Source organism: Molothrus aeneus, chromosome 25 (assembly GCF_037042795.1).
Source record: "Molothrus aeneus isolate 106 chromosome 25, BPBGC_Maene_1.0, whole genome shotgun sequence".
Classification (NCBI taxonomy): domain Eukaryota; kingdom Metazoa; phylum Chordata; class Aves; order Passeriformes; family Icteridae; genus Molothrus; species Molothrus aeneus.
In genome coordinates, this window is record NC_089670.1 from 1472791 (window position 1) to 1614655 (window position 141865).

The window sequence follows — 141865 nt, forward strand, 5'->3', positions numbered from 1 at the left end:
GCCAAGGGAGCCTCACGCTGGGCTTGGCCATTCTCCAGTGCTACCACCTGGATAATGAGGCCTTTCATAAAAGGGATTGCTTAGTTCAAGTTTCCAGGTCAAACAGCAGCACTGACACAGCTTTAGGTTTGGGAAAGTAGAAAAAAGTAGGGGGAAAAAAAAAGGCAATAAAAGCTGCTGTTCTTCACATCCCTTCTTACCTGGTCCTGGAACATGGAGCCACCAAAGGCCCAGACAGCAGCAAAGACAAAGTAAAGTTCATAAAGCTCCTTGGGACAGTCAGGAGGTGTGTTGTCCTCTGTCAGGAGGCATTCCAGGAGGTAACACAGCATCTGAACCATGCTCTGCTCAGGAATGGGAATAATCTTCTTAAATCTGAGGGATGGGAATGGAAAACATAATTGGGAAGCATAATTGGGTGAAGCCCCCAGCCCAGGAAAGCAAGGCAGGAATGCTTTGCCAGAATATCAGCATTTTCCTTGTCAGCAGGAAGAAGAGAACACCCATCCTCCATTCCTCTGCCTGGCCCTGCTGGCACTGGCACACACACACATAATAACAGTAATCAGAAGTTTCAGGCATTTAAAAACTTTGATCCTCTTGAAAGAAGTAAAATGGAGGACTTGCTGAAGGCGATGATTTCCTGGGAGTGCCAGGAGTTCAAAAGCAGTCAAATAGAGGAGTAATAAAATAAAACCTTTCATCTTGCCATTTTACATTCGTTTAAGCTACACTTACAGAATTCCAAACTAATATTGTAGCAGCACTGAAGTCCTCCATAAAGTAATTAGAGCTATTTGAAAGGTTGGTTCTACAATTTCTGAATTAAGCAAGCCACCAAAATACTCAGCTCGGGGCTGGTGCAGCTAATCCTGAGGATTTCATGGGCTGACAATTGCTCAGCAGAGAGAGCTGGAGATGCTTGATGGGCTTTGCTGGCAACAGCTTTAAAGTCTGGGCTCCCAGAGAGTAGCTCCCCAGCAAGATTCCCAACTCCCAGTCCCAAAGAGCAAAACTTGCACTCAAGCAGCTCCTCCTGACACCTCCCCGTTGGGGCTGATGGTGCCCAGGTTCAGTTGTTCACTGACTTTTGTTCTTTTTATTTTTTTTTAATGAAAATGCAGGTATGGGGAGCAAGCAGAGGATGGAGAATCACACAGTCATGGACTAGTTTGGGTTAGAAAGGAACTTTTAAAAGTCATCTATTCCACCCCTGCTGTGGCAGGGACACCTTCCCCTGTCCCAGGTGCTCCCAGCCCCAGTGTTCAGCCTGGCCCTGGGCACTGCCAGGGATCCAGGGGCAGCCACAGCTGCTCTGGGCACCTGTGCCAGGGCCTGCCCACCCTCACAGCCAGGAAATTCTTCCTAATACCTAATCTAAAGTTGTCCTTGCTCAGTTCAAAGCCATCACTCCCTGTGCTGTTTCTCACACTCAGTGTCAGTGTCTGGCCATGGAACACACCCAGGCTGGGAGCTCACACAGAGGGAGGGACTCAGCTGTGCTCAAATGCTTCAGGAAAGAATTCCAAGAGAGGCCTGCCTCTGGAGCAATCCCACCCTGTCACACTAACACCAGCTTCCTCCTCATCCCCAAGGGGCAGGAAGAGATGTGGGGAGAGGATCTGCTCTGCATCTTCACTCTTTCTTTCAGCAGTGGTCTGAAATCTGCTCTACTGACCCAATACCTCAGCTTCTCCCTGTTTTGCTGCTTTGGAATGTGATTTGGAGAACTGTTTACCCAGCATGTGAACTGTTTTTAATTACTGACCAATCCCAGTCCAGCTGTGTCGGGACTCTGGTCAGTCATGGGTTTTTTTATTATTCATTCTTGTCTAGCCTTCTGATGTCTCCTTTCTCTTTTTTAGTGTAGTTTTAGTAGATTATTATATTATATTATATTATTAGAATAATTATATAATTATAATCATATCATATATAATTATATATAGTATTGTATTATATTATATATTATATATTATATATTATAGATAATATAATAATTATATTATCTATCACATAATATAATTAATATAGTATAATTAGTATAATATAGTATAAATAATATAATACAGTATAATATAATATGATATAATGATATGATAGGATATAATGATATGATAGGATATAATATAATAAATGTAATATAATAAATGTAATATAATAAATGTAATATAATATAATATAATATAATATAATATAATATAATATAATATAATATAATATAATATAATATCAGCCTTCTGACAACGAGGAGTCAATTCTCATCTCTCACCTCATCCTGGGAACCCTCACAACACCACCACAACAATCAATAACCACAGCCCCGTGCCCTGTTGAGGGGACACAGGCAGCCTGCAGGGGTACCTGGCTCTCAGGGTGTCCAGGCACACGGGCAGGTATTTGTCAAACAGAATGGTCAGGTTGGCCCTCTCCGACTGCACCTCCCGCCGGTCAATCCAGCTGCTCACAGGGGCGTTCCAGCCCAGGTCTGAGGGGTTGATGTACAGGATCCCTTGAGGTGCAGGAGAAGAGTCAAGGGTAAGGACACAGCAGGGGCTGCCCCTTTCTCCACCAGGAACTTTCAGGTACTCGCTGGAACAACTGAAACCCTGTCAAATGCACCTGGTCCCTCATTACCTGCCCCCTCCTCCTGCCCCACTGCAGAGGAGACACATTCACAGTGAAGAGATGCAACTCAGGAAACCAGGACACCTCTCAGGACCCTGCCCCAAATTTGGAACATGGTGTTGCTCTGGGCACCAGACACCAGGGGTCACCTTCATTCCCTGTTCCCATGCACTGCTCCAAAAGCTCTTTGGTATAAAGGCTGCTGTCTCCTCATCAGCCTCACACAGAGCTGTGCAGGAGAGTTCTCTCAGCAGTGCTGCAGCCATGACCCCACAGCAGCAGTGGGAACACTCTGAGTAAACCCCCCCAGATGATGGCAGACCCCGAGTGAGGCTGGGCTCAGGATCCTCAGTGTGTCTGTGAGCTTCAGGAACACTCCCTGCACACCACAGGCAGCTGTGCTCCCAGCCTGGCAGCTTTCACAGAGTCACTGGGCTGGGAGAGACCTTCAAGATCATCGAGTCCAACCCAGCCCCAACACCTGAACTAAACCCTGGCCTCCAGTGCCACATCCAGGCTTTGTTAAACACACCCAGGGATGGGGACTCCACCACCTCCCCGGGCAGCCATTCCAGAACTTCATCACCCTTTCTGTAAAACACTTTTTCCTAATATCCAACCTCTATTTCCCTTAAGACTGGCCAACAAAGGGCTGCAGAGAGCCCCAGGTGCAGCCCAGCAGGACTCACCTGCCCGGGACACGGTGGCCGGGGTGGCCGTGCGCAGGTGGCTGATCTCAAACAGCAGCCTCATCGCGGGGTTCAGAGGGATCCTCTCGTTGCTGGCCAGGGTCAGCACCTGCAGACAGACAGACAGACAGCCTGAAGCTCTGCCAGGAACGGGAATGAAGAGTGTTCAGCACTTGGCACTGCTGGGCTTGGCTGCCCAGCCCAGCTCCTTGAGGCACAGCAGGACAAGGGGGGATTCTGCCCCTCTGCCCCATCCAGGCCAGACCCCACCTGCAGAGCTGCCCCAGCCCTGAGCCCAGCACAGGGAGGAGCTGGAGCTGCTGGAGAGAGCCCAGAGGAGGCACCTGGATGAACAGAGGGATGGAGCAGCTCTGTTAGTTCTCAGGCTGAGAAAACTGGGGGTGGTCAGCCTGAAGAAGGATCTGGGGTGACCTTATTGTGGCCTTTTGGTACCTGAAGGGGCTCCAAGAGAACAGGAGAGAGACCTTGGACAAGGGCCTGGAATGCCAGGACAAGGGGGAATGGCTCCCAGTGCCAGAGGGCAGGGATGGATGGGATTTTGGGAATTAGGAATTGTTCCCTGGGAGGGTGGGCAGGCCCTGGCACAGGGTGCCCAGAGCAGCTGTGGCTGCCCCAGGGTGCCTGGCAGTGCCCAAGGGACAGGAATTAGAGCAGCCTGGAACAGTGGAAGGTGTCCCTGCCATGGCAGGGGCTGGGATGGGGTGAGCCTTAAGATCCCTTCCAGCCCAAACCACTCTGTGATGGCAGGACATGATTTCTGACAGGCACAGAATGCTCCTTCTCTCTTCCACAACCCAGAATCCAAAGCACTTCCTCAGGGTGGGGAAAAGACAGAATTATGTACCTACCCTACCTCTAAAAGGCCTAAAGTTATGATCAGGACATTTGCAATTGCTCACATGCACACCTCTCCAGAAAAGGGAAATTCCAAGGAAAACAAGCCCTAAGTTATTTCCCTCATGCACCATTGCCTTTATGCAATATTGTTTGGTGTGGCTGAAGAAACACAGCTGCATTATTCCAGGAGATGTTCTTACAATCTGCATTTCTCCCAGGCTGAATCACCCCTGACAAGGAATACCCGCTTCTTTACCTGACATCCATTACCTTATTATCATCCATCACAGTGTTCAGAGATTCAATCCACATTGGATCAATATCTCCATCTAGTACCATCCACTTGGGACCATCATGTGAGATGTTGGCCAGCTCTCTCATGATTGATGAAAACAGTCCTGGGAGGGTGACATGAATATGTTGATGAACACTGAAGTTGTCACCTGCTCTAACAGATTTTTCCAGCAACTTCCTAAAAATTATGCCTTCCCCTTACACATTCATAACTCTTTGCATCTGGACATAAATGATACTGCATAATGATATCTGTTTTGAAGAAAAAAATATTATCAGAGTTATTATCACTGAGAATGATTGTGGGCCTACATGAGCTTCATTCCCACTGAAAACCTTAAGACATAGGAAAAATGAAGAGCAGATACTCAGAGAAAACAAACCCTACAAACTACACAATGCAAAAAAACCATCTGAATATGCCTTGGAAATTCTTACATTTGGGGTTTTTTTCCTGTGGCTTGAAGTATATCAGGAAAATCAAGATGCTTTAAACACTGGATCATGGCTTGAGTGAGACTGAGGGGAGAACAAGCCCAGACTGACATTGAGTGACAGAACAAAATGTCAGTAAAATCAAGGAGACAGAGAATATACAGAGTCTCAAGTGGAGTAAATAATGAATGCTAAGAAGAGTGAGAAGCTGGGAACAGAGCAGAAGTACTGCAGGGCAAATGAGAGCTCCACAAAACCATCACTCTCCTCCACACGAGGAAATACCTAGGGAAAGGCTGGTCTGCATGAAGGAACATCAGGCAAGCATTAAAAGCAGCCTCTCTCCTGGTGAATTGTGACAGGCATGCTTTTTGTTTCTCCAGGAGCAGCTACTCCCTCGTGACGCAGGTCGGGAGCCGCCGGTGGCACCGCACGACCGAAGCAAAGCCTGTGCAGAACAGCTCAGCCACACAGCTCAGAGGGGTCACAGATCAATGACACCTCCCTGCCTCTGCCTGGGCTCCATTCCTCACGCTGGACACAGCTTGGAAACCTCTCCAGCCCTGCCAGTGCCAGCAGCAGCTCCTGCCTGGGAGCATCACAATCACAGAGGCACCTGGAGGGAAGTGCCCCTCTCCCAGCCTCGGGCATCCACACCACAGAGGGGTTTTGGGATTTGAAAGGAGAGTTTGGATCTACAAATAACACTTTTAGGATTCCCTTGTGGGGCCTTTTTCCACCTAACATGTGCAAATTTCCCAGCTGCTGGCAGAAATGAGTGACAGGATGAACTTGGGAAGAGGTAAAGGAGGAGCTGATCCATCCTCTCTTGTCAGGCTGTGCTGAAAATGGCCTGGCTGCTCTTTGGCACCAAGAAACAACATTTCTAGGAATGGTTAATGCAGAAAATATCTGCCTTGGGCCATCAGAGAGGAGCCCTGTAAGGTCTCTTGAAACATTAGAGGATTAAGAACACTGGACAGCCACCTGCCAGTGTCTCTCCTGCTGTCCAGGGCCACCCACAGCCCCTGATCCACAACCCCCAAAGTGCAGCTCTCTCTGCAGAGGGCTGGCTACATCCCACACTTCTCTCTGTCACTTTGATTTAGGGTACCCAATCACAATAAAAAAGAAATTAACCCTGGCACTGGAGCGGAGCAGGGGGCAGGAGGGGTGGTGGCAGGGGCAGGGGAAGTGGTGGCAGCTCCTCTCCTGGAGACCTCTGGCCAAGGATGATTTATGGAGCTGTCCTCCCTCACCTCCCAGAACAGCCACACAGGGAATCAAAGCTGCCTTTCTGGATTAGTCACAAGCCAACGTTTGCACTCTGCATCTCTGTAATCTTTCAGCAGGTCTTAAATGCTCATCTCATCCTCCTCAGGAGCAATCAGGATCAACAGCCTGGCAAACACCGTGTGCTGGAGATCAGGCAGGGATATTCAGTGGAAAAACACCTCTCAAATGCTGCTGGGAGTATCCAGCCATAGAAACCTGGAAATGGCACTTTTGGGGGTCCCAGTGCACAGCACAGGGCAGGAGGGAATCCTCTTCCTTCAGCAGCCCAGCCCCAAAAACAACGTGTCTCAATTAGGAACTGGGAAGCGCTGGTGTTAACAAACATGATAATTATCCTTATGGCAAAAAGATAAATTCCCAAAAAGCTGTGACACCCTACATGTCCTTCCAACAGCAAACCCTCACACAGCTGGGAGCAGCACCTGGGCTGTGAGACCTGCACACAGAGACCCAACATCCACTCAGGAGCTTCATTAAAAATATCCCTTTTATCTCCAAATTCAGCCACGAAAGGTCATTTACCATCTCTCCACTCCCTCGTTGCTGGGTTAATGATGCCAAAGAGCTCATCATTGGTGACTGCTTTGGGGTTGAGGTCTGTCCACACAGGCCGGCGCTTCATCCTCTGGTAGGTTTTGTGCAGGGTCCTCAGCACCTGGGACTTGCCTGTGCCTGCAGCCCCCACCACGAACACGGAGTGCCGGACACTGAGCAGCTCCTCCAGCTGCACCACCTGGGGAAACACCCCCAGAGCTGACAGACACGCCAAAGTGAAGCTCAGATGTGCAAAATCTAAAGGAAAGAGTCCCTGTCCATGGCTCAGGGCTGGAATGAGATGTCCTTTAAGGTCCCTTCCAACCTAAATCATTCTGTGAAATTAGCTCTCACTGGGGCTATTGTATTGAAATTTGTGACCTAGACACACAAAGGATTTGACTCCCAGTTTGGTCTGACTAGAATACAATAAAATATATAATATATAATATAAAATATATAATATATAATATATGTATTATATATATGATATATATATATATAATATATTATATTATATATAATATATATAATATATATTTATATATAAATATATATAGATATAATATATAATATTATATATTATATTTATAATATATTATAATATTATAAATATATTTATTATATAAATTATTTATTATATTTATTATATAAATATATTTATTATAATATTATATTATATATAATATTATAATATTATATTTATATATAATATAATATATAATATATAATTAATATAATATAATATAATATAATATAATATATAATTTATATAATATCATAAAATAATAAATCACCCTTCTGAGAACAAGGAGTCAAATTCTCATCTCTCACCTCGTCCTGGGGACCCTCACACCACCCACAACAGAGCAGAAAACCCCTGGGCCTTACTTTGAGCACAAAGTTGTCCTCGGGCTGCAGCCGCAGCTCCAGCACAGCCTCCTTCACCATGGCCTCAAAATCCAGGTCACGCTTCCGAGGCACATCCAGGGCAGGGAACAGGTCCCCAATCAGCCCCATGAACACTGGCACGTCGTCTGTCACGATTTTGGGGATGTTGAAGTCGCGGAGGGAGCGCATCAGGACCTGCTCCTCGGGCCGCTCGGGGTCCGCGCGTTTCAGGGCGCCCGCCACCACCAGCACCGACTTGATGGCCCGCAGACCCCAGTCGTAGTGGTCCTGCATGAGGGGGAGAAAGAAACAAATAAAAACAGGGGTGAGTTTATGCCTAGGCAGGGGTAAAAAACAGAAGTACAGCTGCCAGAGCAGTCAGCAATGTAAATGCAGACAAATTTGTTATTTTTGTCATGGCCAGAGACCTCCACCAGCCTGAGTCACCTGGTCTCCATTTCACAAGGTGAGCTTCCCACCAGGGAGAGTCAAATAATTCATGGTTCATGCCATCACATAGGCTCAGAGCTGGCACTAAGTCAGCAGTAGGACTTGCACTCTGGAGACCTAAGGAATGTTTTCCCCTAAAACCTTGGCCTTTTTGCAGGTTAAGCAAGGCCTGCCAGAGCCCTGGATCTGCAGGAGCTAATGAGGTGGAAGGCTTGTTAGTCCATTCTGAGGCCTCAGACATTCAAATTTCTCCATCACCAGGTTACCAGGGACATTTGGTCCTGGGGACTGCCTACCAAGCAGGAGCAGGGAGGACACTGCTGGAAAGGAATCCTAAAGGAATCCAACAAGTAAATCCTTCTATCTGTGCTCCATTGAGACCCTGCAGAGCACAGCCCAACAGCTTGACTGCTTCGCGTGGGAGGCCAAAGCTCCCACAGGGCCTCCAGCTGCACAGTACAAAGTTTCTGTGAGAAGGCAGAAACCCGCCCCAGCTCATGCTGGCACAGCCAAGATCAGGTTTTCCATCTGGAGTCCTGATTCAACTCACCCCAGCTTTGATCTATGCAGACAATGCCAAGTTAAAATCTGATTAACCAGGGTTTTGCGCTGGAGGTGATTTTACATGGTCAACACTTGACATGACAGAGAAGTATTGAGTTGGACTAAGAGAGGAACAGTGATCATGAACCCCTTGCAGGCAGCAGAATCAATAGGAGCTAAGAGAAAAAGCAAAGGGTCACTGCATACTACCCCAATCATGGTGGCATTGGAGGCTTTTGAAAAATCTCTCAAATTCAAAAATTAGTGAGGTTAATGCAGTTGGGTCAAATGCTTCTGGCCCTGAAGATCCTCCAGGAGAGCAGATCGAAAATGTCATTGCTCTGATGATCACAAACCCTCCCTTGTCCCAGCAGCTGCCACAAAGGCAGACAGCAACTAAAACCTGTGAAGCTTCAGCCATGGAGGTGCATGGCAGTGTCACATCCCTGATTTTGGGGATCCAGAGCAGTGTCACATCCCTGATTTTGGGGATCCAGAGGACAGCAGAGGGCTCACCTGCTTGGACAGGAGCTCCTTGCAGAGTTGGTAGAGCGTGATGAACTTCCTGGCCAAGGCTCGGGCCTGGAGGAAGCCCTCAGCCACCAACATAATCTCACAGATCAGCTCAAAGTCTGGCACAACCATGGCACAGGGCCTAGGGAGACAGGCAGGAAAGGATTGCAGAGCAGGCAGTGACTACAGAGCTTGAGGGCAGTGGATTTGTAGCTTTATCTTCCAGGTCCTCTCCAGTGAGCCACTGGAGACTCTCCCAGCCTGCCCCCGCTGCCTTTTCCATGGCACAGGACAGAGCTACCTTGTCCTCCCTGCATTCCCTGATCCAGGCTTGGTGCACAAGGCTGAAACCATCTGTGAATCCCCAGTGCAAGTAAATTTCCCAACAAAATGAAGCCTGAATGTTCCAAAAGACAATTTCTGCCAGTTTCATCACACAGGTCACAAAACCTGATCTTGACTCACCTGAAGAGAGCTTTTAAATTCTCAGGTAGCTCGGTTCGTCCTGCATAACCAGGGTTCATGGTGATGAAAATCCCAACTGAGGGGACTAAGTTAATGTCTTCTCCAAGAAAATTGAAGGATTTCTTCTTCTCCCGGATGGCATCCTGCACACTCTTCACCTGGGGACCAAGGCAGTGCTGGTGTTCAGGTATGGAAACCCCAGCCAGCACTGTTGACCTCCCTGCACTTGGCCCATGATGAGTGGGGATTATCACTGCTCTGGTCTGGGTTTTACTGACCATATAAATCTTTCTACACTGTTTAGGGTAAATCTGTGTGCCTCCCATCACAATCCAACTCTGACAAACAGAAAAGGGCTGAAGAGACTGGACAGTCAAACTGAAAAGAGTTCCAAGAGTTTGCTTCATAAGAGATTTCGCTGGTCTTTTCTACCTGTCTGATTGCAGCTTTGTTCTTCTCATCCCTCACTTTCCAAAGAGGCCCATTACAGCCAGACCACCTCACTGCCCACCTTCCATTCCCATGGAGTGAGTCACAGAATCCCAGAATCAGCAGGCTGGAAGGGACCTTTCAGATCGAGTCCAACCCAGCTCCAACACCTCAACTAAACCATGGCACCCAGTGCCACATCCAATATTTTGTTAAACACATCCAGGGATGGTGACTCCCCCACATCCCTGGGCAGATAATTCCAGTGCTTCATCACTCTTTCTGTAAAAAACTGTAGCTAGGACACAAAATAAAATGATGTGAACACGCAGCTCCCCAAGGTAAAAAAGAGTGCTTTTAATTTCTGACTCCAACATTTATAGATTTCCAAAACTGACAGTGGATTGGAGGGTGACAGTGCCACCTCTCCAATGACACTGCACAAACCAACAGTCCATCAAATTTCTCCTCCTCCATAAAAGAATGCAAAACAATGAGTTATTTACAAATAGTGCTTGAGAAAGTTCATTACAAGAATGTGAACATCAGAAGGCTTAGAAAATCTTAAAAAATCAGGGCGACAAAAAACGTTTTCCTGAACAGCAAACACAGCCAGGCCACCTCACTGCCCACCTCCCATTCCACTGCAGCCAGGCCTTCCTTCCCTGCTTCCCAAGGGAGCAGATCCTTGCAGCAAGCTCACCTCCTCCATAACACCACTCCATCGGGGAGGAATCCATCTCTGCCCTAAACTCACCCTTTTTCCACCTTAAAGCAAAGCAATTAAGGGAGTTTCTCAGTGTGAGGACCCACACCGACAGGAGCTGCATGACTAAGGCAGCCAATTAACCATCACCATGGTTACCCTCTAACAGCAGCAGAGGCGATGATGGAGTGACATCCCTGCTCGCTCAGACACCATGCTCCAGCCAGGAGCCAGGGAATCATTAGCAGCTGAGTCATATCTGGGCTTCTTTTGTTTAGCTTCCCCTTTTATTTTAAGATCCTCAAAGACGTTTTTCAATGACAACTTTAAGCTAGAACCTGATGGAAGGGAAGTGGAGAGGGAAGGACACACAAACACATGTACCCGCCTGGGATTTCTTTGGGACATCAGAGGAGGTACGATGATGAGACAAAGAGGGATGAAAGTGAGGAGTTCGTGGAGGGGTTCAGAAGAATTCCTTTGACCAAGACATTTACAGAAGTTTAGAAACTTCTGGGCTCTAGACCTTAATTTCTGCAATGCCAAGCCCCAAAGTGGATCTGGAAAGAGTTCAGCACCTCAGTCAAACACTGCGATCCCAAAATCTGCACTCACAGCTGACATTGGGCACCAGAAGAACATTGATGTTTTAGCAACTCAGTTTTCAGCACTGAAGTTCCCCAAGACTCAAGTCCTTCCGTTCTGGCCCTGTGGGAGCGAGGGAAGGAAGGCTGGCTTGCATTTATCCACAAGCTTTTCTCCACTTACCTGTACAGCAACCACAGAAAGGACCTCAACTGAGATTCTGTTAAATTCATCAAAACAGCCCCAGGCTCCTGTCTGGGAAAGGCCTTTGTAAATATTCCCACAAGACTGAAAATAAAAAATAAAATAAAATAAAATAAAATTACAAGAGTGAAATCGCAAACAGAATCCACTCCAGCAAAAAATGGATTTGATTTCCCTGCCCGTTTATTTATAGCAATTTACAGTCTATTGTGGGTATTTAGAAAGTGCAGGGGAGCAGCAGGCACAACTCAATTATAATATTTATAGCTCTGCACAGTTTGCCACTTGATTTGCTAATTGCCCTCTCTCGACAACTCTGCACTCTGGCTCCATCCAAAGGTCACCTGGGCTGAGTTACTGATGGCCCCACGTCCATGAGAGACCTCAGCTGGATAAAATATGGTCCAAGGCCACCAAACCCAGTGCCCTGGAGAGCACAGGGATCAGCACCATGAGCAGCAGAGGATCCTGAGGAACCAGGAGAGCTCTGTCCCCATGCCTGGGACAGGTGTCCTGTGGGTCTGGAGAGAGGGAATGGATCAGCACAGCCTCTGTCTCAACTGAACAAGCCAGAATTTGTAAAGAATTTCATGTGGAACTTAACTCCAGAAGGGAAGGGAGCAGGGCAGAGAGCACAGCTCAGCTCTCCTCCTCCTCAAGAACCTTGTGCAAGTCTCAGAGACAAAAAGAAGGAGGAGGATGAAAAGCTGCTCAGCAGGAAGGGAGGCAGCAGGGATGAGAGAAGACGGGATGGATCAGAGCAAGCCCAGCTGGGTAACTCCCACCCTGCAGGTTCCAGGGGCCCTGAGCAGCCCCAGTTTGGGGGGAGCAGCACAGTGGTGTTGTGAGGTTTTTAGGAGGAGGTGAGAGATGAGAATTTGACTTTATGTTTTCAGAAGGTTGATTATTTTATGATATTACTATATTATACTATATTATAATATTATTATACACTATAATATTATACACTATTATATACTGTACTATACTACAATATACTATACTATGATAATATAATATAATAAATATTATATTATATTACATTACATTATATTATATTCTAAAACTATACTAAAGAAAGAGAAAGGATTTATCAGAAGGCTAGAAAGGAATGAATAATAAAAACCTGTGACTGACTCAGAGAGTCTGACACAGCTGGCTGTGATTGTTTATCTAAACATGTAAATTATTTTTAACTAATAGCCAATCTCCAGACCACATTCCAGAAGAGCAAAACATAGAGAAGCTGAGGTTTCTCATATTCCCAGGACAAAAAAGTCCTGATGAAGGGATTTTTCAGAAAACATTAGGGTAACACAGCACCTTGTAGTCCATCTGCTCGGAGCAGTTGAACACGTACACCATGATGCCCAGGGCTCGGCCCAGGTCCTTGGTAGTCTCTGTCTTGCCAGTGCCAGCAGGGCCTGCAGGAGCCCCACTCATGGTCAGGTGCAGGGACTGGGTCAGGGTGATGTAACACCTGCACAGGATGAGGGAAAAGGGAAAGACACTGAGCTGGGTCAGAGGAATGGCAGATTTGTCTTTACAAACAAGCTTTACAAAAATAAAGCTTATCTCTAACTAAAATCTTAGCTCCTCTAAAATCTCTAAATTCCTTAAAGTTTTGTGTCTCATTGTGGTGGTGTTCACAGGGGTCTCACAATGAGGGAAGAGATGAGAATCTTGACTCCATGTTTCAGAAGGTTGATTTATTATTTTATGATATAGATTATATTAAAAGAAAAATATATATTAAACTATACTAAAAGAATAGAAGAAAGGATTTCATCAGAAGGCTTGAAAAGAATAGAAACGAATGATAATAAAATCTTGTGACTGACCAGAGTCCGAGCCAGCTGGACTGTGATTGGCCATTAATTAGAAACAACCACATGAGCCCAATCCCAGATGCACCTGTTGCATTCCACAGCAGCAGATAACCATTGGTTACATTTTGTTTCTGAGTCCTCTCACCTTCTCAGGAGAAAAAACCCTAATGAAAGGATTTTTCATGGAATATGTCCGTGACATCTCATAACCACCAGCTCAGGTGGCACCAGCAGGGCCTCACCTGTCGGTCAGGGGGGTGATCACCAGCCGGGGGGTGTTGCCCAGGTACTCGTAGCAGTAGAGGAACTGAGCATCACAGATGTTGGCCCAGCAGTGCCGCTCCTCGTCCGACCAGCGGTGCCGCAGCTGCGCCAGCCACACGAAGGCCTGGCCATTGTCCACCTGCAGAGTGGCACCAGGGAGGGCAGGGGGCTGCCTTCAGTCCTGGCTTTCATGGTTTTCAGATTCTGTGCTGCCTAGGTGTGTAGCTCTGAGCTTTGTGTTAAGTGTTAGTAAGTTTTCTTTAAGAGGTAGGTTGACAAAATAATCCTTTTCCAGCTTGGGACTAAGGAAGATCAATACAAGCTTTAGGCCCAAAATGCATAAACAATAGGGAACTGAGAGAGCAAACAAGGAGGATGGGACTTCATGACCTGGAGCTGTAATTGGACAATTAACCTCAATATGGAAATGGACCAAAACTTATAAAAGTGTGAAAACTCCTGACTGGGACCCATCTTGGGTGTAGCCATGGCTGGGCTCTTGCACTACCTGAGGTGTATCCCTTAAAGGCCTTTAAATAAATCCCTGCTTTATTCTTTTAGCTCTGTCTAGTCTCTGTCCCAGGTCAGCCTCTCTAGGCATCAGTTCTGGCACCCCAGATGGGACAGAAGGCATCTGCAAAACCCCTGGAGTAGAGGAACACCCAACTCCTGCACTCCACTCCTGCCAGTACTCCCAGGGGAGCCCAGCTGCAGGCCAGAAGGTATCAGAGCCAACGTGCAGGTTGGACAGGGCTTGGAGCACCCTGAGATGGCAGAAGGTGTCCCTGCCCATGGCAGGGGTTGGAATGAGAAGAGCTTTAAGGTCCCTTCCAACCCAAACCATTCTGCGAGTATGTGAGGACAGGCAGTGTGGGAGTGGTGGACAAATCCCAAGAGATTCCCTGTGGGCCCACACCAGAGCAAGAAAGCTACAGAGAAGAAAATGCCAAATGATTTTTCCTATGGCCCTGCTGAGGCAGGCAGTGCCCCTAGGGCCTGTCCCTCCACGATCTCCCCCTCAATGCCCAGCATGGCTCACACTGAACTGGGAACACCAACCTTCTGCGCTATCATCTTGGCCACCACGTCCCGCGCGTGCACGTCGATGGTGCAGATGGTCATGATCTTCTGCCTGTCGCCCCTGGAGAGCTGCCCCAGCAGCATGGTCACCAGCGTGTTCAGCTGGGCCACTTGCTTCTTGTGGTACTCCTTCATGGCCTTCTCGTAGCCTTCCTTCATCCTGGAGAAGGCCATGCCCACCTCAGCTGTCCACCAGATCTGGGTGCAGCAGAGAGCCACCTGGGGAAACAGAGTGGCTCAAGAGCAGGGCAACACCAGGCTTTGCTTACCTCTGAGAGGGTCTGACCCATGGGGAGGTCAGGGATGAGGCCTCCCTGATGTGAAATGAAGTTTTGTTATACAGTATCCCAGCAGGCAGGAGAGCAGGGATCCATTTTACATCCATTGAAATTCCCATCTTGGGCATCACACCCTTCCTCTTTTCCCTGGACAGAACTACTCCCATCCACAGCCCAGACCCCTCTGGAAGCAGGGCAGGGCAGTACCTGGGCAGGGTGGTCAAAGAGCCACTGCTCCCTGGGCTTGTCCTCGTAGGCCGCCACAGCCGCGCCCATCCCGTCCCTCACCGTGGCCCTCATGGTGTCCAGCAGGCGACCCAGCCACAGCTCCACCTGCAGAAGGGGTTAAATCCCAGAACACTGCTGCTTCTCATCCCTGGGTGATGAGGGATGATCCCAGGAATGCCTGCCATCCTTCAGCAATGAGGGGGACAAGCAGCTCAGCTCTCCAGCCAAACAAACCTAAGGCCTCCTCCAGACTGGAGGGCTCAGCCATTTCTGCACCCATCCCGTCCCTCACTGTGGCTCTCATGGTGTCCAGCAGGCGATCCAGCCACACCTCCACCTGCAGAAGGGGTTAAATCCCAGAACACTCCTGCTTTTCACCCCTGGATCATGAGGGATGATCCCAGGAATGCCTGCCATCCCTCAGCAGTGAGGGGGACAAGCAGCTCCGCTCTCCAACCAAACAAGCCTCAGGCCTCCTCCAGACTAGGGGACTCAGCCATTTCTGCTCCTGCAGGATCAGCATCTCCTCCCAGAGAGGTTTTTTTGTGGAAATCCAGCTGGAGGAGGAACCACAGTGAACTCCACTGAGGAGCAATTGAGCTCAACATGTTCCAGCTCCAGGCCATGGCAGAGTCACCCGTGGGATTGGAGCACAATCTGCCAGCAGCAAGAGACTGCTGGGAACACAATTCCTGCTGAATTTAGTATTTCACAATTCCTGCTGAATTTAGTATTTAGTATTTTAGAGAGGAGAGTTTAAATGCCAAGTGTTATCACTGGGGAGCTCAGAGCTGGTATTACCTACTTTAGCTTCCTTTAACAGTCCATGGAGAAAAGTGCAGCTACAGGGACAGAAAAGCTGAGCAGTAATTTGATTCTTAAATTTTGTACTTCAACTCGTCCTATGAAATAAGATTTGGAAAACAGGGGAAAAACCCTTTTCTTTCCAAAGGTTTCTGTGCAGAAGTACTATGGAATAAATTAATCTGTTTTCAGTCTGCATCCCCTCCCAGCTGGGAGGGTAGGAGTAACCTTCAAAACATCTTTCAGGAATTAAAATTAAAAAGCCCAGTAAAGAATAGGCCACAGCCCTTCCTCACACCATGGGCTGTGAGGACTCATCCAGAGCAGGACTAGAGCTGTGGTGAAAGCAAGGATTAAGTTCCACACCAGCTCCTCCAGCTTTTCCCATAGAGGCAGTGCAGTGGAACTCTGTAAGACCTTGGCTGTTCCTGTTATATTTTCTGAAAAATTCCTTCACCAGGATTTCTTCTCCTTGGAAACTGAGAAGCCTCAGAGAAAAGTGAAAACAATAATTATCTGATTTGCTTCTCCTGTGTTTTACTGCTTTGGGATGTGGTTGGAGATGGTTTATCCAATATGTGAATTGTTTTTACTTAATGACCAATGACAGTCCAGCTGTGTAGGGACTCTAGAAAGTCACAAGTTTTTCATTATTTTCTTGTTAAACCTTCTGTAAGTATCCTTTCTCTATTCTTTAGTATAGTTTTAATATAGTATTCTTTTATATAATATAATATCATAAAATAATAAATTTTATGATATTTTAACCTTCTTAAATTTTGATCTTTTAAAAACAGAGTCAAATTCATCTTTCCTCCTCACAACGAGGGACCCCAAAAATACCACCCTTGGCCAGGGATGCCCACCCAAGGGGGGTGGGAGCAGGTTCCACCAGGCAGCTTGGACACACAAGGTCTCCCCTCTCACCTGCCCACTGCAGTCACAGGGTTCACTGAACTGGACATATTCCTCCTCTCTGCTGTACATTCCCAGGCCAACCTTGGTTGTCTTCTCCTCGGAGTCCACCTGGAATTTCAGCCTGGCCAAGTTGTCAAAAAGTTTGGAAAGGTGACGCTGCACCTGCCAAAGGGATTGTGCCAATGAGGTGAGGGGGACAGGACCCAGAATCACAGAATAACGAGCTTGGAAGAGACCTCAAAGATCATCGAGTCCAACCTGTGCCCTAACACTCACCCAGACTCTAGCACCAAGTGCCACGTCCAGGCTTTTTTTAAACACTTCCAGAGATGGTGATTCTACCACCTCCCTGGGAAGAGCATTTCACTGCTTTGTTATTCCTTCAGTGGAAAATTTCCTCCTAATATCCAACCTATCCCTTCCCTGAGGTAGCTGGAGACTGTGTCCTCTGGTTCTGTCAGAGACCGACCCCACCTGTCTGCAGCCTCCCTTCAGGAAGGTGTAGAGAGCAATGAGGCCACCCCTAAGCTTCCTCTTGTCCAGGCTAAACAGCCCCAGCTCCTTCAAACGTTCCTCACAGGGTTTGTGTTCCCAGCCCCTCTCCAGCCTTGTTGCCTCCTCTGGATGTGCTCAAACATCTCAACGTCCTTCCCAAACTGAGGGGCCAGAGCTGGGCACAGCACTCAGGATCAAGGACCAGTACAGGCAGAGCAGAGAGCAGCAGAGGTGCGACAGCCACAGTCCTGCTCACAAAGAATGACCTGGACACCTTGGCAGCACCACATCTTCTCACTCGTGGCCAGGATGGTGCCAACAGGAGCCTCTTGCTGTCCTTCTCAGGAGCTGGATTTGATGGTCCTGGTGGGTTCCCTCCAGCTCAGGCTATCCTATAATTCATCCTATGGCTTGTTTGCCCAGTTCTCACTCCCTGCCCCACAGAGGATTCCAGCCCCTCCTCAGGAGCTGTCCCACAGGTGGCCAAATCAGTTTCTTACCTGGCTGAATCTCAGGAGGTGCCAAGTGGATTGAGAAGCAAAGGACACTCAGCTTCCCCACCAGGACAGGCACATATCCTTTCTAATCTTACACAAACCATGGAATCCTGTTTTACCCCTGCAAGGGGGCAGGCTCAGCAACCCCCAGTATCCTCTCCCAGCCCCTGGCCACTCTGCAGGGCCTTGGCTGTGCTCCAGCCCTCGACACAGCTCTGCCACCAGAGCCCAGAATGCACCTGAACCTGCACCAGCTCAATACCCAGTTCAAGTGGATAATATCATTGTCTATTTAATCCTCCTTTAGGAATTATCAGGCTTTGAAACTACAGTGGAAAGGCTGAGAGCGTATCCGTGTATGATCCTGCCTGACATTTACTTTGATTTTACTGCAAATAGTTTTGAATAACAGAAAGCACCAGGAATTTCTCCTTACTCCGTGGAGCATTTCAGCACAGAAGCTTTTCTCTGCTTCCTGTGTTCTCTTTCTCTCTCTCCATTTTAAGCATCAATCAGCTGTGTATTTATGACACTCTGTGGGCTGAAATCACCCAGCAGCAGCAAACAGATCCAAGCTGAGTTAAAGGTTAGTGGCAACAAGAGCATTTCCAAGCCTGCCCCATTCACATCCTGATACAAATGCTGAAAAGGAGGAAAAACTTAAGGAGGCTGAGGTTGCTCACTGCTAAAAGGTAGAATAAGGAATTGATTCCTTACCCAACAGGCTCCATTTGCTGTGGACACTTTGATTTGGTTCACACACCAACCTCGGGATTATTGATGCCTCCCAAAGCAGGCTGGGCAGGGCATGGCATTGCCAGGCTAAGGGGCTGAGGCTCCCTGACAGCAGCTCCACATGGAACAGCACCTGCAGGACTGAACCCTCTGAGCTCTGCCCACGGGGCACAGAGGGTTCTGATCCCTGGGAATGGGGGGAAGGGGACTGGGAAGCCATTTCCTACAACAGGAGGGTCACTGCCAGCTCCTCCTTGGGATGATCCAGCAATCCTGCCCAGCCAGGAGGAGCAATGGTGTGCTTGGGAGGAGGAATGGTGTGCTTGGGGGATGTGGGAGGAGGAATGGTGTGTTTGGGGGATTTGGGAGGAGCAATGGTGTGTTTGGGGAGATTCCCCACACCTGGCATTCAGAGCCCATCCCAGAAACCCAGTGCAGGGTCAGACACCACCTGGCCACAGCCACTGCCTGACCTGGCTGCTCAGCTCCTGCAGGCTGTGCTCATCCCTGCCCTGCCATCAGGACACCCAAAGCCTTTGCAGGGGGAAGGAAGAGGCGCTGCCTGGAAATTGCCTCTTCTGCCTAAAAAAATCAGCCCTCTACAAGCCACCAGTGCTCAGCCCTCCCACACTGGAATGCCCAACCTGGGGCTCTTTGTTTGGTGCCATTCCAGGCTGGGATCCAAGGTCAGCAACAAGTTTTGGACGAGATCCTCATGGAAGTCATTTTCCTGCAACCTTGCTGTATCCCAGCAGGAGCAAAGCCCTGTTTTTATGGCATAAAACCCACAGAGGAGCTCTCTGAACCTGCCATGAGCATCCCCAGGGTCAGATCACACAACACCTGGGGCAGGGCTGCCTGTCAGCGATGGCAGGTGGAGATCAGCTGTGAAGGAGTTGTTAATCCATGTAGGATGGGAGAAAATCCCTCCAGAAAGGACACTGGGGAGAGTCCCAGGACAACACCTTCCACTGTGACACTCCTGAAAATGCAAAGGTGGCACAGCACAAGCCTTACCAGATGTGGGTTGGTGCCATTGGAAAGAATATCCAGTAAATCTGCAGAAGAAATGAAGTAAAATCTGGGAAAAGCCAACCTTTTCATGTCCAAATATTCAGCCAAAGCCTTCTCACACAGAGACAACCTGGGGAGACAAAGCAGAGCCCGGTTCAGGTGGGTGAATACCCTGCCATGCTTCATGCTGCCCTCCTCAGGCTGGTTCTCCCCACCACGGGGAAATGCCAGGCATGAGCTGAGCCTGCAGGCTGCTCCTGCCCCCAGCCCTGAACAAAGCACAAGGGAACTCACAGCTCACTCTACTCCAGGGGTCAAACACCCAGGAGTCAGGGCAGCCTGATGAAAAAGCAGCAGCACAAGGGGAAGAAGAGGTTGGAAAGGTTTGCAGTCTGACCCGCTGCTTTAGACAAGCTCATAGCTGCCACAGGTGGTGGCATCCACTGGGATGAACATTTCCAGAGCTGCTTTTATTCTAATGAGCCACATTTTAAAGTCTGATTCCAACCAACTCAGCTTTTTGTGTTTGCAAAGCATGAAAGGAAAGTTGTTTGCTCCGATCTAAAATGAATCTTGCAGTGTTCACATGCTAAACTGCTGCTGAGCTTACAAAGTTCCTAAATAACATTCTCTGTGAGGAACATTGGCCTTGTTCAATTGAAAATAAAATAAAATCCTTATTTGAAATGGAGAGCTGCTACTGGCACAACAGCTTAGCATGGACTTTGAAGTGGTTTTCAGGCAGATTCATATGTTAAGTGAGAAGTGTCTCCATCCCAGGGCACTCAGGTCTGTCTCAGGGAGCTGTGTTATGCCTCAAGGGTACATAGGGATAATTTTGTAAATTAAATGGGCTCAGCTCTGTTTTTTTTGATCACAAAATCACAGAAGGGTTTGGGTTGGAAGGGAGCTCAAAGCCCAACCTGTCCCAGGCAGCTCCAAGCCCTGCCCAGCCTGGTCTTGGGCACTGCCAGGGATCCAGGGGCAGCCCCAGCTGCTCTGAGCACCTGTGCCAGGGCCTGCCCACCCTCACAGGTGATGGGTCACAAACACAGAGACTTGAGACAGATCAGAAAAGCTGGAGATTTGTGACTGCAGAGGAAGCAGAGCCTCAGTAAAAGCCTCAGAGCACAGGCTGAGCTTCTCATGGCTGATTCCAGCCTCTGACAAAACCCTGGGACTGATGCTCTACCTACCTGCTCTGGATGTCCTCCAGCTGCTGGGACAGACCTGGTTTATTGGTGGCTTCAACCACATTTGGGGTTTTCTGAACTTCATTGGCCAGCTCTTTAAAATCCACATCAATGCCTTCAAAACGTTTGGAGTCCTACAAAGGGACACAAAGGACACAGCAACGTTCTCTGGGTGTGCTGAGAGATCCCATCCTTTGAGAGCTGCCTTTGGGGTGAGGGCAAAGCTCCTCCCTTCACCAGTGAAAGGCTTGTTCCTGCTCAGCATGGCTGGGAGCCTGGAATAACACTGGGAGCTGGGCTGGAGGCACCTGAGGAGCTCCCCAGAGCAGGAGCAGGAGAAGAGCTGCTCTCCCCCAGCACCAGAGCGGAAGCAAAGAAAGGGAAAGCTGCCAAAGCTGCCTGGGCCAGCTCTGTTTGATGATTTGCAGTGTCTGAGCAATGATCTCAGTCCTCTCCCCTCTGAAGGAAGAGGGAACATGCCTGCAGCACTGAAGGAAGGCAGCAGCTCTCACTCGGCACCCAGGAGCTCTGTGTTTGCCATGCAGTGCTGCAAGGGAGAAGATCAGCCCCTCAGCATGGCTCAAGCACAGCCTGGGGTACAAATCCATCCTTGGGGAACAATCAGAGCACTGAGAGAGCCTCCAGAGGAGCGAGGCAGCAGGAGAACAGCCCTGCTTTGGGGGATTTGGCACCATAGATAACCCCATTTAATAATGAAGCCTCTTCTTCAACACTTCCCAAGCAGGAATTTGGGATTTGGGGGCTCATACCTGGGGCAGCTGTGCCCTGATGTCCTCTGAGCCTATGAAAATGCTCTCCAGGTGAGACCACGTGCGCTGCACCTTGAACCACAGGGAGATGATGGAGTCAGCAGTGGAGAGCTTCCTCTGCCAGGCAGACACTTCCTCCAGGAAGAAGGCAATGTACTTGGAGGACATTAAATTCTGCAGCTGCACCTGGTTGTCCTCTAGAGTTTCAATGAGCTCCTCATCTGACTTCAGCAAGGGAGTGTGGGTGCGGGGGTGAGGCTCGTACTGAAACTCCCTGGAGCTCCAGGTCACCCTCAGCTCCTTCAGCACCTTCTCCATGCTCATTTCTCTCACTGCTTTGTCCACAATGCCATGGACCTCCCCCTCAAATTCATGCAGGTTGAGCTTGAGGAGGTCAGCCAGGGTGGTGTCCGAGTCCATCACAAACCTCACGCCCGTCACCTGCATCAGCTGGTTCCAGTGCCTCTCCCTGATGGCAGGATTTTGAAGTTCTGCCACAGCCTTGAGGGCTGTCAGCATGTTCTTCACCTTGCTGTCCAGCCCGCTGAAAGCATCCCACGCCCTCATCTCCTTGTCCAAATTCCGAATCTCTCTTGCAAACTTCTTGCACTCCAGATCCATGCTCTCCACGTTAATGTCCACCCATCTGGTGGTCTGCCAGTCTTCGAGGCTGGTGTTCACCAGGGAGATCATGTCCCAGAGCTCTTTGAGCAGACACAGCTCCCTCCTGCACTGCTTCAGCTGTTTGTACTCCGGCACCATGACTTCAAACAGACCAGCTGATTCATAAATCGAGGTCATGGCTGACTCCATCTCTTTAATCTCCATGTGCTTTGCATCCAGCAGTTGATAAGGCTTTTCGGTGTCAAACCTAGAAATAAACGTTTATTCTTCATAAGTGACATTGTAACAACTTCTAAAGGACCCATAAAACAAACAGAGCCTCTGAGAGCCACAGGAGAGATGAAAGTTCTCTACTACACCCTGATGGCTGAGCCACGTGGCACTGCTGACACCACCCAAACCCAGCCTCTTCCAGGGACACAGCACTGCAGGCACAGCAGGGAGGAGAGCTGTGCATCACCAGGACATGCAGGTGATGCCTTCAGATTTCAGCTTTTATATTTTTCAAATCCTCTAGTGCATTAGCGCATGGCTATGAACTCCATATAAAGTGTAGATAGCTGCCTTCACATCTTGGTCAGACAGAACAATCCCTCTGGGCCTGAGATCCAAGGACACACCACAGCCTCACGCCTAGAAAAGCATAAACAAAAGTGAATTGTGGGGAGCAAACTGGGGAATATGACTTCATTAGCTGAAGATGTAAGTGGAGGATTAACCCCTGATATGCAAACAGACCAAACTTATTTCTGTCTGCAAAACTGGTTACCATTATTCATCCTGGGTGCAGCCTCTGTGAGGCTTTGGCTGTCCAAGGGGAAGCTATGGAAGGCCTTTAATAAAGACCCACTTTATTCTCTTAACTCTGTCCAGTCTCTGTTCTAGGTAGCCACTCCAGGGCATCACAGGGAAGAGCTCTTCTGTCTGTAGGCTCAGAATCACACAATAACGAGGTTGGAAGAGACCTCTAAGATCATCGAGTCCAACCTATGCCCTAACACCTCAACCAGACTCTAGCACCAAGTGCCATGTCCAGGCTTTTTTTAAAGACTTCCAGAGATGGTGATTCTGCCACCTCCCTGGGAAGAGCATTCCAATACTTTATTATTCTTTTGTGAAAAATTTCTTCCTAATATCCAACCTATCCCTTCCCTGACATAGCTGGAGACCGTGTCCTCTGGTTCTGTCAGTGCTGCCTGATGGGAGTGACCGACCCCACCTGTCTGCAGCCTCCCTTCAGGAAGGTGTAGAGAGCAATGAGGGCACCTCTGAGCCTCCTCTTCTCCAGGCATGTCGGAACCCAGGACATTCCTCTGGCTGCCCTGGAGGACTCGAGACCCTGGCAGGGGGCTCAGAGACCTTGGCACAGAGTCAAAAACACCTGTGCCTTCCATTTTAACCCATGGAAAAAACAATTACCAACTTTGTGCAAAGAATTACAAGCCACAAGAGTTTGAATAGAATGATAGTTAATTTATCACCAGGTGAAAATGTAGAATTTTAAAGTTTTTAAAATGGGAGTTCAGGAGGCAAGATGGAGGAATCTAGACGCGTCCAGTCTTTCTTCTTCTTGTCCTCCATCTTCTGCTGTGATAAAGTAGCATTAAAGATTCTAAAGCAGCACTTTTAGATTAGTTTGGAGTAAACACAAACTGTCTAACATAAGTGATAAGAATTAAAAAATTATTATAAATAAAGTACACTTAGTTTTTAGTATAAAAAGATAACACCACCCTGAGGGCAGTCAGTGTGCCTCAACCTGACCTGCTGAACAAACCTCTGCAGATCCAAAAAAGCATGTGTTAAATAAGAGAAAATAAGCAACCTTGAAAACCAAAGCCGAAGAATCCCAACTTCTCCTTCGAGCGCGGAGCTGGGGAAAAAAACTTTTAACACCTCAAAAGCCGTACCAACCACAACAAACCCGAGACAGGCTAAACAACCCCAGCTCCTTCAAGCGTTCCTGAGGCTGGTTGGTGCTGGAAGAGCTGTACCTGAAGGGAGCCTCCGTGGCGAAGCGCTCGCGGAGCCGCTGCTGCTGGGCGTCGAAGGCGGCGCAGCTCTGGCGCAGCGCGGTCACCTCGGCGGCCTGCAGAGGAGCCACCTGCTGCTTCACGGCCACCGCCAGCTTCTTCACCTGGCCCCACTTCTCCGGCAGCTCCTGCGGGCACAGCGGCACTGCTGGGTCCCCCTGACACAGGGGGGTTGGCACTGACCCCATGGTGCAGAAGGTGTAATTAGCACTGTGTGATTAGCACTGACCCCATGGTGCAGAAAGCTGAACTGGGGTAGTGTTTGAGGGTCCTCAGGATGAGGGAAGAGATGAGAATCTTGACTCTATGTTTTAGAAGGCTGATGGTTATGTTATGTTATACTGTATTATATCCTACACTATATTATACTATGTTATACTGTTATATTATATTATACTATACTATATTATATGTTATACTATGTTATATTATACTGTTATAATATGTTATATTATATTTTATATTATATTGTATAATATAATATTGTATTGTATAATATAATTAATATAATATAATCTATGTTCTATGTTATGTTATGTGTTGTGTTATGTTATGTTGTTATATCGTATCATACTATGTTATATCATATCATATTATATTATATTATACTATACTACGTTATGCTATACGTTATAAATGCTATACTAAAACTATACTAAAGAAAGAGAAAGGAGACATCAGAAGGTTAGAAAAGAATGCATAATAAAATCTCATGGCAGACTCAGAGAGTCCAACACAGCTGGACTGGGATTGGCCATTAATTAAAAACACTTCACATGCTGGATAAACAATTCTCCAAATCACATTCCAGAGGAGTAAAACAATGAGAAGCTGAAGCTTCCCAGCTTCCTAGGAGAAGAAATCCTGGCAAAAGAATTTTTCATAAAATATATCAGTGACACTGAACCATTGCTTTATTCTTCTGTTATATTCTTACTCTATTTTTAAGAAACCCATAACCCCTTCTAGCCTGCTTGATAGAGCTTTGACCTCATTGGTCAAGAGAGGAAACACCACTGTGGTATTCACATTTTCTGAAAAATCTCTTTGCTCAGGACTTTTCTCCTGGGAAACTGAGAAGCTTCATAAAAAAGGAAAACAATTATTATCTTATATGTTTCTCTTGTGTTGTGCTCGTCTAGAATGTGTTTAGAGATTGTTTACTCACAAATAATTGTTTCATTGGATTCTGCTGTGAGTTGTTTTCACTCACTGACCAATCAGGGCCAAGCTGTGTTGGGACTCTAGAAAGAGTTAAGAATTTTCATTATCTTTTTAGCATTTTCTAAGTGTCCTTTCTTATTCTTTAATATAGTTTAGTATAGTATTCTTTAATATAATATAGCATCATAAAAAAATTAACCCTCTAAAAACATAAAATCAAATGCATCATTCCTCCCTCCCACAAAAATCTCAACAAATACAATACACCACCACCCTTTGGTAAACAAATCTCCATAACACATTCCACATTTGCCTAGCAACAGGTGCAGCAAGTGGAGATAAGATTTGTTTTAATTCTTTTTCTGAGCTTTCTCACAGCTTCTCACAGCTTTCCCCAGGGAAAATGCCTGGGAAGATTTGTGTTTGCTCTGAGGCCAGAGAGCTGCTGCCAAACTGCTGGGAGGCAGGAGGGGCTCTGCAGGGTGGGATCTGCTCATGGAAAACCATGGAATGGGAAAAGCCACAGATCCCGTGGCTAAAACTGCAAGGGAGGGTGGTTGGGATGGCCCAAGTCATGCCTCAGGGGGTTTAGATTGGATATGAAGAAAAAAGTTCATAGGAAGGGTTGTAAAGCATCAGAAGAGGCTGCCCAGGGCAGGGGTGGAGTCACCATCCCTGGAAGTGTTCAAAACCCTGTGGATGTGGCACCTGGGGACGTGCTTTAGTGGTGATCACAGTTGTGGTGCTGGGTGGATGGTGAGATTTTATCATCCCTAAAGTCTTTTCCAACATTAACAATTCCATGACTGCCAAGGGCTCTGCTGTCCCCGGGTCCCCTCCTCTCCATGAGCTGTGCAAGGCCACTGGAAAGATTCTGGGTTTCTCTCCATCCCAGCTCACACTCTTGAGGAGATTAATGGAGACCCAGAATGGAAAGAAGGGAAGGAGCTGCAGGCAGCTCTGAGGCAGCAGAGATGGCCAGGGCAGGGCCAGCCCCTCCTGAGGGGTCTCCTCCTGGCATTTTTCACCACAGCCTCAGCAGAAATCAATGACCACACACAGAGCTGCCTCCTTCTCTTCCTCCCCAGCAGCAGCTCCAGCCCATCCATCTCCAGGGAGGGAGAGGAGCCTGGAGGAACTTCTGCTTTTCCCACTCCATACAGGAGGGACTGAATCATTCACGCAAAAACATTGCTGTCACTCGCCAGAAAGAACAATTCTTTGGCTGTCTCCTGCATCTGGATGGCTGCTCCTGTTCCACACCCTCATTTCTTCTCTCAGCAAAGTAAATCAGGTATTTGAAGGTATTTGCACAAGCAGGAACACCCCAGCAGCTCCCAGGCAGGGGGGTTTAGTGGGGCTGGGCTCCCCACAGGACTGGGTTTTATGGTGGATGAAGACACAGCTGGCAGGGCTTGTCTCTGTCCCCCAACACTCACCATCTCTTACAACCTTCCCATGGTCCCCTTTGCAGAAAAGAAAGGAATTCCCAAAGAACTGACTCATGAGAGCCAGATGTGGAAAGATGCCAAAATATTTTCACAACCTGCTCGCAGGGATGTCCTCTGGGTAAAGCAGATCTGGTGGTCTCGACCCAGAGGAGAACTGAAGTCCTGTGGGAAGGCAGCTCCTCTGCCAACATTATCCTCCCCATCTCCATAGCTGCCAAGAACCAGCTTATTTAAAAATAATTATAATTCCACCTAATTAACAGATGGATCTGAAAATGGATTAATTTTTTTTCAAGAGCAATCACTGGGAGTTAGAGCAGGCAATTCCATGTTTTTCACACATAACAAAAGGCTTAATCTCTGCTTTAAAAGAAAAAAATCTCAACATTTAGAGCTACTAAGGCACATCCTGCAATAGCAAAATGCTGCCCAATGAGGCCCTCTAATGACAGGGAGCCTTGAATATGCCTGGGATGCTCCTCCACTCCTGCCCCCTTTGCCTTCTGCTCCTGGGCTGTGCCCACCACAAACCCTCACCCACCTCCAGCTGCTGGTGGACTTCCTCAGGCAGCTGCTGCTCATAGGTCCTCAGCAGCTCAATGGTCTCCTTCAGGGGCTCAAACATGGCATCAGTGGCACTGTGACGTTCCTTCACAGCCAGCAGGTGACCCATGACCTCCACCAAGCCACCGTAGTCACCTCTCTCCACCTTTCTGCTCAGACCTTTCTCGGCAGTTTGGATGAACTCGTCCAGGTCAGCCAAGCTGCAGAGCACAAAGCAGGGGAGGAAGCACAGGGTGGGGGCAGCTCCTCTGGAATTATTATTCTCCCAGCTCCTCTGGAGTTAACATTCCAGCCTCAGAACTGGAATTCCTGCTTAAAGGTCCCTGAATGTTGTACAGGTTCCTCCAAGGAGCAAAAAGACAAGTTGGGACTTCTCAAGTTGGAACAGAGACAGGGATCTCAGGGGGGCTGTCAGAGCACAGATTTTACTGCCCCAGTTTTTACTGGGAGGGTTGGGGGACACCAGCATGGGGTGCCCAGAGCAGCTGTGGCTGCCCCTGGATCCCTGGAAATGTCCAAGGCCAGGCTGGACAGGGCTGGGAGCACCTGGGACAGTGGAAGGTGTCCCTGCCATGGCTGGGGTGGCACTGGGTGGGCTCTAAGATCCCTTCCAGCCCAAACCACTCTGGGATCCTGTGACGGTTTTCACCCCACCTCTTCCACTACAGGAATCCAAGCTCCCCAGGTGAACCTGACACGTTTCAAAGCTGTAACCAACAGGGATTGTCCTTCATGCACTCCCTCTCTTCACAGGGCAGCTCCCTCCTGCAGGTGATGCAAATTCACAGCAGTTTAGAAAAGCAACTGTACATTTGTGGGAGGAAAAAAAATCCCTCCAGGTCTTTAAAATTAAGATCCCTGTCTCTCAAAGCTCTTGAGCCATAAACCATCACAGACAGGAGAGTTTGGGGCACGTTTCCTCACCTGCTTATCCTGTTCTTAACCTCACCAGCAACTGGGCACTTTCAGCAGAGGAGCACTGGGCTCCTGGCTCTCAAAACACTTCTTAAGTGCCTGCTTAAATGGATGCTGCTGGGACTAAAAGTATCCTTAAATACTTCACCTAATAAAGACTAAACTGCTGACTCAGGGACTCTCAATAACAGCTCCTAAATGCTCATTCTCTGCCACACTAAACCTCTGTGCAAAGAAATTATCAGACAGATTTATGGTGCTGAAAAGCACACCAGAGATCACATCACCATCCCACGCAGCAGCCTCCTCTTCAGATGCCTGGGAGCACTCCCCTGGGAGCACCCACAACCTAGGACAACCTTCAGTTGTGACCAATAAATCACCCAGGGCACGGTGCTGCACAGATCAGAGCAGCTCTTCAGAGCAAGGAACACGTGGTAATGCAAAAGTTGGAGCCCAAACTGCCCCATGACACCTCCCCATGACTGCTCATGCCAGGCCACCTGAATCATGGGCTGTTAGAAACCTCACACCATTAATGCAGATTCACTGATGGCCACCATCAAATCCAGTCAAGCAAGGCCAGAGCCCTGGCAGAGATGGGATTATTTGGCTCAGGAGGAGCAAAACACACACCTTGGGCAAACACACACTGTCCAACACCCTACATCAGGTCCCAGGGATGTCAGGGCACCAAGGATTGCCACTGCTCCCAGCTCACACACAAGCAGAGACCAGGGCATGGAAGACTCAGCACTGGGATGGACCTGCTGTGCAGCACAGGCCTTTCTCTTGCTCCTGTATTAGCTCTGGAGGTCATCACAGCTCTGAGGCTGCCAGAGCTCCAGGAGCATTAGGACAATGCTCCCAGGGATGCCCAGGGTGGGATTGTTTGGGTGCTTGTGCAGGGCCAGGAGCTGCACTGGGTGGTCCTTGTGGATCCCTTCCAACCCAGGGGAAAGGAGAAAGAGAAGAAGAAGGAAAAGGTATTCCATGATTCTCTATCCTTTGGCCATGAGTGGGAAATGACACAGCCCAGCCCAGACAAGAGAAATTCCACGATCAGAGGCAGAACCAACCCTCACCTGTGCGTGACATGGTCCAGGAGGTGCTGCTTGAACACCAAGCTCCACCTTTTAATCTCATTGAGCAAGGCTGCCTTGAAGGGCCGCACATCCAGCCTCAGCCAGCCCTGGAAGGTGCAGAGGGGCTGCATTCGAGCCACCTCCTCATAGAGCTGCTCATAGGAGCCCAGCTGCTCTCTGAACTGCTGCAGCGTGGCTGGTGCCTCGGGGATGCCGTGGGCATCGATGTCTATGGGCATGGGCACGCGGAGGTGGTGGCCCAGCTCCCTGCTGTCCTGGGGCAGGAGGTGGTGGCCCAGCTCCCTGCTGTCCTGGGCCAGGAGGTGGTGGCCCAGCTCCCTGCTGTCCTGGGCCAGGAGGTGGTGGCCCAGCTCCCTGCTGTCCTGGGCCAGGAGGTGACAGAAGCGCCGCTCCAGCCCCGCGCGGTGCTCGCGGCACGCGGTGGCCGCTGCCTGAGCCCGGGCCAGCAGCTCCTGGCGGCATGAGCACAGCGAGGGCATGGCCTCCAGGGAAGCCTGGTGGGCACAGGGAGAAGGGGAGAGGGGGAATGGAGGAGAAGGGAGAGTGGAGAGAGGAGGAAGGGGAAGGAGAGAGGGAAAGGGGAAGGAGAGAGGGAAAGGGGAAGGAGAGAGGGAAAGGGGAAGGAGAGAGGGAAAGGGGAAGGAGAGAGGGAAAGGGGAAGGAGAGAGGGAAAGGGGAAGGAGAGAGGGAAAGGGGAAGGAGAGAGGGAAAGGGGAAGGAGAGAGGGAAAGGGGAAGGAGAGAGGGAAAGGGGAAGGAGAGAGGGAAAGGGGAAGGAGAGAGGGAAAGGGGAAGGAGAGAGGGAAAGGGGAAGGAGAGTGAAGGTGGGAAAGGAGAGAAGAAGAAGAAGGAAAGGGAGAAAAGAAGAAGAAGGAAAGGAGAAAAGAAGAAGAGGGAAAGGAGAAAAGAAGGAGGGAAAGGAGAGAGAAGGAGAAAAGAAGGAGGGAAAGGAGAAAGAGAAGAAGGAAAGGAGAAAGAAGAAAATGGGAGAAGAGAGAGGGGAAAGAGGAGAGAAAGGAGAGATGAGAGAAAGGGAAGAGAGAAGAGGGGAGAAGGCAGAGAAGAGAAAGGAGAGAGTGGAGAGGGACGGGAGAGGAGAGCACAGTGAGGTGGGAGCACGTGGCACCTCCTCACTTCCCCCAGCCCAGGGGAGCCCCGGAGCACAGACCTGGTAGTGGCAGAAGCCACGGTGTGCAGCCAGCCGGGGCACCAGCGAGGAGATGTGGAAGATGCCCTGGAGAAGACTTTCCACCATGTCACAGAAGCCATCCCTGGTGCCAGGGTCCAAGGGAGGGCGAAACACCAAATCTGGGATCACCAAATCCAGCTGCACCTCAAAGAGGGGAGCGAGCCCTGCCTTGGGATCTGGTAGGGAAGAACAGAGATGTCAGGGTCTTTTTCAAGGAATCTCGAGGCACTGAGGTCCTATTACAAGGTGCCACACGGCCTGCAGGGACAGCAGGAGCACACACACATTCACTGGGGCCTGCACAACCCATGGAGGTGTTGGCAAACCAGCTGTGCTGTGCTAACCACAAAAACCAGTGGGGAACAGGTGAGACACAAGTGATGTAAGGAGCAGAAAACACCCTGAGGAGGAAAGGCTCTTCAGGTAATGCAGAGGGAGTGTGAGAGCTGAACAATGCCAGCATGGAAGTGCTTGCAGAGGAGAAAAACAACAGGAACCAAGTGTCTCTTTAATTTAGTGGTGAAAGGCATGCAAAAAAACCCCAAATAGCAACCAGAAACTGAAGCCAGATGCAAATGTGACAACCTAGGCAAGTTTTTAACAAGATGGTGAAGAATTGCCTGCAATTCTCCAGCTCATTGTGCCTCACATCCAGAAGGGAAGCGTTCCTGGAGATGTGCTTCAGCTGCACACAAGCTGCTCTCAGCAGAGCAAGGAGGGCTGGGCTGGGGACTCCTGAGCCCAGCTCACCTCTGCCCAGGACTAATGCTCAGGAACTGAGGGCTTTGTTTGGTGCCTTTCAGGAGCAGAAGTGGCTCTTGAGCCTCCCCACAGAGGAAAGATGGTGCTACCGTGTTGCTTTGGGCATGGGAGGGTGGGAGGTGACTGATGTCCAAGCACAGGTGTGGGAGAAGCCTCAGGTGTCTCTCTCCATTAACCCTTGCAGACAGTGCAGTCACCTCCATCCCTCCCCCTGAGCAGTGACCAGAGCTGGAGTCACCCTCCCTTCCTGGAGGCTCCAGTGCCAGAGGAAAGCCAGGAAAAAGAGAACAGCCACTGAGAATGAGGGGAGCACAGCCAGAGATGTCCCCTTGGAGAGGCCAGGAAAAAGAGAACAAGCACTGAGAATGAGGGGAGCACAGCCAGAGATGTCCCCTTGGAGAGGCTGAGCAGCCCCTGCAGCCAGGGGACAGGAGCCAGGTGTCACCTGTGTTCTCCAGGAGGTATTTCAGGGAGCACTCAATGGCAGTGAAGAGTCCACCCAGGACTATCTCATCCACATAATCCAAATACACCTTCCAGGCATCAGAGGCTGGCTCTGCACGTAGGAGGCTCTGGTTTTCCTGGAAGACAAAGATTCCTTCACACACAGCAGAGCTGAGTGTGCCCAAAACTCCTCCTTGCCTGTAATACAGGGCTCACTAAGCGTGGGTAAGGAGGTGCTGATGCTGAAGTTGATGCTTTGTGAAGGCACCACTGCCCCACAGCCAAGGGCAGCACAGCAGTGTCAGCCTCAGGGAGGTGGATCTTCCTACTGGGGCATGGCCACAATTTGCTCCTGTCGAGGGCTCTGTGGTCTCCAGGAACACTTCAAGGTGAAAATGGAGGGCACAAGAGCCTTAGAAGGTCTTCCACATGTTTTCCTCCCTCTTCTTTGAGGCCATGGGACTTGGGGCTGCTTTGCACCCCTGGGGCAGGGAGAACCGGGGGTCTCAAGGCCCATCCTGATGAACCCATCTGGTTCTCTTCAGAGTCCAAGGCCAGACATGACCCTCAGGAGAGGGCTGGCCCATAACCCATCTCCTCCAGGCCAGGGGCTGTCCCTGACATGCACAACACCTGGCTCCAGGCAGGTGAGGGGCAGAGCTTTGGGCTTTCTCCTGGCCTGCAGAGGACTCTGAGCTGTGGCAAAACTGCTGAGAAAGCACCAAGGTTTGGGACAGAGTTTCTCTCCTGTCACTCAGCTTCTCCCTGGGTGCTCAGCATCACCTCCTGCTGCACAGAGGGACAGAGCCTCAAACCACAGGGTCAGCCCCAGCCTCTGTTCCCAGGTGAGCACCTCAGATGGGACTTTTCCTGGGAGCAGCATCCCAATCCCGATGCACCACTCCCCTCTAGTGGCTCTCCAGCAGCCAGGGCTTCAGCCAGACCCTTCCTGGGCTGGAGCTGCTGCTGGTCCTGCCCGGGGAGCCCCACACCTCATCCAGCTCACCCCACCCCTCCCAGGCAGCACCAATTCACCCCGGGGCAGGTTCTCAGATGGGTTCAGGGAGTTCATTTCAGACAATGCACTCTGGACCTTTTCAGCGCCACAGGGACAACACAGAGCCCCTGAGGAGGCGCCCAGCCCTGCAGGTGCCCCCTCACCTTCAGCAGGGAGTGGATCCTGTGCCCACCCTGGCTGACCAGGCTGCGGCGCCGCTCCAGGCGCTCCTGGCACTCCTCCAGGCTCAGCACCGCCTCCCTCTTGGCGTCCCTCCTCTCCAGCATGGGCGACCCCCACGAGCGCACGATGCTCTGCATCTCCCCAACGTTGTCCTTGGCCTTCTGCACCCTCTGCTCCAGGTCACAGACATCACCCAGCACCCCGGAGATGCGATCCCGGACACCTGGGGAAAACGAGATGGTTGAGCCTCCATTGCCAGAGCTGCTGGGACAAGCTCTGCTGTTCTCTCCTTTAGACCTTTGCCCCGTGGTCTCACGTGTTTCTCACTCGTCCTTAAGGCAAGAGATTCACCACCTGGAGCAGCAGAGCCACCTCTACCTCTCCCCTGTATTTCAGAAAATATCATAACTGTAGTTGTGATATTTTCTGAAAAATCCCTTTGCCAAGATTTTTTTCTCCTGAGAAGCTGAAAAGCCTCAGAAACGAAATGTAAACAATGATTATCTGCTGCTGTAGAATGCAACAGGTGCATCTGTGATTGATCTCATGTGGTTGTTTTTAATTAATAACCAATCACAGTCCAGCTGTCTCAGACTGTCTAGTCAGTCACTAAATTTTATTATCATTCCGATTTCCATTCTTTTTCCATTCCTTGCTAACCTTCTAATGAAATAATTTCTTCTATTCTTGTAATATAGTTTTAATATACTATAATATACTAGGATATAATATAATATACTATAATATAATAAATATAACAAATATAATATAGTATAGTATAATATAGTAAATATAATTAATATAATAAATATAATTAATATTATTTTTATATATATATATATATATATATATATAATAAAATAATAAATCAGCCTTCTGAAACAAAGTCAAAATTCTTGTCTCTTCTCTCGTCCTGAGACCCCTGTAAACACCACCACACCCCACCCCAACAAGGCTCAGCAGGGACCACCAGATCCTCTCCTCCCCACAGCCTGGGCTAAACCTGAGGGAGCAGGATCCTGCCCACAGCCCCAGGGGATGTGGGAAGGAAAAAACACACCAGGAGCTGCTCCTCATCCTCCCAGTGCTGGATACAGCAGAGAGAGCCCTGTCCTGCTGGGAACCAGGGAGCAGGAGGAGCCCCAGTGTCACGCTGTGGGAAATGGGCTTGTGAAGAATTCTCAAAACCTGACAGAAAGCTCCCACAGCCTTGTACATCTGTGTGAAAACACTGAGATAAGGTGTGCTGGCTTAGGAAGGCCATGGAATAGAGATGACATTGTGGAGAGAGAGATTGAACTGGAAAAAAGTTTTCAACAAGTTTCAAAACGTTGCCTTGCAAAAAGACCAGATATTTTGGAGAATTAGAACTGTGAAAATGCACTGCAGCATGATGTGGGGCAAAAATATAGGGGATTGGTGTTAAATATAGGCAAAAATATAGGTCATTTGTGTTAAATATAGGTTAAAATATAGGTGATTAGTGTTAAATATAGGTTAAAATATAGGTAAAAGTATAGGTGATTGGTGTTAAATTCAGGTTAAAATATAGGTGATTGGTGTTAAATACAGGTAAGAATACAGGTAAGAATACAGGTAAGAATACAGGTGATTGGTGTTAAATATAGGTAAAAATATACGTGACTGGTGTTAAATATAGGTTAAAAAATAGGTTAAAAAATATAGGTTAGAATATAGGTGATTGGTGTTAAATATAGGTAAAAATATAGGTTAGAATATAGGTGATTGGTGTTAAATATAGGTAAAAATACAGGTGGTTGGTGTTAGAAGTAACAGCAGCATTGTGGGGCAAAAGCTAATAGGCTGAAAAACATCTTTAAGGTATGGCAACCAGGAAATGGGTTGGCTTCTGATGGAATGAAGTTGAGTTTTACATCCCTTATGTCTCACTATTCATTGAAACTGATAATGAAATAAAATCTTTTAAAACACCTCTCCGTTGCCTCATCTCTGTAAAAGCTGGGAAAACCAGGATCACACAGAGCCAGCTCACCCTCTGTCCTCCAGGTCAGCGTTTCTTCTGCCTCCCTCAGCTTCAAGTCGATGTCCTGCAGCTGGCCCTGCACCAGAGGATGTTCCACCTCCAGCACGGACCTCAGGACCTTGTTGTAGCTGTTCCCCATCAGCTCCAGGCTGGCCACCAGCTGCCAGAGGGATTCCTTGCAGGAATGGAGCTCAGCTGCGGCTGGGGGGATGGCTCCTGCCCCGCTGCCCCTCAGGTAGCTCACCTCCCTGAGCACGGCCACCAGCTGGGGAGGCAAGGACAGAGCCGGGCTCAGCACAGCTCCTGAAACCCCCTCCAACCTGTTCTGACCATCACAAGGGGCTCTGTTGGTCAGCACAGCCCTGCCAGCCCCTTCTGTGCATCACAGGGGTTCCTGATGGTCAGCACAGCCCTGCCAGCCCCTTCTGAGCATCACAGGGGTTCCTGCTGCTCAGCACAGCCCTGCCAGCCCCTTCTGAGCATCACAGGGGTTCCTGCTGGTCAGCACAGCCCTCCCAGCTCCTGGAACTCCCTGCCAGCCCCTTCTGAGCATCACAGGATGTTCCTGATGGTCAGCACAGCCCTGCTAGCTCCTGGAACTCCCTGCAACCCCTTCTGACCATCACAGCAGGTTCCTGCTGGTCAGCACAGCCCTGCCAGCTCCTGGAACTCCCTGCCAGCCCCTTCTGAGCATCACAGGATGTTCCTGATGGTCAGCACAGCCCTGCCAGCTCCTGGAACTCCCTGCAACCCCTTCTGACCATCACAGCAGGTTCCTGCTGGTCAGCACAGCCCTGCCAGCTCCTGGAACTCCCTGCAACCCCTTCTGAGCATCACAGCAGGTTCTGCTGCTCAGCACAGCCCTGCCAGCTCCTGGCATTCTCTCCAGCCCCTCTTGACCATCACAGGATGTCCCTGCTGGTCAGCACAGCCCTGCCAGCTCCTGGCATTCCCTCCAACCCCTTCTGCTGGTCCTGCTGGTTTATTCCCAAAGCAGCAAGCTGGAAAGGGCCTGGACAGCTCCTGGCCTGTTTCCCATTGATCTCTGGCTCTGTTAAGCACCAATCAGCCTCTAAAAGTCACCATCACCTCTGGTGCTCTCAGTCATCCCCATCCCTGTGCTTCCCCTCTCAGATGGAGGCTGAGCCCCATCACAAGTCCCAGCAATGCTGTTCTGCCAGAGCCATTGGCCATTATCAAAGTGAAAGATAAGATGGCTCCAGTTCTCTTGGTTTGCTGAGATGATTGGTATAAAAAAAATTAATTAAAAAATAGCACCATGGCCTCAAACCCACTGACCCAACTCCTTCTGGTGCCACTTTCTATCAAGGATTTCTGGAGCCACAAAACAAACCTTCCCTGGGTTTTTCACACCCTTTGAAGCTCATGTTTCAGGTACACACAACATGAATGTGTGTCTGTAGATGATGTCCCATCACTCCCCACACCAGTATCAACCACTGTGGCGTGGACTTGCTGACAGCAGCCACACCTCTGGCTCTGAGGGACTTCTGCCACTGCCTTTAACCAGAACTTGCTCTGCTCAAACTCAGTGCTGGTATATTTAGGCAGAGCAGATCTATGGTAGAGCCTTGTTACTCCCATGGGAGGGGCTCCACAGAGCACAGAGAACCCCCCCAGGTGTCCCCCACAGCTTGGGGACACGTCCTGGGGGGCAGGAGAGCCCAGGGGCAGCAGCTCTTACCTGGGGATCAAAGTTGACCCTGATCAGTTTGCTCTGCGCCTCTCGCCGGATGAGAGGCTGAGCCAGGTTGTACTGGGATTTCTCTGAGACTGACTGGGACCAGTCCAAATACAGCTTTTCCTGATACCTGCCAGAAGAGAGAAACTTGCACCGCACAGTTATCAGACCAGAGGGTGCAGCTGTAACTGAGTGGAAGCCAAGACCACTCTGAGGACTGAGAAATGTGAAGGAATCTTCAAAACCCATCCATGCCCCTGGTCCCCCCTGCAGGATTCTCACTTGAAGCCATCCCAGCAAACCTGTGGTACCCAGGGCCAGCTCCCTGTTCCTCTCCAGGCAGGGAATTCCCTGGGGCTTGCAAAGGGACATTCCCAAGCCCTGGGCTGCCAAATGTTCTGGAAGGTGGCTCAGGGGAGGGGAAGCTTTCCTCTGCCCCCTGTACCTGTCGAGCAGCTGGATCATTTCTTCATATTTCTGCACCACCATTCTTCCACGGGCAGAGTCCAAGCTCCTGGCAGCACAACAGACAGGGGTTTCTTATCTTATCTTTCACTTTGATAATTCACTTTCATCACCTTTAGTCCTGGGGGCTGCCATCTGCATTTCCCCCTTCCCAAGGTCCCCCACAGTCCGCAGGCACAGTCTGCCTGGATTTCACCCCAAATCCTGGATTTCACCCCAAATCCTCTCCCTGCCCAAGGCTGCCCAGCCCCCTGGGCTCTCTCTCAGGTGTTTCCCTGCTGTAAAATGGGGAGAAGCAGCTGCGATGGAAGAAAGACACAGGGCTGCTGGAAAAATCAGTTACCAAGCATCACTTTTGAACTTTTAACCCTTGAAAGCTTTCTGTGACAGTTTTATGCAGGTCACAGCTGTGAGAATGACTGTTTATATAATGTATAAAATGTATTTCCATATAATGTATAGAAGAAAAATAAAATGTATGCAATAACATACTATATAGTTAATATAGTATATATAAATCTATATACACACATATCTTCATTTTTCCTTTTCAATCCTTTCTCCCTCTCAAGTTGCACATGGGAAACAGCCTCACACCACCCTGCTGAAGGATTTGTCTTTAACTGCTCTACACAGAGGGGTAAAATCAATGCTCAATGCAGGGACCATGAGAATTCCAGCCCTGGTTTGTTCTCTTGATCTTGGGTGATTGTTCCTTTGTTTAATGCTCAGAAAGTTATCTTCTGCCAGCACCCAAGAGCTGGGCTGCTCCCAACCAGGTCCTGGAGGAATTACAGTGGGAAAGGTTGCAATATCTATTTTAATTACAACCTAGGGCTCTGTTAAAAGCTGAGGAGCCTATCTACTGTCCCACTGTGCCTCTCACCACTTAATAACCCATCCAATTAAAAAACTTCTTCAAAAAAACCAAGATGGCAGGGAAGTGAATGGCTCCAGGGCACCTCTTCACTTCTCACCTCCTCACTAAGGACTGCTTCAGCTACAGCCAGTGGTAGGGAGATATAAGTAAATAAAGGTAGTATAGAAAGTAATCTTATAGAATATAAGTAAATAAAGGTAGCACAGCAAGTAATCTTATAGAAAATAAGTAAATAAAGGTAGTATAGAAAGTAATCTTACCCCCTAAAGAGTTGCAGCTGGGTTAATAATTAAAGATTAGGAGCAGGCCTATTAGGAGCAGGAGTTTAAGAGGCCACAGCTGTAGCCAATAAGAAGAGTGTTACAAAAGAGTGGATTGGTTGGTTGAGGGGATCTGGAGTCAGTTGGCTGCGGTGAGGACAAGGAAGAATCAGTGCCTAGAGGAGCTGCCTACAAGAAACATCAGGGAGGTACAAAACTCCAGCAATATGGAACCCTTGCAATGTAATGACAATAGAACTCCTGCACTATAATGACAACAGCCATTGGATAGCATTCAACGCAGAGAGAACCTCCAGAGGGAGGTTTCCAGATGGTCCCAGCCCACCTGGAGCAGACACTCACAGCCCTGGGACGTGCCTGAGGTGCTCCAAGGGCCCCTGGATCCGCGCCCGCAGCTCCCGCGCCCAGCCCAGCGCTCCGGCCACGGGAGGGACGTTCTTGTGCAGGGGGGGGAACCCTGCAGGGCACAGGGGAACAGCATTCCATCAGCCCTGCAAGCCCACAGCACCCACAGCCCCACAGAGCTGCCCTGGGCCAGGCTGCCTCCCTGAAACCCAGCCTCTGTCACTCCATGGAGGTCTGCTGTCACAGGGATCTTTTATGGAAAATCCTTTCCTTAGGATCTTTCCTCCTGAGAAGCTGAGAGGCCTCAGGAACAAAATGCAAACAATGGTTATCTGCTGCTGTGGAATGCAACAGGTGCATCTGGGATTGGGGTCATGTGGTTGTTTCTAATTAATGGCCAATCACAGCCCAGCTGGCTCAGACAGAGTCCGAGACAGAGCCTTTGTTATTCATTCTTTCCTATTCTATTCTTAGCCAGCCTTCTGATGAAACCCTTTCTTCTGTTCTTTTAGTATAGCTTTAATGTAATATATATCATAAAATAATAAATCAAGCCTTGTGAAACATGGAGTCAGATCCTCATCTCTTCCCTCAACCTGAGACCCCAGTGAACACGGTCACAGTCTGCAACCTACAAACCCCCCTGTGGATTTGCCATAAGGGATCAGAGGAGAAGCCTGGCACGTCCTGGAACCAGACTGGGGGCAATTCTCTGCTTCCCACGGACACTGAGGAAGGGATTTCTGGCTGGGAGCTGGCTGTGACCATCCCATCTCAGAGCCACAGAACTCCCCAAAGCCACAGCAAATGCTGGACTCATCCTCCACGAATCTCCCCACTCCCCTTGTTAACCTGCTCTGGTTCCAGCAGTGCTGCCTCTCCCAGAACTTCCAGAACAGCCTTCCTGAGTCTTCCCAACAGGAATTTACCTATTCCCCTCTGTGCAAGCATTCTCAAGAATAATAAATCTGGAAAAAGCTGATCAAACCCCAAATTCCCACCTCCCCTTTGCATTTCCAGCATTGCCCACACATGCACATTCAAAAGATATTGGCATTGCTTTAATGCCACCAACAGAGCATTCCCAGGCACTTCCCACCAGGAAAGCTGAAAACCTTTGCAATTTGGGAAGTTCTGCTGTCCTTAGCAAAAGCAAATTATTTCCCTCCCTAAATTAGCCTAAATCCAGTTTCCTGTAAAATCCATTTTCCTCCTGACATGGCACCCACCGAGCTGCAGCCCTGCCTGGGTGTGCCTGCTGTAGGTGAGCCTGGCCTGGTCCAGGGCAGAGCTGAACATGCTGAGCAGGACAGGGACCTTGTCAGCAGCAACTTCAGCAATCCCAGGGCGCTCCAGAAGGTTCCGGAACATGGCCAGCAGCTGTGCAGGGGAAGGAGCAGGGAAAAGTCAGGGAGAGAGCAGGGAAAAGTCAAACTCCTGCACAAAGTCCCACTGGGATTCTCCTCGCTGATGCAGCTCCTCAGTAACTCAGAGGTCTGCACTGATGGACATTTGTCAAAGGGAAGGTTTTCACCTGCTTTCCCAAGTAGTTCCTGCCTTTCATAGAGACATTTAGGTTTGAAAAGAACTCCAAGATCACCTTTGACTAATCCCACCACTAAACCACATCACAAAGGATGTCTTATTACAGAAATGCTTAGACCTCTGTGGTTGAACCATATTCCAATTGTCATTCTTCAAAATTTGCTATTTAAAAAACCCCAAAACAACTCAGAGGTAAATGCTGTCACTTGCCATTTTCTATAGTAATTTTTATATTTATTCTGATTTTTTCCAGAAAATACCATTTACTTTCTCTGCAGGATAGATTCTCTGGTAAACAAAGCCCCCTCATTTCTAGAAAACCTCAATTTTCAGAGTTGAAATTCATCCATGTATTAACAAATTGATATTAACAATCATCACCTGGTTTTAACACCAGTTTTCACCAGGAAATCAGAGAATCTCAGAATGGTTTGGGTTGGAAAGGACCTTAAAGCCCAGCTCATTCCACCCCCTGCCATGGGCAGGAACACCTCCACTAGACCAGGGTGCTCCAAGCCCTGTCCAACCTGGCCTCAGAACTCAGAGCAGCCTTTCCTCCAGCTCCCAGGGACGCCAGTGCAACTCCTGCCATCCAAAACCCTGATCTGAATCATTTCTCTGGCTGCTCTTCCCCAAACTGAGCAAACTCTGCTGTTTGTGTCAAGAGGTGAGGAGCAGGGACATCCCCAGCTCCAGGGCTCAAGAGGGACCCACAGGGCTGAGCATCCCCACCCAAGTCCATCCCAGTGTCACTGTCCCCAAATCCAACCCAATGTCACTGTCCCCTTGTCCATCCCAATGTCACCGCCCCAAATCCATCCCAATGTCACTGTCCCCTTGTCCATCCCAACGTCACTGTCCCCAAATCCAACCCAATGTCACTGTCCCCTTGTCCATCCCAGTGTCACCGTCCCCAAATCCATCCCAATGTCACTGTCCCCTTGTTCATCCCAGTGTCACTGTCCCCTTGTCCATCCCAGTGTCACTGTCCCCTTGTTCATCCCAGTGTCACTGTCCCCTTGTCCATCCCAGTGTCACTGTCCCCTTGTCCATCCCAACGTCACTATCCCAAATCAATCCCAATGTCACTGCCCCAAATCCATCCCAATGTCACTGTCCTCAATCCATCCCAATGTCACTGTCCTCAATCCATCCCAATCACACCGTCCCCAATCCATCCCAATCTCACCATCCCCAATCCATCCCAATCTCACCGTCCCCTTGTCCATCCCAATGTCACCGCCCCAAATCCATCCCAAGGTCACTGTCCCAAAGTCCAACCCAAAATGTCACTGTCCCCTTGTCCATCCCAATGTCACTGTCCCAATGTCCATCCCTGATGTCACTGTCCCCTTGTCCATCCCACGGGCAGAGCCTGCAGCTGCAGCCCTGTCTGGGCTCTCTGTGGGGCTCACAGGGAGGGAGGGGAGGCACAGACAGACAGACAGACCTTGAAGATGTGCTCCAGGCCCGGGGCATCGCTGAAGGCCTGGCTGAACACGGTGCCCAGCCGACGGTCGATGTCCTGCACCTTCTGCTGGAAGCCCAGGGCATCCTGCTCAAACTCCTGTTTGAGGGCAGTAACAAGTCCTGGGCTGGGAGAGGGCCCTGGGGAGGTGTCTGCCACCTCCCTGCCCAGAGCTGTTTGCTCTTCTTACTCACCAGGAACAGATTCAGTCTGTATGTAGTTTAGAGACAGAAATGCTTCCAGAATCAACTGTGCTGTGCAGCAGCAAGAGACACTTTCATTTGGCTCCTGCCTAACATGTCCAGAGTAATTGAATCTCTTAACAGCTGCTGTCCAAGTGAAGATGAAAAGCAGCATCTGTCAGAGCTTTTAAAATGGGATTGTGTGTTTGTGGGGAGAAACAACTTGAAGTAAAATACGCTCTTATAAAGCAGAGCAGAGAATGAACGTATGTACAATCTGAATGTGTGTACAATCCTATTCACCAGGAATTAAAACACTCCTCCACAGTCAAGGACACTTCTGTCCCATCCCATGGCTGAGCTCAAGGCCCTCTGGGATGGACCCACAGCCCAACAAGTCCCTAACTTCAGCTGGAGGTGAGACAGGAACGATCTCCACACTCTCTGATCCTGAAGACCACACCACCACCCCAAAAACCCACAGAAGCTCAAACTCACTGAACCAGGAAGGCATGCTGGACTTCAGCTGTGCCAGGGGAACTTTAGGTTAGACATCAGGAAAAAAATTCTTCACTAAAAGAGTGGTTGGGCCCTGGAATCATCTGCCCAGGGAGGTGGGGAAGTCACTGACACATTAAAAACAGGCTGGATGTGGCACTCAGTGCCATGGTTTAGTTGATGAGGAGGTGTTGGGGCACAGCTTGGACTTGATGATCTCAAAGGTCTGCCCCAGCCTGGTTCATGGTGTGATCCTGAGATGTGGAGCTGCAGGAACTGCCAAGTGCCTGCAGAACAGACCAGCAGCTCCCTGTCCCCTACAGGAACAGATCAGAGCACCACAAAGGGAGGGAGGAGCTGGGAGGAGGAGCAGGGCTCTGCTGCAGAGGGAGCTGCTCCCTGGAGAGGAGGATGAGCTGCTGGCACCCCCACAGGTGCCCCACCTACCACGTTGGCCAGGTCCAGGCAGTCGTAGGCTCGCTCTGAGAACACCTGGTAGCACTCCTGGAACTCCTCATGCATGGCCAGCACCTGCTGGCCCAGGGCCTTCCCTCTCATGCCCCCAAACTCAATCTTCTCCAGCTGGGCCAGGTCCAGGGCTGTGCTCAGGAGACCCTGCAGAGCCAGAGGAGGCACACACAGCTTCAGCCACGAGCAGATGACAGCAGCTCCCACTGCACAGAGCCATGTTTGCTCCTGGGTCACCCTGAGGGTGCTCAGGATGGGATCACGATGATCTTTCAGGTCCCTTCCAACCCAAACAACTCTGTGACTCTACAACTGAGTGGTTTTAACAGAGATGCCTCCACTGTGCTTTTCAACACAGCTCCTTAAGGAAGGAGAAGAGTTACACAGTGTGGTTAAAGCAGTAAAACCTTCTGTTCCAGTGCAGGGAATGAGAGAAGGAGAAAAGCAACCCAGACCTCGCCTTGCACAGGCACCAGCAGCCTGCACAGTGCCCATCTGACCCCCCAGCTGGGAACAGCCCATCCAAAAACAGAGATTGTTGATAGTACAAGATTTCAAAATCACAGAAAATTCGGGGAGCTAGAAAGAAAGTTAGGCTTAGTAGGCCCTGGGAAAATGTTAAAGGTAGGCCCTGGGAAATGTTAGACCTTGTACTTGCTAGATCAGGTGAAACTGCACCTCTATAGTCAGTATATGATAAATGATATAATTATTAGATGTGATTAGATATAATTATTGTTTAAAGAATCATTAGAAACTATGTTAGAGGTTTGAGGGGATCACGAGAAATCCGTGCTTGGATGAAATCAATGTGTACAGTAGAACAATGTAATTTTAATAATTAATATGTAAGTTATATAACAATAGAATATAAAACATGTTCAGCTCAAAACCATGTCAGGTCAGATTTGGGTCTGTACCCCTGACACCCAGAGCTCTTTAATAAAAGCACCTGTATATAATCATTCTGTGATTATGTGCTCCTGAACACTAACAGAGTGACCAGCAGGTGCAGTGAGCTGGTACCCACAGGAGAGCTCACAGGTGAGCCCAGTGTTTGTGTGACAGCTACACCCTGTGTGACAGGCACCCACAGAGCTGAGGGATGATGGCACTCAGGACACCCCCTGTCCCTGCCCTGCCTCACAACCACAGCAAACAGGAACACCCCACAGCTGGGCACACACTGCGATGGGAAGGGATGCCCTGGTGAGGGATGTGGAAAGTGTCCCTGCTCCCCACCAGGCCCCCTGTCCAAGTCAGGAGATGCCCAGCACCAGGGTGTCTCTGAATGCTCCAGGGTGCTCCTGACTGCCCCAGGATGCTCCTGACTGCCCCAGGATGCCCCTGAATGCCTCAGGGTGTCCCTGACTGCCCCAGGGTGTCCCTGAATGCTCCAGGGTGACCCTGAATGCCCCAGGATGCCCCTGAATGCCCCAGGGTGCCCCTGAATGCCCCAGGGTGCCCCTGAATGCCCCAGGGTGCCCCTGAATGCCCCAGGGTGTCCCTGAATGCCCCAGGGTGCCCCTGAATGCCCCAGGGTGACCCTGAATGCCCCAGGGTGTCTCAGAGCTCATCCTGGTTTATGCCCACCCATGCAAACCACAGCCCCATGACCCCCATCCCCTTGTCCCAACAAGAGCATGAGTCCCAGAGGACCCCTGGGAGCACTGACACAGCCACCAGCCTGAGCAGAAGGACACAGCAGCAAATCTGACACAGGCACTGAGCAGGACCTGGGCAAACAAGTCCTGGCCTTGATGTCAGGGGGACCAGAGAGCACAGAGTGATCCCCTGGCATCAGGGAGGGAAGGTGCCAGGCAGGCAGCTCATGGCTGCAGGACCTCTCACCTTCACCACCTGCAGCCTCTGCAGGAAGCTGTCCAGCCTTGCAAACACCAGCCTGGAGGGGAAGTCCCAGCTCCTCACTTGCTGGCCTGGCTCATAGTACACCTGCAGGTTTGCCCTTCTCTCCTCCAGCGCCCCTTTGAAGGCGCTCAGGATGTCCAAGGCTGTTTGCACCTTGCCCAGGCTCTCCTCCACCTCTCCTTTCAGCAGATCTTCTGGGGACAGGTACACCACAGCCTGGAAGAGCCAAACCACACCTGAGATGTCCCTTTGCTGCCACAGCAAACCGAACAGCTCTGACCCCTCCTCTCAGTCAGAACCCCTTTGGAAGGAAGAACAGGGGAAAGAAAGAGAGAAGAGAATTCCTGTAGGAGCAAGGGGGGTAGGATGGTTGGGATGGATGGAGAGCAGAGATCTCTGCAGCCAGGGCTGGGAACTTGGGGTTTATTGCAAAGGGTCTGAGTGCAGGGCCCTGCTGGGAGCTGCAGCCACAGCTCAGACAAGGAAAGAGAAGAAAAGGGAGAGAGGGCAAGAGAGTGGTAAAGAGGAAGAGAGAGAGGGGAAAAGAGGATGAGAGGGGAAGTAAAAGAGAGCGAAGTTCCCGTTCCAATACCATAAATCTTCTTCTCTGCTGTATATTCTAATTCTCACTGACCAATCTAGTACAAGATACAAATCCTACAGCATTTACATACAGCCTATAAGAATCATTACATTACCATACTTGTTACATTTTAAACCCTAAAAACTCCTCTTTGGGCCCCTTCTGCCAAGCTGTAGGGTCTGCTCTGACCCTTGGGCCAGTCTGCAAGCAGAGGGTGTCATTTCATTGTCACTATGATATTTTCTGAAAAATCTTTTTGCTAAGATTTTTCTCCTGAGAAGCTGAGAAGCCTCAGAGGAAAAGAAAAACAACAATTATCTGCTGCTGTGGAATGCAACAGGTGCATCTTTGATTGCTCTCATGTAGTTGTTTCTAATTAATAGCTAATCACAGTCAGCTGGCTCGGACTCTCAGTGTTATGAGCTTTTATTATCATTCTTTTCTATTCTTTGCTAGCTTTCTGATAAAATTTTTTCTTCTATTCTCTTAGTATAGTTTTAATGTATCATTTTCTTTTAATATAATATATATCATAAAATAATAAATCAGCCTTCTGAAACATGGAGTCAAGGTTCTCATCTCTTCCCTCATCCTGGGACCCCTGCAAACACCACCACATTTCATCAAAAGGGGATCACCTTCAGCCAGCCACACCATTGTTTTCCAGTTGTTCAGTAACTGAGGGATCTCAAAGCTTGCTTTCATTTCAATCTCACTTATAGTCTCCATATTCTCCAAATCTTTTGCCAGGCAATCATATTGATAAGGCTTTCTTGTTAAGATTCCCTAAAGCCCTCCCTGTGCAAACCCAGGTGCCACAGGCACACACCTGCTGGATGAGGAGGTTGCAGATCTCCTGGAGCAGCACCACCAGCCTCAGGGGCACGCTGTAGTGCTGGCAGCTGACCCAGATCCAGCACACCACGTGCAGCAGGGGCACCAGGAGAGGCTTCACCTTGCTGAACTCAACAGCCTCCACGTGCTCCAGGGGCTGCTGCAGGGCTGTCAGGTGCAGGTCGATGTCCTGAGCTTCCCTCAGAGCTGGGGGAGGAAGGGCAGAGGGGGTGAGAAGGGCTGGGGAGGGGGTCACGAGTTATTTACATATATATATATATATATATATATATATATATATATATATATATATATATATATAAATATATATATATATAAATATATATATATATACACATATATATACATATATATACACACATGTACATATATATATATACATATATATACACATATATACATACATATATATACATCTATATACACATATATGCATATATATACCCATATACACCCATATATACATATATATACCCATATATATATATCTATCACATATATATACATATATATACATATATACACCCATATATACACACATACATATGTATGTGTATGTATGTATACATATATATACACACATATATACATATATATACCCACACATACATATATATACCCATACATACATATATATACCCATACATACATATATACACACATATGTATACATACATATATATACCCATACATACATATATACACACATATGTATACATACATATATATACCCATACATACATATATACACACATATGTATACATACATATATATACCCATACATACATATATACACACATATGTATACACACATATGTATACATATATATACACATATATATACTGTCCCAACACTGCACGAGCTGGGAGCACAAAGGGGAGCACACAGTCCTGGTGAGGAGCTGGGAGCTGGCACAAAGAGCTGTGTGGCTGGACCCTGAAGAGCTACCCCAGAATTAATAATTAATTCATTTGCGTTAAATTAATGAATTTTTAATAAAACCAGGACATCATTGTGCAACTAAACCTGTGGACCAACATGAAGAGAATCATCATTGTCATCATCATCATCTAATGGAATGGTTTGGGCTGGAAGGGACCTTAAATCCCATCCTGTTACACCTCCCACTGTCCCAGGCTGCTCCAAGCCCTGCCCAGCCTGGCCTTGGGCACTGCCAGGGATCCAGGGGCAGCCCCAGCTGCTCTGGGCACCTGTGCCAGGGCCTGCCCACCCTGCCAGGGAAGGATTTCTTCCTAATGGCAGGATTTCTTCCTAATTTCTTCCTAATATCTAATCTAACCTCTGACAGCATGAAGCCATTTGCCTTTGCCTTGTCACTGCCAACCCTTGTAAAAAATCCACCTCCAGCTCTCCTGGAGCCCCTTTAAGCACTGGAAGGGCAGAATAAGAACACCCCAGAGACTTCTCTTCTCTGGACTGAACAACCCCAATTGTCTCAGCCTTTTCAGAAGTGCACTTGCAAATAACCCCAAAGCTCAGGATTAAGAAGAAGAAACTCTCCCTATCAGCATCTCCCTCCCACAAAGCCACCTTGTCCCCCCAGGCTATGACAGAGGACAGAAACCAGCACCATGCAGAGCTGCCCCAGGCTCTCACCTGCCTCCACATCCTCGAGCATGCTTTGGAAGGCTGGCACGTAGATGCTCTGCACTCTCTCCAGCACCTCCAGCATGTTGCTGACCCTCCTGGACGTCAGCTGGCTGTGAATGCCCTCCAGGTCAGCACACCTGCAGCACCAGGACACGTCACCAGCCCAGCTGGGGCAGCCCCAGCTGTGCCCCAAAGCCCTGGCTGAGGATTTGCTGCAGTTACACAAGGGCACAGACTCTCTAGAACAGGGAAGGGAGAGGTAGAGCAGGGTTTTGAACTGAGATCCCCAAACAGTGAGAGTCCTGAACTTATTTGTATCAGGGGAAAAATCCCTTTGAAGAATAAGAAATGTTGGGGAGGAGGGGGGTTGTGTTTGTTTTAGGGCTTTTTGGATGACATACAAGAAGTTTTCCAACCAGTTTTCCTGAAGCCCCCACACCTCTGGAAAGCAGAAGATGCACCTGCAGGAGCAAAGAGCTCCAGCACAGGAAAGGACAGAGGATGTAAGAAGAGCAAGGTTGTGGCTGGAGAGAGGGAAGTGGTGAAATCCTGCAGCCACTGGGAGGATTTTCTGTACAAGCTGCAGTGCAAACAGACCCAGGCAGGATCTCACCCAGACTTTAGGAACATTTAGTTTTAGAACTTTAGAACCCGTGTTTTAGTCTGAACTGAGCTGGCAGGAAATGGGGACAGCCCTGGAGGACAGAGCTGGTGCCAGGCTCAGATGAGAGCAGAGCCAGAAGGAGCCAGGCATTGTTCCTGCAGCCACTGCTGACAGCTCTGCACGGGCAGGGCTCTGTCTCCGTCCTCCTGAGCCAACACAGCACAGAGGGCAGCTGAAATTCCACTCCCTGGCTCATCTGACCCCCCTGTGGCACCCCCAGCAGCCAGCATGGAGAGTGCCCAGCAGCTCTGCTCAGGGGCTGGCCCTAGTGCCCAGTGATGGAAACACCATGGTGGCATTCACAGTCTCTGAACAGAAACATAATTTTGTCTCTCAGGGCTTTTTTTTCTTAGAGAAGCACAGAGAGAAGAAGAGAAAAACAATTCTTATCTCTGCTTGCTGCTCCTGTTGTTTTTCACATGTGGAATGTGTTAGGAAGACTGTTTACCTGAAGTGATTTGTCAATTGGATTCTGCTGGAGATTGTTTTGTTTCCTTGGCCAGTTGGCTCAAAACTGTGTCCTGGCTGTCTGCAGACAACCAAACACCATTCCCAGCTAAATTCCCTGGTGGTGTAGCCCTGAACTGTGGCTGGCCCAAGCCAAACTGAGCCAACTGCCCAGCCAGCCCCATCCACTCAGAGATCACCATTATTTTAGCAATATTTTTGGGTTCAGGTCTCAACACGACCTCGAGCAGCTGCTCTTGGCTCAGAGCAGCAGCACCCCCTGCACCCAAAGCAGCAGCAGCTGCAGCATGCCCAGCACCTGCTCCTCCAGAACTGCAGTTCCACCTTCGGGGTGGGGTTGGTGCCTTGCAGGAGGGGCTCTGAGGACTCTTTCCTCAGCACTCTCTGGATCTGCTGGCTCCACTCGATGATGGCTGACTCGGTGGCATGGACAAGGGATTTATTGATCAGCTCCAAGCTGCAGGAAACAGAGCACCAGGGTCACTTTCCACTTGTGCATGTGCATTGCTGAGTTGGGTCTACCTCAATGGGCAGCTGGATTTTGCAGTTACAGCCCAGATTCATCTTTCAAAACCATGAAACAATAAAATTCATAAGGGAGAACATTTACAAGGGCAGTTAGAGACAAGATAAGGAGCGATGGTTTAAAACTGAAAGAGAGGAGGTTTAAATTAGATATGATGAAGGAATTGTTCCCTGTGAGGGTGGGCAGGCCCTGGCACAGGTGCCCAGAGCAGCTGAGGCTGCCCCTGGATCCCTGGCAGTGCCCAAGGCCAGGCTGGGCAAGGGCTGGGAGCAGCCTGACTGCAGAGTTTGGAGTTTTCCCTCAGTGATCCCAGCAGTTCATTGCTTCTCTGCATGCCCTCATCCCCTTCCACCTCCTGAGCTTTTGCTGCTTGTATCATTGCACAGTCCCCAAAGACAGAGCAAAATCCCCCTCCTTGGCAGCTTGATGAGCTGCAGAGGACAGGGAGCAAGAAGAGTCCCCATGTCTGACAGGGAGGATTCCCCAAAAGGTGCAGCACATGCAGCAGCAGAGGAAAACCCAGTGGAGAGCAAGGGCTGGTACTCACAATTTCTCACTTTTAGGATCAATGTTCTCAATTCCCTCTGAGGCAGCTGGAAGAGGCAGCAAGGTCTTGCCCTTCACTTGGCCAACAACCTTGAAGACAGTGTTTTTCAGGCTGTGGACGTGATGGATGATGTCCTGTGACACCACTCGTGGCCAGCCCTGATGGTTCCTCCGGTTCGTCAGGATGGGCACGATCACCTACAGCAGGAGCCATGGAAGAGCAGTGGGGAAGAGCTGAAGGAGGGCAAATTCAGGTTTGATTTTGGAAGAAATTGTTCCCTGTGAGGGTGGCGAGGCCATGGCACAGAGAAGCTGTGGCTGGCAGTGCCCAGGGCCAGGCTGGACAGGACTTGGAGCAGCCTGGGACAGTGGGAGGTGTCCCTGCCATGGCAGGGGTGGCACTGGATGGGCTTTAAGGTCCTTTCCAACACAAATCATGCTGTGATTTGATGATTCTATGACAAAAAGCACTATGGATGGACTGGCCACCAGGGTCTGAGCTCCTGGGCAAGCCTGGATGTAGCCATGATATTTTCTGAAAAATCCTTTCCTTAGGATTTTTCCTCCTGAGAAGATGAGAGGCCTCAGGAACAAAATGTAACCAATGGTTATCTGCTGCTGTGGAATGCAACAGGTGCATCTGGGATTGGGCTCATGTGGTTGTTTCTAATTAATGGCCAATCACACAATTTAGTTGTATCAGGCTCTAGTCAGACACAGGATTTTGTTATCATTCCATTCTTTTTCCTTTGCTTGCAAGCCTTCTGATGAAATCCTTTCTTCGATTCTTTTAGTATAATTTTAATTTTATATATATATATATATATAAAATAAAGTAATAAATCAGCCTTCTGAAACATGGAGTCAGATCCTTGTCTCTTCCCTCTTCCCGAGACCCCTGTGAACACCACCACACCTGGAGACCCTCACTCACCCCTGTCCCAAGCAGCTCCCTGCAGGTGATGATGAACAGGCCAGCAGGGCTGTCCCTGCACAGCCACCCCCATATGCAGAGGGAAGGTCCTCTGGTACCTCCTGGCATCTACAGCAGAGCCACGTTTTAGGTTATTTCCCAAAGCTGCAGCCCCCTAAATATGGTTTGTGTCTTTACCAGTGGAGTTCCAGCAGCTGGGGGCTCTGGGCTTGCCTGAAGCTGAGCTGCTCCTGGCTCTCTTGTGCTGGGATAGCAGCAGTTCCTGTCACCTTCCCTGGGATCAGAGCCAGGTTGCCCCTGGTGATGAGCAGCCTTTGTGTGGCCAGACTTGGGGGAGGATAAAGGTACAAAACCAGCTACAAACAGACAGAGTCAAAAAGGAACAACCAGGGTGCCACTCCAGGGTGCTGTGGTGCTTGTGCTTTGCACCACAAGCAAAGAGGACCAGCAGGAGCAACCACCCTGTCCAGGGAGCCATGGGAAGGGGGAACAACCCCAGGGCACACAGAGCTCACCCCTTCAACAGCTTCAGCTGCGGTAGTAGCAGGCTTTGTCTCTGTTACTCAAATTACACAGACTGCTAATAAGAGTAATGCCATAAGCAGTCACATCAGCTGCTTGTACTCCTTTGGATTGTTAAAACGACAACTGGGACCCTGGTGGAACCTCTTGAAGATCCCTTTGGAAAAACATCAGCCCACCTGAGGTAACAGGGTACTCAAATACAGGAGGCTCTTCTGAACATCAGAGGGTGACTGAGGGCTGGCACAGGAGTCTCCATCTGCAGGGACACTGAAAAGTCACCTGGACATGGTCCTGGGCTCCAGGTGGCCTGGCTGGAGCAGGGCTTGGACCAGATGTGCCTGAGATGTGCCATGCAGCACCAACTATCCTACAACCACAGAATGGGTTGGGAGGGACCTTAAAGCTCATCACCTTCCACCCTCTGCCATGGGCAGGAGCACCTTCTGCTATCCCAGGCTGCTCCAAGCCTCATCCACCCTGGCCTTGGACATTCCAAAGATGGGACAAGCACAGCTTCTCATTCTCAGGAACCCGTCCTATGACTGTGTAACGTGGGTCACCCTCCGTGAGACGCCCAGAGCCTCCACGGCTCATGATTTAGGAGGCTCCGTCGGGCTCTACAGCCCCCAGCACCGCCTTTCCCCCCTTACCTCCTCCACCAGCGCTGCGAAGTGCGGCAGGGGCTCAGCGGGCAGATCCCCGCACAGCAGCAGCTCGGCGGGGCCGGGGCCGGCTGCGGGCGGCCGCAGGAAGAAAAGCGCTTTGGTGGCGCTGGGGGGCGGCGGGGGCGGCCCGGGGCACAGCCCCAGCTCCGCGCCCGGGCCCCGCCAGGCCAGCAGCGCCGGCCCCGCCGCGCCCCGCACGAAACCGCGGAGCGCCGGCCCCGCCGCGCCGCCCGCCCAGCGCCGGCAGCGCTCCGGGGGCAGCGCCAGCGCCCGCGCCGCGCACCGAGCCAGCCGCGCCTCCGCCGGGGAACCCTCCGGGGCATCCTCCGGGGAACCCTCCGGGGAACCCTCCGGGGAACCCTCCGGGGAACCCTCCGGGGAACCCTCCGGGGAACCCTCCGGGGAACCCTGCCGGGAACCCGGCCTCGCGAACCCGGGATCCCCCTCGGCCTCCATCCGCCCGGCTCCGCAGTGTTTGCGAGCAGCCGCCGCCGTTGCCCGGGGGACTCCCGGGAGCCGCTCCCGTGCCCCGCCGGGATGCGGGGGCGGTCCCAGCGCTGCCGCCTCCCTCCTGTGCCGCTCCGGGCGTTCCTCTCGTCCCCGCAGCGCTGTGCAGCTCCAGAAGCGGCTCCCGGCTCGCTCGCTCCGCTGGGATTTTTCCAAATCGGGCTCAGGCAGCTCCCGTCCCTCACCGCCAGTGCTGTTCCCGACACCGGCGTACCTGCATCAACCGCCTGAAGCTGAAACTGGTGTGCTCCTGACACCGCTGCATTTCCACTTCATTAACACCCCCTTCTGTGAGAAGCAGATCCTTTCCAAAGATCCTTCTGTAATTCCCTGGAAAGCAGCACACGGATCCTGTGCGGTCCCAGAGCTGCTCGTGTCACCCCAGCCTGCTCCTACCTCCACCTGTTTAGTGACAGGAACATTTTGGTTTTCCCCAGTCCCCTGCTATTCATAAAAGCCCAGCAGAGCTTTTCTGGAGGACACAGATGTGTCCATTCTCCAGTCTCTGCTTTAGACAAGCATCACACTAAAGCACAGCTCATTAACAAAAGATGCTTTGCTGATAGTTTGCCCCTTAATTTCCCATAAACTCAAAATGACATCTTAAGACTTGTGTGCAAGCATCATCTCCTGAGTGAGGCCTACGTGTCAAAAAGTTGCCTCCAAAAATGAACTCCTTTATTGGAACAGCACAGAACTCCCCTCCTACTTCCAAACACAGCCAGTGACAGCAGCAGCAAGGGAAGAAGCAAGGCTGACCCACAAAAAGCCTCAGAAAAACTCCTCTTAACCACAGACCTGCCTGCTGTGCCACTTTCCTGTCCCCTGCATCCAGAGCCATAATCTGCTCAAGGACACTCACAGCCATGAGGCTCCAGCATGATCCAGATCTGATGGGCAAGATCTTGGTCTTTACCCCAAAGCCAGCCAAGCCAAGGTCATTTGCCAGAGCAATTCAGGCTTTTGTCTCCTCATTAGTGATCCATACACAACGCAGCTTTTTGGAGGATGGCGAGTGGTTTATTCAGATTCTAAATAAAGGGTTTGGAAAACTGATCTTTTGAATAAAAAACCAGCAGAGAAAAACCAAAATAAAATGGGAACACCAATGTACAGATGTATTCTCACTCCTAATTTAACCTAAACCCCTACGATTGGGTCCCATTTTACTGTTAATTTTCCTCTTATCACCTGGGTTCTGATAGTGAAAGGGGGCATACCCAGCTGAGACATGCTCACCTTCTTCTGGCAAACCCACAGCCCCTCCAGGGCCTCTCACACCTGATCTCTTGCAAAGGTCACACCTGCTGCTGTCACATTATCAATACCTCATAGCATAAAACCCAAAATTAAAACAGTTCAGAGAGAATTTTTGGTTAAAAGAAAAATTGCCCCACGGACTGGTGAGCCCCCAAAGGAGCCATGTGGGCAGATCCTGTCTCCACAAGACCAGTGCTGCTGACAGCCCCCTGGAGCTGCAGCCCAGGGAGATCCATGATGAGCAAGCAGACCCAGATGCCCAGGCCAGCCCCTGTCCTGTGGTGCTGGCAGCACCATGCAGTGCCCAGGCCTGTGCAGAGCCAGGCTTCTCTCTCTGGAGCAGAGCACTCCCAGCCTTGCCCCTCTCAGTTGGCTGTTTTAAGCTTCTTGTCTGGCAGTTCCTGATGGTTCTTGGTTTGTTTCCTTTTCTGGCATGCTGCTTCTGTACTGTCCCCCCTGGTGAGCTTGTCCAGGACCAGAGCAGTCTCCTTCAGCAGCCTCATCTCCCTCTTCTCCTTCCTCTCCTCCATCTCCACGATGTCATCTGCAAACAAAGCCTTCAGGGGCGGGATCAGCTTTGGGATGGCTGGGAAGTCACCAAAACGTACCTGAAACACAAGCACACAGCTCCTGTGTGACAACTGCTGTTTGGTTTCCTCACTCCCCCTTGCCTTTGGCCTGTGCAGGCAGAGGGCACTGCCCCTTCCTGTGTGCAGCATCTGCATCCAGCAGCCCTGATCTCAACGAGTTATTGATGTTTGCTTCACAGAAAAGCTGTGAACAGGACAAATTCTGACTGACAGTGAGCTGCCCTCACTGCCACGAGTGCCTTCAGCCACAGCTTTTGTCTGCTACAGAAAGCCATTGGAGCAGCGAATCAGTTGGGATGGGAATGGAAGCAAAATTAGGTTTTTTTGGCTGGGAATAGCAAGCACAGACTTGAGGTGGCACAAGGCAAGTACCCAAGAGTTGGATTCAAGGGCCATGAGCCCCCGCTCTCACAGCAGTGTGGGGAAAGGGTGACAGAGCATCTGCTGCCAGCAGCTAAAGGAGCTGCTTCAGACACTGCTCTTCAGGAGATGGAATATTGATACAAGAGGAGCATTTAATTCATGAGCAGCCATCAAAATAACCTAGACACCATTGCCAGGCCTGGCCCCAAGCTCCCAACTCACCCTCATGTGGTCAAAGGCAATGCCGACCCTGTCGCTGAAGTCCTCGCTGAACAGCGGGATCTTGGCGTACCTCTGGCTGAAGTGATTGAGCATGATGAACTCTGCATTCATCTTCATCCCAGTCTGGATGGCCTGGGAGGTTGTGCTGCAAAAGGAGCATGCCCTGGTCACAGCCAGGCTGGCACCCAGGCTCACAGCACACCAAGTGAGCTCAGGGGCACAGGCCCCTCTCCCTTGGGCAGCCTGCACTGGTGGCAATTCCCTGACTTCCACACCACCCTGAGTGCAGGAATGCAGCTGCAATTGTTGCAGCCTTGCATTTAAGAGCTCCACAACCTGGGGACAGGCACTTATCCCAGGGTGCCAATAGGCTCAGCTGTGACTGGCAGGGAGTGCTGAGCAGCTGCTCCCACGTTTGCCTGGGCAGCACATGGAATCCCTGGCTGCAGGGCTCTCAGAGAGCTGTGGGGGTAAAAACAGCTTCTACCCAGGATGTACCCATGCAAAGGGTCTTTCCCTCGGGCTGGCCTATTTGTAGAGTTACCAATGTCTGCTTGAAAGCTTTCCCCATTTCCTTTGGGGGTGCTGAGAGGAGCTGTGGTGTCTCAGAGCTGCTGCAGTGACCAACACCCCATCTTTAGTGTAGGAGAGCTCTGTGCACACCAGAGCCTTTGACAGGACTTGGGCCCTTCACCACCAGCTCCAAGGACCACACCCAGCTGTGCACCTCTCCCTTCCTAACAGGGACAGACAGCAGAACACACCCCACCTGTGGGTCTTCTCTATAGCTTCTTTTTCCATCCCATCTTCCAGCGTGGCTTCGTGGATCAGCAGGTTGGCATTTTTACCTGTGCAAACAATCACAAATTCCATCTTCAGCTGAAGACTGACCTGCCCAACTGCCCACAGAAGCCTCCTGTCCCTCCTCAGCCCCTCAGTGTGTGGCAGACACAGCACCAAAGGTTTGGGGATGCCCACTGAGGTCTCCATCTGTCAGTATCCATTCTCCAAGAGATTCTGCAAGCAGAGGGTTCTGTTACCTACCCATTTGCACTAAGGCCATGCAGGGCATTGTATCACCAGAATAAACTACTTTCCAGCCAGATTTGTGGATCACTGAACATGCAAAGGCATTTTTACAGTGCTGGACTTCACAGGTCTGAAACTGAACAAGGATACAAGTGTTAGAGTCCAGGTCTCCTCCAGCCATGAAGCCCCCCAGCTCAGGAACTCACCTCAGCCAGGTCATAGCTCTCTAACAGAGAGCTCACAAACTCCTTGGCTTTGGGTCTGATGTTCTCACAGCCTTGCACAAGAGACTGAGCGGGAATCATTCTGTGAGGGAAGGAAGAAGAGGTAATTAAGGGCAGGTACAAAATAAAACATGGTCTTCTCTTCAAGCAGCCAACTTCTCCTCCTCCTCAGCCTCAGTTCAGTGCCTTGGTGACCTGTATAACCTCTCACTTTCATTGGTGCCCCAGTAACTCACCCAATCACTTCTACCCCACTATCAAATACTCTTTCTTCCACTTCCCCAACTCCCTTTTCCTACAGCAAAGGGAAGCTTGCACACAAACCTCTATTTAAGCAGCACAGCTGAGTACAAACCCCATCCTGCCCTCTGCAGATTGCATATCCTTGTTCTACAGGCAGGGAAAGGAGTCAGAGCCACCTCCAACCAAGGGCTGGGGGAATGGATGAGTTTGCCTTGAATAAAGACCAAGGACATTCTCCACACAGAACACTCACTTGATGTCTCCAAGAATCTCCTCACAGTGGTTGTGGTACTCGTGCAGCCAAGGCATGATCTGCTCAGGTGCTACCAGAAACAGAGGGCTGAAATCCTGACCCAGGGCTGCCTGAAAAAGCAAAGGTGGGGAGAAAAATCAGAGAGGAGAAATGCTAGGGATAGGCTGGTGCTTCTCCACTACTCTGAACTTCCCCTCCTCTCACCCAAGCCATGTTAAGAGCAGAGTAACTACTCACAAAAGCTCTGCGCCGCTCCATCAGGATATTCACCAGCCCCTGCAGAGGAACACAGACACAGCAAGGGAGTCAGAGGCAACAGCACCACAGCTCAGCAAGCCCAGAGTCAGAACAAGAAGGGAGAGGGGATTAGAAACACACACAGATTCAGCAGTGCCTGGGGAATGAATGAAGAGAGGAATGCAGAGTGGGGCTGTTGCAATAAGGTAGAAAAATCATAGAGAAAGGATTCATAAAATCAATCCTGCTCTCCTGGCTGGCCTTGTCAAAGCTAGCATTTTGCAGGTTCATGTGAATGCAATCCTGTTGTGAGCCATTCATTACCCATTTTCCTGGGTAAAAAAACAACTTGAACCTGCATCAACTGTTTTTGCACCATTAGATAGAAAAATGAAAACTATATTTCACAAACAACTTCCCTGCACATATACACCAGGGGTTTGAGTGACCATTCCATACAGAATAACAACTTGTTACTAACCAATAAAAGTAATTGGCAAGGAAACTACTGACCAATTGGAGTCACACATGAGGTCTGTAAAACTGTATAAAAAAGGAGTTATATACATAACTCCTTTTAATAATAAATGTATAAATAAATATATAAATAATATATATAAATATTATATATAAAAATAACGAAACTCCTATAAATAATATAAATAAGAATAAAACTCCTCCTTAATAATAAAGAATGGGCTTTTTCCACCATGAAGAAAATGGAGTCCCATGTGATTTATTCCCATACAGGCCAGCCCACATTCCTCAGCTGGAGCAGCCCAGGTAGCTCTGAACCTTGGCTTCAGAGCAGAGCTGCACGAGCCCCTTCCCAGCCCCTGAACTCACAGAGTGGTGATCTGTGTGCATGTGGGACACAAACACAGCCACGAGGTTACACAGCACTTGGTCCACTTGCTCTCCATAGTGGCGGCAGAGCTGCCCAAAAGTTCCTTCTCCACAGTCCAGGAGCAGGGACCTGGTAGCACTGGTGAGAGGTGACAGAGACATTTAGGAGTGACTCTGAGAGCTCTGAGCAGGGCCAGGCAGGGAGGGGGATCCTTGGGGCTGGAAGGCAGAGATCAGAGAGCCCTGGGGTTCACCTGGTATTCAGCAGCGTGGAACTGACATTGCGGATTTTCATTGGGATCGCAGATCCTGTTCCCAAGAACACAATCTCAGGATAAGCACCCACATTTCCTAGAGAAAACAGACAACAAGGATTTGGAGGCAAGTGTTCTCCACACATTGCCCACTCAGACACCACCTAATTCACCAGAGCCAACGTGGCCAGCACAGGCACCTCTGCCCCCCTCAGCAGCAGGTTTATAAGGGAAGGCAGAACAAGCCCCACCACTTCACAGCTTCAACTGGGCTCTGAAGCACTGGGCGGGGGCACCAAGAGCTCAGGTCCTATTTTCCAGCACACTGATCCAAGCTAAGTTGCTGATCTGTACCTGGTACAGCAGACAGGCTCTCCTTGCACTCCTTCACACGGGTCTGGAAGTCAGGGAGATCCAAGGCCTCACTGACAAACTCATCAGGATCACAGACAGTCACAGCATCTCTGCAACAACAGGCCACCCATCAGGATGGGGCAAGGTAGGAGCTGAAACAGCCCTTTTCAGAGCAAAGTGCCAAACTCCTGTGACAAAACACCCTTACAACAAGAGGACAAATGCTCTTTCCATTTTGAGGGGTTGGAGAAGACACATCCACAAGTGTGGTGTGTGCCACAAAGGCCTGGTTGGGCTGAGCCAGGCACAGAAATGATCATTCCACCAAGTGGAGAAGCTCCTGCAATAGCACCTCATCCCATGCAGAGCTGCCAGGCACTAGAGGGCACTGCAAGGCAGCACAGAAGGTCCTGCAGGAGGAGCAGACACCTAAAGGGATCCAGGCACTGATGGAAAGTGTAAGAAACCTGTGAGCTGGGCCTGCTTCAGAGCATGTGCAGCACTACAGGTATTCAGTTACCTCAACAGAGAAGCTTAAACTCTTCTTGGCATCCTCCTGTTGTGCCCAACAAGGACAGAAATCTGAGCCATGGTGGCTGAAATCCCCTTGCCCCCTGGGGTCCCTTTGAGCAGCTTCACCCATTTGCCCACCAGGCCACAGGAGCAAAGCCAGTAACTGTTTAACCACCTGGAGCTGTCAGCCCTAATGTCAGGCCCTCTAGGTCTTCAGAAGGTAAGACTCCCCAGAACCTCTCTCCCTGCCCCCATCTGCTCTGCCACAGCCACAGCCGGGTGCACAGCATGAGTCAAAGCAAAGGACAAAGGACCACAAGGCCACAGGAGCAAGGGACAGAAACAACACTCCAAAGCACTGGCCAGGTGTTGTTTTCAGTGGTTCCCTCCTCCACGTGCTACACCTTGTCTGAGACTTTCAGGGGCAAGGACACAGCCCTCAAAAGCTTCCCCAGCACAGGCACCAAAAAGGATCTGCAGGGGATCCTGACACAGTGCCCTCCCTCACCAAAAAGCTGCCTCAAGCAAACACCCAAAACCTGGGAAGAAGAAGATTCCCACTGACCTCTGCCACTCCTGCTGTGGCCTGAGATGGTATTTCAGGAGGCACTCCCCTCTCACGATGGGCACAGGGCACACAGCCTCTGCTTCCTGCACGAGGAGGGTGACATGAGACACAGCCTTTGCTCAGGGCAGCAGGCACAGGGCAAGGTGGGCCTGGATTACCTTGCTCTGGTAGGTGGTGAGCAGAGGGAAGATCTCTGGGTGGATGAGGTTCAGCTGAGTTTGGATCTTGTAGCTGCGTGGGTTGTGCACAGCAGAGGAGTTTTCATTGAGCACCAAGTGCTGAGTGCCAGGCCCAAACCTGCCAGAGGAAACAATGCTCAACAGCTTCAGCCCCGTGTGAGAACTGGGTGTATCTGCACACCTGAGCTAAAATCTCACCTGAGCCAGCAGAGCCCTCTTTTTAGAGCTCTTTACTTTGGACCCAAGATGTAAAGAGCTCTTGACTTCGGAACCAGAACTGAGACAGGAGGCCAGAGCACAGCACACGTACCTCTGCATCCACTGCTGGTAGCGGCTGTCCCGCAGCACTGCCTCGGGGGTCATGTGAATAACCAAGGCCACCTGGTGCTCAGCAACTCCCTCCTGGTACCTGGGACACATGCAAGCAGAAAGAACATCTGTCACCCTGATTTATTGAGACTTTCTAAGCCTTCTGATATTTACATTCTTGTAGCGAACTTTCTCACACAGTTTCTGTAAATAAAATTGTTTTGACTCATTGTTTTGCATTCCTTTGTGGAGGAGGAGAAAGCTGATGGGCTGTTGGTTTGTCCAGTGTCATTGGAGAGGTGGCACTGCCACCCTCCAATCCACTGTCACTTTTGGAAATCTATAAATGTTGGAGTCAGAAAATGAAATTCCCTTTTCCTTCACCTTGAGAACAGCGGTGTGAGCTTGTGTTCCTTCGTGTCCTACAGTGACACCCAACTGTGCTCCAGTCCATGTCCTTGGCATCCCCTCCCCTCTCCCCCTTTGGTGCTGCCAGAGATGCCCCCTGAGGCAGGCAGAGCAGGGATTTATTTTCAGAGCATGGAGCTCCAGGACTGCCTCACTCAAGCCACAAGGCTCAGGCCATTTGCTGACACCTCCACTGTCCCCCACAGGGCAGTTCCTCTCCTCCACCAGCAACATCTGCAGAGCCTCCAGGAGCCCAAATGCTTCTGCACAAGCCCTACAGTTATGTGCAGCCCAGAGAAGCAGCAGCCTCCACTGCTCCCCAGGCAGACACCAGGGCACATTCCTGCTCTGGAGGTCCCTGGGGAAAACAGGCCCATGGCAGTCACAGAACTCACAGGTCCTGCCTTTCCTAAAAGCCCCAAAATGCACCACCAATTCTTTCTTGCATCTGAAGCTCCTTAACAGTGCCAAAGAGCTCAGACATCAGCCACAAGAAACAGCACACCTGAGCTAGAACAAGAACAAAACCAGAACTCAGCACAGGTCCTTCCCCAGGCACTGCAGGTGGCCCAGCCCTACCTTTGGAAGGTCTCATTTTCACAGACAGCATCCACAAAGCCCTCGTGGGGACACTCCAGCACAAGGAACACTGGGCCAGGGTCAGTGGGGGTGCACAGCTCCTCGGGAAAGAGCTGCAGGCAGATACACAGTGGTCACAGCACAGGCAGCCTGCACACACAGCCCTTCCTGCACCTCTGTGTCTGACTCCTTCAGTCACACAGAGCCCAGCTGCCACTCCCAATGCTCAATGCACCCAGCCAGGGCAGCTCTGGGGCCCTTTCTGCTCTCATTTCACAGCAAAATCCATTGTGTGGAACAGCAAATCCCAACCCTGGCCTCACAGAAACCACAGCCTAACCAAGGAGGAGAATTTCAGCAGTTTTGAGGTTCCCATGAGAGATTCAGATGGTAGCAAAAGCATGTGTAAGGAAAAAAAGGCTTTATAAAATTCTTGTGACACAAAGATGTGCTGATCCTGTCTCCCAGGTCAGCACCTCCACTTGCAGATCACCTGGGCCATGGCCAGAGCTGGCTCTGCCTCTCACTCAGTGTTTGAGAGATGCAGACCCTGTACCCCAGAACTACTGAGTTTATTTTGGGGTCAGAGGTGCAAACAGGGGCAGAAGGGAGTGATGGCTACACAGGCAATCAACCCCCAGCTTTAAACAATGCAGGGATTAACTCCACCAGCTCACTCCTAGACCTGCCCCAGCTTTGGGGAGGGGAGATAAAGCAGCTCTGCCAAACAGCAAACACCCAGCCATGCCCACACAGGAGCTCATTCCCTGGTCAGCACCCCAAGAGCCCCAGGCTCAGCAACAACCTGAATGTACTGGCAGGCAAAGCATTCTGCACCAAAAACTGTCACCCTTGGAGCCCAATGAAGGAGGGAGAGTGACAAAACCCCAACAGAAGCACAGGCACATCTTACCTCTTTGCCTTCAAAAGTGATGCTCTCCCCATTTTTGAGAGCTGTAATGATGGGAAGGATGGCTGGAGTTCCCCTGAGAACAAGGCCACAGAAATACTCAGCTGCCAACAGCCCTGAGCCTGCTCCTGCTGCCCCCTGGCCCAGGCTGGGCTCTCATACTCACACTGGCAGGCCCAGCTCCTGGGCTTTAGCTGCAAGGAATTTCCCCTTCCTCGGGTGAACCTACAGAGAGTCAAACACAATTATCACCCAAATTAGGAGGGCCATGAAACAAGATCAGGTACTGCCAGCTAAAGAGCTTCTCCACACACCAAGGGAGTATTTTGTCCTTTTTCAGTTCCACAGCCACTGCTCCAATTGTTCCACAAAGGCTTTTCTGGGCTCTCTGCTTTCCAGGATCATGCTGCTGCTTCTTGCTCCCCTCTGTGGCCAAGCAAGCACAACAGCCTGCCCTCCTCTGAGGGTTCAACAAGAATGGAACCTGTACACTCAATCATGGCTGGATTCTAAAACACACCTCCACTTTTACACATTCCTACTCAGGCTACAGCAACTCTGACACTTGAAAAGCAGAAGCACATTAGAGCTTCAAAGCCCTACTTGAAAATGTTCTCTCTATTTAAATACCTGCAGCAAGATGACATCAGGAAACATTTCCTTACAGAGGGTGGTCAATGCCCCAAGCCTGCCAGTGTTTAAGAGATGGTTGAACAATAATAATATGTCTGAAATTTTGGGCAGCCTGAGGTAGCCAGGCAGCTGGACTGGATGGTTCAACCCTGGCTGGATGGGGCTTGGAGCAACCTGACCTATTGGAGGGTGTCCCTGCCCATGGGAACATGGAATGAGATTATCTTTAAGGTCTCTTCCAGCCCAACTCATCCTGTGCTTATAGATGATCACTGGATGTCCCTTCCCCCTGAAATACTCTGTTTTATTCTCTTATCTCTTGTGTTGGTTTAGAGACCCTGTGCCCCAACTCACTTTGCACAGAAAAGCTGTCACCAGCTCAGGATGCTTCCTTGCACACTTCTGTTCATCACCTGCAAAACAAAGCAAAACCACTAAAAATATCATCACTCGCTATCACTTTTCTTAAAACCAAAACACACCAGAATTTGCTAAAGCATTAACTGGAACATTATCCACTTAACTTGGAGCCCAGCAGAAAAAATGTGATGAAAATGGGCCAGAGAGCCCATGGGTTCAAATACAGGAAGCCAAACTAAAGCCCAAGACTGAAAAATCATCAGCCCAGCATCCACCTGTAATTAAATTACAAAGGTTGGAGCATCTACCCCCACCAGAAGCAAACTACTACAGGGACTAATCACACCCAAGCACCAGTCATGTCCAATTTCTTGGGCCTTTTAAGTTCTCTAAAACTTCCAAAATACCAGAAGACTTTCTGCTCCAGGGAACCTTCCAGCTGAGCTTCTCTACCAACCTCACTTTCAGACAGCAAATGGCTCAGAGGACAAATTCCTATCCTTTGGAAGGTTAATTAAAAAGTTAAAAAGGCCATTCCATGTGTTTCACCTGCTTTCTTTGGGCTCTCTTTTCCTTCCTCCAAGCTTTGCTGTGCAGCTCTCGGGGATCCAGGTCCTGTGTCCCTTTTAGGGCTATTTCCACCTTGGGGAGATGCTCCAGGACTCTGGGCGGGTGAACTTCCAGCACCCCCAAATGGTTTTGCTGTCCCAAATCCAAGAAAAGCAGACAAAGATCACTCAATCTACAGTAACATAGAAGAAAATAATGAGTAGCATTCCCTCCTCCATGGCAGTCAGGTTTAAACTGCACCAGAATACAGAGTTCCTCCCCTAGTCTAGCTTGCACTGGGGCATTCTCCAGTCACTTATTTCAGGAGCCATCCCTCATCCAAGTCCTTCTCCCCAGACTGTTAAACTCTGTCAAGTCTGTGCTGCACCTCCAGTATCACATTTTGCAGCAGAAAGAATGCAGCTGGCTGAGAAAGCCAAACCCAGGGATGTTCCACAGCTCATTCCATCCACCCACACCTAAAGGAACAAGCCTGACTCAGCAGGTCTTGTTATTTAAATGAGATGCTTCTCCTGAGAAAAGCAAATTAATGAACCTCTGCTTACTCAGGCTGGCAAACACAAGCTGCTCCCTGAACCTTCACTGTGCTTCCCCTGTCTCCCTGCATCAGCAGGGCTCACCTGTCAGAGGGATCTGGTAGACAGTCATTGTCTCATCCTTGTACTCAGGCTCTGTGTGCAACTGCACAGCTGGGAAGAGATCAAAACCCACCATTAACAAGTGCATGAGCAGAGATTCACACTCTACAAGGATATAAATCAGAAAAATGTCTTTGTCTTTCTTAAACACAACCTGCTGAATGTTCCCCTTCCCTTTCTCTGCCCAACCCCAATGAACAAATAAAGTTTTAAAAGCCCATCATCCTCATGGGGCCATGATGAGCAAATTCATGGCAGACTCTGGAAGCAAACTGCCTTCAGGGATTTAGAACCAAATGCTGTCTGTACCAGTCAGCCTGGAACCCCTGAGCAGAAACAGGGCTGGAAACACTGTTGTGAGGGGTTTAACAGTGTAGCAGAGGAAAAAAAATGTTTCAAACATCCTCTAGGTGAACCTGAACCTGAGGCTGTTGCTCGGCAATGCAACCTTGGCTAGAGATGAAACAAAGTTCCAAATTCCTTTGCTCCACATCCCTGACCTACCTAAGTCCATCCTTTTGAGGGGCCCAGGGAAGAGGCGAATGGCTTTCAAGTAGTTTTGCTGGAAAAGAAGAGAAAGGCTGTCAGGAGGGGGAACAAGCAGTGCCATGAGACCAGCCTGAGCAGCTCAGACAGCTCAGGGCAGGCACTGTGGCTTCAGAAAGGCAAAGAGCCACTGTCCCCACCCCCTCCAGCTGGGCAATTAGTCAGCAGAAACTGCAAGGACATGAAACCATTCCAACAATGCTGAGGATTGCAGATTTCTGGTCCAGACGTGGCATTAGGCTGGCAAGGACCACATCAAACAGGAGAGCAGAGACTGAGCTCCTATTAATGTAAAATAGGCAGGGAGCAGACAAGGGAACAAAGATCCTCCCCTCTTCCCAAAGCTGATTTATCAGGATATGAGACTACAACACAGGTGCAGAAGATTTCTGAGGAAACTTCTTTTGAGAAAACTGAGGAGATTTGGATTTTCAAGCCCTTTGTGCAGACACAAATTCAGAGCAGCATTTCACACCCACACAGACATTCCCTTTTCTCAGCTCTCCCAGTTCCAGGGGGAGCTTTAACCCTTTGAGGGTTTGCTCTGCCTTCTGCACCTTGCCATACTTACCAGCTTTGGTGGCCCCAGGAACACACACCTCTGGAGCCCTATGGCCTTCAGGGTGAGGATCATCCCTAAGAGCAAGCAGAGAAACAGCTTTAGCACAGCTCCACTGAGCACTGGTAGATCCCCAAAAAAAGCCCTCTCTGTTCAGGAGTGCTTGGCCTCTCCACAAAGGCCAGAACTGAACCCAGACCTGAATTTTGTGGCAGTTCCAACAAGTCACTTGCCTCTACAAATAAAGAAAATACATATCTTGATAAAATTAATCTGGAGCAAGGCATCAGAACAGAGCATTAATCTCCTTTTCTTGGAGATTTCCAGAATTTTAATGGACAAGACCCACAGCCATCTATCCAAACCTCATCCTGCACTGAGCACAATGGTGCCCACCAACTTTTGTGTGTTCCTTTGGACTCAAACCTGCCTAACCCACCTCCCTCCTGGCAACACTGCTAACACCTCCTACTCAGGAGATTTTGGGAAGCTGAACCCAGGCATGCTGGACAGGCAGGGCCTGTCCCACCACGTGTCTGCAGTGAGAACTGAGTGCTGTGTCCAGTCCTGGCCCCTCAGTTTGGGAAGGACATTGAGATGCTTGAGCACATCCAGAGGAGGCAACAAGGCTGGTGAGGGGTTGGGAACACAAACCCTGTGAGGAACGTTTGAAGGAGCTGGGGCTGTTTAGCCTGGAGAAGAGGAGGCTCAAGGGTGGCCTCATTGCTCTCTACACCTTCCTGAAGGGAGGCTGCAGACAGGTGGGGTTGGTCTCTGACAGAACCAGAGGACACAGTCTCCAGCTACCTCAGGGAAGGGATAGGTTGGATATTAGGAAAAAAATTTCCACTGAAGGAATAACAAAGCAGTGAAATGCTCTTCCCAGGGAGGTGGTAGAATCACCATCTCTGGATGTGTTTAAAAAAAGCCTGGACATGGCACTTGGTGCTAGAGTCTGGTTGAGTGTTAGGGCACAGGTTGGACTCAATGATCTTCGAGGTCTCTTCCAAGCTCATTATTCTGTGATTCTGCAGTGCTGCAGAGCCTAAGCCCAACACCTCCTGCTCAGGAGATTTTGGGAAACTGAAGCCAGGCATGCCTGTCCCACCACGTGTCTGCACTGCACAAAGCCCCAGCCCAGCCCCTTCTGCTCAGGAGATTTTGGGCAGCTGAATCCAGGCACGCTGCTCAGGCAGGACCTGTCTCACCACGTGCCTGCAGTGCCGCACACACAGGGCTGGGGCCCAGCGCTTTCTGTTCAGGAGATTTTGAGAAAGCGAATCCAGGCATGCTGGTCAGGCAGGGTCTGTCCCACCACGTGTCTGCACTGCACAAAGCCCCAGCCCAACACTTCCTGCTCAGGAGATTTCAGGAAAAAATCTGCCGCAGAGCCCCAGCCCAGCCCCAGATGCCGCCGTCCCCAGCGCAGCCTGGAACACCCGCAAACCGCCCGGGCCCCGGGCAGTGCCCGCGTCCTGCCCGCACTCACCCGGCAGCCCCCCGACGTTGGCCCAGGACACGCGGCTCAGGAAGATGCTGTCCAGGTGGGAGATCTTCAGCCTGCGGGGCACACGGGGGTGAGCGGGGCCCGCTGAGCCCCGGTGTCCCCCCGGTGTCCCGCACTTACTTGTGCTCCTGCATGGCGCGCTGCGTGCCCTCGCCGCAGTTGAACAGATACCTGCGGGGACAGCGGTGTCAGGGCGGGCCTGCCGGGCAGCCCCGCCGCCGCCGTTCCCGCACTCACCGGTTGAACTCGGAGAACACGTACACGGCAGCCCCCGCGTCGCGGCTGCCGGCCGCCACCACCTGCACGTATACGGTGTTGGGCCCCGCCAGGCCGGCGCCCGCGCTCCGCCGCCGCTCGCGGGCCCACACGTGCCGGGGCACGTCCTTGGGGCGCCGCCGGGGCCCGCCCGCCACCGAGGGCCCCTCGGCCATGGCCCGGGCCGCGCCACCGGGGCCCGCCCGCCGCCACACGAGCGCGCGGCCCGGCGGCAGCAGCCGCGCCAGCGCCCACATCCGCGTGCCCGCCCTGCCCAGCGCGCCGCGGCCAATGAGAGGAGAGAAATGCCCGCGGAAGGACCGCCCCTTCTCTACGTCATGCAGACGGGCCAATGGGGAGTGAGAACGGTGGGTGCAGCCCCGCCCCTGAGACGCCGCTGTGCTGCCCGGCCGCTGACACGTGACTGGGCTCTGCCGGTCGGTGTTCGGGGGATTCGGGTCCGGGTGGTTCTGTGTCCAGTCTGTTAGTTCTGTGTCCGGTCATTGCCGGTTCTGTGTCCGTTCCGGCCCGTTCCGTGTCCGGTCACTGCCGGTTCTGTGTCCAGTCTGTTCAGTTCTGTGTCCGGTCACTGCCGGGATTCTCTGTCCGGTCATTGCTGGTTCAGTGTCCGGTCACTGCCGGTTCTGTGTCCGGTCACTGCCGGTTCTGTGTCCAGTCTGTTCAGTTCTGTGTCCGGTCACTGCCGGGATTCTCTGTCCGGTCACTGCCGGTTCTGTGTCCGGTCACTGCCGGTTCTGTGTCCAGTCTGTTCAGTTCTGTGTCCGGTCACTGCCGGGATTCTCTGTCCGGTCATTGCTGGTTCAGTGTCCGGTCACTGCCGGTTCAGTGTCCGGTCTGTTCGGTTCTGTGTCCAGTTCGGCCGGTTCTGTGTTCGGTCATTGCTGGTTCAATGTCCGGTCTGTTCGGTTCTGTGTCCGGTCATTGCTGGTTCAGTGTCCGGTCACTGCCGGTTCTGTGTCCGTTCCGGCCCGTTCCGTGTCCAGTCACTGCCGGTTCTGTGTCCGGTCTGTTCGGGTCTGTACCCGGTCCGGCCCGTTCTGTGTCCGGTCTGTTCGGTTCAGTGTCCGGTCATTGCCGGTTCTGTGTCCGGTCTGTTCGGGTCTGTACCCGGTCCGGCCCGTTCTGTGTCCGGTCCCTGCCGGAGTTCGGGGGACACAGCCCTGGGAGCCCTGACCTCCATCAGGAGGTTGAGCCTCAGAACCCTCTGAACCCCTACGTATTTGTTTCGGTTTAGGGCAAATTTGGGAGAGAATTTTTAAAGGGACTTTTTTAGAAAAGCAGATTTAATTTTATTTTTTTTTAACTCCCTGGGATTCCCCAGTGTGATAGATGAGTAATGCCATGATTGACAATAGACAAATATCATGTATAATAATACATATGTGATACGAACTGAGACAAATATCAAGTGTATAGCTTAAGAAAAAGTTTTATAGATTTATACTTATGTTTTAGCCTCTTGCATTGTCACCAAGGGACAGCCGGGGTTGGGACATTTGGGAGGGTCAGATTTTCACTATGGAACACCTGACCTCCAATCAGGATTTAAGGAATGATCTCCACCACTGGGCAGGGAAGAAGGAGCCAATGGACAGAACTTTGGGAGAGGTTAAAGGGTTAAAAAGGAGAAAAACCTCCATTGTGTGGCTGAGCACATGGTGGGGAAAATCCTCTGCTCCCCAGCACTGTCATATTTTCTCTGTTCAGTCTCCTGTTGTGTTTTTGATAATGTTTAATAAACTTTTCTAAAATTATGACAAGTGAGTAACCATTTCTCACACCAGCTGTCACGGACACATTTTATGAAAAATCCTTTTGTTAGGATCTTTTATCCTGAGAAGCTGAGAGGCCTCAGAAACGAAATATAGACAATGATTATCTGCTGCTGTGGAATGCAACAGGTGCATCTTTGATTGGTCTCATGTGGTTGTTTCTAATTAATGGCCAATCACAGTCCAGCTGGCTCAGACTCTCTGGTCAGTCACACAATTTTATTGTGATTCCATTCCTTTCTATTCCTTTCAAGCCTTCTGATGAAATCCTTGCTTCTATTCTTTTGGTATAGTTTTAATATATCATTTTCTTTTAATATAATATATATCCTAAAATAATAAATCAGCCTTCTGAAACATGGAGTCAACATTCTCATCTCTTCCCTCGTCCTGGGACCCCTGAGAACAGCACCACAACCAGGCTCCCTCATTACAGGAGCCTGTTCAGGACCTGTGGACCAACATCCAGCTGCAGTGATAGCATCAGCCATGCCACAAGGGAGATTTAAAAGCAATATCCCCACAGACCTCACTGACAGACCCAGGGGGATCCTTATCTTTGGGATTTCCCCAAGGTGAAATCTATACCTCCCTTTGTTTGCTGTGTATTCCACTGATTATCATCATCCCCTGGAGCCTGGGGTTTATTAAAAGAGCAGGTTTACACACAGGTTAAAGACAGCACAGGACAATGTGAAGAGTTTGGTGTGTCAGTGGCTCACAAAGGTAACCAGTCTGGGCAAGATAAGAAGTAAAATTAGTGGGAAGTAGATCTCGAGGGCAAAGCAATAACCACAAGATGCTGGCCCCAGGCACAGGGTGTTGGGAAGGATGAAAGTTTGACAAGAAAATCTCACAGATATGTGTGCTTAGCAGAAAGATTTTTGAATATAGGATGGGATGGCAGGAGGGTCTCACAAAGGGTCCCCTCTTTCTCAGCATTGCAGCTTAGAGCTCCAAAAGCTCAGAGGATCCACGTTAAATCCTGCTGAGTCTGGCTCTGCACAGCCCCAGGGGTGGATTTGTTCAGAAGCACAGAACCATGGAATGAGGATATGCAGGAGCTGTTACTGAAGAGCTCTGGGTGCCAGGGGTACAGACCCAAATCTGACTCCCACATGGCCTCGGGATGAACACGTTTTTATACCCTTATCATTATATAACTACATACTAATTATTAAACTTATATTGTTCTATTGTATCCATTGATTTCATCCAAACATGAATTTTGTCATTTCCATCAAAACCCCCCAAACATCGTTTCTCATTATTCTTGTTACAATGAAACAATAATTCTATCCAATTACCAAACAATTATCACATTTAGCAATCATATCATTTATCATTTAACAATCATATCATTTATCATAGTCATTAAATGATTTTACAGGTGCAGTTTCGCATGATCCAGTAAAGCCTAAAATTTTCCCAGGGCCTACAAGGCCCAACCTTTCTTTCCAACCCCCCTGAATATCCCATGATTTTAGAAACATTTTATCCCTATATTATCAGATTTACCCTGCAGACCTGTGCTTCCTGAGGGATAACTGAGTTACCAGTGGCATCGAGTGTGGGGAACAGACAGGGAGTCCAGGAGGAGAAATCAATTTGCCAATGCTTCTTTTGCCATAAATAATTTGAATGGAGATTGTGGGGAGGATTACCTTAAGAGGTGAGCTTTCAGGTGGCTCATCCCTCAGATTAGTGGCATTTTGCTGAAAAGGTCTTGTTCCTCAGCAACAAATCATGACAGTACTTGGCAGAGGAGGGGGGAAATTCTCAAAAAGTGGCACAGGACATGACAGGCACTGCCTTAGCCAGGAAAAAACCTTCAAAATAAAACCCCCAAAAATAAATATGCAAAGATATTGGCAACTAAACAAGAGAAAAAATTCATTAGGCCTCAGAAATACTTGAATGTAGAATGATTTCAACGAGCCAACAGCAAGGTGTAACCAAGGGAGCTTCATTAAAGAAGAGTTTATTTTTCTTATCTGCAATCTGCCCCAGCCCCTGGAGGAGCAGATGCAGGATCAGGCTGGTCCCTGCAGAGCCCAATCCCCCTCTCCCAGTCCTCCCAGTCCAGGATATTCCCTTCTGCTCTTTCAATAAAAGAAAGGTAAACACCCCACACCCAGCTACAGTGGCTTGGGATTATTTTCAATATTGCCTGGCAAAGTATAAATGAAATCAATTCCTCTTTGTTCAAGGAGGAACGGTACAGTCCATTCCCCATCCCATTCCCACACCCCATTCCCCATCCCATATCTCATATCCCATTCCCCATATCCCATATCCCATATCCCATATCCCATTCCCATATCCCATATCCTATATCCCATTCCCATATGCCATACCCCCTTCCCACACCCCATTCCCCATCCCGTATCTCATATCCCATTCCCCATATCCCATATCCCATATCCCATATCCCATATCCCATATCCCACATCCCATATCCCATATCCCATATCCCATATCCCATTCCCCATCTCCCATATCCCATATCCCACACCCCATTCCCCATATCCCATATCCCATATCCCACACCCCACACCCCATTCCCCATCCCATCCCCATATCCCATATCCCATATCTCATATCCCATATCCCATATCCCATATCTCATATCCCATATCCCATCTCCCATACCCCATTCCCATTCCCATTCCTCCATCCCATATCCCATATCCCATATCCCATATCCCATTTCCCATATCCCATCTCCCATACCCCATATCCCACGCCCCATTCCCCATCCCATCCCGCAGTCCCGGCGCTGCCATGGCCCGGCTCCGGCCCTAGGTGGCACCGCGACTCCGCCGCCGCCATCGCGTCCCGCCGGGACCGGGCAGGACCGGGGTGAGGACGGGGCAGCCCCGGCGAGTCCCGGCAGCGCCCGAGCCCCTCCGCCTCCCTCCTGACCCCTTCCCCGCGATGTCCCGCTTGCCCCGCTGTCCCCGGCTGTCCCACTGCTTTCCCTGTGCCCCCCGGCTGTCCCCGGGCTGTCCCTGCGCTGCCCCATCCCCTCCGTGCTGCCCCTGGGCTGCTGCACGTCCCTGCCCAGCACCTGCAGCTGCTCCGGGCTCACCCTCTCCGGAGAACCGGGACATCCCACAGGGCAGAGCTCCCACCCCGGCCGGCTGCCTGGCACCTGCCCTCGGTGTCACCTTTGGCACCCCCAGGGCAAATCCTGCGGCAAATCCTGCGACAAAGCCAGCTCCTGCAGCGGCACAGGCAGGGCCCTGTCCCCTCCTGTGCAGCAGTCTGGGACATCAGGCCCTGCCCCACGGGTGCCCTGTCCCCTCCTGTGCAGCAGTCCCTGCCCCACTGAGGGTGGCCCCTTGCCCATAGACAGCTCCAGACACAGCTTGGACAGCCCAGGACCCCAAGCTGCTGCTGGGTTTTCACCAGCTCACCCACCCCAGGACTGTCACAGAGCCCTGAGGCTGCTGCTTGATGTGGGCAACTCCTGATGGTTGAAGAGGGCCATGGAGCATTCATGGGATGTATCCCCTGTTTGTTCCTCCATGGGACAGTGATGCCCCAAGGGGAGCAGTTGGGCTTTCCTCCACTCTGAGCTGCTCCATGGGACAGTGATGCCCCAAGGGGAGCACTGGGTTTTCCCCACTCTGAGCTGCTCCATGGGACAGTGATGCTCCAAGGGGAGCAGTTGGGCTTTCCTCCACCCTTCTGGGACAGTGATGCCCCAAGGAGGAGCACTGGGCTTTCCTCCACTCTGAGCTGCTCCATGGGACAGTGATGCCCCAAGGGGAGCACTGGGCTTTCCTCCACTCTGAGCTCTTCTCTGGGACAGTGATGCCCCAAGGAGGAGCACTGGGCTTTCCCCCACTCTGACCTCCAGCCCTCTCCCCATCCCCACCCTGCTCCTCAGGTGTGTGCCCCAGGAGCAGAATCCCTCTCTGGATGTTGCATGGATGACCCCCACTCCATCGCCTCCTCCAGAAACCAGAGCTCAGGATCTCTGCTGGGCTTTCCCCAGCATCTGAGATGATCCTGGAGAGTGGTGCAGGGAGAGCAGGAGGGCCCAGAGCTGCTGTGTCCTGGCAGAACCAGCCCCTCTTTGTGCCAGTGGGCTCAGTGGTGCCAGACCCCCATGCAGGGAGAGATGCTGGGATCCCACCTCAGCTCAGAGTTGTTCCTCGGTACAAAGCTCACTCCCAGTCATCCCACGAGGCAAACTGGGGCGAGCACACACTTCAGAGGGTGGCTGACAGCTCACCCTTGAAACAGAGCTCGTTCCACTGCATCCCCCTCCTCATTTATTTATGGTCCTTCACCTCAGCGTGGTTTCGCCCTGATGGACGGCGTTTGCACATGTTCCTCTTGTCCAGAACATGGGGCTTTGCAGCCACTGCTCTATTTACTGTAATTTTTAGCTCAGACACAACCAGAACTCCCACCCTGTCTGGGCTCTCAGTGCAGAAAACAAGACTAAACTATTTTGGGATGTTTTTCCCTTTTCCTCATACTTGGGTGCTTTCCCATGTGGCTAAGCCCTCGGAGCCTCGGGGAGGGTGAACCTGTTTCACACACCCCTGAGAGCTGCCTCTGACCCCTGCACACACTTCAACCCCCTCCCCTGACCACAGGCGCCTCCCACACAGGCCAGCTTCATGCTCCACTCGGTTTCCCGAGCTGGGAAATGCATCCAGTGTCAGGGATGAGCTGAGAGCACAGCGGATGGGAGCAAGCCTCCCGGGCTCCATCCTCACCCTCCTCCTTGTCACCTCGTCTGGTCTCACCTCCTCAGGGCGCCCAAAATGCCGTGTACTGCTGCCCCAAGGCAAGGAGGGAACATGGCTTTGGCCCTGTTTGCCTGGCAAATGTGGAAAAGAGCCTGGAAAATGCCCCTTTGCCTGCATCACTCCCATTTTAGTCCCACTGGGTGGCACCCGCTGGGGAAAGGCCGGCAGTGCGCAAAGCCTCCCCCTCTCCTGCCTCTGTCACAGCCAAGGGTCTCTCCATTGAAGTTTACTTTAAGGTCTAATAAAATTTCCAAACTGGAAAAATCTTTATGCAGAGGTTTGCTTTGTTTAAAGGAAGAGGACCATAAAGATAAAGCCTCGCCCGCCCGCCGCTCCCCTCCCTGCCCGGCCGAGGGGCCGCGGCTCGGCCCCTCCCTCCCAGCCCGGAGGAAGAGCTTGTTTTCCTAACGAGAGGTTTGAAGATTAAAAGGGGAAAAAAATCAGCCATTTGGAATCCTCTACTGACGCTGCAAATACCCTCGTTAATAGATATGTCTCGTTTTGTTACCTCATTTTAATTAATCACTAAACAAAGACAGCTGCCAAATTTCGGCTCTGGCTTTGAGCCTACAACTGACTTGAAGCCCTTGAAAAATAGACTATTTATGGTGCCTGGGCTTAAAGCTTAAATTTCTTGTATAAACTTTACCCTTCCTAAGAATAGCGTGGGGAGAGCATTGCCGGCCCCATGCACGGTGCCCCCATGCCCAGCTGGGTGTGGGCAGCAGTGGGGCCGGGAGGGATTGGGGTCCCTCGGGCTGCTGACAGCACAGGAGCAGCTGCACAGCTTCCAGGGTGTCCCTGAACCAGTCCTGTTGTCCCCACACAGGCAGGTGCCAGCACCAAGGGAGGTGCCCCATTCCCTTTGCCCTCCTCCACAGGGCTGAGCATCCTGGGGCAGGAGGCCATCCCTGCATCCCTAGGGCTGGCTGGGGGCCTAAGGGAAGTATTTGTACCCCAGACATGCAGCGTGTGGGGTGAAGAAGTTATTTCATGTTTTAGGGCATGGCTGCTGCATCCAACCCTGCCACTTCCCCTGTGGGATGGGGCTCCTTCATCCACAGCCCAAACAGCAGAGCCCCAAATGCAGCGTGATGGAGCTGCCCACAGCAGGGACACGAGGCTTCTGTGTCTTCCCTTGGATGGCAGCTTGGGCCTTCACAGGCTCTGAAAGGGCATTTTTATTTGTGTATGTATTTTTTGGGGTATCCTGGGGAAAGGCTTCAGCTTGTCCTTCCCCATCCCTTCAGACCACAGGCAGGGAAGGAGCTTTCCTGGAGGACTGGGGCTTGACATGGCAGGAGGAGCAGCCCCAGCACAGCCTGCAGGCTGCCAGGGATGCTCAGGGATGGACAGGCTGCAGCAGGGGCTGCGGGCCTTGGGTGCTGTGTGCCCTAGGTGCCCTGGGTGCCCTGGGTGCCCTGGGTGCTGTGTGCCATGGGTGCTGTGTGCCCTGTGTGCCCTGGGTGCTGTCAGTCCTGGTGTGTGGCTCTCAACGCTCTGCAGAGCCAACTGGCCTCGCTGCTGGCCCTGAGTGAGTTCCCCGTGTCTGTCCCACTGCCCACTGTCTGTCCATCCCTCTGCCTGCTGTCTGTCTGTCCCGCTGCCCGGTGTCTGTCCATCCCACTGCCTGCTGTCTGTCTGTCCTGCTACTCGGTGTCTGTCCATCCCGCTGCCCGCTGTCTGTCCGTCCCACTGCCCGGTGTCCATCCTGCTGCCCGCTGTCTGTCTGTCCCGCTGCCTGGTGTCCATCCCGCTTCCCAATGTCTGTCCATCCCGCTGCCTGCTGTCTGTCTGTCCATCCTGCCGCCCACTCTCTGTCTGTCCCTCTGCCCGCTGTCTGTCTGTCCCTCTGCCCGCTGTCTGTCCGCCCGTCCGTCCCGCTGCCCGGTGTCCGTCCCGCCCCGCTCGGGGATGGTTCTGCAGCCCCCATTCTCCGCAGCGGCTGCCGCTGCCCTCCTGCCCCGGGGCGGGAGCAGAGCCGGCCTGCAGGACGAGCTGCTCCAGCTGCAGCCGGGATCCCGCAGCTCATATTTCAGCAGGTCTCCCCCTCGGGTGACACCGAACGCGTGTCACACGCGCTGCAGGCACGGGCTGCCGGCCCCCGCCCGCCCACACAGCCTCAGCCGCGGTCCTGCAGCCGTCTGCTGCCTCCATGGCTAAAATAAACTGTCTGCTGCACACACAGCAAAACTCTCAGCAAAACCTCCTGGTGCTCGGGAATCCAGCCCTGCGCGCACCGTGCCAGAAAACCCCGCTGGGGTCAGCACCTGCTTGGATTTGGGGTGCTGCCACAGCCAAACCCCGCGTCCTGGTTCCCCTCATCAACACCCCGGGACATCGCCGGTGTCCCCATCCCGAGCGTGCGCACAGTGACACAGCCACCGCCACACCGCCACCTCCCCTGGAGCGCTGCGGCACCCACGGGCAGCGAGTGACCCCAAGAAGCAGCGCTGGCTGCTCGGTGTGAATGACAGGGGACAGCCCTGTCCCTCCCTGCCACCTCTGTGCCACCCACGGGCACCAAGTGACCCCAAGAACCAGCACTGGCTGCTCGGTGTGATTGCCAGGGGACAGCCCTGTCCCTGCCTGTGCCACCCACGGGCAGCGAGTGACCCCAAGAAGCAGCGCTGGCTGCTCAGTGTGATTGCCAGGGGACAGCCCTGTCCCTGTCTGTGCCACCCACGGGCACCGAGTGACCCCAAGAACCAGCGCTGGCTGCTCAGTGTGAATGACAGGGGACAGCCCTGTCCCTGCCTGTGCCACCCACGGGCACCGAGTGACCCCAAGAAGCAGCGCTGGCTGCTCAGTGTGATTGCCAGGGGACAGCCCTGTCCCTCCCCGCCACCTCCGTGCCACCCACAGGTGTCCCTGGGCCATCACCCCCTTTGTCCTGGGCTGCAGGGTGGAGCTGAGCCATCTGCTGAGCATCATTTCAGCTCAGTTTGGATGGGATCAGCTCTCCAGGTGTGGGGCTGGCAGGGGGATCCCCTCTGGCCTGTGGGGTTACACTGCTGCCAGCACTCAGGGCGTGCTCTGGAAGTGCCCTGAGCCCACCCTGCCTCCCCTCCTCACCCTGGGCCACGCTCTGATGTTGCTGCAGGAAGGTCCTGCCCCACCTGTGGGGCAAAACTGTGCTGAGCATCTTCCTCTGCAAGCAGCAACTCCAGCTGGAGTGGGCTGGGGCAGAGGATGGGCAGCAGATGGCTCAGAAGGAACCGGAGGGAAATGTGAGCTGTTCCACTGCCCACCGTGGATTTTTCACTCTGAGCTCTAAGGATGGCAGCCTGAATAACACAATGATTGTGTATTGGTACAGAGACATATCCCAAATACACAGAGCTTTGGGATTTCTGTATTGGTACAGAACATATCCCAAATACACAGAGCCCTGGGATTTCTGTATTGGTACAGAATTAGACCCCAAATACACAGAGCCCTGGGATTTCTGTATTGGTACAGAAACACACCCCAAATACACAGAGCTTTGGGATTTCTGTATTGGTACAGAATCACACCCCAAATACACAGAGCTTTGGGATTTCTGTATTGGTACAGAACATATCCCAAATACACAGAGCCCTGGGATTTCTGTATTGGTACAGAAACACACCCCAAATACACAGAGCTTTGGGATTTCTGTACTGGTACAGAAACACACCCCAAATACACAGAGCCCTGGGATTTCTGTATTGGTACAGAAACTCATGAATACAGAAATTCCCACCTCTCCACATCAGAAATGTCACTGTTCCCCTTTCTGTGCCTGTCCTAAAAGCCTCCTGCTTCTAAAGGACGTTTAGTATGGACTGCAGCTCTGCCCTGTGCAAAGCCACCACGAGCAGAGCTCTCCTGGGCAGGCTCTGGGTGTGACACTGAAGAACCTTCCAGGGGACATCACCCTGTCTCATCACTGCTGTGGCCTTTGAGGCCCTGCCTCAGGTCTCTCCCACACCAGGAGCTCCTTTGCCAAAAGGATTTCACTCACAAGCTGCTGTGCAAACAAACCCAGTGGGAGCTGGGGATTTCTGCAAGGGCTGGTGGAGATCCCCAGCTCCCCAGGCAGGGACTGCTGCTCTGACCAAAGGGATGTGTTTGTTAGTGTGAGCAGCAGGTTCACACTGACACAGCAGGCGGGGGGGTTTACAGCCACATGGATATAAATAAATAGCAGCAAAAGGACTTTCCCTGCCTGGGGAGTGGCATCCTGCCCGCCCAGGGAGAGCTGCCCTTGGCCTGGATGCCAGATGGAAGAGGGATTTGCTTCCCTGCTGGTGTCAAAAAAACTACAGGGATGTTTTTGTTTTGTTTTGTTTTGTTTTGTTTTGGTTGGTTTCTCTTTTGAGGGGCAGGGCAGGCTGAAAGCTGGGGAGAGAGAAGGGGACTGCCACCAGCACTGTCCCCAGCACCACAGTGGCACTGAGGGCACAGGTGGGGAGACATCATTCTGCTTGTTCTCAGTGAGGAGAAAGCACTGGGGATGTAAATCTCATTGTTCTCAGTGAGGAGAAAGCACTGGGGATGTAAATCTCATTGTTCTCAGTGAGGAGAAAGCACTGGGGATGTAAATCTCATTGTTCTCAGTGAGGAGAAAGCACTGGGGACATGCAGGGTTTGTAGGCAGGTCATGCCATGCCTGTTTTGGGGCTCAGCCTGCTGTGGGTGACAGCAGCTCAGGTAGGGCTGGGCAGAGCTCAATGAACCCTCCAGAGCTCAGGTACTTGGGGACAGAATGTGTGGTCCTTGAGCCCACGCTCAGGAGGATGCAGGAAGTGCTACCTCCCCCTGCCACCTGTGTGGGATCAACCCCGGAGAGTTGTTGAGAGCAGAAGGCTCCAGAGAGACCTCAAAGCCCCTTCCAGTGCCTAAAGGGGCTCCAGGAGAGCTGGAGAGGGACTGGGGACGAGGCCTGGAGTACCAGATCACAGGGAATGGCTCCCACTGCCAGAGGGCAGGGATGGATGGGATATTGGGAATGAGGAATTGTTCCCTGGGAGGGTGGGCAGGCCCTGGCACAGGGTGCCCAGAGCAGCTGGGGCTGCCCCTGGATCCCTGGCAGTGCCCAAGGCCAGGCTGGACAGGGCTGGGAGCACCTGGGACAGTGGAAGGTGTCTCTGGACAGTGGAAGGTGTCTCTGGACAGTGGAAGGTGTCCCTGGGATAGTGGGAGGTGTCTCTGGGACAGTGGAAGGTGTCTCTGGACAGTGGAAGGTGTCCCTGGGACAGTGGAAGGTGTCCCTGCCATGGCAGGGGTTGGATGGGATGATCTTTAAAGTCCTTTCCAACACTTCCAAACTCTCCTATGATTCTCTGTGCCCCCTCCTTCACCCCCCCATTTCCCAGTTCCACCCAAGCAGGGGCACTTTGCAGTGCCAAGACCTGCTCTGCTCACCCAGCCTGGCCTCCCTGGGCTGACAGCAATGCCCAGCACACGCTGGGACAACGATCCTGGCAGGGACGGCCCCATCAGTGCCACCCTTGGCTGGGATCCTGCCAGGGCACGACTCCTCAGGTGCCTTGCTCCTCTCTCCCGGGGCACAGGCACGTTGTTGGGGTGCACAGGGGCTGGGGGGGATGCGGTGGGGCTGCCCCCTGCCCGTGCAGCCCCAGCTCGGGGCTGTGCCAGGAGGGGACAGCAGCGGCAGAGGCGCTCGGGCAGCGCTCCCGGGAGGCCCCGGCCCCCGCCTCTGCTCCGCTGAGGGCTGCAAGAAGTTAATTTATTTTTGGAAAAGCAGCTCGCGGAGTTTGTCTAATTCCACCCGCACCAGCTCCGTTCACTCTATTTTAAACCCGTTCTTACTGTGCTTCAAGTTTATAAAACACAATCGGTGCTCCCTGGTCAAAGCAGCCCCAAGCCGCGGAGCAGCGGCAGAGCAGCATCTCCTGCAGGACGCCCTAGCTCGGCCGAAAAGCCCTCAGGTAATGAATTCATGTTCCTTCTTGTTGTCCTGTCCTCTGCCGGCTCGGTCACGGTGCCACACGCTGTGTGGGGACAGCTTTGGGGACACAGCAGAGCCGGGCATTGCCTGCTGCTGCTGCTGCTGCTCCTGGGGTTTTGAGGGGTCCCAGCGGCACCTGGCAGGGTGTGGAGTGCAGAGAGATCTCTGAGGAGAGTGGCACTCCTCCAGGAGCGGGCACAAGGTGGTTGGCACGCAGGGCACACGGTGTGGTTGGCACTCAGAGCCAGCCTGGCAGCCAGAGGTGGCTGAGCACGGGGAGGATGGAGCTGATGGGCCCCAGAGCTTCCCAAAGGTTCCCAAAGCTTCTGGCTGTGCTGCAGCCACTGGGACACTGCTCTGGTGGTTTCTGTGGTGTCCCCACCCCAGCTGGCACGGTGGCACCCCCAGCAGCTCAGCTTTGTGCTGTCACCCCTCTTTTACTCCTCCTTTTTGCCATGAGCGTGTCAGGCTCCCTTACCCGTGCAGGGCCATCCTGGTTGTACCAAACCCTCGGTGTTTGATGCAATTTCTCAGTGACTCACCCCTGCAACCCACAAGGAGCGTTTAGAAGAAGCTCCCGGCATCTCTCACACGCAGAAATCCGGGGCATTTATGGAGCGCTTTGTTTCTGTTCCCCGAATGCTTCACAGGAGCGCTGGTGTCACTTGCAGCGCTCGCTCGCTCGCTCGGGGGAGCTTTGGCAGCCCCGGCCTGGGCTCTCGGCTCTCTCGGGGTTAAAACTTCCCCAAGCAGCCCCGGGCTGGGCTCTCGGCTCTCTCGGGGTTAAAACTTCCCCAAGCAGCCCCGGGCTGGGCTCTCGGCTCTCTCGGGGTTAAAACTTCCCCAAGCACCGCCCTGGCAGCCGCAGCCGGGGCATTTCCAGCGCCGATGGCCCCGGGAGGGGGCAGCGCTGCCCGTGAGCGTCCTCCCTCCTCATCTGAGGGATTGGCGGCCCCCAGGAGGGTTTGGTGGCCCTGGCAGGGTTTGGTGGCTTCCAGGAGGGATTGGTGGCCCTCAGGAGGGTTTGGTAGCCCCCAGGATAATTTGGTGGCCCCCAGGATTATTTGGTGGCCCTCAGGATTGTTTGGTGGCCCTCAGGAGGGTTTGGTGGCCCCCAGGATAATTTGGTGGCCCCCAGGATTATTTGGTGGCCCTCAGGATTGTTTGGTGGACCTCAGGAGGGTTTGGTGGCCCCCAGGATAATTTGGTGGCCCCCAGGATTATTTGGTGGCCCTCAGGATTGTTTGGTGGACCTCAGGAGGGTTTGGTGGCCTCAGGAGGGTTTGGTGGCCTCAGGAGGGTTTGGTGGCCCCCAGGAGGGTTTGGTGTCTTCCATGAGGGATTGATGGCCCCCAAGAGGATTTGGTGGCCCCCAGGAGGATTTGGTGGCCCTCAGGAGGGTTTGGTGGCCCTCAGGAGGATTTGGTGGCTTCCAAGTGGATTTGCTGGCCTCCAGGAGGGTTTGGTGGCCCTCAGGAAGGTTTGGAGGCCCTCAGGAGGGTTTGGTGGCCCTCAGGAGGATTTGGTGGCTTCCAAGTGGATTTGCTGGCCTCCAGGAGGGTTTGGTGGCCCTCAGGAAGGTTTGGAGGCCCTCAGGAGGGTTTGGTGGCCCTCAGGAGGGTTTAGTGGCCCTCAGGAGGGTTTGGAGGCCCTCAGGAGGGTTTAGTGGCCCTCAGGAGGGTTTGGTGGCCCTCAGGAGGGCTTTGTTGCTCTGGCAGGATTTAGAAGCCCCCAGAAGGGCCACGCATGAGTGTTTTGGGAGCAGGGAGGGCTCAGGGCTCAGCCCTGTGCGTTCCAACCTCCACTGAGAGCCCTCTGTGTCCTGCTTTACTGCTTCCTCCTGCCTCTCATCATTCCAGCTCCGAGCACAAGGGAAAACAGCCCAAAAGGCAGAAAAATGAAAGTGCTTTTTTCTAGGTGACCTCTGCTATAGATGTCACTTGTCAGACACCCCCAGGGCCAGCAGCAGGAGGTGACCCCAGGTCCCCCTGCCCAGTGCTGCTCTCTCTGGTGCTGCCTCTCTGTGTTTTCTCCGTGTTTTCTGGTGGTCCAGTGCAGAGGGGAAGGGAAATGTGGAAATGTGGTTGTTGTGTGGAGCGTTGAGGCTAAAAATAGTTTCCCTCTCGTGCTCCATCTGAATGGGCAGCCACATTTGACTGTACATGGATTTGTCTGATAGTCCCATTTCAGTGTAAGAGACAAAATATCTTAGTTATGGCTTTGTTCTCCAGCTAACAATGGGTAGCTAAAAATATCCCACTTTGTTCCACTCAATAAAGCTCTCTCAAGGGGAGACACTAACGTTACATTTTTGCCAAATCCATGCAAAACACGGCCAAAGAAAATGCGCATTTTTGCCAGCAGCTTTTCACAAGACGTGTAACCAGCAGAAAGCTCCGTCCCGTCGGGCTGTGCTGGGTGCCCTGCAGCATCCCAGCAGGGCCTTCCTCCCACCCTCATCCTCCTCTGGGCACGCTCCAGCTGCTGCCCTGTGCCCGAGGGGTTGGGCTGGGGGTGAGGAGCTGCCCGTGCCTGCCAGGGCTGCCCTGCTCTGCCAGGGATGAGTGCCCTGCTGTGCCAGGGTGAGTGCCCTGCTCTGCCAGGGGTGAGTGCCCTGCTGTGCCAGGGTGAGTGCCCTGCTCTGCCAGGGTGAGTGCCCTGCTGTGCCAGGGCTGCCCTGCTGTGCCAGGGATGAGTGCCCTGCTCTGCCAGGGTGAGTGCCCTGCTGTGCCAGGGATGAGTGCCCTGCTGTGCCAGGGTGAGTGCCCTGCTCTGCCAGGGTGAGTGCCCTGCTGTGCCAGGGATGAGTGCCCTGCTGTGCCAGGGGTGAGTGCCCTGCTGTGCCAGGGCTGCCCTGCTGTGCCAGGGGTGAGTGCCCTGCTGTGCCAGGGTGAGTGCCCTGCTGTGCCAGGGATGAGTGCCCTGCTCTGCCAGGGAGAGTGCCCTGCCAGGGTGAGTGCCCTGCTGTGCCAGGGTGAGTGCCCTGCTGTGCCAGGGCTGCCCTGCTGTGCCAGGGAGAGTGCCCTGCTGTGCCAGGGAGAGTGCCCTGCTGTGCCAGGGAGAGTGCCCTGCTCTGCCAGGGCTGGCCGCTCAGTGGGCGCTGTGGTCTCACTCTAATTCCCTCATTTCCCATCTGGAAACCAGCCAGGCCAGTACCTGGGCACAGACCTTGTGGTGCCACACTCAGGAGGCTGCCAGAGGTGCCACCTCCCCCAGGCACCCGTGTGAGACCAACCCTGGCTGAGAGAGCTGAAGGCTCCAGGGAGACCTTAGAGCCCTCCAGTGCCTAAAGGGGCTCCAACAGAGCCCCTGCTCTTTGCTTTTCCTGCTCTTGGAGCTGCCCAGAAGCTCTGGTTTCCCCTGTGCCTGCATTGGGAAGGGTGTTTGGCTTTTCTGCCCTCCCTGCTACTGGAGTTTCCCCTTTTTCTGTCTCTCAATCATTCCTGTGGCTGCTCTCTGAGCCCATTCCCGTTTCCAGCACCCTCCTGTTGTGCAGGCAATGATTTCCCTGGTCCTGGTGTCTCTCTCTGTGCTGTATTTGCTCTCCAGGCAGTGTCAGGCCCAGAGCTCCAAGCCAATATTTATAATATTTGTAAATATTCCACCAGTTCTCACTGTGTGCCTTGGTCACAGCTTTGTCCCCTTGCTGCTTTTCCTCCATTTCCCCTGTGTTTATTAACTATATATTCCTTATTAATTTATTTTCTCCATATGAAACCCCACTGGAATTCAGGAAGAGCCATTCCAGTGGAGTTTAATATGGAGAAAATAAATATTTATTATATTTATAAATACTCCAGTGGGGTTCAATATGGAGAAAATAAGTAAATATTTATCATATTTATGACTATTCCAGTGGGGTTCAATATGGAGAAAATAAATAGATATTTATTATATTTATAAATATTCCAGTGGGGTTCAATATGAAGAAAATAAATAAATATTTATCATATTTATAAATATTCCAGTGGGGTTCAATATGGAGAAAATAAATAAATATTTCCAATATTTATAAGTATTCCAGTGGCATTCAATATGGAGAAAATAAATAAATATTTCTAATATTTATAAATATTCCAGTGGGGTTCAATATGGAGAAAATAAATAAATATTTATAATATTTATAAGTATTCCGGTGGGGTTTCATATGGAGAAAATAAATAAATCAATATTTATAATATTTATAAGTATTCCAGAGGAGCAGGGGAGCTGAGGGTGCTGTGCCAAGGCCTGTGGGGTTGCTTTGATGCCCCTGTGCATCTCAGAGGGTGCAGATGGAGCAGGGACACAGCCTGGGGGATGATGTGTGGCTCGTGGCTGCCCCAAACCTCCCTTGCCCGGTGCTTTCCCCACTCCTCCACCACCCCAGGTGGGCAGGACCTGTCTGTGCTGAGCTCCAGAGGTGGGGTGCCCACCCCAAGTGTGATTTTTGGGAAGGAGACGTGGCCTGACGTGATTCATGCGGTGTTTGCTGCTGCAGCATCCCTGGAATGTACCTGCTTTATTTCTTGGCCTTCCTGCCTGCGACTGGAGAGGAGCTCAGCTCCTGCTCTGCGCTGCTGGGGACAGAGACCCAGCCCTGCTCTCAGGGGTGCCTTTCACCAGGACAAAACCCCGGGGCTGGAGGGCAGGGACCTGCTGGGGTGGTGTTCTGCCAGATGTGACAGGGCTGGGGTGGTGTTCTGCCAGATGTGACAGGTCTATGGCGGTGTTCTGCCAGATGTGGCAGGGCTGGGGTGGTGCTCTGCCAGATGTGACAGGTCTATGGCGGTGTTCTCCCAGATGTGACAGGGCTGGGGTGGTGTTCTGCCAGATGTGACAGGTCTATGGCGGTGTTCTCCCAGATGTGACAGGGATGGGGTGGTGCTCTGCCAGATGTGACAGGGATGGGGTGTCCCTCCCCAGCTCTGAGCCACCTCCAGCCCCCAGGGACATGCTGGGGTGCTGTTCTGCCACATCTAACACGTTTGTGTCCCCTCCCCAGCTCTGAGCCACCCCCCCCATGCCTGTGCGTGTCCCCATCCCGGGCTGGCAGCTGAGCACAGCCACTCTGCAGTGTCCCCTGCTCAGTGATGTCCCCCTGTGCATGGTGGGCACATTCCTCATGGTGCCAGCTCACCTGTGGGCTCCCCAGCACAGCCCCATGGAGGACGGGGGGGGGTCCAGGGATGCAGCACAGACCCCCACACCCAGCAGAGCAGAGGCAGGAGGCACAGAATCCTCTCTGGAAGAGAGGAGAGTCACCAGACTTCTCCACAGAGCTGGACCTCCCCAGCCTAATGTGTGCCCCCAGAGCAGCAGCCCTGCCCTGCCTGCCCTGGCCTGGCTCCCTCAGGGCTCTCGGTGCACACAGGATCAGCCCCAAACCCCCCTGGCAGCCCCAAAGCCCCCAGCCCACCCTGGGCATGAGGAGCCAGGGAGATCCAGAGCTGCCAGGCTCCTCCAGGGTTCCCTGGCCACCTGTGCCCGTGTCCCAGGCACTGCTGGCAGTGCCCTGAAGAAGGCACCAGGGAGAGGGACAAACTGCCAGGGGGCTTTTCTGGCTCACGTTGATTTATGGTCCAACCTCCAGCCAAAAAATGCACCCTGCCTGCACTGGCATTCTTGGAGCAGATGCAGAGGGCTTATCAGCTGTCCCCAGGGGTTTCCTGGCTCTGAACCCTGCTGGGACAGTGGGACAGCCACCAGCAGCACGGGGCTGTGTCCCCCTCACTCACAGCACGGGGGTGTGGATGGGTGTGTGGGGTGTGTGTGCCCCCAGACAGAGCTCTGCCCTGTGGGGAGCAGCCTGGAGCTTGGATCTGCTGGCAAATTTATCCATCAGCCAGGAGGGATGGTTTAGGTGGGATATTTGCCCATCACCCAGCCAGGAGGATTGGATTTGGTGGGATATTTATCCATCACCCAGTCAGGAGGGTTGGATTTGGTGGGATATTTATCCATCGCCCAGCCAGGAGGGTTAGTTTGAGTGGGACATTCTCCCATCACCCAGCCTGTTTCCCAGGAGGGTTGGTTTGGGTGGAAAATTTGTCCATCACCCACCCAGGAGGGTTGGTGGGACATTTGCCCATCACCCAGGAGGGTGCCAGTTTCCCAGGAAGGTTGGGTTAGGTGGGACGTTCTCCCATCACCCAGCCAGGAGCACTGGTTTCATACTGGTTTCATTCTGGTTTCAGTGGGACATTCTCCCATCACCCAGCCAGGAGCACTGGTTTCATTCTGGTTTCATTCTGGTTTCAGTGGGACATTCACCCATCACCCAGCCAGGAGCACTGGTTTCATTCTGGTTCCATTCTGGTTTCAGTGGGACGTTCTCCCATCACCCAGCCAGGAGCACTGGTTTCATTCTGGTTTCAGTGGGACATTCTCCCATCACCCAGCCAGGAGCACTGGTTTCATACTGGTTTCATTCTGGTTCCAGTGGGACATTCACCCATCACCCAGCCAGGAGCACTGGTTTCATTCTGGTTTCAGTGGGACATTCTCCCATCACCCAGCCAGGAGCACTGGTTTCATTCTGGTTTCAGTGGGACATTCTCCCATCACCCAGCCAGGAGCACTGGTTTCATTCTGGTTTCAGTGGGACATTCTCCCATCACCCAGCACTGCTGGACGGGGCAGAGGAGTTTGTTGAGCTACCAGCAGAGGCACACGCAGCTCATTTGCAGTGTGAGTAACAACAGCATGCCTTTGCTGTTGGAGGGCTGTGATGCCCTGTGGGATTTGCCCCCAGCTCAGGAAATGTTCCTGGGAAAGCCTTTCCCTGGCAGGAGAGCAGTGACAGCTCCCGGAGCGGCCCCGCAGGGCTGTGAGCCCCAAACCGCGGGATCCCGCTGCCCTCTGTGCCACTCCTGCCCCACAAACAGCACGGGGGCACCACCACGGGGGCTGGCACCGCCCTGCCGAGGAGCTGTCCCTGCACGCAGCGCCCAGCCCTGGCCCCGGGGCTGAAGAGCGGCTCCCGGCCCGGGGATCGTCCCTCGCTGCATCCCTGTGCCACGGGGCATCTCTGTGACACAGAGCATCCTTCCTCTGCATCCCTGTGCCACAGGGCAACCCTTCCCTGCATCCCTGTGCCACGGGGCATCCCTGTGACACAGAGCATCCTTCCTCTGCATCCCTGTGCCACGGGGCATCTCTGTGACACAGAGCATCCTTCCTCTGCATCCCTGTGCCACGGGGCATCCCTGTGACACAGAGCATCCTTCCTCTGCATCCCTGTGCCACGGGGCATCTCTGTGACAGAGAGAATCCTTCCTCTGCATCCCTGTGCCACGGGGCATCTCTGTGACAGAGAGAATCCTTCCTCTGCATCCCTGTGCCACGGGGCATCTCTGTGACACAGAGCATCCTTCCTCTGCATCCCTGTGCCACAGGGGCATCTCTGTGACAGAGAGAATCCTTCCTTTGCATCCCTGTGCCACAGGGGCATCTCTGTGACAGAGAGAATCCTTCCTCTGCATCCCTGTGCCACGGGGCAACTCTTCTCTGCATCCCTGTGCCACGGGGCATCTTTGTGACAGAGAGCATCCCTTCTTTTCATCCCTGTGACACAGGGTTCCTCCTTTCTGCATCCCTGTGCCATAGGGCATCCCTGTGCCTCAGTGCTTTTCCCTTCTCTGCATCCCAGAGCCACAGGGCTTTCTTCTTTCTGCATCCCTGTGCCACGGGGCATCTCTTCTCTTCATCCCTGTGACCCAGAGCATCCTTCCTCTGCATCCCTGTGCCACGGGGCATCCCTGTGACACAGAGCATCCCTTCTTTTCATCCCTGTGACACAGAGCATCCTTCCTCTGCATCCCTGTGCCACGGGGCATCCCTTCTCTGTATCTCTGTGCCTCAGTGCTTTTCCCTTCTCTGCATCTGATGTCTATCTTATATCTTACCTCTTGTATCTTTTATCTATCTTATATCTTATATCTTATATCTTATATCTTATATCTTATATCTATCTTATATATCTTATATCATTTATATCTATCTTATCTCTTATCTCTTAAATCTTACCTCTTATTTCTTATGTTTTATATCTTATATCATCTCTAGAAGCAGTGCTAGCACTGGCTCCCTCCTGAGGAAGCCCTGCTACTCCAGCCCCTGCTCCAGCTCCTCAAGGCCGTGGAGCCCAGCAGAGGCAGAGGGCTGAGGGGCACTGGGGGTGTACCTGGTGCCTGCTGTGTCCCACCTGAGACACCTCTCACCAGTCTGGACTGGGATGAGGCAGCAGAAAGCTCCTGAGCCCAAGGGCTGAGCACAGGGAAATGAGAGGTGCTGGGCACAGCACTGCCAGGAGAAGGGACAGGGCTGCCCTTGGGGACCGTGGCAGAGGCTGTGCTGGTAGGGGAGGTGTGTTGGCTCAGCCCTGGCTGTGTGCGGGAGGTGACACTGCTGCAGCTCCTGGAGCACAGGGGACTGATGCTGGCAGTGCTGCTCAGAGCAGTTGACCCACAGCACACAGGGGAAGCAGAGAAGGGATGTCTGAGCCTGGAGTGGGAGGCAGCAGCTCCTTGGAGGAGCGTGGGGTGTGCCAAGAGCCTGGTTCTGTACTCTGAGGCTGCACAAGAGTCTGGACACCCAACCCTGCTGCCTGTGCCCATGCAGGGCTCAGTGGGACCTGCTCCCCTGCACTGCCTCTGGGGCCACAGCACACACAGCCAGCCTGCCCAGCTCCATTTGTCAGCAAGAAATTCAACTTTCTGAAATCTCTGCAAGCTTGCTAAGAATAAACTTCATAAATTAGTGAGCATATTTAAAGTGCAGCGCTGCTCGCTGATCTGGCATTTTAATCTCGTGCTGAAACTATCCAGAGTGTTTGCTCAGCGTGTGGCCAAGTCCTGGAATATTTGCATGCTGCTATTGTCAGTACATCTTCTGACCCTGTTCAAAAGGGTGGCAGGAGGAGTGAATTTATAAGAATCTTCCACTGGCGAAGGTAGTTGCTGTAGCACACTCCTGGAGTTATCTCCCTGAGATCATCTCTGCTGCTCCAGCCTGCTGCATCAGGCGCTTTTAAACAATGCAGCTGTGCTTTGTGCTCTCCAGGGCTGCAGATCCTCCCCAGTGACACACATTCCTCACAGGTCAGCTGGAAAACATGTTGGATGTTGGCACAGGGGCAGCCAGAGCCACTCGTGGCACCCGGGAGTGCTGGGGGTGCCTGGAGAGGCTCCTGGAGCAGAGGCTGGACAGAGTTAAAGGAATAAAGTGGGGATTTATTAGAAGGCCTCAAAGGATCCACCTTGGGCAGGGCAAGAGCCCAACCAGGGCTGCACCCAAGGTGGACTCAAGATAGACCCAAGGTGGACCCAAGGTGGACCCAGGATAGACCCAAGATAGACCCAAGATGGACTCAGAGTCAGGAGTTTTCACACTTTTATGAGTTTTGGTCCTTTTCCACACTGGGGTTCAGTGTCCAGTGGAAATAAGCAGTGGGAGAGATGTCACAGGGCAAGTTCTGTCTCTCTCTGGAGGATCCCAGCACAGGCAGGAGCTGGAGCTGCTGAAGAGCCCAGGGAGGCTCCAGGATGATGCCAGGGATGGAGCAGCTCTGCTGGCAGGAGAGGCTGGCACAGCTGGCATTGCTCACCTGGGCAGGAGGAGCTTTAATGTGATCTAATTGTGACCTTCCAGGACCTGATGGGAACCCACAAAGGGCTTGACAGGAAAAGGGGGAATGGCTTCACACTGACAGAAAGCAGGTTTAGATTGGATATACAGAAGGAATTGTTCCCTGGCAGGGTGGGCAGGCCCTGGCACAGGTGCCCAGAGCAGCTGGGGCTGCCCCTGGATCCCTGGCAGTGCCCAAGGCCAGGCTGGACAGGGTTTGGAGCAGCCTGGGGCAGGGGAGGTGTCTCTGGGACAGTGGAGGTGTCCCTGGGACAGGGGAAGGTGTCCCTGCCATGGCAGGAGTGGGGACAGGATGGGTTTTAAGGTCCTTCCCAACCCAAACCACCTGGGATTCTGCTGCTCTATTAAGAGCTGGTCACTGTGCATTGGGTGTGTTCTGAAGGATTCTCACTGCAGGGTTGGTTCTCTATAAGCAAATCCCCAGCTTTTCCTCAGCCTCTCAACATCCCTGTGCCCAGTGAGCCCCAGAGCTGGGTGCTGGGCACACCCAGGGGCACTCAGGGCCCTGGGATTGCCCTGCTGCCCTGGGAATGTTCACCTTCACCTGTGAGGGGTACAGCCTGCTCTGCACAGCCACCCCTGCCCAGGACAGAGCACCCTGGGCTTTCTCTGTGGCCAATAATCTGCCCCTGGATGTGTGGCTGCATTATCTGCTTGTGCACAGTGACCATTCCATCCATTTGTTGGTCTCAGTGCCAGCACAGATGATTTAATCCATTTCCAGATCATTGATAAGGCAGCTGAGCAGCCCAGGGCCCGGCCCTGACCCCCAGGGAGCTCCTTTCCCCCCTCTGGGTGTGGAGTTCCCACTGACAGGCACAGCTGGGACACCCCAGAGCCAGCTTTAATCTGTTAAATATGGCCTGTGTTAATTGGGCATTGTTCTGGTTTCTTCACCAACGTGTAGCAGTGCAATGGCCCTGCAGGAGTCTGAGTGCATTACAGCACCAATGTCGTTTTATCAATCAAAATGGCAATTCCAGGGGAAAAGTGAGCCTTACTTTGACACGTTCTGTCTTCTGCAGGTCTGTGTGAGTTAGCTTTACTCCCATTTCTCTCACCTACATTTCTCTGGTGCTGCCTGTGGCAGCCTTGGCAGCAGGGCCCTGCCCAGGGGTGATGCCCAGCCCCTGGTGAGCAGATTTCTGCTGCAGCTGCTCTGGCGCACCCTCCCCGAGTCTAACACGAGCCACAGCCTCCCCAGGCTATAATTATTCCATTTTCACTGACAGAAGTGCTGCTCCTTCGCTCAGGTTTGCAGCCCAAACGTTGTTCTCAGCTCTTGGCTTTCCTTATCAGCTTTCTGCAGCTCCTCACTTCTCATTCATTAGGATCAGTTTCCACTTTCTTAAGTTATATATGGTTTTCTTATTTTTCACTGTTGTCTTCACTTCCCTCACGAGCCAGAGCTGTCTATTTTTTTTTAACCAGCGTTGCCTTCTTTCTCAATTGTGGGATTGTGGTTTTGGGGCAACGCGTAAAATGTTTTTCAACAATTCCCACTTAGCATTCACATTTTTCTGATTAAATTCCTTCTCCCAATTGATTTGGTTCCTAATTGTTTCCAGCTCTGTGAAGCTGAATCGTTTAAGCATTAAGTGGATGTATTTTCAGAACAGAGCTTCACTTTAAATATTCACTTTATTGTCATTTTGCTTTTCAGTTAAATAAACTAAAGCACTCTTAGAGGCTTTTGGCATGCATTTTTGGGTCACAGAACTGGGAAATGGAAATTGTTCCTGAGAAAAGTTGTTTTCATGAAGTGTTTTTTGTCAACATATAGATTAATTTGAATAAAACGAGGCTTGTCTGAAATCTGGCAGCTTTAAGATGGCATCATCCCTCCTTTAGCAACTGAAAGTTGAGTCCAAAATTTTTTTTTTGATTCTCCAAAGTTCCCCAACATTCTGCATTTGGCAATTAAAACCAGAAATTCTTCAATCACTTTGAGTTTTTCCGGATTTAATTGGAAATAAAATTTGTCCTTTTTTTTTTTTTTTTTTTTTTGTTTGTTTGTTTGTTTGTTTTTGTGGAATAATTAGTTTCTCTTTGAAATGGTGAATTTGATGGCCAGAATACCACATTTCACTGACAAGCATTTGAGCAAGCAGTGGCGACTCGTTCTGGGGAGGATGCTCACAGCTGGGAGAGCTCCTGTGGGTCACCAACTCCCAGCCCTCACTGCCAACCCTGAGCAGAGCCTGGATGGGGATTTTATCCACAGGACATGGAGATCCTGTTGGGCAGCTTGGGCTGGAGGGCAAGGGAGGGCAGGAGAAGGAAGGAGAAGAAGGAGGAGGAAGGAGAAGGAAGGAGAAGGATGCAGAAAGATGGAGAAAGAAGGAAACAGCAGGAGAAGGAAGGAGAAGGCAGGAGGAGGAAGGAGGATGAAGAAGGAGGAAGGAGAAAGAAGGAGAAGGAAGGAGGAGACAGGAAAAGGCAGGAGGAGGGAGGAGAAGGTTAGAGAAGGCAGGAGGAGGCAGGAGGAGGAAGGAGGATGAAGAAGGAGGAAGGAGAAGGAAGGAGAAGGCAGGAAAAGGCAGGAGGAGGAAGGAGAAGGAAGGAGAAGGCAGGAAAAAGCAGGAGGAGGAAGGAGAAGGCAGGGGAAGGCAGGAGGAGGAAGGAGAAGACAGCACGACCTTGGGATCCTCTCACATTGGGCCACCTCCTCCACATCACAGGGACTGCCCAGACCCCAAATCCCAGCTTTGGGACAGCAGCTCCCTTGGGGCAGCCTGAAAGCCAAGGCAGAGCAATGTGGTCACTCCTGACTCCCTGATACCCCAAACTCTTGGCTGACCCCAAGGAAGGAGAGAGGGATTCACCCTCCCAGGAGATCCCCCCGGTGACACCCTGGTCTGCTCCCTCTCCCCCCTCTCCTCCCAGCCCTGGGTCACGTAACTCGTGCAGCACAGGCCAGACAGACTCTCTGGCAGACTCTCTGGCATCGTTTTTTGAGCTTGATAAATGGGGCCAACTCCTCCAGATTGAACTCAAGAAAATACCATTATCTGCTGCTCAGTGACTCAGAGATTGCATTGCAACATCTCGTTGGTAATGTCAGATCGCAGGCAGCGATATTAAAAATGAGCATTTTACCCTGGACAGGGTATTAACCATGAAATGAAATCTGTATTTATTGCTCTTAGCCACGAGCACCCAGACCCTTCCAGAATAAATGTTTGCAGTTCTGTGCAGGAAGGTTCTGTCATGCACAGACATTTCCAGCCCACGTGCAGCAGCAGCAGCGGGCTGGGGTGCCGTGCCCTGTGATGTCATGGCAGATCCATGAGCTCATCCCTCATCTTGCTGGGCTGCTCTGACACACACAGACCTCCCCAGCCTCTTGTCTGAATGCAAACACCAACAAACGTTTCATAGAATCACAGAATTGCAGAATATCCCAAACTGGGAGGGACCCACAGGGCCATCGTGCCCAAATTCTGACCCTACACAGTCCCAAGAGTCCCTCTGGGTGTTTGAGAGCCTTGCTGAGCTCCTTTGAATTTTCTGCTGAACAAAAGGTTCTGCTTTGTACAGAAAAAAGTCTGTTCTTGGGGGGGAAAAATCAGCCAAGTGAATGCAAGTGTCAGGATGGAAGCCAGGTGGCTTTGTTGGAGTGCAAGTGGTTTATCAGTGGCATTTTTCAGTTGGAAACCAACAGACCTTTACAAGGATGGTGAGAAATGATGATGTGCAGTTTGATTCAGGCTGAAATTCCTCGTGTGTAATTTCTGTTTGCTTTTTATTTTTTTTTTTTTCTTATTAACAAATATTTGGAATGGCTCTTGGGTTGTATTGAGCTTTTGTTCTGGATGAGTTTCTGGTGGAGCCTGGCTCTCTGACCAGTGGAATGTTTCCTGGAAGGTGGGAACCATGCACAGCTGTACAAGACACTGCCAAATACACCTGTCATTTCCAGACTGGCAGTTCTCAATGAAATTCTGCCAGATCAGGTTTCCAGAGATGTTTCCAGTGGTAGAGGTTGATTTGAAGGACAGCACACACGGCCAGCTCCTCATTCAGAAGCTCTGTGGAGCAGCCATGGACTGAAGGGCTTTTGTAGGAGTGACAGGGGGTGGGATGGCCAGGATGGATGGGGAGCAGAGATCTCTGGAGCCAGGTCTGGAACCTGGGGTTTATTGCAAAGGGCCAAGGGCAGGGCCCTGCTGGGAGCTGCCAGCACAGCTCAGAGCAGTAAAGAGAGGGGTAAAGAGAGAGAAGGCAAGAGAGGGTAAAGAGGATGGGAGAGTGATGTTCCCATTACAGTACAATAAATCCTCTGTGTTGAATATTCTAATTCTCACTGACCAATCTAGTACAAGATACAAATCCTACAGCATTTACATACAGTCTATAAGAATCATTACATTGCCATACTGTGTTACATTTTAAACCCTAAAACTCCTCTTTGGGCCCCTTCTGCTAAGCCTAAAAACTACTCTTTGGAAACCCTAAAAACTCCTATTTGCAGTAGTTTTAAACCCTAAAAACTCCTCTTTGGGCCCCTTCTGCCAAGCTGTAGGGTCTGCTCTGACCCTTGGGCCTGTCTGCAAGCAGAGGGTGTTGTTCCATCAAAAGGGGATCACCTTCAGCTGGCCACACCATTGTTTTCCAGTTGTTCAGTAACTGAGGGATCTCAAAGCTTGCTTTCATTTCAATCTCCCTTATAGTTTCTATATTCTCCAAATCTTTTGCCAGGCAATCATATTGATAAGGCTTTCCTGTTTCATCTTCCCCAAGAGGCTTTCCCAGCCACCCTAGAGAGCACCCACTCACTGCTAAGCACAAGAGCACTTCACTGCTGTAAATGTAAAATCCCTTTTTGCTGTGTTGTGCAAGCTCACTGAGGCCTCACACGGAGCCTGCTGGCACAGGGAGCTCCTGACAGCTCCTGGGGCTGCCTGACCCCTCAGAGACAAAACAGCAGCAGGATGCGCCCTGGGCCAGCCCTTCCCTGGGGCCAGCACATCCTGCTGGGGGCATGGAGCTGGGAATGTGCTTCCCAGCCCATCCCGGGCTCCTGGGCACTGCTCAGTGTGCCCAGACGGTGCCCAGATGATCAGAAAGGTGCCATTAACCCTTTAAATGCTTTCTCAGCCACCTGTGCAGCAGTGTGTTAAGGTACAGGCTCATTTGGAATTTGTGTATCCTCAGCATTGGCCAGGTCTTTTAGGAGCTGAACCAGGAATTTCTTTTTTGGTTGTTTGGGGAGTGAGTCCTCCTGTCTTGTACGGTATTTTACTCTGAATTATTGGGATGTACTTTCAGTACTGCAGCACAGTGTGGCTTTTGTCTGATTTTTGTACTGATTAAAATTTAAAAAAAAAAACCTCCTTGGAACATTAAACAAGAAAGGTGAAGGGAACATTCCTCCAGCAGGACATCTCCATGTGCTGATCTAACTTCCTGAAGCTAGGAGAACCATTTCCAAAAAAAGAGTGAATGTGCCAATTTCATTGATTTCAGGCTCCCACACAGCCTCAATGCCAGCAAGGAGGAGAAGGGTATGGGCAGGACCTGGGGCTCGCAGTAGGATGTGCTGGGCAGGATGTGGAGAGCTGTTCTTCTCACAGGGGGTCAGAGACCAGGGGCTGGAGTGAAATGTCCCCAGAAGGTGCCTCTGGCTTGGTTTGGTACCAAAGCCTGCAGTGAAATGTGCCCAGGAGGTGCCCCTGGCTGGGTTTCCAGCCTGGTGCAGGGAATGGTGTGAAATGGGCCCAGGAGGTGCCCCTGGCTGGGTTTGGCACCAAAGCCTGGAGTGAAATGTGCCCAGGAGGTGCCCCTGGCTGGGTTTGGCACCCTGGTGCAGGGAATGGTGTGAAATGGGCCCAGGAGGTGCCCCTGGCTTGGTTTGGCACCAAAGCCTGGAGTGAAATGTGCCCAGGAGGTGCCCCTGGCTTGGTTTGGCACCCTGGTGCAGGGGATGGTGTGAAATGGGCCCAGGAGGTGCCCCTGGCTGGGTTTGGCACCCTGGCACAGGAGATGGTGTGAAATGGGCCCAGGAGGTGCCCCTGGCTGGGTTTGGCACCCTGGCACAGGAGATGGTGTGAAATGGGCCCAGGAGGTGCCCCTGGCTGGGTTTGGCACCCTGGTGCAGGGGATGGTGTGAAATGGGCCCAGGAGGTGCCCCTGGCTGGGTTTGGCACCCTGGTGCAGGGGATGGTGTGAAATGGGCCCAGGAGGTGCCCCTGGCTGCGTTTCCAGCCTGGTGCAGGGGATGGCTGGGACAGCAGACGGGAGGAGAGGTTTCAGCAGCCGGCTCGGGTGGACCCGCTGCTGCCAAAGCTCTCCCCGTAAAAAAGGAACTCTGAGCTCCAGATCTGATACCAGCCCTTGATGTGTGGCTGGGAGCCAGGCACCTCTCAGGGCTGGCCCGAGCAGAGCTGAGGGCTGGGGGGAAAGGGAGAAGCAAGAAACCCCACCTGAACTGGCAGAGGGTCTGCAGAGACTCAAGTGACGAATGTGGCTGAGTATCAATGAAAGCTTCCAGGATAAACTTGCACTCTGTTGGGGTTGGAGATCAGTGCAGGAGGCCAAAGGCTCTCCAGAGCCTTGGAGTTTGCCACAGATCCCAAATCTCTTCTGGCAGGGGCTCACCTGCGAGGGAGGGAGCTGTGAGGGAGGGAGGTGGACGCTGGTTGAGATATGGAACCATGGCTGTTATTAATGGCCAAACCCTCACACAGGTCCTGGCCAGGGAGTCCTGGAGCAGTTAGAAGGAGTCATATGTCCTGTCTGTAAAGCAAGAGGACTGGCAAGAAGGCAAAAATTAAGAGAAGCTGAGGAGTGAGATGCTGGCACCTTCAGAAGTCCCCATTTAAAGGCCATTTCTGGTGTGCAGGGCTGACCCGAGGGAGGACTGGCCCTGCCAAGGCTGGCACTCCCTGGCTGTTGTCACCAGAGACCATCAGAGCTGTGTGAGCCCAGGCACTGCTGCTGGCAGGGCTGCCTTCAGTGAGGGGAGGAGAACACAGACCTGATTTAGTGTCCACACCCCTCAGGCAAACACTGCAGGGCACTGCATGGGCAGCCCTGGGCACTCAAACACTTTTTTGCCTCCAGAAATGTCACCCTGGCAGTTCTGTAGGTTTACAGATCCCATTAGAGGGGCCAATTTCCTCCTGGATGCATCTGGGCTGCCCACACAGGGTGGATCCTTAACTCCCTGAGGGACACCAGGGTGTCTCTGCAGGGTTTGCAGTGGATCCCTGAGGATTCCAAGCTTCCAGCTGCTCCCCAGCCCCACATCCTGGTCAGTTTTCCATCAGAATGCTGCATCTACTCTGCTTTCCCACCAGGATTTTTCTTGCCCCCTCCCTTCTCGTGGCCAGCGCTGCAGAGGTGGAAAGGGAAGGGAATCCTGGTGGCTGAGCAGAGGAGAAGGAGGAAAGAGAGGATCAAACATGCAGTGAGGGGTCGGAGTTTTGCCTGTTTTCTCCTCCTCTCCTGCCTCTCAGTCCCTGAAGAGCAGACCCTTGCTCCTCCTGCATTATCAGCAGCATTTTGCTTTTTCCTGGGCGATGGGGCCATGGGAAAGCTGCACGTTAGGAAGAGTCAGGCTGAGACAAGGAATGGGATGAGGGACTGAGCTGATGCAGGTTTGCCACCTTTGGGTAGTGCAGGCCCTTAGGAGGGTTTGGAGTCCACCCCGAGATTCCCATTGAGGTTCCTTGGGAATAACCTGGAACAATCACTTGGGAACAGCTCTGCCTGGAGCTCCTCTGCCTCATTTCCTGGAGTTGTTGCTCCTTCTCAACCCAGGATGAATTGATCTGGTCCCAGAGCCTCTGTGGTTCTTATCACCAGCTGGGGTCTCTGTACAAACCATGAACGGGACAGGACTGCTGGGAACGTGCCTTGAGCTGTTGGATTTTCCAGCCTCAGCCTCATTCCATGGCTATGACAATGGGAAGATGCCAGCAGCTCACATCCCAGGCAGCAGACACAGAACTCAATGTCACAACTCACTTTATGAGTTTTTTGACCAATCACACAAAGCAAAAGCACATTGACAGTAGTTCCATCCAACCACTGTAAGCACAGGTACCTTTGGTTAAACAATGCTTGCTTATTTCAAATACAATACCTGCTTGTGAGCCTTCAAACACAACACACAGAGCTCCATCACTGAGCTTAGAACTTCCCAATATCTCACTGGATAAACTTTTCTGCAGCTTAGGGAGTTATTCTAGACAAGCATTAATACACAGACCATTGTTCTATTTGTCCTTGCTTTTCTACTTTTTTTAAGTAATTTTTCTGCTGACCAATCTCATGGCTGCTGCTTGGCTCCAATCCCAGTTCTGCTGTCTCTGAGGCTGCCTTTTGCAGCTTTCCCAAACCCCTGTGATTTTGGCAGCCCAGTTCCTGCCCCCCAGCCCAGCAGGGCAGGAATTGTGAGGTGCTGCAGGATGTGGCAGCAGGGCCAAGCCCTCAGAGCCATCCATCAGCCCAGACCTTTGGTGTCCCTCATGGCTGTGGCACCGAGCCCTGGGGCTGCCACCTCACAGACGTTTGTCAGAGTGTGTCACACCTCTGCTCTGTCCCTTATCTCCCCTCACTGATTTGGTTTTTGCTGATTTATGGAGCCTCCCCCAGCCTTGGGGGGCGTTGGGCACGAGCTGTGGTTAAGAGCAGCTCTCAAGCTGTCAAGATAATCCTTTATTCAGCTGAAATGGATCCACATCAGCTCGAGCCAGGAACCACAAGGGACCTCCTGTGATTTCACTGGTGTTTCAGCTTTCTCCCTTCCTCCCTCCCTCAGGCTGGCCCAGAACAGGGTGTGTTGGGAAGAGATGACTTTCCAAGGGCCAGCACATCTGGGAGGTGATGCAGAAGCTACCTGAGCCTCCCTGAAATGCTCTTTCCACCCCACCTCTCCCAGAGCTCCTGGCCAGCACTGCACACCTGGCAGAGGTTGGGGCTGTGCCTGCAGAGTGCTCTGGGACTGCACAGCACCCTCAGCTCTGCTGCTTCTCCTTCCTCCACCATCTCAATCCTTTCAGACCACCTTTTGCCCATCCTCTCTGGACAGTATTTGTCTGTCTGGCAGTGGCACAGTGTCCCAGGCAGTGTCCCCTCCTGAGAAGCTGAGAGGCCTCAGGAACAAAATGTAACCAATGGTTATCTGCTGCTGTGGAATGCAACAGGTGCAGCTGGGATTGGGCTCATGTGGTTCTTTCTAATTAATGGCCAATCACAGCCCAGCTGGCTTGGACAGAGAGCCCGAGCCACAAGCCTTTGTTATTTTTCTTTCTTTGCTATTCTATTCTTAGCCAGCCTTCTGATGAAATCTTTCTTCTATTCTTTTAGTATAGTTTTAATATAATACAGATCATAAAATAAGAAATCAGCCTTCTGAAACATGGAGTCACATCCTCATCTCTTCCCTCATCCTCAGACCCCTGTGAACACGGTCACAGCAGAGTAAACTTTGCCCTGTGTCTAAAACCCCTCTGGATCCCAGCTGGTGCTGTTCACCCTTCCCTGGTGTCCTGCTGGAGATCCCAGACCTTTCTGAGCTGCCTGGTGTTGCACTTTCCTGAGAGAGGTGGGAATTCACTTTCTCTTCATTGTGCCAGGGAAAAGCCTTCACCCATGGTATGGTGTGTGCTGGGTGATCCCCTCTCGGTTTGGGAAAGACTTTGCCTCACCATTTTCAAGGTGAGAGTGCCCTCCTGAGAACGTGATCACAGCCACATGCCCAAAGGTGGCTGACCTCCTGTTGGAGCTCAGTGCATCCCTCCGGGTGTCCAGAGTTGCTGAGAACCCCATTGGGGGGTTCAGAGACCCTGGCACAGAGCCCAGAGCACCTGGGGATTTGATTGTGACCCCTGGAGCAAGTTACCAGCTTTGTATGAGGGCATGAAAGTCACACAGGTTTGAATGGTGTAATAACAAAATGATCACAGGGTGAAAATGGAGATTTTAGGATTTTGGGTATGGGGGTTATGGGGACAAGATGGAGAAACTTGGGCGTGTCCAGCCTTTCTTCTTCTTCTCCTTCTTCTTCTTCTTCTCCTTCTTCTTCTTCTTCATCATCATCTTCTTCTTCTTCTTCTTCTTCTTCTTCTCCTTCTCCTTCTCCTTCTCCTTCTCCTTCTTCTTCTTCTTCTCCATTTTCTGCAGTGCTGTTGGCACTTTGGGGTTGGTTTAGAGTAGAAGTGCACTGTCTAACACAGGTGATGGGTATTGGGAATTAAGTGTAAATATGTTATATGTAGTTTGTAGTATAAAAGGACAACACCACCTCAGGGGCAGTCAGAGTGCCTGGAACTGCCATGCTGAGCAGATCTCAGCTGGGCAGAAAGAAAATTTTATAGATAGGAATTAATAAACAACCTCAAGACCGAAAAATGAAGAGTCCAGACTCGTTCTTCAGCTGCATGGGCCAGAGCAGAGACACCCTGCACATCTGGGGGCAGCAATTATCAACAGCAACCCGAGAACCTCCCTCCACGTTTTCTCCCTGGCTTGTTGTTGAGTCCTTTCTCCAGTGATTCAGCTGAGGCAGGGGCTGAATCAGGGCCCTGCCACTCACAGCAGCTGCAGTTCAGCAGCTCCGCCACAGCAGGACCGGGCAGGGTCCCCAGGGCTGTGGCAGCCCCGAGGGTTTTCCAGCCCTGCCACGTGCTCAGGCTGTGCTAGGAGCCAAGCCAGGCCACATCCTCAAGGGCTTGGCCACCCACCCTCAGGACACACGCTTCCATCAGCCTGCATTTGCACTGCCACGGCTCTCAGAGCTTCCCCTGTTCTTGGAAAGATGCTGTGTTGTGCTAATTAGTGGGAACATTTGGAATGGTCCTGCTGCTCGTGCCAGTCCTGATTTCTCAGCCTGATTTAAGGAGGGCTAATTCTAAATAACACCCTCTTCTCCCTGCCTGGAGCTGCTACAGGCACTGAGGCAACGTTGCACAACCCAGTGCTGCTGCTTGTGTACAAGCTTGAGAAGAAACAGCCACGGAAAAATCCTGTAACATTCCTGGGCTGGTCCCTCTCTGGGTATCAAAGCCTTTCCTGCTGTGCTTTCACCTTTGAATCTTAATCCAAGGCTTTGGGGGAGTGCAGAGGACAGAGGGGGTGGGCAAGGGCTCTGTGGAGCAGAAGACCCCTCTGAGAAGGGAGAGGGTGAGAGCTGAGTCCCACTGTGTCCCCCAGAGATGCAGAACTGCCTGGTTTAGTGTCCCTGACTGGAGGAAACCTCTAAACACGGGCAGGAGACTTTCCTCCTTTTTTAAAGCCTTTATTAAAAGTGATCAGTTCAGGCGGGGAGAACCAAGAGGCTGCACTCTATGCCTCTGCCACTTCCAGAAAAAAAAAGCAAAGTGCAGCTTTGTCCACTGGTGTGTGGTCAAAACCAGAATGAGAGCATCAGGAAAACCCCTCACTGCTTAGTTCCACATTCGAAGTCCTCTGTCTAGCTGGCATCTTTTTTAAGTTTAGGGTGAGGAGTAAAAAGGGTCTTGGTGGCTACTGGATTCTGTTCTTCACACCTAGACATTGCTTTGATTCATCAGTTTTGTGTTGGCTCATTGTTTTAGGGGTTTTTGGCTAGGTTTGGTGAGGGGTCCCTCCCATTGCATGCTGGATGTCATTTGCATGCCAATTCTGAGGGCTCCTCCTCTTCACCTGGGTGCCATCCTCCAGGCAGCAGCAGGGCTGGACAAAAGGGGGAATTCTTAACCATCCACGACAGGCAGTTAATGAAAAATGGAAAAACCACCGGTGATTACAACAACAAACAGTTAGAACTACACCCTGGCAGCAACTGGCCCAACCTGATAGCTCTGACACCTTCTAAAAAAATGGGCAGATTTTCTACTCATAACACCCTGGGCTGAGCTGGGCTGAGGGTTGTGGTTGCAGTCACTGCAAGGCTGCTGCTCACCCAGCCCTGGCTCCCTGGGGGGCTCTGGGTGCTCCCTGTGACCTCCTCTCATTCAGCAGCCCTGGAGGGGTACCCCCAAACCAGCTGTTGCATCAGAACACGTTTCCACCCTAACCTGTCCCTTACTGACCCACTGCTGCCCTGTGAGCCCCAGCTTGTCATGGACACATTCTATGAAAAATCCTTTTGCCAGGATTTTTTCTCTTGAGAAGCTGAGAGGCCTCAGAAACAAAATGGAAACAATGGTTATCTGCTGCTGTGGAATGCAACAGGTGCATCTGGGATTGGTGTCATGTGGTTGTTTTTAATTAATGGCCAATCACAGTCCGACTGTCTCAGGCTCTCTGGTCAGTCACACAATTTTATTGTGATTCCATTCCTTTCTATTCCTTTCAAGCCTTCTGATGAAATCTTTTCTTCTATTCTTTTAGTATAGTTATAATATATCCTTTTCTTTAATATAATATATATCATAAAATAACAAATCAGCCTTCTGAAACACGGAGTCAAGATTCTCATCTCTTCCCTCATCCTGGGACCCCTGTGAACACCACCACATCAGCCCAGGTCCAGCTGGCTGGACCATTTGAGGTTAAAACCAAGTAATTTTGTTTTCTGGTGTGCTCCTCTGCTGTGTGACTGGTGGCTGGGTTTTCCAGGGAAACAGCAGCACATGGAGACAGAGAGCAGATCTTTTTTGTGGCTGGACAGTGTTCAGGCAGGAAGGGATCTGGGGGTGCTGGTGACAGCTGGCTGAACATGAGCCAGCAGAGTGCCCTGGTGGCCAAGAAGGCCAATGGCTCCTGGCCTGGATCAGGAATGGTGTGGGCAGCAGGAGCAGGGAGGTCATTCTGCCCCTGTGCCTGGCACTGGGGACGGCACACCCTGAGTGCTGTGCCCAGCTCTGGCCCCTCAGTTTGGGAAGGATGTGGAGAGGCTTGAGCACATCCAGAGGAGGCAACAAGGCTGGAGAGGGGCTGGGAACACAAACCCTGTGAGGAACGTTTGAAGGAGCTGGGGCTGTTTAGCCTGGAGAAGAGGAGGCTCAGGGGTGGCCTCATTGCTCTCTACACCTTCCTGAAGGGAGGCTGCAGACAGGTGGGGTCGGTCTCTGACAGAACCAGAGGACACAGTCTCCAGCTACCTCAGGGAAGGGATAGGTTGGATATTAGGAAAAAAAATTTTCACTGAAAGAATAACAAAGCACTGGAATGCTCTTCCCAGGGAGGTGGTGGAATCACCATCTCTGGAAGTGTTTAAAAAAGCCTGGACATGGCACTTGGTGCTAGAGTCTGGTTGAGTGCTAGGGCACAGGTTGGACTCGATATCTTTGAGGTCTCTTCCAAGCTCGTTATTCTGTGATTGTGTGTGATGTGTCTTGGGACCCTCTTCCTCCTCACCCCCAGCGGGCTCAGCAGCCTTTCCAGGAGCAGAGGAGGTGAGGTGGCCCTGCTGCCCACAGGGAGGTCACACAGGCTTTCCATTGCAGCCAAAGTGATTCACACACGTCCCTGTCCCTCCCCAAAACAATGTGGGGTACAATTGTCACTAAGGGTGGCTCTGGCCATGGGTCTGCAGCAGCCAGGAAGGGATGAGGCTGCTCCCAGCTCTCTGACACCCCTGGCACCTCTCTGCAAGGGCTGTCTTCCCTTACAAGTGTCCAGGGGCCTTCCAGCCCCCGAGTTAATCCTCTGAGAGTCTGACACTGAGCACAGAGCGTGCTTCAGATGGAAACCCTGAAAAAAAACCCTGAGCCCTGCCTGACAGAGCATCACCCCACAGCAGCTCCCACAGCTGCCCATGGGCCAGGCCCTGTAAGGCAATCCAGGGCACATGGACAGACCCCACGTCCCTGCTGGATTGAGGAGGTGTGAGAAAGGTTCACTGATGGGCTCAGCTCCCGGCCCAGCCCATGGGGGTGTCTCTGAAGTGACATTTCCCCCCAAGCAGAGCCCGCTCTTGGGAGAGCAGACGGGGCTGTTTATTGCCTCCTACCTCGAGGGTGACATTTGGACATTGCCAGCCTCACCCCAGAGCAGCACCTTGGCTCCATTGTATAGATTCACTTTATGACTCACCCTGCAACTTGATGCATTGTGTCCAGATAAAAGACACTTTATCCCTATGATAAAAACGGACAGAGATGATGTCAAAATAAAAGAATGTTTTCTCATCCGAGTAAAAGTCGAAGCTGCCGTTCTTGGGGTTATTTTGCTTGAAAACCTCCAGAGAAAGCAAGACTTTGAGTTTTTACCATTTATAGTTAGTTTCAGAAAATTCAGCATGCAAAGTTTGCTATCTGCCTTCCTGCCCTGCTCTGGAGAGGAGACTCTGTGCTGGGTCCTGCTGGGGACGTGGGGGAATGGGACATCCTGGATGGGCCCAAACCCCAGGGACACTCCTGGGCAGGGAGGGGCTGCTCTGTGATGGGTGCTCACAGCCTCTGCCAGGACAGCTGTGCCACATCTGGGCACCTGGGGCACCTGCAGGCAGGGTCTGCCACGAATGGGTTCACGGCACTAATGAGGAACTGTCCCTGGCCATGCCACCACCACCATTCCCACAGCAGGATCATGGCCAAGCACGAGGGCAGCGCTCTGAGGGATGGGGAGGGCCCAGGCCCTGGGGGAGCTGCGTCTTCCTGGCTGTGTTTCATTGAGCAGGGGTTTAATTTTAGCAAACAATGCCAATTAGAGAGGGATTGTTCAATGGCTGCATCTCAATGGAGAGCGAGAGCTGCTGGCAGGACCCCAGCTGGGGAGGGACCCCTGGGACAGGACAGGGGACAGCTGTGGCTGCTTCAGCTTCTGTGGCTGCTCTGGGGTCACCAGCCTGCTCCTGGAGCTGCAGGGACTCACACAGTGTCACCGTGGTGTCCTGGGCAGTGTCACCGTGGTGTCCTGGGCAGTGACCCTGCAGGCCCCCAGCCCTAGAGCCTGGTCCCAAAGGAGCCTGTGCCCCTGCCCACCCACGTTTGCTGCACCTGGGGAGGGTTTTGGTGGGGCTGAAGGGCCAGAGAGGAGTGGGCAGACTCCTCTGACCACTGAGTGCAGGACTGGCTGCAGAAAAAACACACGGCTGGGAATCATGTAGGAATCGTGTGTAGGAATCGTGTGTAGGAATCGTGTATGGGAGCATCCTTTGTCAATTCTCATTTCAGAGGTGAATCAATCCCATTTCAGAGGTGACTCAGTCCCATTGCTTCAGTTAAATTGCTGTTATAAAGGCAATTAAACCTTTTCTGGGGAAGGATCATGGACCATCCCCACCCTGAGTGAATGAACCACCAGACTGTGCCAAGGGAAAGTGCTCCATGGGAGCCTCAGGGTGAAATACCAATCCTGGGGTTCTCACAATTTGTTGCCTTTGGTATTTCTCTGGCTGTAAAGACAAAGTTCAAGCCCTTTCACCAAAATCAATAAATTTGTGAGCTTCAGCCTGGATCTGTCCTTCAGAGAGTGCCCCAGAGTGCAGATAAAGGTGGTAGGACTGATGCTGCTGAGAAGCCCTCAGAGAGGTTGAGGTTTTCTGAATGTGTCAGGACACTGGGCCCATCCTGAGGGCAAGCACACTGTCACTGCTGCTGGCCACAGGAATTGCAATCCCTGCTCACTGTGCCCAGCCTGCAGTTAATGTGCCAATGAAACAACTGTAAAAAAGGTGCAGAGGGACCACAAGAGGGAAAGGAACAGAACCACAGAGAGGTTGAGCTGCCTCATTTTGGAAATGAAAGAGCCTGCTGGCAATGGCAGAGCTTCACATGCTGAGCTGGAATCACAACCCAGGGAAAAGGGGAATGGATTAAGCAGAACAAGAGCTGAGGGACTCTAAATGCTGTCTTCAACATTTCAGTAGGGGCCTCATAAATCTGGACAATTATGAGATGCACTCAGAGCAGCCCAACACTGTTATGTTGGGGCAGGAGGGCGATTCTGGAAACAAAGAGTTTCCAAGGAGCTCTGGCATGAGGACATCCCAGAGCAGGGTGACCTGGGTGGCTCTTTGGGACCTGGGAGGGGAAGGCTGGATGAATGGAGCAGGCTGCAAACAGCCCGTTCATTAACTCCTGCAGCACAGCACGACACAAACGCTCCTTGCCTTCAGCCTCTCTCCTTGTTTGGATGCTCTGAGTCCTGAGTAGCCACTCCTGGAGCCCCTTCTGGGTGCTGAGGTGCCCTGTGAGAGGAGGCTGAGCCCCTCCAGGCACCTGAGCTCGTGCTCCTGATGCTGGGTGATTTTCCACCACACTGCACAGGCTGTGCCCCGCTGTGCAGGAGCCTTTAAAGCAAAAAACAGAAGAAATCCATTTCAACAGCCTGTTCTGTGTGCTTTTCCCCCCAGACTGCAGCACAAAGAGCCCTTTCAGTGTGTCACAGTGCTGTTTTTTGGCTTCTTTTTTCTTCTGTTGAGATAGGGATTGCAGGTACCTGAGATGTCAGTTTGTGTTCAGACCCAGGTGTTTATTATTTATCTCTGTTACAGTCTCACAGGCAGTCAGTTTTGCAGTATTTTAAGGCTAAACTATCCAATTAAGAAATGACACCTAAATTATTTTCACTTTTAACCCAATAACTGATCACTCAAAGCCCACAGTGTGGACTTTTCTGTCCAATTACCACCCAAACCCATGGAGAAGAAGGAAGAAGAAGGTGAAGAAGAACAGCCTGCCTCTGTCCTAAAACCTCCATCTTGCTCCATATATATATATTACTATATTCTAAAACTCCAAACTCTAACTTTTCCACCCTGTGATGTTACACACTTCTAATCAAACTCCATACTCACTATCCCAGTGCTATCAACCAATTTTGGAAGCCTTCTCCACAGCCTCAGGTCAAGTGCAGTGTTCTCCTGGGGGTCAGAGTCTGCCAGCACAGAAAGTTTAAAACCCTCAGCATGCAGGACTCCAACACCAGAGCACTGAGGTGTGACATGGCCCCATGGCAGGGCCTCACCAGGAGGAGCTGGGAGGCTTTTCCTGAGTGTGGTGCCCACCCCAGGGACGCTGTGCCAGCCCCTGCTCACCCCAGGGACGCTGTGCCAGCCCTTGCCCACCCCAGGGATGCTGTGCCAGCCCCTGCTCACCCCAGGGATGCTGTGCTCTGCCCCCATAGCCTCTGCCCACCCCAGGGATGCTGTGCCAGCCCCTGCTCACCCCAGGGATGCTGTGCTCTGCCCCCTCAGCCCCTGCCCACCCCAGGGATGCTGTGCCAGCCCCTGCCCACCCCAGGGATGCTGTGCTCTGCCCCCTCAGCCCCTGCCCACCCCAGGGATGCTGTGCTCTGCCCCTCAGCCCCTGCCCACCCCAGGGATGCTGTGCTCTGCCCCTCAGCCCCTGCTCACCCCAGGGATGCTGTGCCAGCCCCTGCTCACCCCAGGGATGCTGTGCCAGCCTCTGCCCACCCCAGGGATGCTGTGCCAGCCCCTGCCCACCCCAGAGATGCTGTGCCAGCCCCTGCCCACCCCAGGGATGCTGTGCCAGCCCCTGCCCACCCCAGGGATGCTGTGCTCTGCCCCCTCAGCCCCTGGCAGCCTCCCCCAGCAGAAAGGCAGCACTGCCCATGGCGTGTGGTCCCCCCCAGGGGGGTTTTGGCACTCTCACAGCTCAGCAGCCTCCCTGCCCCAGCAGTGTGGGCAGGGCAGGCCATGCTCAGGGGGAGGCTCTGCGCCCCGAGGTGCTCAGGCTGGCATCGTGCAAAGCTGTGGTTTGGGGGCGCCATGGGATGGGCAGCCCCTGGACAGCTCCACTGCTCCCAGTGGCCGGAGCAGTGGGTGAGCTGTGCCCTTTGCTGGCCCCTGCAGTGTCACTGTGCCAGGAGGGATGGAGCTGAAACGGGCAGAGGAGCCCAGAGAGCTGCCAGGACAGGGCTGGCAGAGCAGGGACTGCCGTCCCCAGGCTCCACACAGAGCCCCAGCCCTGCCCTGCAGCACGGGCAGCACCCACAGCACAGAGCCTTGAGTGAGGGGGGCTTTGCCACCTCTGGGAGCTCCCTGCTCTCAGCATCTCCTCTGCCAAACACCTCCCAGTGAGGGTCAGGCACTGCCCTGGCTGCCAGGGAAGAGCTTGGGGTGCTCTGGGGGTGTGTGTGAGTGTCCAGAGCTTCCCCAGCAGCCATTCCCAGCCTCCTCACGCAGCCAGGATAAAGAAAAAGAGAATACAGGAAAAGAGGATAAAGGAAAAGAGGGTTAAGAAAAAGGGATAAAGAAAAAGAGGATTAAAAAAAGAGAATAAAGAAAAAGAGAATAAGGAAAAAGAGGGTAAAGAAAAAGAGAATAAAGAAAAAGAGGATAAAGGAAAAGATAATAAAGAAAAAGAGGGTATAGAAAAAGAGGATAAAGGAAAAGATAATAAAGAAAAAGAGGATATAGAAAAATATAATAAAGAAAAAGAGGATATAGAAAAAGAGGATAAAGAAAAAGAGGATAAAAAAAGAGAATAAAGAAAAAGAGGGTAAAGGAAAAGAGAATAAAGAAAAAGAGGGTAAAGAAAAAGGGGTAAAGAAAAAGGGGTAAAGAAAAAGAGGATAAAAAAGAGAATAAAGAAAAAGAGAATAAAGAAAAAGAGGGTAAAGAAAAGGAGAATAAAGAAAAAGAGGACAAAGAAAAAGAGAATAAAGAAAAAGAGGATAAAAAAAGAGAATAAAGAAAAGGAGGGTAAAGAAAAGGAGAATAATAAAAAAGAATAAATAAAGAGAGAATAAAGAAAATCAAGAGAGAATAAAGAAGAAGATCCCTGGGAGGAGAGGGTTTCCCTGCTTCCCTTCTGCAGGAAGGTGAATGGGCCAGCCCAGCAGAGGCCACTCATGAAGTGGCTGTGGGCCAGGGGGACCTGCTGAGGTGCCAGTGCCCGCCTCACCCCAGCCCAGGCTGGCACAGGGGCAGGCACAGCCCTTGGCCAGGACCTGTGCGAGGGATGGGCTGTGTCTTGCTCACACCCTGCTCCAAGAGCAAACCCAGGGGTATTTTATCCTCTGTACATTTGTTTAAGGAAGTTTAAAAGCAAATTTGGCCCCTGCCTTTGAATCCTCGCTCCTATAAATTCAAACACCTTGGACAGAGCATGTCTGTGCAGTCTTACATGTGACATTTAGCTAAAACCACTTACAAACAACTTGCATTACAAGTTTATTCATTCCCCACAGAATGTTGGCTCCGCTGAGTGTCTCACGAGCCATCTGCTGTGGGCGAGCTGCTTATCTTTGCTATCAGAGCCCTCTTCTAAATATTATGACCAAACAGAATTCCAAGAACAACATCCATCCCGCTGCACTGCAAATGCACAAAGCTGATAAACTGTTTATACATTACCAGCTAAATAAGTTGGGTTTATCTGAGAGGCTTTGCAGAGGAAAGGCTCTTGGGGTGCTCAGGAAAAATGTGTTCTACAGGTGGTGCTGGGAGATGGGGAGGTCATGGGGGCTGCCCTTGGCCTGCCAGCCCTGCTGAGCCAGCCCGAGGATGGTGACAGAGGGATGGGGGACCACCAGAACCAACACTTCCTCCCCAAAAGTTATTGGAATATTTACCAATATAGCCAGACAGGACCTGCCTGAGCTTGTCTGGCCCTTGCTGCTTGACCAAAGGGGGCAACTGTGGTGTTTCACCCCACAGACACCTTTGCCTGGCTGGGTGTGTGGTGTTTCACCCTTAGAGACACTTTGGGCTGGCTGGGTGTGTGGTGTTTCACCCACAGACACTTTTGGCTGCCTGGGTGTGTGGTGTTTCACCCCACAGACACTTTTGGCTGCCTTGGTGTGTGGTGTTTCACCCACAGACACTTTTGCCTGGCTGGGTGTGTGGTGTTTCACCCACAGACACTTTTGGCTGCCTTGGTGTGTGGTGTTTCACCCCACAGACACTTTTGCCTGGCTGGGTGTGTGGTGTTTCACCCCACAGACACTTTTGGCCGGCTGGGTGTGTGGTGTTTCACCCACAGACACTTTTGGCTGCCTGGGTGTGTGGTGTTTCACCCCACAGACACTTTTGCCTGGCTGGGTGCTGCAGCTGGGCACTGCAGACAAGTCCAGGCCTGCAGGAGCTCTGGTGGTGCTGGGATGGAGCTTCCCCCCATAACAGGGGCTGCTCCTCAGGTTTCCCTCTGGCAGAGAAGCTTTGAGGCGATGGTGAAGGAAAGGAGTCGGTTCTGATGGAGGCTTTGGATCCAGAGCTTTATTCTGGCCCCTGAATGCAGCACCAGCTCCAACAGAACTCCCTGAGCCCGTGGTTGCTGCTCCTTTAACCCCAGGGAGAGGGGCAGGGAAGGGGCAGGGAGGCACCAAGCAGGGACACGAGGGGAGGGACAAAGGGACAAAGGACATTCTGCCACCCCTCCCTGAGGGCAGCTTCCCTCGGTGTAGGAGCATCGGGGGGTGGCATGGTCGGGATGGAGGGACAGGAGAGATCTCTGAAGCCAGGGCGTGGAATTTGGGGTTTACTGCAAAGGGCCAAGTGCAGGGCCCTGCTGGGAGCTGCAGCCACAGCTCAGAGCAGGACTGAGAGAAGAGAGGGTGAGAGGGTGAGAGAGTAAAAGGGGTAAGAGAGTAAAAGGCAAGAGAGCGAATTCCCGTTCCAATACCATAAATCTTCTTCTGTGTTGAATATTCTGATTCTCACTGACCAATCTAGTACAAGATACAAATCCTATAGCATTTCCATACAGCCTATAAGAATCATTACATTACCACACTGTGTTACATTTTAAACCCTACAAACTCCTCTTTGGGCCCCTTCTGCCAAGCTGTAGGGTCTGCTCTGCCCCTTGGGCCTGTCTGCAAGCAGAGGGTGTTGTTCCATCAAAAGGGGATCACCTTCAGCAGCCACACCATTGTTTTCCAGTTGTTCAGTAACTGAGGGATCTCAAAGCTTGCTTTCATTTCAATCTCGCTTATAGTTTCCATATTCTCCAAATCTTTTGCCAGACAATCATATTGATAAGGCTTTCCTGTTTCATCTTCCCCAACACCTCGGGTCACTTCCCAGAGGCTCTGCAGGCACCCAGGCCACACAATGTCCATCTGTCCATCTGCAGCTTCCCTGGAGGCACCCAGCTATTCCCAACCCACCTGCCCTGCCCAGAGCCTCTGAACAGCCCTGCTGTCCTTCCCCAGGCTCCTGCCATCAGGGTGGGGATGCTCCCCAAAGCAGAAGATGTTCCCTCCCTTGTCCTGGAGCTTCAGCCTGGCTCCCAGCCTCGTCCTCCTGCATATCTTGTATATATGAAGCAACTCCTTTGCATAAAGATATGGAGTTTATTAGGAGACACTGGAGCTTAGGCGCTGTCAGGGGTGGAAGTCAATTCTGTTTCTGACACGCAAAGAGCCTTTTATAGGCTGGAATGGGCACAGTACCCGTGCTGGTGCCTGTCCCTCGCCCCTTCCCAGGCACCAGCTCTGGCTGGAGCCGCTCCTCACCCTGCCCTGCTCTGGGTCCAGTCCCCATCCCTGCCGTGAGAGATAACACCACAATGCAAGGAATCTCTGCAGCTGAACTGATTCAAGCACACCCACAGGCAGAGAGCGTTCCCCCAGGCTCTCCTTCTCCCCAAGATGCTGATTAACCCTTGGCTCCTCTCCTGGGAGCTCAAGGAGGGGACAGGAGCCTCTGAGCTCCAGGAGCACTGATCCTCTGAGCTTCAGGGACAGTTTATGACCTTCGGGGACTCTGATCCTCTGAGCTTCAGGAGCTCTGACCCTCTAAGCTCCAGGGACTCTGATGCTCTGACCTGCAGGGGCTCTGACCCTCTGACCTTCAGTTGCACTGACCCAGATACCCCAGGTTCCTCCCAGATACCCCAGGTTCCTCCCAGATACCCCAGGTTCCTCCCTGGTAATTCCCTGCCAGGTGTGTCAGTCACCTCTCCTTCCCCTCCCAGCACTGTCTGTCAGTCCTGGCATTCCAGAAGGGCCTCGAGTGATTGGCAGATCCAAAGGATGCCCTCTGTCCCTGGGGGGCATTGGGCCATCCAGGTGTCCTTTGTCCCTTTGTCCCTCCCCTCCTGTCCCCGGTTGGTGGCTCCCTGCCCCTTCCCTGCCCCTCTCCCTGGGGTTAAAGGAGCAGCAACCACAGGCTCAGGGAGTTCTGTTGGAGCAGTTGCTGGATTCAGAGGCCAGAATAAAGCTCTGGATCCAAACCCTCCATCAGAACCGACTCCTTTCCTTCACCATCGCCTCAAAGCTTCTCCACAGAGGGAAACCTGAGGAGCAGCCCCTGTTATGGGGGGAAGCTCCATCCCAGCAGCACCAGAGCTCCTGCAGGCCTGGACTTGTCCCCACGTGCCAACTGCAGCACCCAGGCAGGCAAAAGTGTCTGTGGGGTGAAACACCACACACCCAGGCAGGCAAAAGTGTCTGTGGGGTGAAACACCACACACCCAGGCAGCCAAAAGTGTCTGTGACGTGAAACACCACACACCCAGCCAGCCCAAAGTGTCTCTGAGGTGAAATCACCACAGTTGCCCCCTTTGGTCAAGCAGCAAGGGCCAGACCAGCCCAGGCACGTGCCTTCTGGCTATTTTGGCAATAATTCCAATAAAACCCCCAGGCAGGTCCCTGCTGCAGGCTGCTCTGGGGACAGAGCCCTCACAGCACTGCGCCGTGGGCGGTGGGGACTCCAGCCGAGCTGCAGCCACGTCACTGGGAATCTCACTCATGTGGAGCTCATTCCAGTGCACAGCTGTCTCCTTTAAACAAAGTTTACTCAGTGTTTCTCAGTGCTCCAGCCGTGCCTGTGCCAGCAGAGCTCGGCTGCAGCGCGTGTGACCGCTACCCACCGAGCCCCTGGGGGATGCTGATCCCACAGGGCTTGGCCAGGCATGGGGTGTGCAGCTCCAGGGAGCTCCTGGGGACTCTGGCCCAGCTCTCCCAGCACTGACACCCACCAGGGAGAGGGGCTGAGCAGCCCAGCTCGTCCAGATATTATTCAGATAATTACACAATCGATAACAGATGTGAAATTATATCATTATCAAGTACTATAACACTGGCATATATAGTTATATATATATGTATATAACATATACATATAACAATATGTATTTTTATTTCAATATTTCAATATTTATTTTAATATTTATTTCAATATTTATTTCAATATTTTATTTCAATTATTTCAATAACAGATGTCAAGTGATATCATTATCAAGTACTATAACACTGGCATATATCGTTATATATATGTATATAAAATATACATATTTATATAGTGGTATTATATTATATTATATTATATTATATTATATTATATTATATTATATTATATTATATTATATTATATTATATTATATTAATAATTATATATAACTATATATATTTTATAAACCACTACATTATATTTATAATATTTATATTATATACCATTATACATATAATATATAATTATAAAAATATATTACATAATATTAGATATTATAATATATAATATTAGATATTATAATATATAATATTAGATGTTATATTTTATATCTATATATATAGTGGTATATTCATATATGCCACTGCCCTGGCAGTGCTGAGAGGGGACCAGGAGGGGACAGTGCTGTCCTGAACCCACCAGGCTGCAGGTGCTGAGCTCTCAGGGATGCCTTTGTCCCATGGCAGCTCCCAGTGTCAGGGCACTGACCCCACTCTGGTCCGTGGCACCAGGAGGAGCCAGGACCAGGCTGGGACTCAATTCTGGCAAGATCCAGAGGAAGAAATTGGCCCGGGCTGTGCCTCATTGCCCCACTAAAAAGGAAGAGGAGTGCTCTGAAAACTTGAGGAAAGCATGCTGGATGCCCCCATCATCAGGGATGCATGTGAGCCCTGATCCTGAGGCCCCAAGGTGCTACTGAAGCTTCCCAGGTGCCCAGGAGGGGAGGATTTAGGATCTATTCCTGTAGGATCCTGCCAAAGTTTCCAGACAGGCTGCTCAAAAGCCTTTTTGGACACTGAGCTCCCCGTCAGGCTGTGCCAGGGCTGCCTCCCTCTGTCCCAGTGATGGTGGGAGTGCTGCACAGAGCAGCAGCCAGCAGATTTATGGCCTGGCTGTCTAGACCAGCTCTGCCCTGCCTGGGGAGGACAGGTACATCCTCCTGAAAGGCTGGAGGAGGCCTTCTGGCCCTTCACCTCAGAGCCAAGCTGAGGGAATTTGCCAAAAAGCACTGCAGCATCCCCCTGGGACCCATCAGGTCACCCTGCTCTGCTGCCTGCTGGGGACTGCAGGGCCCACCCCCTGCTAAAAATGCCCCCTCTGCAGCACAGGGCTGTGCTCAGGGTGGGATCCTGGCCCTGGGATGGGTCTGCAGGGAGCCTCTGGGGCACTGGGATCGTCTGCCCAGGGAGGTGCTGGAGTCACTGTCTCTGAAAGTGTTAAAAGCAGCCTGGACAGGGCACTCAGCTGACAAGGAGGTGTTAGGGCAGCTTGGACTCCATGATCACAAAGGGCTTTTCCAGCCTGGCTCATTGTGTGGTTCTGTGGTTCTGTGGTTTTGGGATTCTGTGATTCTGTGGTTCTGTGGTTTTGGGATTCTGTAGTTCTGTAGTTCTGGGGTTTTTGGAGTTCTGTGGTTTTGGGATTCTCTGATTCTGTGGTTTTGGGGTTCTGGGACTCTGTGATTCTGTGGTTTTGGGTTTCTGTAATTCTGTGGTTCTGTGGTTCTGAGATTCTGTAGTTCTGTGATTCTGTGGTTCTGGGATTTGTGTTTCTGAGATTCTGTGGTTCTGGGATTCCATGATTTTCGTGGTTCTGGGATTCTGGGATTCTGTATTTCTGTGATTCTGTGGTTCTGGGATTTTGTAAGTCTGTATTTCTGTGGTTCTGTGGTTCTGTGGTTCTGATGCTGCTCCATCCCTGCTGATGTCTCAGCCCCAAAGGAGCAGAGCTGGGCTGGATGCACAGCATGGGCAGTGGTGTGGGAGGGCTGGAGCAGGTGAAACCCCCAGGCTGCCCTCCAAGGGGACAAGGGACCAGCAGGGAGGGACTCCCTGCACATGCATGAAGGGGAAAGGAAGGCAGCTCACCCTGGGGGCACAGGGATGCCCAAGTCCCTGGAATTCACTCAGGGGAAAGGAAGGCAGCTCACCCTGGGGGCACAGGGATGCCCAGCCGTGGTGCTCAGTGGTGCTGGAAGTGCTGCTAGAAGCAGGGGGGCACCTCCATCCCACAGGGGAGCCAAAAATCTGGGTGCCCATGGTGGTAACAGTAGTGGGTTTTATCTGGGCCTGGATTGAAGGCACTTGAGACAGGATTTCATGTTGGGACTCAGGGGTTTATTAATTCTTATCAGTGAAACAGCCTCACGACCATGAGTTCTGCAGCTTTCCATTAGAAGGCACAAAATGGCCAACAATCTCTGGTTACAAGGTCTTTTAAGACTAAAGTATCCAATTAAGAGCTGACACCTGGATTATTTCCTTTTTAACCCAATAACTGATCCCAAAGAGCCCCCAATGAGGACTTTTCTGCCCAATTACAAAATGCACCCAAACCCATGGAGAAGGAGGAAGAAGAAGCATGAAGAAGATGAAACCCAGGATGACACCCTGTGCCCTCCATCTTGCTGCCATCCACAGCACACTAAAAACCCCAAAACCTCAATTTCTCACCAAGTGATTCACCTGCACTGCTCTCTATAATCTATTTCACACTTTTGTGGGTTCCAGTCTATTCTGGAGTTTAGGAAACTTTCTCCATGGATGAGGGTCAGAGTCAGTGCTGCCCTGGGGCTCAGGGCACCCCAGAGCAGACACAGAAATATTCCTGTGGGTTTCCACAGGTACCAGCAGAGCTCCTCACCCCTCTGGCAGCTGGCTGTGGTACCCAGGGCTGCACAGTGTGAGGGACAAGCAGGGCAAGCTCAGAGGGGAAGGGACAGGCCCTGCTGCCCCAGGCTGTCCAGGGTTGGTGTCTGGGGTGGAGAGTGGTGCAGCTTTGCAGGTCATTTCCTCATTTTTGCTATTTTTCAGGGGATTTCTCACAGGTGGCAGCACCTTTGGGTGTCACCATGAAAATCAATGTCTGATGATAAACATACAGATGCGAGTGTGAGGGAAAATGTAAATATATACCATAGTTTTCCACAATTTCAGAGATGTTTTAGAGCAGAAAAATTTCCATTTTTGGCGTAGGAACATCAATTTTATAAATAAAAAGATTTAAATAAACATTAGCATGGCTACATCAACACACACACACACACACACACACACACACACACACACACTCACTCACTCTCACAAGTGCATTTAAAAAGGCTCCCACACTGTAATTTTAAATAGCACAAAACAAATGAATGCCCCAAATATTGTTTAAACTGGCACAGGGGGTTATGATGTCATTCCTGCAGCAATCATAAACTTGTTTTCCTGTAATGAACATGATCTCTTTTCCCATTAACAGTTTTTTAGGGCTTTTGGTGTGTGAGGCCAGCCCCGGGCTGGGGCTGCCTTTGATGGCTCCATCCTTATCCTACTCTCAAATTGGATTTTCTCACCCTTTTTCCCCTGGGAAACGAGGCTCAGTGCCCAGCTTGGGAGCAGCTCTGCAGCCTTTGTGAGGCTCTGCTGGCTCCAGCTCTGGTGGGAGCAGGACGGGGCAGGGGCAGGAGGGATGGGGTGCAGAGGGAGCTGGGCTTGTGGCCGCCATCCCCTGAGCCCAGCCTGTGTCACCTCCCTGAGCCAAGGTGCCACCAGCCAAGGTGTGGCACAGCTGAGGCGTCTGTGTGTCCTGGGGGAGCATCCCAGGAGCTCTGGGACACTCTGACACCTCTGCTGCCCCTTCCCCAGGGACAGGAAGAGTCAGACTGGCAGAGATTGGGATATTAGGAATTGGGAATTGTTCCCTGGCAGGGTGGGCAGGCCCTGGCACAGGGTGCCCATCCCTGGATCCCTGGCAGTGCCCGAGGCCAGGCTGGACACTGGGGCTGGGAGCACCTGGGACAGGGGAAGGTGTCCCTGGGACAGGGGGAGGTGTCCCTGCCATGGCAGGGGTGGAGTGAGATGAACTTTGAGGTCCCTTCCACCCCAAACCCCTCTGGTTCTCCCCGAGGTGCTCATCAGTGGATTTTCACCTGTGGGTGCAGATGAGCCCCACTGGGTGCCCTGCAGGGACAGCACCTGTGTCCCTTGTCCCTGTCCCTCCTGGAGCTGGCAGTGACCGCGGCACTGAGCTGGGGACACCCTGCAGCCCCAGGGGTGGCACGTGCCACACTCCCTGTCATCCTCTGCCCCTGCACCCCTGGCAGTGCCCAGGGCCAGGCTGGACACTGGGGCTGGGAGCACCTGGGACAGGGGAAGGTGTCCCTGCCATGGCAGGGAGGGGGAGAATGAAATGAGCTTTGAATTCCCTCCCAAGCCAGCCCACTGTGTGATTCCATGACAATTCCATGACAATTCCATGACAATTCCATGATTTCCCAGCCCCCCAGGGCTGGGTGCCTCCTCTCTGAGGGAGCAGGGCTGGCACACATGGCTGCTCCTGCAGCTCTGCTCATTCACACCAGCACCAGGACACGGTGTTTCTCAATGACTTAGAATAATATTTGGAAAAATCCATCTTAAGTATATTAGTCCACTAAGCCTTTAAGTCTTCACAAGGGCCTTAATTCCAAGGACGCTGGTGCACGCCTGTGCCAAGGATTTTGCAAGGCAGTGACACAGAGGCAGCCAGGCTCCTTCCACGCCCCATCCTGCAGCCTCCAAAATGGTTAACAAATGTCTTACTGCTGCAAATCTGTTTCTGCTTAGCTGGGAAGCAGTGGGGTTCTGAACCCTGCTTTGTAGCACCCTGCTGGCAGCTTTTGTCATTCCCAGGCTTGGCATATTATTGGAACTATTAAATGATGTTGCATTGCCTCATTGTATTTAGATTTTAAACATATTTGTAGGGCTTTGAAAAAAAAAAAAAAACTGTTCTCATTATTAAAGCAATGTACCAAATACCTTCTAGTAAATAATCTGTCCCAGAAGAGCTCAGCTCACCCAGAGCGGGTTGGAGAGCAATAAACAGCAAAAGGGAAGGAAAAAAAAATAAAAAATCTTGTCTGGATGTCAGAGGGATGTAGAGCCAGGAGGAATGAGAAGTGGGAAAGCAGGGGATGATGCAGCTGCACTCCCTGGGAGCTTCTGTTCACAGGCATGGCCACCCAGCCTGGGGCAGGCAGGGAGGGCAGGGACAGGGACAGGGACAGGGACACAGACAGGGACAGGGACAAGGACAGGGCTGGGGCTGTGCCCTCTGCCCCTGGCACTGCTGATACAGCCACACTGGAGAGGGGCTGGGAACACAAACCCTGTGAGGAACCCCTGAGGGAGCTGGGGGTGCTCAGCCTGGAGAAAAGGAGACTCAGGGGTGCCCTCATCACTCTCACAGCTCCTGAAAGGGGCCTGTGCTCAGCTGGGGCTGGGCTCTTTCTCCAGCAGCACTGACACAACCAGAGCACACAGCCTCAAGGGAAATACAGGTTGGATAGCAGGGAAAAGCTTTTTACAGAAAGGCTGATAAAGTTCTGGCATGGCTGCCCGGGGAGGTGGTGGAGTCCCCATCCCTGGGTGTGTTTAACAAAGCCTGGATGTGGCACTGGGGGCCAGGGTTGAGTTGAGGTGTTGGGGATGGACTGGACTTGATGGTCTTGAAGGTCTCTTCCAACCCAGTGATTCTGTGATTCTGGGATTCTGTGAATTCTGTGAATTCTGTGCATTCTGTGAATTCTTGAAGGTCTCTCCCAACCCAGTGATTCTGTGATTCTGTGAATTCTGTGAATTCGGTGAATTCTGTGCATTCTGTGAATTCTTGAAGGTCTCTCCCAACCCAGTGATTCTGTGATTCTGTGAATTTTGTGAATTCTGTGATTCTGTGAATTCTGTGAATGCTGTGAATTCTGTGAATTCTTGAAGGTCTCTCCCAACCCAGTGATTCTGTGAATACACAGAGCAACACTTTACAATTTCAGAAGGCATCATCATTCTGTGAGCCTCAAATGCAGAGTTCAGCCCCTGGGCCAGTGTCCCCAGCTCCAGCAGAGCCCCAAATGCAGATCTCAGTGTCACCCATGTCCTGTGCCAGTGTCCCCAGCCTGCAGCACTGGAGCAGCACCAGGAGTCTGACAGCACAGCCTGGGCCAAGGATATGTTAGGTCAATCCTCTAGGAGGTGGGAAAGCACCAAAAAGCAAACAGAACCAAAACAACAACAGCACAACAAAAAGGCAGGCAGGAAGGGAAATAGCTGTGATGCTGCTGTGATGTCTGGGCATGGGTATTTTTGCAGGGAAGGAATGCAGATGCATTTTTGCTGGGTTACAGCACAGCTCTCCACAGAGCAGCAGTGATGCACTGTAAACAGACCATGCTAAAACACAGAGTTCTCTCTAGATCTTTCTGCAGCGTTTTCTCTAAATAGTTATTTTGTAATAGGCATTTTATTTGCTTTGCTGAGTCCCTAAATAGTATGGGCCCAAGTTCGGGAACATGCATGTTCTGGTGTTTATTTTAAATAAACATTTCTGCTGTTTATTTAGCAAACACTGTGCCAGGAGATGCCCCCTGCCCACCCTGATGCCCTGCAGAGCCCCAGGGCAGCCCCCTCCCCACAAACCCACCTCTCCTCACCCACAGGGCAAGGCAGGAGCAGAGCTGCTGGCTCTGTGCTGTGCAACCAGCACAGAAAAGCTCTCCAGGTGGGTTTTCCCTGCCCCAGTGAACAGGAAAGGGACACAGGATGGGAAAAGCAGGCACATTAGAGCCCAAACTCCTTGGAATTGTTTCACAGACCACCAGGCTGTGTGAGGAGGCAAAGCCAAATTCCTTCTCTGCTGCCCCAGAGCAGCCCCACTGCCCTTCCTACGCAGAGAAGGCAGCCAAGGGCCTGGATTCTGGATTATTGAATTATTCTGGGGGAAATGGGGCCTTTCAGGTGTCTGATCTGCATCCAAAGCCAGCTGCTTTGGTTCCAGAGACAGCAGCTGCAGGTGAGCAGGACAGGCAGTGCCAGGAGCTCTGAAATCTCCTCCCATGCCCCGGGAGAGGGACCAGGATGGAGCCCTGAGGTCAGGAAGATGAAATTCCCTCTCTGCTTCTCCAGGCTGAGGCATGCTGAGCCTGCCAGCCCAGAGGGATTGTCGAGGAGGGACCAGGTCTGGTCAGCTCTGTCTGTCATGGGCTGGAGGAGGGACAGAGCCAGACCCTGTGTCAGTGCTGAGGCTTCCACAGCACAGAGCTCTGGACACCACCCAGGCCCTCCTGCCTGCCTTGGGGCACAGGAAAGGCACTTCTGTGCTGAGAGGAGCAACAATGCTGCAACAACCAGGACGATTTCCCATGTCTCCCCTATATATATATGTATATATATATATGGGAGACATGGAAAAATCTATATCTATATCTATATCTATATCTATATCTATATCTATATCTATATCTATATCTATATCTATATCTATATCTCTCTATATCTACCTATATATATATATATATATATATATATATATATTTTTTTTTTTTTTTTTTTTTTTTTTTTTTTTTTTGTGAGGAACACCGTTTTCAAACTACCTTCTTTGGAACCTTCAAACCTGTTTCTCAGTGGCTGCTCTCTGATTCACCCTTCCCCCTTCAAATCTCAGCATCACCAGCAGGAATTCCTTTTGGATTTGTAGAAAACAAACTTCAAAATATGCAAAAAAAGGGGGAAGGGCAAACAAAACTTAAAAGTTAGGAAGTTAGAAAAAAAGTAGAAAGTTTAAAAAGTTTAAAAAAAATGTTTGAAAACTTTTTTTTTTTAATTAAGAAAATATTTTAAAAGTTAAAAAATTGAAAGTTATTTTATTTTATCATGATTTTCTGTAGTGGCCTCACTTAGGGTGCTGAGTTTTGCCCATTGTTCAGTGCAGCTCACCCAGGCCAGGGGCAGAGCTGGAGAGCAGCACTCGGGGCTGGGTGAAGCTGTTTGGCTTTGGAGACCACACTGTGCAATTGCACGGCAAAGGGGAGCCTGCCCTTGTGGTTACCAGCCCCAAATGGGACTGGGATGAGCAGCCAGACTTTTCCCAGGCGTTGTAAATTGTCTTTCCACAAACCAACTTCCAGGAATAACAGCATGCTTCTCTAAACCATGCTTGTTTGCTCTCTGCACCCTGCCCAGCCCTCCCCCTCCTCTGCTCTGCTTTTTATTCTTTTCATTCATTCAAGTGATGAAAACTTGGGGAATATTTTGGTGACTTTCACAGACATTTGTGATTTTTCCTCCTGAAGTGCCAAAGTAAAAGTTGGCCAGGACCAGCTTGAGGGATTTGGGGATGGTGAATCAGGGAGAGGCAGCAGCCCAGTGACATCGTGGTTAGCAGTGACAATGCCACTTCCCCCATCACAAGGAACAGAAAGACAGAAATAACTCCAGGAAAGACTTCCCTGCCTCTGCAAAACCCCTTGGAATGTGCAGCAAACCCAAAGCCTGCCTTTGTCCCCTTTCCCTCTCCAGGTTTTGCTTGTTAGAGAGTCCCTGACACGAGCCCTGGGCGCTTTATCTGATAGGAGCAGGGAGCAGCTGCTGGCTGTGCCTCGCAGGAACAGCCCACCTAGGTCGTGTGAAATCTGGGGCTCTGGGGGGGCAGCATCCTCCCTCTGGCTCTGAATCATCCCTGGAGCTGTTCCTGGCCAGGCCACACTCGCTCTGAGGCTGTGCTCAGCAGCAGCTCAGCTCCATCCTGCAGCCAGGGCACTGCCACCCATCCCAGCACAGGCACAGGCAATGCCCAGGGCTGTTGGGGAAGATGAAACAGGAAAGCCTTATCAATATGATTGCCTGGCAAAAGATTTGGAGAATATGGAAACTATAAGTGAGATTTAAATGAAAGCAAGCTTTGAGATACCTCAGTTACTGAACAACTGGGAAACAATGGTGTGGCTGGCTGAAGGTGATCCCCTTTTGATGGAACAACACCCTCTGCTTGCAGACAGGCCCAAGGGGCAGAGCAGACCCTACAGCTTGGCAGAAGGGGCCCAAAGAGGAGTTTGTAGGGTTTAAAATGTAACACAGTGTGGTAATGTAATGATTCCTATAGGCTGTATGGAAATGCTGTAGGATTTGTATCTTGTACTAGATTGGTCAGTGGGAATTAGAATATTCAGCACACATGGTTTATTGTACTGTAATGGGAACATCACTCTCTTACCCTCTCACCCTCTCACTCTTTTATGCTCTTACCCTCTTTACTCTTCCTCGCTCTCTCATCCCCTTTACCACTCTCTTGCCTTCTCTCTCTTTCCCACTCTCTTTACTTCCCTTTACTGCTCTGAGCTGTGCTGGCAGCCCCCAGCAGGGCCCTGACCTTGGCCCTTTGCAATAAACCCCAAGTTCCCTGACCTGGCTTCAGAGAGCTCTCATTTCTGTCTGTCCTGACTGTCCTACCCCCATCACTCCTACACAAGGGGCTCCTCCACCTCTGCTCCAGCTCCGGGGGATGGAGAAAAGTGTCCCTGGGAACAGTGATGGGGCTCTCTTTGGTCACTGCAGTGACAGGAGAGGCTCTAGAGCAACACTGGAGCCTCACACCTGAGGCTTGCACTGGAATCTCCATTTTCTCCTGGCTCTGCTGAAGGGAGCCAGCCCAGGGCGGCAGTTCATGGGTCTGGCTACAAGAGGCAAGGAGGCTCTTCTAGCCAGAACATTCTTCATTAGCAAGAGGCTGAAGGAAAGGTTGGTGCCACTGAGCACCAAGTACACAAGAGGAGAAGCAGCTCCTCCTTAGCTGTGAACCTCAGAGTTTTAAACAGAACCATTTAATCCTGTGTGAGTAACATCTGTACTTCTGTACCTGGAGGTGCTGAACCCCTCTACTCATCCACTATTTAACTATTGACTGCCCCTGAAATACTGCCCTCATTTGCAAACTCTCCATGACAGGAGAGGCTCTAGAGCAGCACTGGAGCCTCACACCAGAGTTCTGCACAGGGCAGGAGCTGAGTTAGGGCTGGAATCTCCATCTTCTCCTGGCTCTGCTGGAGGGAGCCAGCACAGGGCAGCAGTTCATGGCTCTGGCTACAAGAGGCAAGGAGGCCATGGTGCTGAAAAGAGGAGTTTTGTTTTTTATTGGTGGGACTCCTCAAGGAAGCATTGATATCTTATACTTTTAAATTACTTGAAGTTGTGGTTTGCCACCAAAAGAGTGCTGGAGAAGTCTGTGCTGTGTAAAAGTGTAAATAAAGGCTAAAAGGTGCAGTGGGAGCTCTAGAGGAGCATCAGCTGTGAGGAGGTGAGGGAGGAAGAGTCTGTCACTGCAGGTGGGACTTGGGCATGTTGTGAGGGGATAAACTGGGTGCAGACACTGGAACTGCAGGAGATGCCTGTCCCAGGACAATCTATCAGAACATGAAAGTGCAGAAGGTGTTTCCAGGTATCAAACCAGGGAAAGCTCCCAGAGGAGAGAAATAAGGGAGAAAAAAACCCCTGGTGCCACAAAGCTCAGGGACTGGGCTCGAGCAGAGTGTGGGATGGGGATCACACCCATGAAGCCCAGCAGGAAACGGGGCTGGGATGTCACAAATGGGTCACACTGGTCATGCTGGCCTGGGCAGCCCTTGGGGAAGATGAACTGTGAGCCAGCAGCCAGGTTGTCATGATACAAACACCCAAAAGCTGCTCCTGTGGGTCTGGGGGGGTCTGGGTCAGATTCTCCCCTGAAGTCAGACCCTGACAAGCTGGACTGTCCTCCTTGATTCACCCTTCATTCCGGGGAGTTCATGGGTAGGAAAACACTGCCAGGAGCAAGGGTTTGCTGGAACCAGCCCCAGTGAGGGGACATGATGGGGTCATGGGGCACATCTCCCAAAGGAGCCCTTGCAGGTGTGACTCTGAGCCGTTCTTTGAAACCCAGAAACCGAGAAACTTACGGAGTTAGAGAAGCTTCTCTCCTGCTCTCATGGATCTTTGGCACACAGGGCTTTAAACAAAGTCAGCTAAGAGCAAAGTGGGTGATCAGAGCCTCCTCATGAGCTGGTGACAGTGCTCACAGCACCTGAGGCAGGGGAGAGGTGAAGAAGTGAGGAGGAGGAGGATGAGGAGAAGCCCAGCCCAGCAGTGTGGGGTGTGGGTGAGGAGGGAAACTTAGAGAGTTTTAGAGAAGTTTCTGTCATACTCACAGATCTTTGGCACACAGGGCTTTAAATAAAACCAGCTAAGACCAAAGTGGGTGATCAGAGCCTCCTCATGAGGTGGTGATGGTGCCCACAGCACCTGGAGCTGCTTGGGGCAGGCAAAGGGTCCATGAGGAGAATCCCAGGCCAGCAGTGTGGGTATGGATGAGGAGGGAAAATTACAGAGTTTAGACAAGCTGCTCTCATCCTCTCAGATCTTTGGCACGCAGGGCTTTAAATAAAACCAGCTAAGACCAAAGTGAGTGATCAGAGCCTCCTCATGAGGTGGTGACAGTGCCCACAGCACCTGGAGCTGCTTGGGGCAGGGGAAGGGGCTGTGAGGAGAAGCCCAGGCCAGCAGTGTGGGGTGAGGAGGAAACTTACAGAGTTTAGAGAAGCTTCTCTCTTGCTCATGGATCTTTAAATAAAGCACACAGGGCTTTATTTAAAGTCAGCTAAGACCAAAGTGGGTGATCAGAGCCTCCTCATGAGGTGGTGATGGTGCCCACAGCACCTGGAGCTGCTTGGGGCAGGCAAAGGGTCCCTGAGGAGAGGCCCAGCAGAGTGGGGTGAGGGAGAGGGAGGTGTCAGTGCCCCCTGCACAGACCCCCAGCTCCCCAGGCACGTGCAGACACATCCTGTCCCCTCTGCTGAGCAAGGCACAACATTGCCTGGGGCCTGGGGCCTGGGGACTTGCTATTCTCTGGTAAATTGCCCTGCCTGCAGATCCAGGGCCGTGCATTTTCCATTTCCATACCCACTGCTATAACATCAGGTCCTGGGAATGCTCCCCCCTCCTGCACTCTTTCAGGGGGTATCCATGTTTCCAGTTAATGTGGGGTTTTTTGCCCTCACTAAAGAATTTTACAAATTGTTTGTTTATTGTGTCAATCTCTGCCTTTGTGAGCAGAAGAGGGAGCATCTGGAGAGCATCATGCACTCTTGGCATGGGTGTTCCTGGGAGGCTGAGCTCTCCCCAGTCCCCAGCGTGAGAGCAGCAGCTCCTCCCCACTCCCCAAACCCCATCCCAGCCCTGGAGCACATCATTCTGATGCCAGCTGTGCCAGGGCACCGTGGAGAATCACCTCCCCTGCCCTGGGCCATGGGAATTCACCTGCCTGCTTCACAGCAGGACAATGTCTGTAATGTCTGACTCTACTGGAGGTGCAGCAGATAAAGACCTGTGTGCCCATGTGTGCCAGAGCCAGGCAAGGCTGCTGTGCCCACCCTGTGTGCCCACGTGTGCCAGAGCCAGGCAAGACTGCTCTGTGCCACCCACCCTGTGTGCCCATGTGTGCCAAGGGCAGGCAAGGCTGCTGTGCCACCCAGCCTGTGTGCCCATGTGTGCCAAACCCAGGCAAGGCTGCTGTGCCACCCAGCCTGTGTGCCCATGTGTGCCAAACCCAGGCAAGGCTGCTGTGCCACCCACCCTGTGTGCCCATGTGTGCCAAACCCAGGCAAGGCTGCTGTGCCCACCCTGTGTGCCCACGTGTGCCAAGGGCAGGCAAGGCTGCTGTGCCACCCAGCCTGTGTGCCCACATTTTCCAGAGCCAGGCTAGGCTGCTCTATGCCCACCCAGCCTGTGTGCCCACATTTTCCAGAGCCAGGCAAGGCTGCTCTGTGCCCACCCAGCCTGGGGATCCAGCAGAGCAGCAGCCAACAGCCACGGCACTGAGGAGCAGCAGCTTCACCTCTGCATCAGAATTTTCCATCACAATGGAGTTTCAGTGGGGGAAAAAACTGAACTCGTTGGTTAATCCAGAGGAAAATGTCACCCAGGAATGCAGCAGTTTGAGTTAAAGTCTTATCTGAGAGGGTCAGGGGTGCTGGGGAGGGATTGTGTCCTGCAGGCAGGGGCAGACCACCCTGCAGTGTCCCTGCTCAGGTCACAGCTGGGAGGGGACAGCAGAGCCAGCCCTGAGAGCCAGGGGAGCAGAGCCCTGGGCACAGCCCAGCACCAGCACACGCCTGTCCTGTCCTGCTGGGGCTGCTCAATTGTGTCTGCTTAATTAATATTCATTAAGCCAAAGGGAAAGTTGGACTGCAGTCTGCTCATTAAGGTACTGACCCGGGCTGGAGTTCAAGTGATTATTCCTTTATTTATGCTGTGGAAAGTGCAGTGGGACAGGCCGTACAAACATGCTGGGCTGCAGCTCAGCTGGGGTCTGGGACACTTCCAGGCAATCCCCCCTCTGCCAGCACTGGAGAGGACCTTGGTCCTCCTTCCCACAGCCCAGCTGGTCCCGAGCCATGGCAATCCACGGGGAACATCTTTGGTTTTTCATGGAAATGTCTCGAGCTTTTGGGTTGATCCTGGTGTGGGGTGGGAACATTTCCTGCTGCTTGCAGAGGTTTTGTTGGGATGGGGAGGATCTTCCTGCCCAGCACTGTGACCAGGGCAGGCTGCAGCTGCCTGGGCAGCCAAGGTGGTGCTCAAAGACCTCAGCTCCTGTGTGGCCTTTGCAGAAGGCAATGGCACAGCCCTGCAGCAATGCCTGGCACTGTGGGGAGGCTCATCCCTCCTATACAGCCCTGCAGCAATGCCTGGAACCATGGGGATGCTCATCCCACCCTGCACAGCCCTGCAGCAATGCCTGGCACTGTTTGGATGCTCATCCCACCCTGCACAGCCCTGCAGCAATGCCTGGCACTGTTTGGATGCTCATCCCTGCTCATCCCTGTCTGCACAGCCCTGCAGCAATGCCTGGAACCATGGGGATGTTCATCCTCCCCTGCACAGCCCTGCAGCAATGCCTGGAACCATGGGGATGCTCATCCTCCCCTGCACAGCCCTGCAGCAATGCCTGGCACTGTTTGGATGCTCATCCCATCCTGCTCAGCCCTGCAGCAATGCCTGGCACTGTTGGGAGGCTCATCCCACCCTGCACAGATCTGCAGCAATGCCTGGCACTGTTTGGATGCTCATCCCACCCTGCACAGCCCTGCAGCAATGCCTGGCACTGTTTGGATGCTCATTCCACCCTGCACAGCCCTGCAGCAATGCCTGTTTGGAGGCTCATCCCTGCCTGGGCCCTGCTGTTTCCAGCCTGGGAGCCCAGCTGAGCTCAGGGCTCTGCCACTGCAGCCAGTCCCAGTGGCTGGGCTCACCTGGGTGGGCAGGTAGATCATAAAATGGGTTGGCTTGGAAGGGACCTTAAAGATCTCAAAGGTGCCAGGCTGCTCCCAGCCCTGTCCAGCCTGGCCTTGGGCACTTCCAGGGATCCTTGGGCACCCTGTGCCAGGGCCTGCCCCCCCTCCCAGGGAAAGATTTCTTCCTCACATCCCACCTAGCCCTGCCCTCTGGCAGTGGGAACCATTGTTCCCTGTGTCCTGTCACTCCGTCCCTCCTCAACAGCATCTCCCCATATTTCTTGTAGCCCTTTCAAGCACCACAATTAGGTCACCTTGGAACTTCTCCAGGCTGAAGAATGCCAGCTGTGCCAGCCTTCCCTCACAGGAGAGGTGCTCCATGCCCACAGCAGCATCTCCAGGGTTGAGGAACACTCCTGCCCTCCCCCTGCCCCGGGGCTCTCACAGTGCCACAGCAGCCCTGTCCCCTTGCTGGGGCAGCAGCAGCCTGCAGAGGGACAAGGACACCTGGCTGTGCCTCAGGGGACGCTCAGGCTGCCTCCTCCATGCAGGATGGACATGGAAGCTCTGGCCTTCTCCAGGGCTTGTGTGCAGGCTGGGCACCCTCTGCCCCTGCCAGGGGGGCTGGCTGGCTGTCACTGGGGCAGAACAGAGGTTGCCACCAACAGGGACATCCAAACCCAGCAGTGTCCATGCTGGCTGACCCCACAGCCTCTCCTGGGAGCACTGGTTTGGCAGGAGCAATCTGGCAGAGCCCATTCCTGTGCCCAGAGTGACAGCAGGGCCTGGCAGACACCAGGGGAGCAACTCCCTGGGATGGTGCTGCAGCTTTGAGTCACCCTGCTGCAGGTGCTTCATAGTCTGGGGGCTCCACAGCCAGCACACTGTGCCCAGTGCCAGGCAGAGAGCTCAGAGAGAGATCAGAGAGAGCTCAGAGAGATCAAAGAGAGCTCAGAGAGAGATCAGAGAGAGATCAGAGAGAGACCAGAGAGAGACCAGAGAGAGATCAGAGAGATCAGAGAGAGATCAGAGAGATCCCAGAGAGATCACAGAGAGATCAGAGAGAGAGAACTCAGAGAGAGCTCAGAGAGAGATCAGAGAGATCAGAGAGAGATCAGAGAGAGACCAGAGAGAGATCAGAGAGAGACCAGAGAGAGATCAGAGAGAGATCACAGAGAGATCAGAGAGAGATCAGAGAGAGATCACAGAGAGATCAGAGAGAGATCACAGAGAGATCAGAGAGAGATCAGAGAGAGCTCAGAGAGATCAGAGAGAGAGAACTCAGAGAGAGCTCAGAGAGATCAGAGAGAGAGAACTCAGAGAGAGCTCAGAGAGAGATCAGAGAGATCAGAGAGAGATCAGAGAGAGCTCAGAGAGATCACAGAGAGATCAGAGAGCTCAGAGAGAGATCAGAAAGAGCTCAGAGAGAGCTCAGAGAGCTCAGAGAGAGATCTCAGAGAGCTCATAGAGAACTCAGAGAGGGCTCACCGAGAGCTCAGAGCTCACACAGCTCACACAGAGCTCTCAGGGATCTCACACAGAGCTCTCAGAGGGATCAAGCTCAGCTCCATCACAGGCCCACAGGGATTTCCAGGGTCTGAGTCTGAGGAACACCCTGGAGGAGGCAGGAGGGTGCCCATGTGAGGTGGGTTGTGCCCCATTCCTGGGTGCACAGCCCTGCCAGGAGAGCTGGTCACACCTTCCTGCCAATTCAACTCAATGGAAACTTTCCATAGTCTAAATCTGTTTAGGAAAAACATTGAAATGAAACATTCTGCTGATGTCAAGATATTTGGCTTTTGCATTAGCTGGTGAAATGCCCTGATTTTTTGTTTTGACTTTTTGTTTCTGTATCCTACTGACTTTATTATTCCAGTATACCTCATAAAAATAAGAACTAAAACAACGAAAAAAATTCAAACTGAATTACTTCAGTTGGCCCTAGTGCCATTCTTGACATTACACAAGACTAGCCAGTTGAAAAGTGGTTGTTTTCATCCTGGTTAGAGACAAAACCCAATCTCCAAAGGGCAAAATTTTCTTTGGACTGGGATTATGACCCTGCCAGCTCAAGACAGAAGTGTGTGCACCTCGTGTGCTGTGCATGGAGCTGAGCTGGAGGGGGCTGCAGGGGCAGAGGGGCCCCATGGGCAGTGCTGATGCTCTCAGCCATCCCCCCTCTCTCTGGGGGTACCAATCCTCAGTTTTTCTGGGTCAGGACTGAAGGCACTTGAGACAGGATTTCATGTTGGGACTCAGGGGTTTATTGTTTCTTATCACTGAAACAGTCTCATTACTGTGAGTTCTGCAGCTTTTCATTAGAAGGCACAAAATGGCCACAATCTCTTGGTACAAGGTCTTTTAAGGCTAAACTATCCAATTAAGAACTGACACCTGGATTATTTTCCCTTTTAACCCAATAACTGATCCCACAGAGCCCCCATTGGGGACTTTTCTGCCCAATTACAAAATGCCACCCAAACCCATGGAGAAGGAGGAAGAAGAAGAATGAAGAAGATGAAACCCAGGATGACACCCTGTGCCCTCCATCTTGCTGCCATCCACAGCACACTAAAAACCCCAAAACCTCAATTTCTCACCAGGTGATTCACCTGCACTGCTCTCTATAATCCATTTCACACTTTTGTGGGTTCCAGTCTATTCTGGAGTTTAGGAAACTTTCTCCATGGATGAGGGTCAGAGTCAGTGCTGCCCTGGGGCTCAGGGCACCCCAGAGCAGACACAGAAATATTCCCTGTGGTGCCCTGGGTTTCCACACCTCTCCTGCTGAAGCAGCAGCTCTGGGGGCAGAATCAATTCTCAGCAAATCCCACTGGTGGCCTCAGGCTGTGCCAGGGGAGGGCCAGGTTGGGTATCAGGCAGAATTTCTTCCCTGAAAGGGTGGCCAGGCCTTGGCAGGAGCTGCTCAGCGAGGCTTGGAGTGCCCATCCCTGGAGGTGCCCAAGGAATTCCTGGAGGTGGCACTGAGTGCTCTGGGCTGGGGACAAGGTGGGGATGGGGAACAGGTTGGGCTGGATGATCCTGGAGGTCATTTCCAACCTCAGTGATTCTGGGATTCTGTGATTCAATGATTCTGGGATTCTGTGTGATTCTGGGACTCTGTGACTCTGGGATTCGGGGATTTTGGGATTCTGGGATTCTGTGGTTCTGGCATTCTGTGGTTCTGGGATTCTGTGACTCTGGGATTCAGGGATTCTAAGATTCAGTGATTCTGTGACTCTGGGATTCTGGGATTCAGTGAATCAGTGATTCTGGGATTCTGTGGTTCTGGGATTCTGGGATTCAGTGATTCTGGGATTCTCTGTGATTCTGGGACTCTGTGACTCTGGGAATCTGGGATTTTGTGATTTGGGGATTTTGGGATTCTGGGATCTGTGGTTCCGGGATTCTGTGTGATTCAGGGATTCTAAGATTCAGTGATTCTGGGATTCTGGGATTCAGTGAATCAGTGATTCTGTGATTCTGTGATTCTGGGATTCTGGGATTCAGTGAATCAGTGATTCTGGGATTCTGTGGTTCTGGGATTCTGGGATTCAGTGATTCTGGGATTCTCTGTGATTCTGGGACTCCGTGACTCTGGGATTCTGGGATTTTGTGATTCAGGGATTTCGGGATTCTGGGATTCTGTGGTTCTGGGATTCTGTGTGATTCTGGGACTCCGTGACTCTGGGATTCTGGGATTTTGTGATTCAGGGATTTCGGGATTCTGGGATACTGTGGTTCTGGGATTCTGTGTGATTCTGGGACTCCGTGACTCTGGGATTCTGGGATTCTGTGGTTCTGGGATTCAGTCCTTCAGGGATTCAGAGATTCTGACCCATCTGAGGAAGGCTGGCTCATGGCCATCCACCCCTCCCAGCTCCCAGGACAGGGTCCCCATCCCCAGGGACAGGCTCTGCTCCCACTCCTGTCCCACTGACTCCTCTCAGAGCTGCCTTCTGTCCCCTGAGCACAAGTGCTGGGTGCATTCCTGCTGCCCCAGCCTGCACCATGCAGCTGTGGGGGAAACCCTTCCTGCCTGGAAGCCCTGGATTTGGGCTCGTGTCCTTCAGCCAAAGCCGGGTTTGTTTATCCTCTGTCTGGGTGCTGGGTGGCCCGTGGGGACAGCAGCATCCCCAGGGCTGCAGCAGGGAGCTGACAAGCCCTGCTTGTAAAAGCTGAGGGCTGATGACCCCTACAGTCAGCCTGGGAAATTCATCACAGCTCCTGCAGCTCTCAGGGTTCACCCAGCCCCATCCCCAAGCTGCATCCCAGCCCTTCTTCACCTGCACGGAGCATCCTGGCCTGGCCTGGCCTGCCCTCACACCTGGGTGGGATTTGCTGAGGCTCAGACATTGCTGAGAACAGCCCCAGGGGCTGCCCTGCTCTCCCTGGAAAGCAGAGAGACTCAGTGCCACCTCCAGGAATTCCGTGGGCACCTCCAGGGATGGGCACTCCAAGCCTCGCTGAGCAGCTCCTGCCAAGGCCTGGCCACCCTTTCAGGGAAGAAATTCTGCCTGATACCCAACCTGGCCCTCCCCTGGCACAGCCTGAGGCCACCAGTGGGATTTGCTGAGAATTGATTCTGCCCCCAGAGCTGCTGCTTCAGCAGGAGAGGTGTGGAAACCCAGGGCACCACAGGGAATATTTCTGTGTCTGCTCTGGGGTGCCCTGAGCCCCAGGGCAGCACTGACTCTGACCCTCATCCATGGAGAAAGTTTCCTAAACTCCAGACTGCAAGGTCCAGGAAAGGGAAAGGACACAGCAGCTGCTGTCCAGCCCCTCAGCACTGCTGGAACCCTGAGAATTTTAAACTTTCTGTGCTGACAGGCACAGACCCACCAGAGAGCACTGCATTTGACCTGAGGCTGTGGAGAAGGCTTCCAAAATTAATTAATAGTGCTAAGATTATGAATGTGTAATTGGTTAGAAGTGTGTAATATCACAAAGTAAAAAACTTAGTGTTTAGAGTTTTAGAATATAGTGATAAATATGAAGCAAGATGGAATTTTAGGGTAGAAGCAAATTGTTCTTCTTTACCTTGTTCTTCTTTCTTCTTCACCTTCTTCTTCCTTCTTCTTCATAAGTTTAAATGATGTTTTATAATTAGACAAAAAAGTCCACATCACAGACCTCAAAGGATCAGTTATCAAGTTAAAAGGGAAAATAATCTAAGTGTCATTTCTTAATTAGATGGTTTAGTCTTAAAAGACCTTGTAAGAAAAAATAGTTAACCATTTTGTACTTTACTAATAAAAAACTACCAAACTCATAGTTGTAAATATATATAAATATATATTATATATTTATAATATATATGAATAGAAATATAATAAGAAATTAATAAGAAATTATAAATTAATAAGAAATTATAAACACCTAAGTCCAAATGTGATCTACCATCTCAAGCACCTTCCATCCCAACCTCAAAACACCAATACAGCACAGACTGGCCTGAGTGCAGAGAGGAAAGGATGAACTTGGTGCTTGTGGCACTGCTGCAGGAGGGATTCACCCATCCTTCCCACAGCCACAAAAAGGACATTTCCACTGCCCTGGGGCACAGGAACCTCCCAGCAGGCAGCCACCCCACGGAGACCAGCTTGGTTTTATGTGGGAAGTGTTTCCTGGGGAGCCCCTGGTGTTCCAAAAGCAGAGACCACACAGCAGCCATCTCCATCCCCTGTGCCTGCCAAGCCCCCTTTGCTCAGAGCTGCAGATCTGGGGGTGATTTTCTCATTAGCACCAGGAGGAGCCCCATGTCCTGCTGGCTGCCACCCCAGCTCAGAGAAAGGCCTGGAAACGCCTGCAGTGGCTCTGTGACATTCAGCCAGCACAGACCCTGGCTCCTTGCACTGCCACCTCCATCAGGATGGCTCAGATGGGATCTGCAGCAGCACATCCACCCCATTTGCAGCATGACTTTTATCCCACAGGATTCCTTGTTATTATCATTTTATTATTCTTTTTTATTATCCTTTTATGATTCCTTTTCATTATTTATTTGTGCACTGTGTGTGTGCTTTTTGTGCAAATGTATTTGTCAGTTTTGGAGGCACCTGTGGAGTTGATTCCTGCATTGGCTGTGTTTAATCCAGGAGCTGCCTGAGGGAATTCTGCTGCTGCTGGGGCTGTGTGAGTGCAGCCAGAGCCATGCTGAGCCCTGTGAACCAGCCCAGTGAGAGACAGGCCCTGCTCTGGATTGTGTCCCACACAAACAGGCTGGACAGACAGCACCATGGCTCTTACCTCATTGCTTAGGAGGGAGCTGAAGGAAATCAGGGAAAAAAAAATCCCTGCATGTAAAGAAAACATGCTCTGAGAGAAAGAATTGTTTTTCCATTAAATCTTGCCAATTTTTGATCAAAGTGTGAATGGGCTGGAGCTGAAGTTTGGCCCCTCATAGTGCATCTCCTGGCAGATCCACTGCTTGGACTTCCCTGTGCCCATCCCATCCTCCTCCAAGGGCTGTCCCCTGGCCAGCCTCACCCACCAGGCTCCCTGGCCAAGGGCAGCACAGGAGCTGCGGGTTTTGGTCATCAGTCCCTTCCTGGGAATCTGAACTCTCTGTGAGAATGAAGAAAAGGCTTTCAGGCAGTTTCAGGGTGTGTTCATGAGGGCCAGGGACATGCAGCTCCCACTGGATGGTCTGGCAGGGCTGGGAGCTGCTTTATCACAGGAGATGGGTCAGGAGGTTTGGGAGAAGGTTGAGGTTGGGGCCAAGGCTCAGGTGGGGCAGGACAGAGCTGTGAAAGGGATTGTTGGATGTGGGCACTGAACTCCTGCAGTCTGCCACCCCAAACCCTAGATGAGGGCTACAGGAAGATCATTCCTCCCTCTCCAAGTGGTCCAGCCTGGCAGGGAGCTCTGGCTGCTGGTGCCACACCTGAGAGTGGCCCTGGTCCCTCTCTGTGCTGACTGTCCAGGGCACAAGTGTGGCATTCACACGCTCTGAAAAAAATCCCTTCTCCCAGGATTGTTCTCCTGGGAAGCTGAGAAGCCTCAGAGAAAAAGGAAAACAATTCTGATCTCATTTGCTTCTCCTGTGTTGTGCTCATGTGGAATGTGTTTGGAGATTGTTCACCCACAGGTGATTGTTCCATTGCATTCTGCTGGGAGTTGTTTTCACTCTTTGGCCAATCAGGGCCAAGCTGTGTCAGGACTCTGGAAAGAGTCACAAGTTTTCATGATAATCTTTTTAGCATTCTGTAAGTATCCTTTCTGTATTCTTTAGTATAGTTTAGTATAGCATTATTTAATATAATATAGTATCATAATATAATATAGTATCATAAAATAATAATATATACTAATATAATACTAATATAATATACTAATATAGTGTCATATATATAATACTAATATAATATAGTATCATAAAGTCATAGATTACCCTTCTGAGAACATGGAGTCAGGTTCATCATTCCTGCCTTCATCAGGACATTCCCAGCAAATCCAACCCCAGGAGCTGTGCAGGCTCAGCCTGGCTGCCTGCAGGGTGACCACATGCCCAAGGAACAGCTCTCTGTGCTTGGAGGGTGGCCCCAGCAGCGTGGGGAGCTGCTCCTGGGGTCCCCCAGCAGCTCCCTGGGCCTGGGGCACCCATGGGGACATCTCCCCATGAGCACTGCAGGAACAGTTTGTTGTCTCTGGTGTCATTCCAGACACGAGAGGAGGGTGGAAAGCAGGGCGGTGGCATCAGTGTCATTCACCACGGGCTGTTTATCAGCAGGGCCACGATCCCAGAGGCTCGGAAGGTTCAGCTGAGGTGAAATTCCACCCAGCCCCAGCAGCCACTGCCGCACAGACACACACACACACGGGCACAGCCCTGGCACCATGGGAACAGAGCTGCCAGCCCTGTCCCCACCCAGGGGCCAGCATTGTCCCCTCGGTGCTGGGCTGGCCACAGGCAGGCTGGGGTCTCACTGGCTCTGGCAGCAGTTCTGCCCATGACATCAGCCCAGTGGAGCCTTCTCATCGTTCTATTTGCAGAGATTATCTGGAGCAGCCCTTGGCAGCCCTGCAGGGCTGGGATGCCAGATTTTCTCCCAAATTAGAGGTGCAATGTGCCAGTAGAAACGCAGTGAGAGCCAGGCTCTGTGCCTCCTGACAGGCAGGGTGCTGGCAAAGGGCTTATCAGGGCAATATCCATCCCTCCAGGGGAGCAGGGAGCTGCTGACACCTCACCCAGCACCTCTGAGTGCTCCTGGCCATGCACCTGCTCTGGGCCCTGCCAAACCCTGCACACCTGCACTGCCCTCAGCACCCCAAACATCCTCAGCACATCAGGGTGCTGCTGAGCAAGGCTGCTCACCTTCCTCACCTCTCCCAAAACCTGGGTGCTTGTTCACCAGGAAAATGAGGGGAGCTTGGGGAGCCAAGCAAGAGTCTCGGGATTTCTGCTGTTCACAGTGACTCTGGGATGTGTCACAAAGTCTCTTTTCCCAGCCTGGCAGCTGAAGAAGGAGTCAGAACTCTTCAGTTCTTGTTCTCAAGGTTATTTACTGTTTCTTATTATGAAATTCTTTCTTGGCCTGCTGAGGTCCGTTCAGCAGGACAGACAGTGGCACACTGACCACCTTGGGGTGGTGTTATCTTTTTATACTAAAAACTACGTGTACAATATTTACCATAACTTCCCAATACCTATCACCTATGTTAGGCAGTGAGCTTCTACCTAAAGCCAATCCAAAAGTGCCACCATCACCCTGAACATGGAGGCCAAGAAGAAGAAGGAGAAAGGACAAGGCACACCCAAATTCCTCCATCTTGGGATCCCGAGCACCCATTCTAAAAACCCCAAAAAATCGATTTTTCACCCTGTGACAAACTAATTATTATTCTACTTCAATTTTCATGGCTTACAGATCCTCATATAAGGTTGGTAGTTATTTCCATGGGTCATAATCAAAGTCACAGGGGTCCTGGGCTCTGTGCCAGGGTCTCTGAGCCCCCTGGCAGGGATTTGAGCCATCCAGGACAGCCAGAGGGATGTGCTGAATTCCAACACAAGAGAAGTGGAAAAAAAAAATTCCAGTTAAATATACTGGGAAATGAGGCTGAGATTTTCAGTGTCACCATAATTCTTCCCCCTTCAAGGTGTATTTTTTCCTCCCATGAAGTGTGTAGGGAAAGGAAAGGTTTGTGCTTTGGGTGCTCAGAGGGTGCCTGGGCTCAAGGCTCATCATGGGGCTGAGTTTTGGGCTGAGCATTTTCCCTTGGATGCTCTGTGGAGAGCACACAGAACTGGCTGGGTTTCCATGCTCATTATTGTTGCAAAAATGTCTAAATGAATAATTGAAGTTTGCATGCTTTATGTGCACCAATAAAGCGTGAGAGGCACTTCAGTGCAAAAGTGCTGTTTCATTAATTTGCTGTAATTTTATGTTTGGGGTTTTTTTTTTAACCTTATAGTATGACATTAGGTAGTACTGTATACAAGGCATCACATTGTTACCTTTTATACTGTAATTAGACAGTATGGAAGTTACTTTTTTGCCTTTTTACCCATGTTGAGTAAATGCTGAGACTTTTAGACATCAATTTAATGAGAATCAGAAGAAACTTCTCAGTGTTGACATTTCTGATGGCATTCTTGTGCTTGCCTTCTCAGTGTGATTTACTGGTGCTCTGATCTGCCAGCACATATTAATCATTAATTAAGCCATTAATCCCCACTGTAAATTAGGGTAGGGAGAGTTTGAAGTGACCTGTGCACGTGTCTGTTCCAAATCCCTGTTGTGCTAAACCCAGCTTTAACTCTTCATTTCTCCACAACAAAACAAGGCTGGTTTGGGAAGGAGAAAGCTGAACCCTCAGCCTGGAGCAGAGAAGGTGCAAACAGAAGGTGCAAACACATCCTTCCAGATGTGACAGCATCACCAGCAGGTCCCCTCAGGAGGAGGGACCAGCACTCCTTAATCAAAAGCTGGAGCAGAAAGGCCCTGACAGGGATTTGGAAAGCATTCCTAGGAATCCTCTGCCAAACCCTGCTGAGATCCCATCCCTTCTGAAAGCCAAACAAAATGATAAGGGGCTGACAAGCCTAAAGGGCACAAGAGCTAAAAGTGGGAAAACCAGCTGAGCAGAAAGGTCACTGCAAATGGGCAAAGAGGAGAAGCAGGGGAGTGGAGGAGATGTAACAGCCTGGGGCAGCACAGCTGAGAGCCCCCCAGTGAATTGAACTGCAGGAAAACGTGGGCTGGGTATCAGCACAATCCTGTCCTGCAGGCAGTGAGATCTCTGGGAGCAGAGTGGTTTCCCAGGGGACAGAGCAAGCACTCTATTGCTGGAGTAATTTAAAATTGGATGGGACAGAGTGCTTGGGAACAGGCTGCAGAGGCTAATTGTGGGCTTGGACTGTGTGAAAATCTGGCATGCATGGAAAAGAAAAGTCTGCTGCAGAGGGATCTGTCTGGTGATCAGTCAGTGGATCAGAGTACCCAGAGCAGGGCAGGGGGTTTGGCTCTGGGGGAGATGAGCTCACGGGCGCTGGGCCCTGCTCAGAGCCTGGCAGTGCCCTGGGGGGAGCCAGGGGCTCCACTGCTCCTCCTGCAGACAGGGTCTCTGCAGTCCCTCCGTCCCCCTCCTGGGGGGTTCTGGTGTTTCTGAGCCAGGGAGGAGCTTGGAGGAGTTTCATGACCTGGGGAGCAGGTGTGATATCTGTCCACCCCGCCCTGGCAGCTGATGGACAGAGGGATGGCCACTCCAATTTCCTGGCTGGTGTGGGCTGCTCTCCTCTGGAAGAGGCTCTGTGACAAATTCTGTCCTGATTTACAGGCTCTGCACTCCTCTCTTCAAGCCCCACAACAAACAGCAGGGCTGGGGAGCTGCAGTGCCTGGTGCTGGTGCTGGCTGAGCTCTGGCCCTGCCTGGGACCCTGTGAGTGGAAGATGCAGACACCTTCCCATGCCCTCTGCTGGTGCCAGGGCTGTGTCCTTCAGCTGAATCCAGGCTTAGTGTGGGCTCTGGGGTGGGGGAGGCCCCTCTGTACCCCACACTGGCACTCTCTGGGTCATCAGTGGTGGGTTCAAACTGTGCCAAGCACTCTCCTGTCCGTGGAACAGCGTGGGTGGGACTGGCTGAGCCTGGCACTAGGATTTGTGTTTCAGCAGGTCTGATGGCATTGAAGTGTTTGTGTCACTGTGCCTGGCACTCTCCTGTCCATGGGACAGCGTGGGTGGCCGGGATGGGGTGGCACAGGGGCTGGGTCTGGCTGAGCCTGGCACTAGGATTTGTGCCCATCTGAGGGCATTGAAGCCTTTGTGTAACTGTGCCAAGCACTCTGCTCTCCGTGGGACAGCGTGGGTGGGACAGTGGGACAAGGGTTGGGTCTGGCTGAGCCTGGCACTAGGATTTGTGCCCACTTTTACAAGGGGGCAGTGCCCATCTTTACAAGGTGCCATGGCCTCTCCACAGGTCTGGCTGAGCCTGGCACTAGAATTTGTGTTTCAGCATGGTTAGAGGGGATTGAAGCCTCTGTGTCACTGTGCCAAGCACTCTCTTGTCCGTGGAACAGCGTGGATGGGACAGTGGGACAGGGGTTGGGTCTGGCTGAGCCTGGCACTAGGATTTGTGTTTCAGCAGGGTCTGAGGGGGTGAAACCCTTTCTGTCACTGAGCCTGGCCCTAGGATTTGTGTTTCAGCAGGGTCTGATGGCATTGAAGTGTTTGTGTCACTGTGCCTGGCACTCTCCTGTCCGTGGCACACCGTGGGTGGCTGGGGTGGGGTGGCACAGGGGTTAAAGCAGCCCCGGTGTGCTGGGGGCGGGGGCTGCAGCCACTGAGGAGGAGGAATAGTAATGAATGGAAAAAGTGAAGTGTTTTTTCCCTAAAGCAAACAGCCCGGTCAGATTAGAAGCTCGGAGCGCGCTTTACCCAACTATTAATACATTCCTCGCTCATCTCAAACTAAACAGCCACACTGAGCTCCAAGTTCATAAAAACAGCATCAAATCCATGAGAGCACAGAACATTTATAGTGTCAGCCTGTAAAGCTGCCTGCTGGAGGTGATGGTGCTCTGGCTCCCTGCCTGGGAGGGACAGGCTGGGCCAAGCAGGAGGAAGGCTGGCAAAGGGACCCTCATCCTCCTCAGCAGGCAGCACAGGAGGGAGCCAGGAGAAGCTCCTGCCACTGCTTAGAAATGCTGTGCCATGGCAAGCTGGCACTGCCAGGACATGGGGCTGGTGTTCGTGGCTGCCAGCACAAGGGATCATCAGGGGTGTGGAATGGGCCCAGTCTTCCCAGTAAACGCCCTTCAGGAATCCCCCAAAGCCCAGATGTCCGTGTTCATCTCCCCTCCCTCTCCCAGCCAGGGCAGAGCTGGGTGACATGCCTGTGTGGCACTGCCAGCACAGGAACTGAGGCAGACTCCCACTGCCCTGAGTCCCCTGTGGAGCAGAGGGAGCACCCCTGTGAAGGAGCCTGCAGGGTGCTGGGGCAGGCCCCTGAGAGGAGATCCCTGCTCAGCTCTCCTGGCTGACAACGGGGAGGCAGCAGCTGCTTCCCAGATCCCCACAGCTGTGCCATCCATCTGCAGCACACCCTGCATGCACCACAGCCCAGGGAGGCTGCACGGCCGGCAGGGCAGCAGCCCTGTGCCCCCACAGCTGGGACATGGCCTGAAATGGGACAGGACAGCAGCACCCAGAGCTGGGACATGGCCTGAAATGGGACATGGCCTGAAATGGGACAGGACAGCAGCACCCAGAGCTGGGACATGGCCTGAAATGGGACATGGCCTGAAATGGGACAGGAACAACAGCCCCACAGCTGGGACATGGCCTGAAATGGGACATGGCCTGAAATAGGACAGGAACAACAGCCCCACAGCTGGGACATGGCCAGCACCTGAAATGGGACAGGGACAGTAGCCCCCACAGCTGGGACATGGCCTGAAATGGGACATGGCCTGAAATGGGACAGGACAGCAGCACCCACAGCTGGAACAAAATCAGCACCTGAAATGGGACAGGGACAGCAGAGATGCCTTGGGTTTTAGCTGATTAAGGCTCTTCAATAAATATCCTCCTTATTTAACTTTGTGTAACTTCTGTTCCATCTCCCTAAGGCATCAGTCGCCCTCACAGCTGGGACAATCCCTGAAATGGGCCAGGGCCAGCAGCCCCCAGAGCTGGGACAAGCTCAGAAGCTGGAATGGGCCAGGGCCAGCAGCCCCCAGAGCTGGGGCTCTGCTGTGCCCTCAGGCTGTGCCCTGGGGCTGTGAGCCCTGCAGAGCCCCCTGTGCATTCCTGGCCTCTGTGCCAGCTGCAGGTGTTTGGTACCTGAGGTTTGGAGCAGAGGGGTCTGCAGGGACAAGGTGCAAAGGGATTTTCACCAAATGCACCTTCCTGCACATGGCATCCAGATGGAGCCCAAAAGATCTCTGTGGTATCTTGTGGTGCTCTGCTTCTCACAGTGGCTTTCAGTTCAGGAAGAATTTAATCCTGGAAGGATTAAATTGGCATTGGCAGGGGCTGCCCAGGGAGGGTTGGAGTGCCCATCCCTGCAGGTGTCCCAGGAATTCCTGGATGTGGCACTGAGTGCTCTGGGCTGGGGACAAGGTGGGGATGGGGCAAAGCTTGGACTTGGTGATCTTGGAGGGCCGTTCCAGCCTCGGTGATTCTGGGATTTCCATTGCATTGCTCTCTGCTCCCTGTTTTATCTGTTGGCCTGTGGTTGTTTCAGGTAACACAGCCTGGGGCAGATGCTTGCACTGGGCATCACTTGAGGCTTGCAGATATCCAGAGAGAGCCAAACAGAAAGCGTGCACGGGCCAGGATTATCCCAAACTCCCTCAAGGAGCACAGGGGGGTGAGCTCATGTCCTGCAGGGGAGTGGAGGTGGTTCTGGTTTGTTTTGTGCCCAGGGTCACATCTGCAGACCCCGAGTGAAATAGGGGTTTCCTCCAGCCAGGTCTCACCAGCTCTTGGAGATCTATTTCACACCTGAGATAGCTCAGCTACCTTAGAAGGCATAAAATCAGCAGGATGGCTTCTGTGGCAGTGTTGGAAACAAAAAAGGTTTTAATAAAAGGCAAAATAACAAACTCCTTACAGAGAAAAACTGAGCCAGGTGCAAGAGGTCCTTGCCCCTGGTAAAACACCTCACAAAAGCCATTTGTTTCTTTGTTCTCTTCTTTTTCTACTGAATTGCTCAGGTGGGACCTTTTGGCTCCTGTCCAATTAGCCACCCTTAAGTTTGAGGTGAAGACCCCCGAGTTTCAATGAGGTGTCTTTTCACCTAATTGAGAAGAGAAACTTCTGGACTTATTTCCTTTTTAAGGGCACAAAGGACGGTTTTGTCACTCCATCAACAGGGGGCACATCCCTGTGCCCGGAGCTGGCTCTGAGCAGGGTTCCTCACACACGTCTGGGGGTGGCAGAGCTTGGCACGGGCCCCTCCTGGCTCTGCCACTTGCCAGGGACCTGTTTGGAAATCTCACCCTCTGCCTGTGTCAGGCAATAAATGAGGCCTCTCCAGTGACAATTTTATATACATTTCTGAGCAATAACAGTGCAGCTGCTTCACCTTGCCAGGGACTAGACCCACACACTGCAAAGGTTTCTTGGTAAAGCTCTTCATACCTAATACAGCTAGGCTGGAAAGATCCTATAAAATATGCCAGGACATGGGGCTCATTCCAGAATCTGCTGCTTGTTAAACCACCAGGGTGGCAGAGGAAGAGGCTGGTCAGAGATGGGCCAATAAAACGTGGCTCTGGGAGCTGCCTGACCTCAGTGTCACATTCTGCCCTTTTTTATCTTTCCCACACATTGCAAAAAAAGGCAGAGTCTGAAGTGATGCTATATATACAGGCTGCTGTGCCAGCCATCTGGGCAGCCCAGAGCCTGGCTCTGCACAGAGCTGTCTGGCATTAGAGGATCCAAAGGTTATGTTATTGGTACATTTCTGCACATCCCAAGCGTGAGTCATCATTTCCAGGAAGCCAAATACTTACTTAGAGAGCTGTGATGCAAATTGTGTTTCCCAAATATTTTATTCTTCATGCAGCCCTGGACAACGAGTCTGGGCACTCAGTTTATGAACAGCTGATCTACAGCAAAAAGGTTGAGGCAAGGGGTCAAAGCTGCCTGTGAGTTTTGCCTGATTTATGGGCAAAGTAATTTTGTTATGAAAAATAAGCATATAAAGTACTTGGATGCTGCAGTAAAACCATAAACAGTGCACTTTGCCTTCTGCAGACAAGAACTAATTGCAAATATGCAGCAAATAGCAAACATGCAGAGAGGTGCTTGCTTGTATTTTATGGAGACAGCACTGCCAGTCCTTTATATTGCTAGTTGTTGATGTTGTTATTATTATTATTATTATTATTATTATTATTATTATTATTATTATTATCATTATCATTATCATTATTATCATCATCATCATTATCATTATTATTATCATTATTATTATTAAGGGTGAAATATATTTTGACTGTGTGTCTTTTGAAACTCTCATGTCCCCCTGTTCACCAACACTAAACATCAACGTTGTTCCCCTAAAAGCTGTGAGAAAAAGCTGCAAAAAAATTCAAAGAGCAAATACTCAAACAAATAAAAAGAAGGGCAAACCTTCTCCAAAACCATA

The 141865-nt window shown here is 51.6% G+C and overlaps 2 protein-coding genes across 2 annotated transcripts; both read right to left on the reverse strand.

Annotated features, from left to right (window-relative positions):
• Positions 1-301: 301 nt before the first annotated feature.
• Positions 302-53983, reverse strand: LOC136566398 (dynein axonemal heavy chain 9-like). The gene is made up of 36 exons (XM_066565523.1): positions 53979-53983; positions 52129-52864; positions 50021-50217; positions 49246-49404; positions 47822-47952; positions 46177-46388; positions 44747-44980; positions 42875-43042; positions 41730-41846; positions 39964-40114; positions 38735-38846; positions 37209-37274; positions 36767-36893; positions 35071-35326; positions 33038-33279; positions 31878-32013; positions 30650-30846; positions 29462-29976; positions 27439-27661; positions 24244-24410; positions 21626-22496; positions 20859-20989; positions 19666-19792; positions 16931-17083; positions 15179-15304; positions 14667-14912; positions 13592-13752; positions 12844-13000; positions 11500-11604; positions 9597-9754; positions 9135-9273; positions 7626-7913; positions 6723-6933; positions 4446-4573; positions 3318-3426; positions 302-375 (listed from the first exon to the last, which is right to left on the reverse strand). Exons 1-36 carry the CDS (start codon positions 53981-53983, stop codon positions 302-304), a joined length of 7335 nt encoding a protein of 2444 aa, XP_066421620.1.
• Positions 53307-67322, reverse strand: ELAC2 (elaC ribonuclease Z 2). Its single transcript, XM_066565728.1, has 24 exons — positions 67042-67322; positions 66925-66975; positions 66787-66857; positions 65310-65374; positions 64697-64754; positions 64175-64243; positions 63534-63686; positions 62979-63037; positions 62158-62216; positions 61995-62067; positions 61082-61194; positions 60096-60194; positions 59765-59903; positions 59604-59689; positions 58526-58635; positions 58172-58268; positions 57918-58056; positions 57072-57110; positions 56835-56944; positions 56321-56420; positions 56130-56250; positions 55855-55933; positions 55086-55230; positions 53307-54518 (listed from the first exon to the last, which is right to left on the reverse strand). The coding sequence occupies exons 1-24, from the start codon at positions 67314-67316 to the stop codon at positions 54276-54278; spliced, it is 2553 nt and encodes an 850-aa protein (XP_066421825.1). The 5' UTR covers positions 67317-67322; the 3' UTR covers positions 53307-54275.
• Positions 67323-141865: the final 74543 nt, after the last annotated feature.

Excerpts from the sequence above, each read along its gene's own strand:
- LOC136566398 (XM_066565523.1), bottom strand. Across the intron at positions 38,847-39,963 it reads CCAGGCAGGGCTGCAGCTCG|GGTTCCCCCCCCTGCACAAG; the intron begins GTGGGTGCCATG and ends TGTGCCCTGCAG. Across the intron at positions 22,497-24,243 it reads GCCACGGAGGCTCCCTTCAG|GTTTGACACCGAAAAGCCTT; the intron begins GTACAGCTCTTC and ends GTTTATTTCTAG.
- ELAC2 (XM_066565728.1), bottom strand. The coding sequence starts at position 67,316 with ATGTGGGCGCTGGCGCGGCTGCTGCCGCCGGGCCGCGCGCTCGTGTGG. Across the intron at positions 64,755-65,309 it reads TCCTGGGGCCACCAAAGCTG|CAAAACTACTTGAAAGCCAT; the intron begins GTAAGTATGGCA and ends CTTCTTTTCCAG. Across the intron at positions 59,690-59,764 it reads TCACCACCTACCAGAGCAAG|GAAGCAGAGGCTGTGTGCCC; the intron begins GTAATCCAGGCC and ends CTCCTCGTGCAG.